This window comes from Tyto alba, unplaced genomic scaffold, assembly GCF_018691265.1.
Source record: "Tyto alba isolate M040663 unplaced genomic scaffold, T.alba_DEE_v4.0 Super-Scaffold_41, whole genome shotgun sequence".
NCBI lineage: Eukaryota > Metazoa > Chordata > Aves > Strigiformes > Tytonidae > Tyto > Tyto alba.
Window position 1 is genome coordinate 14,060,460 of NW_024881317.1, and position 144,179 is coordinate 14,204,638.

The 144,179-nt window shown below is 45.0% G+C and overlaps 3 protein-coding genes and 2 long non-coding RNA genes across 9 annotated transcripts; 1 reads left to right on the plus strand and 4 right to left on the minus strand.

Annotated features, from left to right (window-relative positions):
- Window positions 1-990: 990 nt before the first annotated feature.
- On the minus strand, window positions 991-12,959 carry ARPP19 (cAMP regulated phosphoprotein 19). Its single transcript, XM_032982995.2, has 3 exons — window positions 12,803-12,959; window positions 7,747-7,869; window positions 991-4,187 (listed from the first exon to the last, which is right to left on the minus strand). Exons 1-3 carry the CDS (start codon window positions 12,845-12,847, stop codon window positions 4,017-4,019), a joined length of 339 nt encoding a protein of 112 aa, XP_032838886.2. The 5' UTR covers window positions 12,848-12,959; the 3' UTR covers window positions 991-4,016.
- Window positions 12,960-17,263: 4,304 nt separating this feature from the next.
- On the minus strand, window positions 17,264-67,352 carry FAM214A (family with sequence similarity 214 member A). 4 transcript variants are annotated; one of them, XM_032982977.2, is made up of 14 exons: window positions 66,986-67,352; window positions 65,820-66,130; window positions 42,220-42,307; window positions 34,099-34,283; window positions 33,009-33,211; window positions 32,445-32,570; window positions 30,321-32,172; window positions 29,694-29,810; window positions 28,663-28,742; window positions 27,763-27,871; window positions 26,791-26,949; window positions 24,862-24,930; window positions 23,796-23,995; window positions 17,264-18,499 (listed from the first exon to the last, which is right to left on the minus strand). In XM_032982977.2, exons 3-14 carry the CDS (start codon window positions 42,269-42,271, stop codon window positions 18,346-18,348), a joined length of 3,306 nt encoding a protein of 1,101 aa, XP_032838868.2. In that variant the 5' UTR covers window positions 42,272-42,307; window positions 65,820-66,130; window positions 66,986-67,352; the 3' UTR covers window positions 17,264-18,345. The 4 variants fall into 4 exon arrangements, with proteins under 4 accessions (XP_032838868.2, XP_032838867.2, XP_032838869.2 ...); XM_032982976.2 differs by lacking the exon at window positions 66,986-67,352 and having other exon boundaries at window positions 65,820-66,685; XM_032982978.2 differs by lacking the exons at window positions 42,220-42,307; window positions 66,986-67,352 and having other exon boundaries at window positions 65,820-66,685.
- Window positions 67,353-67,889: 537 nt separating this feature from the next.
- On the minus strand, window positions 67,890-76,610 carry LOC116959139. The gene is made up of 3 exons (XR_004405673.2): window positions 75,187-76,610; window positions 73,666-73,906; window positions 67,890-69,262 (listed from the first exon to the last, which is right to left on the minus strand). It is a non-coding gene; the product is annotated as an uncharacterized LOC116959139 (long non-coding RNA).
- Window positions 76,611-76,726: 116 nt separating this feature from the next.
- Window positions 76,727-94,559, plus strand: LOC116959154. Of its 2 annotated transcripts, none has more exons than XR_004405690.2 (3): window positions 76,727-76,832; window positions 77,031-77,098; window positions 94,450-94,559. It is a non-coding gene; the product is annotated as an uncharacterized LOC116959154 (long non-coding RNA). The 2 variants fall into 2 exon arrangements; XR_004405691.2 differs by lacking the exon at window positions 94,450-94,559 and adding an exon at window positions 85,339-85,418.
- ONECUT1 (one cut homeobox 1) lies at window positions 91,412-114,302 on the minus strand. The gene is made up of 2 exons (XM_032983039.2): window positions 113,057-114,302; window positions 91,412-97,935 (listed from the first exon to the last, which is right to left on the minus strand). Exons 1-2 carry the CDS (start codon window positions 114,135-114,137, stop codon window positions 97,643-97,645), a joined length of 1,374 nt encoding a protein of 457 aa, XP_032838930.2. The 5' UTR covers window positions 114,138-114,302; the 3' UTR covers window positions 91,412-97,642.
- Between the last annotated feature and the right edge of the window lie 29,877 nt (window positions 114,303-144,179).

The window sequence follows — 144,179 nt, forward strand, 5'->3', positions numbered from 1 at the left end:
AGGGTAGCTCACTTGTACTAAAGCAGGAATAATCAAGCCACACATTCAGACCAACTCCACTTTAAGTTAAAAAAACCAACCAACCCACCCACCCACCCATTCATCCTGCTTGCATGCTCCCCCAGTCTGTTTTTCCCAAGGTCACAGAAAGCCCCCCAGCCATGAAATAAACAAGTTACTGCAATCTTGCCTCCCTCCTGAATAGCGTGGGCACGTTCCATGAGCACAGCCACTAAACGCAAAGCTTCTCTGAGCACAGGTCTGTGCAACCGTACCCGCCTCAGCTCTAAGCAGAAACAGATTTGGGCAATAAGCCTGTAGTTAAATGGCTTGTTTGTCTGTGCCTGAACTGATGCCACTCCCCACACAGAGATTAAGGTAAGTTACTTTAGGTTCTTAACGCCAGTGTTAACGCAGTCTTTGCACTGCCTCAGCGTGATATTTGAATGACACTACTTAAATTGGACATTTTTCTCCTCAATTTGTTAGAGATGCAGAGCATAGAGGCTGTTACTGTGACTTTGGTGACTGTGCTAATTGTATAAATATACCACATGGATCTTAAAGTTGCAAGAAGATCAGCACCTAAGTCACAGTTTGAATATTAACTTAGTTGGACTTTTTCCAGCATCTTGGTTTCTTGGAAATGTTGCCATATTCAGGACAATAGTCTATAGCAATGCAAACTTCTACATGCCAAGCTAATTCCCAGATATCCCCTTCACTCAGTGCAAGGGACTAAAACAGTCATCTCTTATGGAGTTTTCAAACAATAAGCTTTAATTGCCTTAGAAAAATAAGCACTGAAATATATATAAATGTGATTACATTAAAGTAATTCTGTAGTCTAACATACTAGAAACCAAAGCCCAGTCATATTTTTAATGATACAGAGTAGCAAGATTTAGGTTTTAGAAATTTTCCATAGAGAATACCGAAGTATGCAGTATCTTTTAGGAAACCACAGTAAAGACGAGACAAATCTCCACATTGCAATAAAAACTAAGTAGATCAATTTATTCTGTATACTATACAGTGTGTAAGTTTGTAAAGAACAATTGACATTTTTATCACCTTAACATCTTGACTGGGTGTAAATATGTCCAATAAAATGTACTCCTGTGGCCTTTACACAAACACTGTCCTACTACATCAAGAACAATGAGAGGGAAGCCTTTGGTGCTACAGATTTGGGGACATATCTGTGAGGTTGTAATTAATCCACTTATCTATCTCAAAATGTGGGTGCTATCTGCTATTATAAGCCTACATGAGTATTACTCTAAAAACTAAACACTGTCTATCTTTAAAGGCAAAGATATGAAAGGGACTGCCAGTCTACAGTGCAGACAGGTTTTCTTTGAAAAAGGCAATTATCAAATGGTAAAACTCATATAATACATTATGTACATATGTTTGGATAGCTGAGTTATCTTGCTGGAATAAGCTGAAAGTAAGCATCGATTTGCTGTCATGTTTGATTTACTGTTAAGTGATTACTAGACTTAAGATTTATACAGTGTATAGAATCAAAATAGCTGTGTCTGCTGCTGAGGTCTGTCAGATGTGAAGGCTCGTAATCAGTCATTGACCTAGTATTACAGTACTTTAAATATACACATGGATAATATATTCATAGCTGTATTTGTAGTAATCTTAAGAACTGAAAGTCACCGAGTGAACATGGGAAGAACTCATGTTGTCCAACAAGCAGGACAAGCTGATTTCTAGCTGAATGGAATGTTTAAATTTAAATGGCTATTTTTTTTTAAACCTTCCCAAACATCAAGAAAGCTCACTTTATGTGAGCTACAGAATAGTGGCACCAGACAATACACAGCAAGTCACCTTAAACTGTTTAAAATTAATTTCAGGCCCAGTCCTATCATTAAGTTTCAATTTCATTTATACATACAAAAATAAAGAGGGATTTTCACATTAGGACAAACATCTATAAAAAGCAGCTTGCTTCAATATATCCAGTTTCCTTGCTAGTCTCCCAGCCTAATTTCTTACTTAAAGAAGTCAAGTAGGTCTGTTTCTTCAATCTGTTCTGCAAAAATCACAAATTCTTTATAGTACTAGTGGAGGATAAGGAATAAAGGCTTGACAGAGCCCACAAAATCACTAGAAAAGGGCTACACAGACTTGAAAAGAATCAGGTTAGCCATTTCAAAATTCTCTGGAATGACTTCTCTGAACCAAAGACATTATATAGATACCGATATACTTTGCTCATGTTCTGATCAAAACAGGACCAAATTAAGAGTATTCATTTCCTCCTGATCATATTCTTATGTTTGCCTTTAGAAGAGAGCATTGCAAAAAATATGGGCCAGCATTCTTTTTGACTAGCAGTCCTTTATCCTGCAAGACCTTTCTGAATATGTCAACACAAAGTGCATCCTTATAAAAACATGCACCTTTAAAAGTGTTTTCTCTTATAATACCTACATTGGTGCTTCGTTTTTAATAGGCTGCTTCAGAACTGTTTCTTTAAAAAAAGGTATTCAGTAAACTGATCTTTTAAAAGAGTTTCTTACACTCCTGAAGAACATGTATGAAAATTAATTACATTATAGATGGTAATCTAGTACTTATGACCTGCATCATAAAGATGAACTGAAGTTCATTCCCATTCTCTGATGTGAAAAGTTACCTATTTCTCAATAGGTCATTATATAAATACCACTTCCAGTCCTTTGTTTCCCCAAAGCCAGTGAGGGGCTGCTGTATAACAAAGAGAAAAGGAGATAGTTTAATACCACTTCAGGAGTCCAAGGAAAAAAAAAAAAAGTAATTTTACCCTTCTGCTTCCAGAAGTCTAAAATAGCCCAAAGACAACTGCATATCAAACCTTAGCAAGCCTAGATTTGGTGTCTGCCACAGGAAACTCTCTAGAACAGTACATTTAGCCATCTTCCATATCATCAGACATAGCATTTCAGCTTTAAAAGCTTAAAGAGCTGCTGAACATAAAGGGCACTTGCCTCCAAATTTTGGTACAAATTTCAGATTTATATTTGAATGCTGGATGTTGTTGCCAAACAAAATATGCAACTGCAAAAGCATAAGGCCTAGTCAAGTGTAAATGTATGTGTTTCACAAATTTCAGGTATACAAGTTTTACTTTCAGTAGCAAGATTCTGGGCTCTTAGTTTCAGGACAAGACTTTGAAAGATACAGAATCACTTGTGCTTTGATTGGCACATTATCTGCTTTTTAGAATGTAAAACTAACAGACGTTTGCAAAAGGTTGTGCAAAACTATTGTATTTACAAAAATGGCACAAGAGTGAATTCAACAGTCTATGCACATGCACACTTCATTCACATCTTTAACAAAAGTGTGTCCTAAGCTACGGAACTGAAAAGAATACCAGCTTCAACAGGCAGTTGTCAATAAGCACTAGGTTCACAAGAGTTACACCAGAATGGGCAAATATTGCCCAAGTAAAAACTCTATTGTTAAAGCTGAAACAGGTTTAAGGCCGTTCAAGTTCAAAAGCAGAAACAAAATTCAATCAGAGCCCTGTCTTTGTTTTTATACATGCTTTACCGTCTAGCAACTTGTGGTCTAAACCTCTATTTTAGACAACAAACCCAAACACAGAAGAAAAACCCAACACAACTGGAGGTTATATTAAATACAAATATGCTGTAATTAAGATGAAATAACAAAAGCAGAAACATTAGAAGTTGTAAAACTTGCGATGTCACTTGCTGGAACCAGTCCTACACTAGGAAATGGGCAATATGTACATTTTCAAGTAGATTACATTGCTCTAACCAAACTTGTCCTTTTTAATCAGTGCATTGTTCTCAACTAGTCCAAATACTACACATTTTACTCTTAACAGTACTCCCTTACAATAGCAGCACATGCTATCGCTACCTGCAAAGCTGTCAGTCTCATGACTTAGTGTAAGAAAGAAAGAGGGGGATATGAGGGGTGAGAAATAACTATTAAGGAGAAATAACAGGAATGAGAATAATCATGCAGTTCAGCTCTTCTCGTCAGCCAGCCAGCTTGCTAGCAACAAGAGATGGTTTCCGCTGTGGAAGATCCTGTGGAGTAGGAATATGGTCACCAGTGACTTCTGTCTTGTCAGGAGCTGCAGTAGGCAGTTGCTTATTCTTCATCTTTGCTTTAGCCATGTTGTAATCGCCAGAATCAAAGTATTTTTGCTAGAAGACAAAACACACATATATTTAAAAGCCTGAAATCTTATCAGATGCATACACTGAATTATATAGTTAAATAAATTCATTAAGTTTTAAGAACAAATATAAAATCTTTCCGATTTGGCAACATAGCTCTATGTAAAAAAAAAAAAAAAAAATCTTAATCAAGACTATTAAGCACATACAGTTAAACTCTTAACAATAGGCGAGTAAACAGTTAAAGTTCTATTAAACTCACAGCATACATGAACATTATTTTTACCCTGGTTTTCCTGAGAGCTCTGGTCTCTCACAGCTGAAATCTTGGGGTTTGTAAATTTTGTTGCAGTGAACAAGTTCTGCTACACAAAATTACACAAAACAATGCATGAACTAAAGCTGGAGAATACAGCCTGTTCTATAGTACCAGAAGATCAAAGTAGCGTGAAACTGCATGCTAACAAGAAAATCTCTTACTTGCACACATTAAAACAGTGAAACTATATTTCCAAAAATTTCCAAAGCAATTATTTAGTGAAGTCAAATCTACTGTGCAGTCCTTCTGATAAGCACTGTGCGAAGGAAATTCTTATCCCACTCTCCAGGTTTCTTCTGAATACAAACGTGAGTACATTAAGTTTGAATCTCTAAAACAGTGTTCCTTAATACTTCAGCAAATTTTTATTAGCATCACTTTCAACAGTCTTTTTTATTGTCCCATTTCTCAAAATATTAAAATAGCTATGGATGTTAAAGCCAAATGACTGTTATAATTTATCTGCATCTTGGTAAAATGAAGTATGGAATTTCATCCAAAACCTGCATCAAATCTTCAATTGCTCACTGACACATTTAGCAGAAAAAAAATCATATTTACAACTTACTATTCAGTCTACTATTAATGTACTTGTAACCCACGATTCTGAGCATATAAGGACAAAAATACCAGATTCAGTAAAAAGATTCACTAGCAACTGCTGTTACAATCCCCATCTCTGAAGAGAACAATCCCTCATTAGCTTTATATAGGCTTAGTCTCCAGTCAGTTGAACAACAGCCATCACTACCTGCAATCTTTAAGTGCTTCCAGGCAGCATTTTACTACTGTACTCTTTATTTTGCATTAGTACTAACCAGCTGCAAAATGTTCAGTAGCAGCAGTTGTTAGGGAGAAGTAATGTGAACACCTGACTTAACAGGACTTTACCTCAGGGCGAGGGGGGAGGCCTCCTGAAGAAGGCTTTCAATATTCCCAGCTAGAACCTTAAAAGTTACCGTATCTGTTTTATCCATGCAGCCAGCAGTACACCTGAACCACACACTTTTATTCGTATACCATCCCAATTCAATCCTTTTGATGCTGTAATCCCTGTTTACACCACAATGTTCTAGCACCTCATCTGCAGACTACACCTCAAGTTGTAACCAGGTTTGGGAAAAGGCTCCATCAAGGCTTTGCCCTTCAAGACTGAAGCAACCAAAAGCAACTTTTAAATAGCCTCTAGGTAATAACCGAATTGTTCAATCTTTCAACGTGTTACTGCTGTTAGCAGCTATCCATTTCTGTCCACGTAAGAGCTCCAAATGGAATCCCTCTACAGGAGCATGGTGTAGCACGGTTCTCATCTACTCCTATTCTGGAGAAAGTGTGCTAATAATGATGTGTGCATCCAAAACTGGACATTTCCGGAGAGCAAATATCAATGGGCAGAGCATGTCCTAGCTGCCAAATTTAAGAAAATCTGGGCTACAGCTGACTATATACATTTAGAAGAATATCTGAGAAAACCTACCATCTTTCATGCATTAGAATATCAGTCCATTTCTTCCTTTAACTTATTCCTGTATTTTCCTCTGATTTACTCTAGCTTCTCATAGATGGCCTGTATTTGATCATCCCTTTCAAATTGACTGTATCTGTCCAGGTGTCTTCGTGTCACAAACACTATCTGAAATCATACTCACTACCCTCATTCTACTTTAAACTTCAGCAATCCAGGCAGCCCAAAGTACACCAGGCGTCTATATGAAGTAAAGATGCTTCCTCATTTAAGACACTGAGCAGACTAAACAAAAAAAAAAAATAAATAAAATGGAAGAAAGTTATTACCACATTAGGAGTGGAGAACTGAAGAAGGCAAATTGTGAATTGGAATCCACAGCTTTATGCGATCTCTCATCAAAGCAGCAAAATCTCTAACAGTCAATTCAGACGCCCATTGGTCTACCTCTGCTCAAATTTGAAAATACAGGCTGCAACAACTTTTGTATTAAATAGTGCTATAACCAACATGAAGGTACTAAACAGACTGTTATTGTTGGTGGCAAGTTTTCCTCACATTTGCACTGAGTGCAAGCAGTCACTATTCCTTTATGGCCAGCAATGCATAGGGAGTAGATACTGGTCTGTTTTCCTGAATTTGCATCACAACATACACTTACCTTCTCCCTTCTGTGTCTACACATACACCGAACCCCCTGAAGTCTCCTTTAGGCCACCTTTGACTGCATAACAGCATAATTCACAAAAGGATTTCACCTAACCTATCACCTGCTCATTCCCAGCAGCCATTAACTATGCTGCATATTCTTCAACTTATGAGAGAAAGCTTATCCAAAAAATTCTGCCAACAGTAACAATTTCCAGGAGATGTTACCAGATAGCACAGAATTAGATCAGGACTGAGCTCCAACAGCTGGTTTGCAAAGGATTTATACTTAGAATCACTGTGTGCACTCAAAGGGCCTCGACAACAGTAAAAAAAAGAAAAAAAAAAAAAAAAAACACCAAAAAACCAAAACCAAACAAACAAACAAAAAAAAACAAACAAAAAAAAAAAAAAAAAAAAAACAAAAAAAAATCACAAAACAAACAAACCAGCGTGACATCAATGAAACCATCATCAGAAGTAGTGATATACCAGGATTATTTCAAGAACAGAGTTCTAGCATGCCTGAAAGGCATGATATAATCACTTTATGAATAATTAAATTTAAAAAATAAAGAACAGCTGAGTAACTAGGAAAATAAGAGACAATGGTTAAACATGGATCAATATTGAAATACTAACTCACTCTTCATTCTTCTATCATTATTTTTTGGTTAGGGTGTACATTCATAATTACACCACCATTCTCAAGCCACTTACGTCAGATGGTACCTGGTGTAACGTAGCAGACACTAAGCTTTCATGTGCTAAAAACATGGAAAAGAGTGGACATACATTTTGAGGACATAAGAATGGGCAAGATAAGATCAATACAAAACAGGGATGAGCTTCTGACCCTTCAGGTTTACTACAATATTTTTTTAAATCTATCACAGCAGCACTGGGCCAGCTTCTAAGTCTAATTTTTTCTAAAAAGTGCAGTTGGGCCACTGATGCTGTAAACAGCTATCCTGCTAATTTGGTGTTTGTTTTGTGGAAACAAATTTCTCTTCCTTGTACCTTCATAAAGTCTAAATTTATTAGCACTCTTTCACTCATGCAAACGCCTGTGGACTGGAAAAAAAAAAAAAAAATCACAGGTACAGGAGTTCTGGAATTTCTTGTCCATACCCTGTGGACAATAAAGAACTCACTCCTTTTTGAAGCCTCTTCCTCAAGAAGTCTGAGCCTCCTGGCTTCTGGCCCAGATGAGGGTATCTCGCTTTCAATTTCGCTTCTTCAACTTTTTCTGGGCTGATCACCTTATCCTCCATTTCCTGAAAGACAATCAGCAATACTGTAAGTGAAATATACAATAATGAACTATTTATGCTGAATATCTGTGCAGGTAATTCACCAACATGACAACTGCTGCTACCTAGTGAACATATCAATTATTTGAATAGACATTTTCATACATTCTCTCTCAAATACTGACAGCAACTGTATGAGTTCAGACTCCCATCTTAGAAACCTTGCACAGAAATGTGTTTGAATCTAATCAGTGAATTTCTCTTTCATATCAAAGTCGTCTAAAATTAAATTATTAAATTTTGGAAAAAAAATAAGCCAAAACAAAATCCCCCAAAGAAAAAAAATTTTTTGGTCAAAACAAGAGTGTCAATGTTTGTCCTTAGTGAAAGCTGGCAAGAGTTACAGGCCTTTTTTTTCAGCTGCCCTTCTTTGGTCATGAAATTGCAGAGACAGACTAGCACTTGCATTGTCAAAATCTAGCCTGTATGTCTGCTCTATCTGTTGCTATTCATTGTGAAACAGTGTTCAAGCAGCTCAGTCTCAAAAGCATGCCTGCTATCATATTAACAGCAACAATACTGTATTTCTCTATACATGTCTGTAATTACCCTAAAATTATGAGGATGAAGACAGCTGGAGAGTGCATTTGTGTAAAATAAAGTGCCTGTTTTATGAGCATACTGTAAAATATGGATGATCAAAGTAATCATTTGAAGATACTCATTTGGCAAAAACTGCCACTGTACATCCAGTCTTTCAACACTGACCTCTACTTTACACTCATCTGTTCCAGCTCATGTGGCAATTTGATGTATGAAGTACAATTTCTTCTATTAGATCACTTCTAAAAAATCTTCCATTCAGAATTATTGTTCTGCTATTTTCCAGTACTTGGCCAAGGCGTTGGTTAGGAATTTTTTTTTTTTTTTTTTGCATGGAAACTATTGCCAGTTCAGGGAAATTAAATTGGTAAGTACTGTAGTTCTTGAACTGTTATTATCATCTGAAGTCACAGGCAGACTTTTAGGCAGGAAAGAATCACCACTGAAATCATGAGGGCCTCACATTCATCTGTGGCTAAGGTTTCATATCTACTTAGAGCTGCTTAGGCAGCCCCTTCACCCTCTTTTCAATCTGTGACATCATCCTTCGCATTGCATCAGTCAGCATTACCCTGCGCTCACTCCACATGAATGGGTTACAGAAATTAATTCAACAGAAATTTTTTTTTTTTTCCCCTTCTTGGGCTGTGTTTCATTTGGGTAAGTTTCCACAGTCTGGATAACCAAGCAGCTGCACAAACAGGTATGTCAGCAGAGCAGCAGGGAGGACAGAGGAACAAGCAGCTGGGAGCTACTTAAGACAGAACTGTCAAAAGAACTAGAGCCACATTAGTCTAATCCAGTGCTTTCCTGTATCTCTTATAAAGCTCAAAGTTCCATAATATTCAACATCCTTCTGGTAAAAAAAACTCATAAGCAATGGTCATAACAGAGTTAGAATATAACATTGTCCAGTTGCTCCATTACACCAAGACATCTCAAAGACAGCTTTGCACAATACAGTGGGAATCTGAATTAAGTTCTACCAAGGAAAGATAGAAATTCTCGTAACAGTTCAAGAGAAACTTCAAGGACAGGAACCCATGTTTTTTATTAGACAAAAGCACAGTTAGGCAATACAATGCAAAATACAAATAAATATAAAGGGCAAAGTTTCCCTGACACTATTGAACACAGAACTATACCAATCCTCACTATATAAGATACTAGCCAAGACCACAGTTTTTGTGTGCTATAAAAATCATTCTTTAGCTGCTCTTTTTCCTATTGTGCTTTATTATCATGCCAACACTGACTGGATTTTCTCAAAAGCAATCCTTTCAGCTAAACACTTTCAACATCTAATGCTGAATCACTGGGTACTCACTGTTGAGCCAACAGACAAAGCATTCGAGGGGGCATGTTTTGCCAACACTAACCAAAAGGAGATGTTTTTTAAGAACAGAGAGGGCCAACAATAAATAGCTTACACAAATATGTATTCATAGTGCATCAAAGGAAACATTTATGCAAACTCACAGGGCTGACAGATCACCAGACAGCAGGCAATCAAAACACAAAATACCGTGTTATGCATCAGTGCAGCTGAAAAGGATAGAGACTATGGTCACTCACTGTTGATGACCAAGAACAAAGAAGACTCAAAAAACTACATATGACAAATTAAAGAATTTCAATACAAAGACTTGGGGTGTCCAGACAAAACCAACTGATGGCAGGTTCAAAAAATACTTAAGACAATAGTTCTTCATATAAAATACAGTTAAGCTGCAGAACTCCCTGCCAAAGGATATAAGGGGTGCCAAGAATTTGTATGTATTCTGAAAGCAACTCGATGTGTTCATTCACAGCTCAGAAGGCTTTTAAACCACAGATTGCTAAGACCTGGGATAGTTTTCTGGGGAAGATCACTGCATCCATGTCCTGGCTTTATAATCTTCTGTGGACTAGATAATACTGAGCACTCTTGGAGATGTGCTGTTGAGTGACAAAAGCTTTAACCCCAGCCAGTAAGGCCGTTCATATGTTTACAACATTCTCCCTTGAGCTACAGAAGCAGCAACCAAGTGACTAGCAAATTATTGTGAGGAGGGGTTAGAAATCAAGTTATATCATGTTCTTCTTCCTAGTGACAACCACACAAAAATGATAATTTTAGTTCTCTAGAGGAATCTGACACAGCTAATGAAGTCTGCTTACTCCATTTAAAGACAGCTTTTATTTTTAATCTTTACAGCAGAACTAGCAGTTTAAAGTTCCATATCTGTTGGACAACTGAACTGCATGTCTAAAAAAAAAGAAAAGAGCCATCAGCCTTTCCAAGCTCTGGTATGAAGAGCTCATCCTTCTTAGCAAAAGATATCAGACAAAATGTAAAGCAGAAAATGGGGAAAAACATGACAATGGCACAACTCTACAGCAAAGTGATGTGACAAAACCCAGTCCAGAAACAAAATGCAATACCTCTAGCAGCTTCCTGAAAAATGCAGGCTTTTAAGGCAAACAGAGAGTCAGTCAACCAAGCATATGTTCTCCAGTGTCTAAAGTTTCTTTGTTGCTGAACTTCCCCCTACCACCAATCCTGAGTTTTCACACAGAGAACAGGAAATGCTGGTCTTGGGCAAGTTTTCAATTTGTATCGTTCTCTTGTTTAATACCCTTCTTGCCTAACACATGCACAACCTTCTTACAGCATGTTAGAAAAGTTTAGAAAAGAGGTCTGATCATGAAAACACTGCCTCAAAGTTCATTGAGGGGCTTGATTTTTTTTTAGGCATACATAAATACTGCAAAATGGGTTGTTTATATAAATATTTCAGAGATAAGCATTAACTGAGTCAATGTTCAATTTTGCCTGCCCGGACAGTTTTAGTGAAAGTTACTATTGCAATGTCACAATAGCACTGACATCACAGTATCCTAACAAGATATAAACTAACAGAAAATCAAGTTTTATTGACATTATTATTATATCTCAAACACCTCATCAGATTAAAACTAAATTAGCAGATGAGTAAGACTCCAGTCTCTCAAAAAAAAAGGGTAATTTTTCAAAGCAGTGCAGAAGCACTGCATTTCAAGACTTCACTCAAACTCAGCAAAATCAGCCCCAGTCACCTGACTTCATCAGAACACACTAGAAGGCTTCACAATAAACCTGCTACCACATGTTTTACTATGCTCTTATTACACAGCTATTCTTGGAGTGCTGCATAGGCCAGGGATTTATTTTTATAGGCTTTGAACAGGAACGATATCCCTTCAGTAGTCTGCCTAGCATGAACGCACATTTAAGAGTAGATTACAGGCCTATCATAGAAGCTGGTTCTGATTACTGCACCCATTGAGAAGGTATCATTCCATATTAACCCCCAAAGCTCGCCTACTTGTATGACTAACTCATATTACAAATTGTAAATTATTAAACAAAAACTTGACAGCTGACGTAGATTAAGCTTTTTCTTTTAACGTCCTTCAAAGCAGTCCTTGTGTTTCATAACTGGCTCCCTATCAGAAATAGCTGCGGTGATTGCAACTGAGTCCATGTAGCAATGACAAGACTAAAAACAGCTTCTTAAAGGAATGGCACAACTAAAAAAAGTCACAGCCAACAGAAGGAAACTGTTAACTGCATACAGTCATCTATGAAGCCAAATCCCACTTAAGAAACAAAAAAATTATTAGTTACAGAGATAACGTAATAGTGCCACCACAAGATAACCCAGCCAGCTCTTCTTTCTAAACGCTTTAACTAAAACAGGCCACAGCCCTTGTGTTCTGGCTATTTCTCCTCCTAAATAGGTTGCATTCAAAACTGAAAATTTTCTGAAAGTGAAAGAAAAGTTTAGCCACCAGATTACCGCTGGTCTCCAGTCGCCGCGACCGTGAGCTGAAATTCTCTCCCCCAGGACGCCCCGGCAGGCAGAGCGCTCGGCGGAGAGCGGGGCTGAGGCCGGTCTGGGGAGCGAGGGAGCGCCATTAGCCCGTCCAGGCCGGCGCACGCCAGCGACTTAAGAGAGAATAAAAACTCTCAAGTGCAGGAGCCGACACGGTGGTGCCGCTTCTCCGCGGGCGGCCCGGCCCGCGCCTCCCCAGTCGCTCCGGCCTGCGCCGCGGCCCCACTCCCGCGGCGGGCGCCGGGCCCCGTCCCGCCCGGCTCTCGCTGCCCTCCTGCGCGGCGGCGGAAGGGCCGGGCCGCTCCCCCGCTCCGAACGGGTTCCGGGCGCGGCGAGAAGGGCGGCTGGGCCCGGGAAACGCTGCCCGAGGGGCTCCCCGGGTTGAGGGAGGGCGAGGCCCGGCCGCGGCTCCCCCGCTCCGCTTCAGCGCGCAGACGGAGGCGGGAGAAGCCCCGCGGGCCTCCTCCTATTCCTCGGCGAGGCCACCAGCCACCCACCTTCTGCTCCTCGGCCGAGGCGGGCTCGGGACCCTCCGCAGACATGGCGCCGCGGCAGCAGGACGGCGGAGCGAGGGCGGGCGGGAGGGAGGGAGGGAGGCGCGACCGCCGCTCCTCCGCGCAGCGCAGCGCCGCCACCGCCTCCCGCACAAGATGGCGGCCGCTGCAGGACGGCGCGCCGGTGGGGCCAGACTTCCTCCGCGCGCAGCCCGCCCGGCGCGCTGGGAGCTGTAGTGCGGCGGCTGCCGGCCCCGGCCCACCGAGCCGCCGTCCGCCTGCCCGCTGGGCTTTCCTGCAGACGCGGGCCCGGCCCGCCCCGCTGAGGGCCAGAAGGACTTCGCTCGGAGCCACAGCCGCCTGCAGAACTCCCGCGGGCAGCGTGGGTGCGGCGTTCCGAGGCCGAGGCTCGGCCCCACGCCCACGGCACCCGCGGGCCCCGCCACACGCTGACCCTGCGGGGCAGCCTCCGCGGCCTTCCTGGCCCCGCATCGGGATAAAGGGGAGAAACAAGACCTTTGCTGCTTGGCTAAACTTAGGTCTCTTTTACACGAGGAGCAGAATCCTCTGCAGCTTTACTTGAGGATTTTTTCTGAATCCCAGACACCTGCTGACAGCATAGGAGGTTTCTATATATTATATATGTATACAATATACTATTTAGTCCATTGGAGCTTCTTAACAGCATATTATCAAGTGAAGTATATTCTTCCCATCTACTTTTCACTGCCTGGTTCTTGATAGAACAATAACCTCCCTTGGACTCTTAAACTTTAAGGACGTAAAGGAGGGGCTTAAATAGCTCACTGTTGATAAATCTTTAGGGATCCCTAAATACAGGGATTATGTGAACAGTAAGGCATAGATTTCACATAACACTCAGATGAATTAACGTACACTCCCCCTTTTCCTATACAAAACTTTTACTAGCATTTTACACCACTTCCAGGCAATTTTGACCTCCAGCCCTCCCACCAGAGCATTGCACGTGTTCAGAGTGCCCGAGGGCTGATAACCAGCACATGCTCTCCAACCTGCAGACCCTGCACACGCGTGCAGTGAACCAGCCTGAGCACAGCTCGGGAAGGATAGACATGGACAGGCTTCGTGTGGTCAAGGTCCAGAAGACAGAAATCAGAAAAGTCCCTCAAAACAGCAGCTGTAAAGTCAGTGATTTTGCCACACTTGAATTTTACTAAAACCCCCCCAAACCAGTAGTTGGAAGCATTTTTTTGAGCACCTGAGAGATTAGTCCAGAGCCCAAGATTGTGTAGTAAGTAGCAGGGAACTCAAAGAATGTGCATATCCCTCATCCAGAAAGGGATACAGCAGAGCATATTGCACAGGAGATCACAAAAGGCACTGATTAGTATTTTCTTTTCCCTCATGATAGAAAAAGCAATGATAACAGTGGGTATGCCACACTTGCTCACACAAAAACCAGGGAGAAAGTCTGAGGATCTAAAAAAACAGAGCAACACAGAAGAATAATCATAGAAAGGATGAAGTTTGTATAGTTTGAAAGGAAGCAGAACAACAAAGCAGTGACAGCAGACAAGAATGTAAAATTCAGGATTTTTTTCAAATCTCTCAGGAAATTAATGTGAAGGACACAGTTTTGAGGATTCAACGGTTCCTTAATGAAATTATTTCTTTACGGAAACAAGTGTAAACGATACAATGAAGAAGCAGGATAGGAAGTAAATCAAGAACCTCAGGAAAAGCACAAGTTCTTCAATGGCCTTAAATACAAGAAAGCAGCATACAGAAACTAGGTCAATTTTTTAAGGATATATATCTAAAGCAAATCATGAAGACAAAGGGTCATAGAATCATTACTGAAAATTACTGAGCAAACCTTGTAAAGACCAAAGGATTTAATGTTTCTTTTGTTCAATTTGATGTGATCAAGATAGCTAGCGTAACATAGTATAACCTCAAACTGTAATAAGATTGGTTTATAGTATGCTTAAATCTGTTATTTTTTTCCTTATCTGGTAAATATTTTCAATTTGGATGAAAAACTATCCTTGAAGGCTTGGAGAACTGACTGAAGCAATCTCCAGTTAATTAGTGGTCATCTATATAAGAATCTGTAGAAAATGAATGGGTTTCCAGGAGACTGATAGCTTAGCCATTTTTCTGAATTTAAATAGGAGCAAGGAGAGGATAGAATACAAGCTATATAATTAAGCTATCTAATCAATAATTACCTGGGAAATAATCTAAAGTAAGCACTCAAAAGAAACGGAGCAGCTAGACATGAATTCACAATTAAGAGCAAGGGTTTCAGGCAATCCTGTTTCCTTTAACAAAAAGGAAACAGACCATGTGGAGAAGTGGGTGAAGGTGGCTGAAGTTCTAGACACCACCTGGCATTAATAAGGATTCTGACACTTTCCCATGCAAATTAGGGAAACTTAACTAGATGAAACTTTAATGTGGTGGAAGCAAATTTTGTTGGAAATGGATATCAACTGTTCAAACAGCAATGCTGTGTTTAGCAGGGTTTCACAAAGGGCTTTCCAGGGCCAATACTGCTCATCAGTTTCACCGGTGACCCAGACAATGTACTATAAACTTTATTAATAGTAGCAGATTACATTGAGTAAGAAAAGCTACAGGAACACTAGAAAATAGTTGCAATTCAGATTCAAACAGAAGATCAGATACAAAATCTTGGGTAGTGAGTGAATGAAGTTCAATAATGACACATGCAGGAAAGCTACCATATTGGGAACAAGCAGGTAGGATGCTTCTGTTACACTAAGTAACAAGATGAATGCAAGTTGACATCATCTTATACTGAAAAATTAAGTATTATAATGGGACACATAAAGAGGATTTTAATTCATAAAGACTTATTAACCGATCCTTCTGGTCTAATTGGCACAGAGAGGCTCTGCTTGGGATGCTGTGTTCAGCTTGAGGCACATCAAGACAGATTCAGACCAGAAGAAGAAAGCAAAGAGCCAGAATGAGAGGTACAGAAAATAAAATCTATGAGGCAAGGCTGACTGAACAGTCCAGGGTTGTCTTAGATACAGAAAACAAGACTGTGAGGGGAGATACAGGAACTGTTTTCTTTGCTTATAGTGAAGAGGCCAAGTAGTATTTGACTTAAACTGGAGCAAGATTTAGTTGGATACTATAAATAGCTTTCCTGCAATAAATATAGTTTAACACTGGAAGACATTAGTTAGAGCCTCCATCACTGGAGGCCCTCATAAACCACTCAACATTTGTCAGAAATAATTCTATATAGTTGAGCCTGTTGAGGAGTAAAGAGGAGCAGCACATGACCTCTCAAAAATTAGTCTAGTCTCATTTCTTAATCTGTGCACAGAAGGTCCCAGGGAATTCAGTTCATATTTTATGAACATTCAGCAGTTTTCCAGGTGTGTCCCTAATGGAAAGTGTTAACTCAGATCAGGCTGTAAATGGTGAATGACTTAAAGTTGTACATGGATAACCTAAGGTCACTTGCATGCTGAATCCATACAGCGACCAAGTGGGGTTTGACTATTTAAGTCAATACAAATTTATTTCCTAGACATGACTTAGAGTGACTACATATTCAAAATCCACACTTCTTAGCTGTTCAAAATGAATAAATATATTACTCTGAAGGGAGAAAGGGATGGCTTAAAGAAGTCATTTAAAGTTACCAAGATACAAACATTACATATTGTCAGTCCAAAATAAAAGGTTAATCTACTACAGATGAATTGTGACTTTCCAATAGAAGTCTGGCCTTCTCTCATCTTTTTTTGTCAAGTATGCAAGCAGATGTGCACCATGACACAAATGAGTACTTTGAGGACATATGCTAGGAAAAACTAGGACACATTCTCATTATACTAGTCTAAATCCTAGTTCTGTACACAGTACAAATGCAGTTGTATTTGACCCTTCTGCTACCAAAAGAAACCTCATCTCAGTTCTACAGGGCACACAAATGACTAGAAATTGCAAACAATCTCTTCCTGTACAGTTTTTCCCAAGTCTCTACAAAATAAATGCTAGCTAACCTTTGAAAACTTACTGTAACAGAGGGGAAAGTACTGATGAAGTGGGGAATGGTCTCAGTAATATCTGAGCTTTGCCCTTCTGTAGCAAGATTCATTTGAATATACAAGATAGTTGATAAGTATCATCTGGAAAGTCTGGTCTCCCTTACTTTCCCTGGCAGACTTCCTGGAGATTTCACGATACGCTGACTTCTCCTCTCATCTAAGGGCAGTGCTGAATATACAAGATGCACGTTCATTGTTTCTCCAGAGTCTTCATCAGATAAGCATGTTATACTCCCAAATGTGAAGGTCACCTTTCATATTACTGACACTCTGAAAACCTACAGTGATGTTAAGTAAAACATATAAACCAAGGCAAGACAGTTGAGAAACCGAGATCTTCAGCAAACAATGTAAAGGTTCATTTTCATTATTAAATATATATCTCAAATATAATCAAATGTTTCTAGCTTTATTTCTCAGTTACACAGTTCAACACTTAGCATAAACTGTTTATCTGACTGTGTTTTGTTTTAGGAATACACATACATATTGGAAAATATTTATATGCCCAATGTAGCATTTCTAGTAAAACTTCCTATGGCCACCTAGTGGCCTAAGTGGAGTTGACCTATTAAAAATATTTAGGATTACATGAAGATCCTCCTTATCTAAAAATAAAACAAAAAGTACAAGTTTCATAGCTTTTGCATATATTTAAGATATAAATACTAATTTGTTTGCACAATACATCCTTTAACACAATCTGAGTAATCAAATGGGGAAGGGCGCTTGTTTTATGTGAGGAAAACTATTAAAAAAGCAAAATAAAAGTGGCCCTTAAGAAAAGAACTTGTGGGAGCAAAATATGAATTGAAGCAATGATCTGAATGCATGAGTAGGTAAATAAACAATTTGCACTATGGTTGCAAGTATTACTAAATCTGTATATGAGGAAAAAAAAAAAAAAAGAAGGGCACCATTAAAGAGAAAAAAACTAAATGCTTGCATAGTATGAAATGTTATGGAAATTCACCTGTTGTCCCCATTTTCAATAAATTAAATGAATATCACTTAAAACATCACACAGATTAAAGACATCTGTATATATTTCAGATTTCAATATTAATGCCAAAAATACATAGTATGATTTTACATAGGATTTATGCTACATTAGAACACTAAAGACAAACATCACTTGAGTATTAAATGAAACATTAAATATTAAATAACTGAAAAATAAAATAAAAAGTGTAAACACTAAACTAACTTGGGAATTTGCTATTGCAACACATCCAACGAAGTGGTTTTAAACAGTACAAAAAGATTATATTTAAGTATGTTTCCAGTCTACTTGGAATACACAAAGCTCATTCCAGAAACCTTTTAAAAACTGGTCCAGGATCACATAAGAACCTTCTCTCTTGAGCGCTATTTTCATTCCTTTACAGACTTAACTTTATACTGTCATCTCTACCAATCTTCGCTTGTAAGGAGTAATCAACAGCAAAACAAATACTTTTCCATTGTTTGCTAGCATCTTGGTGAAAACTGAGGATTTGTTGGAGATTCAGTGTAAGATTTTAGTTCATATGCAGCGCCACTATCAACTTCCATGGATTTCCGAGAGAATAGGAGCCTTACATCTCTGTGGAGGTAGATCTTTCCAGATTTGGAACTCTGGAACCTGAAAAGATACAAATATCTGTATTATCTAAAACAAAATATTCATCTTTAAATATTATTAAATTAGTGATTCTTTAAGAGATCAAAGCCAAAAAACATTTTAACATATAAAATTAGTCACTTGAAATAAGAAAGAATAACCTAACATTTTCAATCTATTTTGTTTCCTTTATCGTTTAAATATTCTGTTCTTAATCACCAATGTAGTGCACAGCTTTGAAAATGGCATGGAATATTTGAAGTTCACACTGCAATCATGTATGTTGAAGATTAAAGTTCTCAGCAATCTAGAAAGGCAAAAAGCGCTCTTCAGTGAGCACTCCTGAAAATGCCGAAAGGGTGGCCTAAGCACACACAAAAGGGAAGGTTCAAATATCAACAAAGGCATATATACAAATATATATTTTGGTGCTAGCTGTCACAGACAGATTTCACTGCTCTCTATGAATGTACCATCAAGAAGTTTACTATTGCTTTATACCACACACCAAATTTAAGTCCAATTTAGGAAGTGGTAAGTACAGGCATCTCTGCAGGCAGACAGAAAAAAAGTTTTTTGCACAGAATATAAAGCTATTTCAAAGAGACTATAGTTCACTGGCCCAATCACCGAAAGTAAACAGCAACCCATTCCTGGGCCCACTTATGTTTCATGCTGCAGCTAAACAGCCCAATTCAGGTCCCTCCAAATCTGCCAGGAATGTGCCAGTTCCACTTTCCATGAGATTTAACAGCTATGTATAAAGAGATGAGATCTGCATTTCAGAGAACTGTGTTCTGTTAGACTTCATCTGGCAGAACTTCATTTCCTTCCTGTGACCAGGAAAGGCAGGAGACCCTAAGGAACATTTCTTGTGGCAACTGAATTTAACATCACTATCACTATGCCATGGCAAGGGAGAAAAGCTATTGCTACTGTGATAGAAATATAAACAGAAAGCTATGCTATTGTAATGACAAAATGATACCATTACAAATGCTGAGAGAGCAATGCGCACTATAGTATCACATGTATTACAATTTGCACAGATTTTTAATAAGCATTTACTCATTGACCCCACTGAAGCAAAAGTAGTATCTCTAGAATAAATATAGACATAATCAGACTGAAATTCTGAGAGGTAGAAGACTACAAAGGTACATCAAAGTTTTTGTCTGGGGTGGGCAGGTTGTAGAAATAGGTTCTGGTGCCACTGTTTTGGTCATACATGTGGTGCAGAATACCCTGCAGTCATCCCCAGACGAATGAAAATTCTGCTCTCCTAGATATAGCTGTTAAGGGCATTAAATGTGGTGGGGTCTGGCAGAATGCTCTTACTGACTCCCACAGAGCTCCCATCCATCACTATTTATGTGCTCAGTTCTGTCAGTGTGAAAGCCCTTTACGTGGTAGGAAAATGGGAGAAGATTCTATCTTAAGAGAAGACTCCGGAGAAGAGCACAAAAAGGAAGAGTGTAAGAGGTGAGGGACAAACTGAACACGACACACAGCTAATTCAGCATGTAGCTCAAGACATTTTAAAATGAAAAAAATTATTGAAAGATCTTTTGCAGCAAAAATATGATTGAAATGAATTCGTATAGAATAGATAAGTCTAGTTATGAAAGCACCATCATAAAGTAGAGCTCAATTCCCATTTTACACATGGATCTATCAGAAAATAATTAGCAAGGTCTATTTTCAAATTTCTCAAACTTACTATTTTCTATTAATGAGAATCCTGCCAGACCTCCTTTACACCCAGTAAATAATGCCTCCCTAGAACATGGCTTTTCTGAGCACAACATTTCACAAAGATTGCAGGAGGAGTGGAAGACAACAACAAAGTTCAGGGAAGTCCTCATCTCCACTTCCATCACCTAATTTTTTTTCTTTGAGAAGTGTTTATTGTAGTAATTGGTATTTAGAATGTTGCTTTTCATACATGCAAATACCTTAGAATAACCAAGAGACAGCCATTACATACACCCTTGTGGGGTGGTGATGCAGTGGCCAGCATGGGACTGGCTCCAGGGCTGTGGAGGCTCCAGTAGTTTTGTGTAATGGAATCAAGAAAAACACAACAGAGTTCTGACAGATGGTGTCATAGGAACAGTAACAATAGACAAATACAGGAAAGGCTGAAGCATACAAATATCAGATGAGCTAGAAAGTCTGGCAGAGGAAAGAAAGTGATAAACACTACTGAAGAAATGACAAATACAATCCCCAAACCCCTATATATATTTTATAGGCCATCAAAATTCACAAAGAACAAAGTAAGCCACAGAAACAGGATGATCACAAAAACATATGTAGCAAGACACATTTTGCAAGTGGAAGACTATACAAAACCTCTAAAATCTGTAAGTAAAATCATTAGGACAAGGATACAAATTTCTAGATCAGGAAAAATGCTGAGATATCATACAGATCAAAAAGCAACTAGTAAATCAGTAATAGCAGGTATTTTCAGCTTCTACTAGTAAATGTATCATATGCCACATTAGGAAAATATTTTTTTTAAAAAGTTTCTCAACACCTTGAGGAATCACTACTTTTAACAACCAGTTTCAAACTTACCCTCTACCTAGCCTTCAGTAACAACCCTTGTTTAGCTGTTAAGCAACGACAATCATGCTCCATGCAATTAAAAGGGGCAATATGTCAGTAACTAAAGCTGTTGACCAAGCTTTAAAAACTTCAAGAATGCTGAGCTGTGGGTACGTTAACTGTTTAATTACCTTTTATAGGGTTGCCAGAATGTGACCTAGAAACCAATGGATGGTCGTCACCCTCAACACTGGGCAGAAATGAGGCATGAGCTGGACTCATGGCTCTTCTGCTCATGTGGATTTAATTACAATGCAAAAATCCTAGCTTCACATGCAGCAAAAAACTTAACCCCAAAGCAGCTTCAAGAAATTACTTAAACTGCAGGTGCAACTCCTGATTTTCTTATATTGAATAAAGCTCTCCTGTCCGTGCAAGCTATATTTTATATCAATACTGTAGCTGTGGGTACAAATACAATCTAATGGCATATTGAACAGTATCTCAAACATACAAAACTACATGCAGAAGCTGCATACACAATAAATTTGACATTTTAAAAGAATGTTGTAGAAAATCTGGCTGCCAGTGTTAAGTTCCAGACCTATGCAAGCATTTTTACTGAATTACCACTTGAAAAGAAGCTTTCATAATGTGATTGCTGACAACTGCGATTAAGGCCTCGCGAGCAGATGCGACCACAATGCAGCTTACTGGTGGTGACTTCATTTGGTTTTTTAAGCAAAATTTCAACATGTAAGCTTAAGATGCTTGCTTTCAGCAACTACTGCAACTGAAACTGAAATGCTGTTCTAAGCCAACCTGTGTAACCAAAAAAAAAATTTCAATAGTTTAAATTTTTTACATATGTAAGTTTTCAGTAAAACAGGTTTGAGGAAACACTGCCACTTTTAAAAATGGAGTTTTAAACCACCTTACATATGAATTAATATACTACCAAGACTTTTTACGGTCTCATAATTAAAATCCATCTTTAGTAAAGAAGGTTACTAGATTGACAACTGAGTCTTTTGTAAAATCTGAAGTTCTCTGTAAACTAAATCACAAGACAGATCAGCATAAACTACCAGAATATTTCAAGGACTTTTGCAGTTCTTCCATTATGAGAGAAGACCCACTGTTTGGGTTCACCTCTGAAGCAAAAATCTTCTGCCATACTTCGTAGGTATTCACTTTCCAAAGCAAGCAGCTGAGCATTTTTATTATCAACTTATTTTTCCAGCCGGAAATTGATGCATTTCCAAATATACATTATAAATCCATGAGTTGATCTCTACCAAAGGTCTGAAAGCTGAGCAAAACTGTACAGGTATTTCAAAGCTAGAAGCATCAGAACTGCTACATTTATGTCTCTCAGCAGCTATAAGAAATAGGAAGCTCATGAAAGTAATTACTGGGTCTGTCTACAACAAATTTACAAACTACACTAAAGCAGAAATTGAAAGGAGACACAAGTCATCTACTCTTCATGCCTGTATGCCAGACCTGGTTGGCCACAGATTTTTGCCCACCTCTGTAGCTGATGCCTGTCCCCAGTTCCACTGCATCAGTTAGATCAACATTATAAGTGAATTGAGCCTTTTATTTGGGCTACACACATTTTTTCAGAATTTGCCCCTAAAGAAAATTTTTAGGGGGTGGTTAAGTCTGACATAGCAAGTTAGTGAAGCCTGAAAGGATGAATTTCAATCCAGGCTAAAATTCAGAATGAAAACAGTTCCGTCTCATCGTGATGCTATTTTGATACTCCAGTAAACCAACACGCATTTTTTATGACTGTCAACTTTCATTTAACAGGAAAGCTTGACCTGGAATCACTGCCCTATACAAAGCTGTGTTCCAAAAGTCTGCTGGGTGGAAATCAATGCTACTAAATAGGGAAAATAACATGCACCAGAAGTAATTCTACAACAAGGTAAAGTGAAAAGTTTAAGGTATTTGATTTTGTTCTGATAGTTTGCTTCAGAATGTCAGCTGCCACTGGGTTTTGAAGTGCTGCAATGAAAGCACTGAGTCTGCACGTATGTGGTTTGTTTACTACAATAACGCAGGCAGAAGTCTGCAAACTGCAGAAGGACAGAGTATATCCATCATTCCTCCTCTGCTTCGAACTGCAGTCTCCAGAATATCCCAAGAAATCTGGTTTCAGGCAATGCTTTGTAAATCATTTAAGGAAGATTGTGTGAATATTTTATAAAGTGAAAGGCATTATCAGCAGTATTGCATCATGAAATAAGTATACATTTTTACCACCAAACACCATATTTTTAGGAGTAACTTAGAAATGCTTTTCATGTTACAAGCTATTCTGGTAATGGGGCATGCATGTAGGACACTGAGCACCTTCTCTACATTGGTCCTTAGTTTTGGCATTTGCCCATGTAACATCCACACTCACCATTTCCTGTAACCTCAAAAAAAAGTAGATTGATCCATCCAGAACTAAATCTCTCTTGCTAAGAAAAAATTAAGCTTTAAAAGGCTATATAAAATAATTCAACGTCAAGAGCTTTATATTTTAGCTCTGTTTCCCCCAAACAGAATCCAAATTAATTATTAGCTCTTCTTCCTCTACTGTCAAGCTGAAAGACCAAGTTAAAAGCATCAATTTTTAAAAGTAAGTCTGTGTACATAAAGGTTAGCTGGGAAAGAAATCACAAGATAAATTTTGGCAGGTACTTGGTCTTTGTGGGTTTGTTTTTGTTTTGTTTTGGTTTGTTTTTTTTAACTCCAAGAAGCTTACCTCAGATGTATGAGGTAGCGTAGTAGCCTTTCTTCAGTCTGTTGATTATTTTCTCTATTGACAGTTCTCTTGACTTCTCGTCTCACAGGAACAGAAAAAGTTCTTTGCCGTAGGAATGTTTGATGATTAGCTGGCATTTCTCTCAAGTCATAGATCACCACAAACATCTTCACCACAGTTTTGTTAGGGTTAAATAAGGTCTGAAAAGACAAACAGTTTGATACAGTACTCTTTAGGGGTGACAAATTAAAAAAAAAACCCAAAACAAACAACAAACACACACAACCTCCCATCTGCCAAAATAGTCATGGGTCCTCTATGTACTTTCTTCCAGTGGCATACAGAAGTGTTGTTGAAAACAGAAAAACTGCACAATGTTTTTACATAACTTCAGATACTAGCAATTCCTATTTTCAAATGTAATACTAAACACAACCTAATCTGGATGAAACACGAGTATATGACTACTGTTACTTTGCTAATCTGCATCCCTATTTTTGTTTATTTTTCCAGTCAGCTTTTTACCTACACTGTTTTCTAGACACAATATGCTCACGGGAAGCACAGTGGTGGGCTCCACTTTTAAACCTGAAATTACCAATGTGTTACCCTGGAATGGGTTCTGAAAAGAAAGAGGCAGATCATTGGTTCAAAGCAATGACTGATTTACTTTCCTGTTTTCTCACAAAAAATAGGTGGTGTTAAAATGTTACAAAATTTAGATACAACTGAGTATTTAATCTTAATCCCTTTGGAAGGATTTCATTATTTGGGCTGTGGCCTAATTAATTCTCCATTACTTCTTCAAAGCCACGGTGTCCCCAACTATTCTGAATCTTCAGCAACTGATTTCAAGTCTCTTCACAGGACAGATGCGTTCAAAGGTTGGGAGTGTCTTTTTTGTCCCACAAATTACATACAGATTTCTACTCTGAATAACTACAATACCTACAGAGATGCACATTTCCATTGCTAGCTTCATGCTCATCTCCAATAACCTCATCTCCTCTGCATGACTTTCTTGAAATTAGTGGTTTCAAGGCACCTGTATCTGCCGAGTACGTACCACTTGTATTGTTCCTGAAGGCGGTACCCGATAACCCCTTTTACCAAGGGACTCTAAAGTAATTACACCCTAGAAAAAAAAGACACGGTTAGTTCACAGGGATAGACATAAACAAATCAAAACGTTCTATTCATTTAATTGTATTAATTCAAAAAACAATCAGCAATGTATAAAAACTAAAAATGGACAAGTCAATGCATTTAAGGTGTAGTTAAAAGTCAACAGTAGGGGCCTTACAGATACTTTGGCAGTTCATTAAAAGATGTGCATTCTCCTCTTGAAAAAGAATGCAAAAGAGGTACATTCTCCTCTTGAAACAAGATCCAAGTTTCCACATCTTCAAACTAGTAGTCAGGAAGCTACAGCAAAACAGAGCTTTTTTTCAAAATAGCTTGTAAGTTAAAATGGAAGATTTGTCTCCTCCTTTCCATTTTTATATCACTTACAATTGCATCAATAATACTCCAAATCTCACAGAACTAATTTCTGCTTTTCAAAGGCAGCAGATGTACTTAATCTTCCATTCTAATCCAAACTTTAGCAATGATGACATCTGCTTTTGTACCAGTTGTGATCTACAAAGCATCCGAGTGTCCCACGCTGGGCTGTAACCCTGCTGAGGCCACCCTTAGGGTACTGCCTTAGACCACACGTCTGATTAACCTGCAGTGCACAACTGTCATACCTCCCTGCACTGGACTTAAAAAAAAACAACCCACAACCCCAAACAAACAACAAAAAAAAAATCCCAGAGCAGAGAAACTATCTATACACACAGAAACAATGTTTCTGATGATGGAGGCACTATACAAATGTTGTATTAATCCTGGGAGACTCAGCCATAATAGCATGTTTAGAGCATTTGGAAAAGCCTGAAACAATGAAACCCAGCTAGGAAAATAAGCAATGCTACTTTAACCATTTGAGGAACATCAGAATCCCTTCACCTCCTGGAAAATCACGTGAAATAATCTAGAAAGATGAAAGCAAAACAGTAGATACTTCTTTGCAGGGGTTAAGGGAAGACATAGACAAGTTTAAACGCTATTATGCAAACTTTTAAAAACAGAAGGTCAGAAATACTGTGAGTACTATGAGTTTAAAATCTAAATATTAGGATAATTAGATGTTCAATGCTTTACTCACATGTTGAAACAGACTGTTTACCATATGTTAGACAAACTTACACATGAAAACCTCTAAAAATTAGATCTGTCACCCAGGTAACATTGAGGTTCCTTAACAGGCATTCAGAACAAATGCAGCCATCTGATTCAATGCTAGTACACAAGACATTTTTCACTTTTTACACGGAAGCTCTCTAGACAACCCACAACCGTGCTGTCATTGTAGAAATGTGGAACAGAATTAGCACACAGATACTGAGAACACAAGTACTGTGTTAGTGCAAACATCAGCAAACCATGCAGCTTGTAAGAGTGCCTTGTGTCACGCTAGCTCAGACAACATTTGCTTTAAAAGAAAAGGATGAATAACTTCTGAGTCTACAGTCTCCATCAGTAACTGTACCTTGGCCCACACCTAAGCCACTTGCTAGCAGAGTGGTTAGTTGCCCAGGGCAGCTGCTTGTTGGGACAACAAAATGTATCCTATTAAGTCCAACTATTGCCTCACTGCCTATTTTAAGTCAGATGGGTAAAAAGAGATGGGAGGTGTTGATCACTCCACGGTGGAGGGAGACAAATATATTTACTATCCCAAAATGAGAGCAGTTAGATGGTAGGGCAGAGCCATGGGAGGAAAAGCACTAGTTAGGAAAAGGAAGGAGGGACAGGAGAACTCCATCATAAGCAGTTGAAAATAATCCAGGTCCCTGCAAATCCCCGCTTCTTGAACCCTCTACTCACTGAGCTCTTGTTCTTCACCTCCATCTATCAGAATTTAAAATAAATCCAACCACACACTTACCATGTAAGGAGATGGTGCATTATCATCTGAAACACTGTAGAATGACACTTCAACTGGCAGAGTCATGTGCGTGGGACAAAAGACTCCACTTGCTCCCACTTCTGCTGTGAAACCCTCCACGACACCAAGCGGGTCTAAGCGAAAATTCAGGACAGATTCCTGAAAAACGAAACACATACAGCTTCAGTTGGGAACACCTTGAATAGAATATAGCCAGCAAACAAGAAAACAAGTTTATGTAAGAACTCGGGTCTTTTGTAAGGTGACCTGCCAAAAATCAACACTGAGGCAAAAATGGTGATGAACAGCAGAACAAGTCAGCGAGACAATAGTGGCTTAAGAGAAAGCATCATCCAAGTCCAGTCCTACTGAATCCTACTGAAACTAGTGCAAAAGCCCACAGAGAATTTTATTGCAGCAGGATCTATGCATGATTTCCCTTGACATATACTATCTGAAAAAAATTGATAATCTAGAATCTGCAACTTTCCTCCACATATTCACTCCATACTTCACAAATATGGAGTATGAAACCACTCATTATGTTACATGAAGTGAAAAGCTGGAGGCTACACTTCAAATACGTTCTGTTTATTACACTGTTTTAACACAGCTTTTGTGACATACTAAGTAGACTTCAAGAGTAAAAATGTAAATCCTTTTTTTGAGGTATATGCATTATAAACATGAACAATTACAAGTTGCTAAATCCCATGTCAACAGAACACCTCTTAACTTGACCATAGTGCAAAATAAAAGTTATAATCAAACTCATTGTATCTGAATCTGAGACAAAATCTCTGAGGCATAAAATACATGCCTTTATAGCTGGAAATTAAAACAAATTTTATTCAATTCAATTATGAACTTTTACATTGTAATTGGGCTGGAATTATTCACAGTAATGCACTTTTAAAAGCAGTACAGAAGAATACTAAAAATACCACAAGAATTCTAGAGAATATGCAATACCTCAAAGTTTCCCAGAAGGCTAAGACTTGTTAGTGGTGGAGCACTAGAACTTAGAAATGGTTTCCCATGGCTCTCTGGATCACTGTCTCTGTTTATACATTGTTGTGGGCTATTAAAAAAAAAAGATAGAATAAATATAAAGGATAAAACACATTTGCTTTTGTCTTCTGGATATAAACAGCTCTAAGAAAGAATCGTTTACTTACTGTATTACAAAATGTTGTTCTAAAGAAGTAACAGTTGATTATTGCCTGTTAATCCTTTAGCAAAACATTTTCTAGTTAACTGAAAAAATACTTTCCCAAGTTTTACATTACAAGGGAAAGACATTAAAAATTTAGGTTGCTCATTAACTCTATTAGCAGGAACCAAAGTATCAGATTATTTTCTCTTGTATGCAGGTATTTTTGTCTCATATCCCGATGTTTCCAACATAAAACTACAATACTAAAAACTGTTTATGGTACTTTTATTCATGCGCAAAACATCACGGTCAGTCCCTTTTAAGAATTAAGTTCTCTCAACAAGTTAAGGCAAAATGTTTAACCTGTTCAACCCTAAGAAGAAAACAGAACACGAAAATAACACTGATCTGAAAAAGAATCAACAATTACTATATTTTCTGTTTAAATTTCAAGTGTCTCTTACAGCATACCTACCCCTGCACAGGACAGTTTTTCCTGGCAGCAGCTCTCATACCATAGTTATGTCCCAGAGCTCTGCTAATCTGGAAAGCCCTGGGGCAACTCAGCTGCCAGGCCTTATTTCAAAATAAGGATTCTTTTGAAAGGCACCCATTTTTTGTCTTTGCTAACATGCTTTACTGTTGCATACAGATACGTATATATACTATGTGTCCTCTAAAATTCTAAATGTTTCTGGTAAATAAAACATACATACCTTCTTGCAGACAGACATTTCAACTGCAGCAGTGATGAATCCAGATCAAAGCATCCAGACTGTGTTTTTCTTTGAGGAACCTCAAGAGGAAAAGAATATGCTAATTTGAAAGCTGTATCTCTAATAAGGACAATTTTGCCAAGTAAGCACAAGTTTGCCAAGAATTTTCATGACATTACAAAATTATAAAAACAGCAGAAGAGAGCAGTCCCTATACATTGTAAAGTTAGTGAAGAAAATTCTAAAATTAATGACAAGACTGTAAATCCTGATTAACAGGAAGTACTTAAATAAAGACTTATTCAAGAGGCTGATGTCTCTTTGGAACAGTACAGAACATTAGTAATAAACAGGCTGTAACAATTTTCATCCAAGTTCCCTGAAAATATGACAGCCTTTACAAGCACTGAAGAATAAAACATATCATGTCTTGATTACAGAACATCACTACTTCAGTAGTTTTAATTGGGACTGTCTTTTTCTCTAAAACTCCCAACAACCTACCAAGAACTGTTACACTTCCCCAGTGTCTTTCTGTCTTAACACAGCAGCTTTGTATCACTTAGTCATTCAATGAAATCTCTGATTGCTGAAGAATATATGGTACAAACTGTTCACAGAAACAAAAGCTTTGGAATAATAGACAATCAGGTATTAATAACTCACACAAACTCTTAAATGACAAAATACATTTGCTTACACTTAGAACATGAATCATCAAAATGCTTTCCCTCGTGCTCTAAAGTATCACCAAAGGGGTTTTTTTTTGCCATAGAATTTTCTAATGTCACCTTGTGTTAATCTTGATAGTATCTCAACAACTATCTCTTTAATATTTTCTTTTCCAACTTCATTGGAGTGTTAACTCTCAAATTTCCACTTGCAAGAGTATTCACTCTGACACTGAAAGTAAAACACACACACTTCACCTAGGTCATTTATCAAATTTTCTACCATACACAGATCTTAAAAGAACAAAATCCTTCCTTTCTCATTGAAAAGGTAAGTTATAATTTCAACAATAAACTTACAGGACTTGAAAGCAGAGGCAATCCAGTTCTGGGATGAAAAGCCTTGGTTGAAGTTCCGTCCAAGGATCGAAAATTATGTTTCCGCCATATATTTGTGTTTTTTAGAGATGGTGCTTTCTGTTAGCAAAACAAATTTACTCAAGATATAAGTGTGATACTTCAATGGCCTATCATGGCAATACTGTGCATGCTGTAATGGGGAAGGCTTCTGAACCAGGTGGATCTGCATCTCACTAGCATATTATGGAATATTCAGTATAAATTCCCCTTGACTCAATCTACAGTCACACAGGCTATTCACTAAAGATCACATACCATATTCAGACACTAGTAAATCTATAAAAAGACAGGATGCCTAACTGCCTATGAAAACTATCATTCGTAATGCTATCACCATGAGCAGAATAAGACAATGCTCTTCTCAATGTTAAACTTACAATTAAGGAAGGTATGGGGGAGGCACTACCGGCCAAACGTTACCTCAGACTAAGACGACAATAGTAACATGCTGCTTCCTATGAAGTCAGACTTAAATCCCTCTTCATATTGGTCCTTAGCAGGTATTTAGGTACAAGCTATCTGACTAAGAGCAGCTATAGGAATTGGTCTTTTCCCTTATGTATTTACCTGTACATCTGGGTTCTTCAGCCGCTCACACTTAACTATGCCATCTTCTGTAGGTTTCTTCTGACAAGTGCTTTGGAAATCAAGGCCTATTGGGTCTTCATTCTCATCATGTGCAGTTTTCATTTTATCCTGTTTGGTTTTGTTTTTGAAACTGTCATGGTCTTTATTTAAATAATTTTCAATACTAATAAGCTGAGTATTTTGCTCATAAATATTTGGTTTTTTTGAGTCTTTATCTAAACACTTGAGCTCATTTTTGTGCAAAGAGTCAGATACCTGCATCACAGTTGCTTTTTTTGTACCTTCAAGTATTCTGCATTTATCTATCTGTAAATTGTTAAAACTGTCCATGCCATTGTTCTCACTAACAACTGTTCTTTCTTTAAGTTTATTTGTGCAAATCTGTTCATCAATGCTGCTGAAATTTGAACACTGTTTAATTCTGTTGGTTATCTGGTCTTTCTGTGCATAACCAAAATGTATCGTTTCAAATTTATCTGGTGATTCAGATTTGTTTTCTTTAATACATGATGATGATGTGTGAATGTTAGTAAATGCATGAGAAGTTTTATTTGAAGTCTGGTGAAATGCATTTCGGACAGCTTCACTGGGTTTTGCTAAAACCAATTTTCTTCTTGCCTGGAGTTTCAGAGAAGCTTTCAATTCTCCATCAAACCTAGAAGGACTGATAGGAGTATCAGGTGTCTTCGTCTTTGATTTACTGCTCTCTTCTAACAAAGAAAAATCAGATTTAGCAAAAGGAACAGGAGACGGTTCCTTGCATTTCTTCAGCAAATTTTCATCTTCATATGTACTTCGGAAAATTTTTGAAGTAACTGGGCTAGTCTCATGTGCTTTGAATGGACGTCCAGTAACATGAGAAGTGGCTGGATCACAATGAATCAGGTGTTGGGCAATCCTCGCTATCACCTCCTGCCGCTCTTGGAGCAGAGAATCGATCAGGGGATTGCACTCTCCTGCCGACTGACGGCCACAGTGGTTCACTGGAACACGGGTGTCAAGCAGTGTGATCTCTGGTATTGCTCTAGTTTTGCCTTCGCCACCATCTTCTTGTATTGCATTGTCTAGGTTGGCAACAGAAACAGGGGAGGTTTCCTTGCCTTTCCTTGGTAAGTTTTCCTCTTCATAACTACTCCGAAAAGCTTTTGGTGTAACCGAGCTGTTTTCATGTATGTTGAATGGACGTCCAGCAACAACTGGTGAAGTAGCTGGATCACAGTGAATCAAGTGCTGAGCAATCCTTGCGATGACTTCTTGTCGCTCTTGAAGTAAAGAGCCTATCAAAGGATTGGTTTCTCCTGTGGGCTGATGGGAGCAATGACTATTTGAAACACGGGAATCAACTAGTGAAAAGGATTTAAAAGTTCTGACAGGCTTTTCGTGAGATTGTGTCTTACTGTCTGCTGTAGCATTATAGCACTGAACTTTAGACTGTGATGCCCCAAAGTCAGATCCAAGTCCGGTGGATGGATAAAGTTTTAAATTTCTGATAGATGTAGTAAATTCAGGCGTCTTTTTTCCATTAAGCAGGCCTTCAGGTGTCATTGTCCATGTCTGTTTCCCACAGAAGCGCTGTGAACTGGAGGTGCTGCATTGCTGTGCCGCACTGGAATCGCTGTGCTGAAGTAACTTACGGTCTTGCATTCGCTTTTCGTAAAAGCTAAGGTTGGTGTGAATACTACAGGTCAAAACTGGGTAGTTTGATTGTCTGGGCAAGGACTGGACACTGACTCTCAAGGCCACATTGTGAGAAACATTAGGAACAGGAAAGACATGCTCAGTTGGTGTCTGGGAGAATGTCCATTGCAAGTCCACATCTGCAGCGCTCACCCTGAAACAACAGAGAAGGTCATTTACAGAAATATCTAAGTGAAGAGTCTATCTACTTCAAAACACAAATGTCTAAGAAAAAGCACTGCAGACACCATCAACTGCTCTACTTTGCCAAGTATAAGAATCCTATACAACCGCCAAAGTACTGGGCCAGCAATGACATGGCACCTTCTGAGAGCAAACAGGAAAAATAGGAGGGAAGAATGGTTTTAAGACAAATTGCAACAACCTGCAAACAGCAAATGAGGTTTTTTTCCATCCCAGACATACCTGTACAGAATGTTTCGGGGAACAGCACCATGTGAAACACTCAGCCACGCACTTAGCTGAGAGAAGAAAACAAAAGAGCGAACAGCCAATAAAAGGGTCTTCTCTTCAATAAATCGATCTCCACTCCTAAAATGTATTAAGAGAAGCACATGGGTGTTGGGAAAAATATACAGAGAATTATTAGAACTAGAACATTTTCAGATCTTCATTCTGAAAATAAAACACAGCTGAATTAAGCAAAACAATGAAACTGCCCAAAACATTTTGAAGATTACAGAACTTGATTTGGTTTTATCCACACAATAATTTATACAATTTAACATAATGAATAACCATATTCAACTAAGAACATTTCATACTCTGCATTGCACAATGTGCACTGCACAAAGTATGAGTACAGGAAGGCTAAGATTAAAAGATGCTTAGATTTCACTGGTAAATACTGGTTTTCTTAAAGCAGTCCTCATGGCCAAGGGCCAGTTCAAAACCACTAATTGAATACCTTAAGGACTTTAATATGACAAGATTCTTCTAATTATCAGCTAATCCTAATATCTAACTTACTGGCGAGGAACTGGCTCCAAAATCCACCTTTCTAACAGCAATGCATCTTGTTTGATTGCAGGATCATTTAAATCATTCCCCTCAGAGGTGGGCCCTTCATCACTATAGCAACAGTCTGGAAGTAGCATCACTTCTACCATGATTGGAATATTGTTCTTCCACAGTAGCATAACCTCAGATCTGGTTCGCCTGGCTTGACGACACTGAGGGAAAGAAAAAAATGTCAACACATGCAAGCCATAAAAATACTAGCCAGATTTATATCTACTTTACAAACATGTTCCAAAGTACTGGAAAAGGGTAAGGGTCAAATTCTGCAAACTAGGTTTCATCAAATCAGAGATAAGATTCCACAGCTATTAAATGAAAAATAATTAACAAATCCTTTGTGGTTGACATCTGAGCAACTTTTGTAGAAAAAGAGCTCATAAAAATACATTTCACCAATCACTATACTTTGCTACCTTCTATTTCTCTCTCCACAAATTGTTCTCTTGGATAAACAAACTGAATCAGTGTCTTTATAAATTCTGTCTTGAAGAAGGCCAAATGCTGCATGAATAATAACTTAAATTCACATAGCACTTATAAACATGTACTTGAGAGATGGGATGGTCCAACCTTACTCCCAGATAGACTAGATTTGATGTCATTTTGGGATTGCTAACTTTTAAAGAATACCTGGAAAGGCAAAAGGTTAGGCAAGTCAGCCTACATTAAAAAAAAAAAAAAAAAACAAAAACAAAAAACTAAAACCCAAAACCCACAGACCGAGAATGCCAAGTATAGCACTCTTCATTTGCATAATAAATGCAAATTTATTATGCAAAAAACCTCTAATAGGTACTGCATTCAGGTAGTCGTGCAGAATTTCATGTTCAAGGATAAAAGGTTTAATGATCTCTCATTCTGAGGACAGATCTATTATTAGTATAATACTGAACTACATGCTCATTTAAACGCAGGACTGACAGAAAGCAATTGTTATTCATGCTTAACTGTGAATCTACCGTGGAGTTCTCAGCTAACTTTAATCATAGTAGCAAGGATGTATGCCACGGCACTTAAAATGAAACGGGTACCATCATACCTGAGCCAGTTTGTCACTGCATTCATGCTTAGTTGTTGGCGGCTGACTTGATTGTGCCGGTGGGCAATGAAAGCCCTCTGTTCTGCCCTTGATCGAATACTCGGGCGTTCGACCTTCCGTGATCAACAAGGCCAAGGAGACCAGGAACTCCTCAGCTTCATACTCAAAATATTCATCCAAAGTATCTGTCATTTCAAAAAGATAAAAAATACTTACATCTGCTGTATAACAAGCTTTCAGCTGCTGGCTGACCCTGCAGTTTGTTTCAATTTACACTCAAAACAACAGTTAAAGGAAATGGATCTTTGTATCAGGCTGGCTGCACTCCTCATAAGGCCCAAGTTACTGTACCACCACAAAACAACTTCACTCATCTCATAACATTGTCACTACAAGCAGACAAAATTATAAATAATCTAAAGAAACCTTCACATAATAACTAGTCAATGCACCAGATTTCAGCAGTGCTGAGAAACAACTGTGTTGTGAACCACAGCTGGATCACAGCTTCTCCAGAATAAAAGAAGCTTCCTGGACTCTAGACTCTAGTGGGAGAATTCTCATGGCAATATGACTTTGCATCATTAGTATCATGTTATAGATAGAAAGAGAAGCTGCAACACATCATAAAATACATTAAAAATTGAATAGGAAACAAATATTTACTTTTATTGGAAAAAGTGGGACACAATGTTCTTCAAGATTTTTATTGCAAATCCCTCCTGCTGAGAGCAAGGCTGAAGAGGTCCATTTTTAGTTACCATTAACACATAGGAAAGGCTCCCAGGGAATATACACAGTATTCATTGGTTTGTATCATGGTCAGTCTAAACTTGTGCAAAGAATTAAAACTCAACAAGTCTTCACAGAGAGAGCAGTAGCTGGCATTGCTCTTCATGAATTACCCTGGCACACTCGATTTCCACAGAGGTAGGATGCACAAGTTCCCTGATTCTATGGTGTTTTGTAGAGCACCCTTCTCCTCCTCCTCCTCCCTCATCACGAGGATGTCACACATCACTCAAAAAGATTCAAGTACAACCAGATTGTGTCATTCTCCTCTGCTTGGAAATGCTTGTTTCAAAACTACTTAGCTGCTGAAAAGGTTACAGAAAAATCTCTTTTTCTGAGAAAGCTAAAATGCATTCACTTCAAAGTCTATTTTAAGAGTCGCAAAGAAAAGCAGGTGGAGGCAAGGCTGTCAGCAGTTCTTTACCTTAACATTTTAGGGGCAAAAAAGCACATGACATCTTCACAATTTTAGCTTAAATGTCCTATGTCATCCACCAAAACAAAATGGCCACAGGGACAGAGTTAATTTCTATTCATGTTTTCATTACCATGCATAAAATACCTTTCCAATTGGAAAAAAATATAATTCAGAAGGATTTTTTTGTCTTCATGCTCTAATAGCTGAGCATTTGGCAAACACTGCAAGACAGACTTGAGAGATCCATACAAGAAGGGATGCATGAAACAAAAGCTCCAATTAAGTGTGCAATTACCTGCGTATGCAAATTGTAAAGTGTGTAGAACTGGCTTTTGCATGTACATATTTGCCTAGCCCAGGCTTGTAATCCATAGACCCCAGGGCTTACAGCCTATTTTGAAGGTTCTACATAAGGTAAATAAGAGAAGTCAGCCCACTGCTGGGGGACTGTGTTCATTGCACAGGAGTCCTCATCTTTACTGACTCCTTTTTCCTCCTTTTTGAAGGAATGCACTTACACAGATGCTTTGGGTAGCAGGGACGGACTATAACCGGGACCCTCTTCCTGCTGTGCACCCATGGGCATCCACAGCACATGCAGCCGGTGGTACAGCACCCCGACCTGCGCCACACGTGACACAGCTGCATGCACACATCTGTGAAAACGTGCCAGGCGCTGGACTGCCATAACCAGCACAAGTCCTGTGGCTCTGTCCTCTGAGGGGGCAGGGGGAGAGTAGGGAAGGGGCTCTTCCAAAACACCTTCAACGCCAGCTGCCTGCCCCCAAGCCCTGGAAGGGACCATCGGCCCTGGAAGAACAGGGTGCTGCCAGGACAATTCATCATCTGGCCACCACCTGCCCTCTGGCAGAAGAAAATCCAGAGGATAGATGAATTACCCAGGAGGACCCCATATGGCACATGAACGATACATTAAATCATCTGGCATGAGTCAAAATGGTCATTCATCTGACGGATGGCAGAAAATGACTAATAAAGGGGGTGAATGAAAGATTAAAGGAATGGTAAATAACAGAGAGGACAAGACACTTAGGTAGTGATTTGAGTCACCTACAAAATTAGGCACCTGCAATTTATTATTTTTTTTTACTCCAGCTGAAAGTCTGGTGAACAATAGGCAAGTCATACATGGGGATAGGGAAATGGAATTTGGAGAGACTCTGAAAAGAATTCGGGTATTATAGCTGACAAAAAGGAAAAAAAAAAAATTCAGCATTATCTTGCTGCTAACACAAGCATCATGCTCATCTTTATGACCAAAGGCCATGGTAATGTTAAGAAATCCACAGCAGGAAGGATCATTACTGGAGAATTTTTCCTACTGACACAGAAGTTCCAAAAATCTAGAAAGTGTTCAGCTGGAGTGATATTAATTTCAACAAGAACTGCCTCATGCTTAGCAGGCTAAACAGAAGGTGAATTCATCCTTAAGAAAAAGTAAGAGGAGTTCTGTTTAGTTAAAATACATAAAAACATGTATGGTGTTAAAGAAAAAAAAAAAAAAACACATCAGAGAGCTTGATCAAGATCTGCATATGCTTATGCAGAGAGATCCTATCTCAAACACCTTCTTACTGTAACAGAAATGTGCACGGTAAGATACGATACCTGAAAATTTACGCTAGAGAATTTTAAATGGCAAGTAACAGTAAAATAGACGTGCCCTTTAACATTAGGAGCTTACTATGTGAAGCAGTAGACCTTCTATTATTTGGCTCTCTTTCTTAGAGAGAGCCCATGTTTGATAAAAAGCTTCTGGACTTGCCACAAACTAAGAGATAAATCCTATGGCCTGAGTGCTTCTGCTGAGCCGGTTAGATTCAGATAAAAAGCCCACCCCCTTTCTGCATTTAAAAAAATCTGATACCAAAGCTTATATTGTATACTTAAAATGCTCAGTGTCCTCACAAACACTGCTTCTGCTCCTCTATCAGACCTATTATTTCAGAAGCAACCAGATCCTTGCCTTAAGGATGGAAGAGGAGACCCAGCTAGCTAAAGAGACATTTGTGTTGACTGCAGTTACAAAAACATAATGTTGTTTCAAAACAAAAACCTGCATCTTGTTAAAGGATGATAAACAGCAAGTACTGAACTAGGAAATGCTACTGTTTTCATAACAGCATTATAAACACAAGGCCAACACTTTAAAATTGTATCAGCTATCTAACAAACCAAGTATTTGATCTGGACTTTAAAAAAAAAAAAGTTTAAAGCACAAATAGCAACGGATCTTGAGAAACATGTTTTCCTACAAAATTCATGTGGCATATTGTCTTTTTGCAGCTCTACTAGATTTCTATATTGTTTATCAACTTCTAAAAGCTTTCATAAAGGAAAAAACCCTATAAATACTGAGAAGCCTGGTAATTGTTCCTATACAACAGACACAGATGATGCAAGTTGATGTAATTGAGGACAAGGGTGGAAAGACATTTATAGAAACAGCAAACTCAGTGTTTAGTTTAAAAAAGTCTTACTGTGTGTGTGCGCTGTAACTGTTTGCTTTTGTGTATGAATCAGCCCTGTTGAAGACACACATCACAAACTGTGCACAGAATAACCTCAATCCTATAATCTGACCATACAAATACGATTATTATTCTGCTTCATTTCTAGCAATGGAACATGCAAGTATATAGCATAAAATACACATCACATCAGTCTCTGGATTTTATTCCTCTTAAAATACAAAAAGTCCCATTAGTTGACACAAGTACACAGGAATTAAAGTAACAAGGCACTACAGCTCTTTAATCAATACATTGAAACTAAAGTTTATTGACCAGGTGGTCACAAGAGATAGCAGCAGAGGTCAGACTACTCTTGGAGGAAAAGAGAGGAAAATATATATTTAGACTGAAGCTACTACATATGACTCAAAACATACAGTACATCATTTTTCCTTCCTTTGTCTCCTGCACATACCAACCTCAACAAAGACTAATTTTCTACATCTTCTGGACAAACAGAAAAGACCATTTAACCAGACATGTTATAAAGAGTCTTCAAATCCTTGTCCTCCCCTGTCCATTACACACGTGCACAGTCACTGGATCACTGTAATAAAAAATACGAACTCAACCCCTTCCCCCCCAAAAAGTTAAATTGGCTCACATCCCAAAACCTCTATGGAAGTTAGGTATGTGGTACTAGTGAGTCACAAATCCACTTAACTGTAACCCAATGACTCCCCCAGAACTTCAGTTAATCCAGTTGTGCCCAGCTGACTCCTTTCCCAACTAGGTAACACTTGTGTGAACCAACTCCCTTCCCTTTCCTATTACAGCATTTTCTGTAGTAATTACAAAATGTTTTCCTGAAATATGTGTATGAGAAGAGCATTTAATCTATTTTCTAGCCTTAGACAGGAAACAAAGACATTCAGTATCATGTAACCCATTGTGCTCCAGGGGCACCAGAAAATACATCTGCAAGTTGCTTCCCTGTCCTGCCCGGGGACAGTGAGGCAGTGAACAGCCCCAGCAGAGCTCCTCCTGCCATGACCAGGCAGTGCTACAACTGTAATCTCTCTTAGTCCATGCTTATTTTATTGTCCTAGCACCTTTCATACTGCACTGGACACCACAAATATCTACCAAGCTTGTCCTCCTCTTCCAGGAGGAGAGCTCATTTACATAAAGTGCCTTTCTTCAAAGAAAGACAAAAGTTGTTCAACTTGAAGCATCCATTAATCCTGACATCCACTGATTTGGAGGGCTACTTTCTTAGAGAGTCCATGAAATAACTAATAATTGCCTTTAAATATGTTCTATAGCAGTCCATGATGGTTTTTGAAGGCCACCAATTTGAAGTAATCGGATTTCTATTTCACTTCTTAGAAAGTTGAAACCCAGTAAACAAAACACCAAACAAAATACGGAGTGCACGGTGTGGGCTGTCCGCATTCCCAGCTGACGCAAGCCGTGCTCCTGCCCTACCGCAGCTGCCCAGCAGGCACCATGGTATGGTGGTTGTCCACCTCTGCTCTCTGCTTTCTTCATGAACTACAATTTTTTTTAAAAGACTAAAAATATTGCATAAGTGCTTGGACCTTATTTTTTATACTTTTAGTACAAGCTCCATAAGGAGATGCTTCAGTCTAAAAGCCTCGTGGCAGGAGAGTCAGGTACACTAGAGAAAAAGCAGCTGCACTGTCAGTGTTCAGAACCCATCACCTCCTAGCAAAGGCATCGCTCTGCATTTAAAAAAATTATAGCAAAAGCTCTCTGGCCTTCCCCCAAAACAGTCAACTCTGAATGAGTTTTATTATCTCACTATTCCAAGAAGTAGGTTAAAGGTAGTTCCATATTTTAAGAGTAAGGCAGGGATTCAAGAAACTACTGTAAAGGAAATGAAACACAATGTAAACATTTGAGTAACAGCTTCTCTTCTGGAATTAGAAACACCTATGGAAGCTTCAGTTAACTAATTCCACATTGTGCTTCACTTCAAAAGAAAGTTGCCCTTGAACCCCCCAAATTCATGATTCTCTGAATGAGCAGTCATGTTGTGTCTGCATATTACACACCTGTAATTATATCTGAAGTCACACGCTTCAAAAGCCTTGCAATATTAAGAGTTCAAGTATAATTTAAGCTATCAAAAGTTAAACTCATGAGATGGCGTACTTGCTTCAAGAAACAAGCTATTAGTTAAGTTTACTTTAATTAAGCAAACGCAATGAACTGATTACCTTATCTTAGGAATACTCTTATACAGATTTTCTTTTGTCCCCCACATTGATTTCTGTCTTAGATTCTTAGGGCTCAAGATCTCTGAGCTTGGGGACAGCCATTATGAAAACATGAGGAGAGCAGCACAGTACCTCATCTTACTCACTGTCTTCTTACTTCTTCCAGGTTACCAAGCTGAACCACTACCTGATTATATCAAAGCAGTTCAGCTGTAGGCAGGAAATGGCACCATAGGAACTTTACACTAGGATTGATTCACACCAGCTATTCAAAGAAAATAGAGTATAAGCTATAAAAAAAATTACTGGGTCTACTTAGTTTTGTGTAGAATAGAAAGAAGTTTACCTGCTTTTGTATTGTTATGCCAGTTTATAATTAGAAAAACAAAACAAAGCACACCATCTTATAAGTAAGGAGGGATTTTTAAAAATCAAGACACATCTACATGGCAGCTGATGAAGTTACTCCAGAGCAATAAAAATCAATCAGTACCAATCAGTGCCATCAGCTCCACTCCAGACTGCAGTGCTGCAGTAACTCCCCAGGTACGTGTGTATCACTGCCTGTCTACCACACACTTCTGCCAGATGCCTCTCAGCATCTAGAGCTAATCTCCAGGCAGCTTCACCATAAAAGTTACCAAAGAGACTGGTCTTAAAATCAGGCTGATGGGAAAAAAAAAAAAAAAAAGGTGAAAAAAACAAAAAACACACAACAAACAAAACCTAACAAAAAATCCCCAAGCCATGTATGATTCACATTTTACCAAAGCTTATTCAGGTTCAAACAGTTTAATAAGTACAGAAATAAAATCCAGTTAAATTAATTTAAAGCTTAAATTTTCTGCAGTAATCTCAGAAACTACAGCTCCTAGAGTATAAAAAGCAGACTGTTAAACTGATCTGGGTGTTCCCATCTTGCTTCCTGCGTTTTGGCTGACATCCTATTTTGCCATCACCATACTGCTTACTGAGTCACTTTTCTTCCAACTGTAGCTTTCTATTTTTACCTAAGCAACAACAGTTTAACCTGCTTCTTTTGCATTTTTTTGGCATTAAACCAAATTCTAGATCCAATATTTGCATTTTGATCAGAAAATATGTTTTTTTTTTTCTTAACTAGACAATCAAAAGGAATACTTAAGAACAAATGAATGATGTAAGCTGAATTTTCTTGCTCCACAAGGAAATCACAAATTGTGAAGTAGGTCAATCATTATGATTTCATTGTCCGTATTTAGGAGGAAAGCAATACCTGAAAATGTGAAGTTTGAGGCTTGTTTATCAAACCTCAGTTCACCAAAAGTTGCAAGAGAGCTTGTATATTCTAAAATACAGTTGTTCCGCTGTATCCTGACATGGGTAAATAAGTGCTGAAATGTCACTATAGAGCTGTTACATTTTCACTGCTGCAATGCTTAGCACTGTAAATATAAGCCAGTTGGAGGAACAGAACATACACTTTTTGCTGATCCCTAAACTTAACAGTTTACAGAACAGGTTACAAAAGATGCTGCTTGTACCGACATGCTATAACCGGACAGGTACTGAAAGCAAAGAGGACTTGTCTCAGCTAATGCCCTTACTTAAGCACACATCAATTTGTGTTTTATTTTATATTATGGTTTCCTAGATTGTGATTTGGTTTAAATGTGACTACACAAAAAACTCCAAAGTTATATTATAATGAAACAAACATGCCTACCAGGAGCAGACTAAATAATTTTTAAGTTTTCCGTTTATTCTTCTCTAGCTTTTTATATTTTTTCCCTTGATAATCTAATTTAGGCAGAGCATTAGCTAATGTTAGAACAAACTGCATGACTTGATAAACTTACCTGAACAAAAAAACTTAAAAATCCTGACAAAGCAACAGGATTTCTAATTCTGCAACTCAAAACTATTTTTTCAGTTATTTCTCTTAGTTCATAAAAGAAAACAATTAGGAGAAAACATTTATTTTAGAATAAGTATGTGGCACTAAGTACAGGATAGACAATCAGCCGTAACTGGAAGGGAATAAAGTGTTTATATCTATCCTTCATTCTCATCATCGATACAGTGATTCACCCCCCTTGTAAATATACTGATAGAAGTTTTGCACAATTATATTGAAAACAAATTACTGAAATGCTCCTGTTTTAAATCCCACCCTAGTTCACAGGAGGAAACAAGGGCAATGTAGAGATCAGACCTAGGCTAGCTTCACAGTCACTGCCACCATAACGTGAAGCCGCATCCAACATGCTTGGTTTGGGGAGCTGAAGGAGCCGTGTGTCACCCTAGAACAGAAAACAGAGTGCACTTAAGCTTGCAGAATATATGAAGATTTCTTCCTGAAGTGTTTTTTGGAAAAACAAGTAAGCACTTTTATAATAAAATACATATTTTTTCCAATATGAGATTTTTAGAGATATATACTCATTTTTTATTATTATTTTTATTTTCCTCCACACCTCCTTCACTGATGTTGATGATGATGACTGTTTTGTCTTTCATCAAGGCTTCCCCAGTCAAGGGAACTTTGGAGATGAGGATGATGATGACTGATGACCATCATCACTATTGTTACTCACTAATTCAAGAACCAGTTTAGCAGCAACTACATGGCTGAAGATATACAGACTGAAGGCTTTCATCAGCTTACTCAACTTTATGTTAGCTGTAAACATACTGCAGTGGCTCAACTGCTGTTGCCTTCTTTTCAAAGGAAGCCCAGCATGAATTAACAATGAAAAAGCACGTGTATTTGGCTAATCCTCATCTCTTTCTGAAGGCATATCATCCACACGACATTTGCAGCTATTGAGTGCTGGAAGTCTAACTCCATTTGGAAGCCAAGACATCCCTCCCATTAAACAAGTTGGTGGCAGCTCTGCATTAAATTCCAGCTGTGATAGCATTTTTATAATGCATAAATAAAAATGCATGCCAGAAATTTTATTTGAGCCCTTAAACACAATACAACTCAGAACAACAGACGTAAGTTTCCTCTTTAATTTGCTTAAAAATTCAGCTTGACAAAGATTTAACTATTTGCAACTTCTGCAATATTTTATACAGAGATTGGTTTAAAGATGGAAAGCAGTAATTTGTGAGAATAAATCACTCCTAGATGTTACTGGAAAACAACACTGGAACATTTAAAAATCCTAAAGTAGGTATTTCAATGCTTATGAGAGATGCCAGATAGAGCAGCTCTTTATTTAAAACATGAAGTGTTTGCATCTTGTGCTGACTGGATTTTTGCTAAAGCGTTACTCAGTTTATTCCTCTGTAGCTTATCATCTTCACAATACATGCAAGGATCTTTGGGAACAGCATTCATAGTGATGTAGAGTTATAATTGCCAAAAAATGCTGGGTTTTAAAATTTCCCCACTAACACTGAAGATTCATCTCTCTGGGAAATTTCATGCTTTGTCTCATTATCTTAAATGTTTATTGTGCTTAGAAACTGACAATATACTTTCAAGTGTTCTTGTGCTTATTTTCCTGTTAATACTGATAAAACAACACTTCCTTTCTGAGTTGGAATTTAAAGTAGCTTTCAGCTCTCAAAAGGATTGTGTGTGAATGATTTGGAAGAGCCATTAAGGGCCTGAACAAAACTGTACTGGGAACACACAAAACTCCTGCTGGGGAAGGCCAGCCATGTGTGAGCAGAGCTTCCACTTTGGTTTATCATCACCAGGCACAAACTGTTATTCCTCCTTAAGTTCACTGAAAGAAAAAGAAGTTACATCATGTGCCATTTGCTTCAGACTGTAGTCAGACTTCTTGAAAATAAACAAGAGTGAATTTGAAAAGTGCAGTGTGAAAGCACTGACTCATTTTTGGGTGGAATCAACAGGGATGCCACAGCCACTGAAGTCAGAGAAACCCCTGAAAAAAGTACCATGTTGACATATGGGGTTGCACATTATGGAACCCTTCACTAAGTATGCAGTCTCCAACATAATATTGTTGCCAAAGCGAGTGAAGTTTTTTTAAGTATTAAAGCACTCAGCCTTCCACACAGTCTAAAAATTTTCAACAATCAGTAGCCAAACACTCTCATCTTCATGCTACAGTCAGGTGCCAATAAGCCCAACCAAAGGTTTTTAGTAGCCATGGTCTTCAGACTCTGACATCAGGAACTACTGACTTTAAGAGGCTAATTTAAACTTGCACAAATCAGACATCCCTGGTAATTCCTCCTTGTTTTTAATCTCTTGAAAAGTATCTCTTCTCAATATACAGAAAGATATAAGACTACCGAGGAACCTTTTGCATGTTGAAAATCTTCTCAAAGCTACCTATCAGTATCCATTTTTAATATATATTTTAATTTCTCAGTTTTATTGGGGTAACAAAACAAACAAAACAACAGAAAGACAGAGAAGGCTGTGGGATGGGGGTGGCAGAAGTCTAGATGTTTGGGAAAAAAAAAAAAAAAACAAAACAAAAAAACCCACATCTATGACCTAGTCCACTTTTTGGTGAAAGTAGTCTACTAAATTAAAAGGCTATTAAACAAACGAAACAAAAAACCTTCACAACAAACTAAATGAGGACTCCCATGTGCATGATCAGTATGTCATTTCTTCAGGGGCAAGAATTCTGATCATCATCTAGATGTGTCACATATTCAAAAAGTATTGGTTTCGTTACTAGCATTACAAATTCAGCACAACTGCAAAATAGGTGCTATCAGCAATTCACCAGCACAGCGAGAAGCCCTGCATCCACACCAAAAGCAACCCCTTTCCATCAAGGGTGCATAGAACTCAATTTCAAGTATTCTGCCGTCTTAGAGGAACCCAGAAAAACTATAGTGTTACAAATGAAAAGAAAGCCCTGAGAATGCCAGCACTGCTACCCAGGTCAGCTGATATCCCCATTTCAGTTAACCCAAGATCCAGATAGGTGAAAACTAATTTGCTTTATTTTTAAATTCTAGAGAAGATGAGTCTGTGCAGTTTTCCATGAGGCTGAAAAGACCTCATGGGCCAGGAACTAAAAATCTGCAACTGCCTGAGCAGTAATGAACTTCCAGTTCAATACAAACCATCAGAATAGTCTTTTTACGTGCCTAGACCTATTTCACCTGTGCAAGTACTGAACGGCTTGATGGATGCAGGTTAAGTTCCTCTTTGTTTTCATGTAATCTGAAGAATCACCAGAATCTAGCTGAGTGACATTTACCTTGTTACAGTTTAGATTTATTTTAAGATTTAAAAGAACAATCAGACTAATGAAACTCTAGAGCATTCAGGCCCTGTTAGATTTTCCCTTCACATATATACACATCTTGGAAAGTACCTTTTAAAAACTGGGCCCACTTGAACACTTAAATTTCAAACAACATACTTGTTTACTTACAAAATTTAATTGTCTGCTTTCCCTCTCCCCTTCATTCAACCATGCTGCCAGGCTTGCATTGAGAGCTAACAGAAACATCCAGCCACTGGGCACCTCGTGGCATGAAACAAGTTTACAATCCTAGATGCAAGACACTCATAGGAACTGCCAGAATTAACAGTACTAGAGCAAGAATAGTAGTCGTGTGTTCGTTACGTATCTGTTCAAAACAATTCTCCCTTCAAGGGAAAAAGTGAGTTCATGGATGACTGCGCTGTTGCTGGCACAGAGCAAAGACAGGCACAGTGAGGGCCAGCAGGCAAAAGTCTCCCTGCACAGCACTGACCTCGAGTCACCCACCATCCCTGGCCTCCACTCCAAGTTTATTGGTTGCACGTGTTTTGTAACACCCTGTACTGCGTATTCTTCGAACTTACTTTCCAGAGAAGAGAAGGGACAGGGCTCACCCCCCCACAACCACTTACCACCACCATCTCACCAGGTGGAGTATCCTGCCTCTCAAAATAAACTAGCACTTTATAGAATAATAAAGGATCCAACCTTTACATTTGTGCGCTCTAAAAAAAAAGTGACCTGTGAGTCAGGAGACAGAGCAATAAATTATTAGGAAAAACAAAACACTACACTAAAAATAGTATACACGAGCAGCCTATGAAGAGCAACAGTTTTTATCCAGTCCAAGCTCGAGGCCCTCCACAGCCTCTTTCATATTCTGGGCAAAAACAACTGACATAAGCAAAGACAGATAAACAAATAAAACCCAACTTTAGCTCCTCCTTGATAACTTGCAAATATATATTTAATCAAAAGTAGCCAGCGGGGGGAAGTTGAATTTGGAACCAGCGGAAAATGTATGAATGTCCAAAGTAAATATTCAATGAAACTTAAATCAGAAGATGACAAAATTACTTTTAGGGAAAATTGCTCCAAGCTGCCTTGAGCTCAGAAATGCCAAAAAGTCCCTATCTGCTACACATCAGCTACTAGCATAGTTCAGGCAACATTAAGGATTCGCCCACTTGTTAGGTTTAATAGCTTAATAAATTATTGGGAATGCTATATTATTGTGAAGTTGAGCATCAGGGCTAAAAAAAAGAGCCACAAAACCCACAAACATTACAGAATCCAAGTGCCTGACAGCCATACTTGTTTTCTCAACCCTTTCAGTTACCAAAAAGATTATACAAAGATTTTCTGTTAGAAATCAATAAAGAAAAAGTTCATTACTATCAAGTGACAACAATGCATAACTTTGTTGGAGGAAGAGGATCTTTTTTTTAAGAGATAACGAAGAAGTAAGTGTAGAAGAATATATCCAAAAAGATTTTAAGTTTACATTTAGGAATATTGACTACATTGATTATGACTGTAAACAGCTGGATTTTGCAATCACTTATCTTCAAGAACTAATGAAAAACATATCTGAGAGATTTTTAGCACAGAACATTTTATTCTTACCATCTGAATTAGTGGCTCGTCTTGAGAGGACCAGAATCTGTCATGGGAATCCAGACAACAAGCAACCTGCTCTCTTTATCCCCAGAAAAACACACAAATTGAGTTCACTACACCCTTATTGCTGGGTTGGATCCCTAGGAAGTAGAACGTAGAGAATTGCTTTCAGCCTGGCTTGGTTTTACTCTTGACTATGGAAAAGCACTGTCTGAAATGCTAAGATTTTCCTCAGAGATAAATTTTTCACAGTCCAAATTGTGATGAAGCTGGAAACACACCCTGCCAGTGGGGACCGCTGGGCTGGGCACAGCCCATGTGAATGCCACCTGGGCATCGGGTAGCAGATGGCAGTGCCTTATCTCTCTGCTTGGGGAAGTGCCAGCAGTGCCCGCAGGATTTCTCACAGAAGCATCACTGAAAAAGCATGTGCAAAAGGCACAGAAAAGATTATGTCTCATCAGCATCCAGCCTCATGAGGTTGGTGTCTAACAGGAAACCGTATCTTCCTGTTGTCTTTTTTGCCTTTCAAAACGTCATCTTTCATAACAAGCAAATGACTTAAAAAAAAACAAAACAAAACAAAACAAAAAAACAGCTTTCAAGATCTTCCAGGGCTTACCACCATTCCTGTTGTCTCCCACTCACTATTGCAGTAAACTTCCAATTAGCCTCTGGTTACTTTAATCACTTGTACTTCTTCTCTCCTGTGTTGTCTTATAGTCGGGAAGAACACCCTAGATGCAAAATGACTGCTTTCCAGCTTCTCTGTTCCAGTGATAAAGGCTTGTTAGACGTACACTGGGAGCACAGTTTATCTGTCTCATCAGTATTATCCTTTGTTTCTTTACAGCCCTGTGTTGGAAGTCATTGATTTTGTGTTTGATACTTGCATAAGGTCTGAGGTGAGGCTAGTCTTCTGTTCCATGATTGTATAATACCCAGCAAAAGGTGATACCTGAATGTGCCTCTTAATTTGTATCACAAACAAATAATAATTTTCAGGTAAGTACTCCAGGAACTTGCTTTCCTTCTCTTTAAAAGTAGTATTACAACTGAATTATATACCTGGAGGCTGAAGAACTCCTTGATCCATTCATACAGCAGTATGATACACTCTGGAAACACAGTTTGAGAATGTAGTGGCTCAGTACACACCTACATGAAGGACTCCTTTCATGCTGTAAAGACGACACTGCTGTAGTGTAAGACCCACAGGCATAGATGTACCTCACAAAAACAGCAAGAGCTCAAGACACTACATGTTCTTAACAGCACGGATAAAACAGATTTACCATGGGTTGTTTATGCTTTATGAGAAGTTACCTGCGTTTAGTAATATACACAGGTCTTGTTCACAGCTCTCCCAGGGGACCAGATCAAAACCTGCTTCAGCAGCACTTCCCTCCAGTAGTTTCAGCACCATGAATTTTAGTCTATACCAACACTCCTTCAGGTGTTCTACCCTAATAAGAGATATTAAACCTTCCAATTTAACTACAGTAGGTACAGGAACTGTAGAGTAACTCTGCTATAAAAATAAGAAAGATAGCACTTGGTGTTCTTCTAGCATTCTGCTCACAGCAGCCAAAGGCAAACACCTTAACAAAAAGAGCACAGCCAAAGTGGGGCTGTACCAGTGTTTCTCCAGAATACTCTCCCAGTCTTTTACAACTGAACCAAAGGGGCAGAGAAGGTCCTACCCTGTCCAGTGGCAAACAGCTTCAACCCCCTCCATGCCCCCCACTACAGATCTCCACTGTCCTACAGCGACATCCCCTACTCCCACTGAGACAAACACCTTGCTACAAGTGCAAGCCAGATTAAAGGCCACATCCACCCCACCAGCTACAGGTTCTTCCTTGCTTCTCTATACCATGCCTAGGCCAAATACCCAGAGCTTCCCACTTCCTTCTCCCTTTTCCCCTTGCAATGCTATTTGAGTTACAGTAGGTAATTTTCACGTTAAGTTAAATGAAAAGGATTCAGATAGATCTGCTCAGATTATAAACTTCCATATTTAAACTAACGCTTTAACTGCCAGACATTTTAAAGTATACAGTACTTCAGCTATCTCTTAGAAAGATCTTATAGGAACTAAAATACACAAGGCCTCTAGGAATTCATACCCACATTCTCTTAGTTTATGTTTTTCTCCTCCTCCAGCTGGTCTGCTTTGCCTTTTAAAATTTATTTTAAAGTTGTAAAACCAACAAGTTATCTTCAGTTTCATAAACTTTGCTAAAACTGGAGAGAAAAAAGTGTTAGTTGCCATGGCAGCAGTGAGGGGTTGCTGGGTCAGGATGCAGAGAACTTCTCTTGTTCTGTCTAATCATTTGCATCAGAAGTTCAGCCATCTGTTATTAACTATTTAACAACAGTCTTGCTTGTTAGCCCTGGTGCTTGCTATTTAAATTTGCAGAATCTATCTCCCCACCTTCAGCCCTTTTGTAAATCTCCTAATTCATGTGGAAATTCATTTGAGGGCTCAGTTATCTTTCAGGTAGGATGACCACCATTACTAAAACTTGGTCAATATTCTCCTTTCTCACCAAGGAAAAAGCATAGACATATGCAGACACGAACCTCTAGAAGGAGCAGCTTTATTGTTAGAGACATCAATTTGAAAAGAACTTCATCAGAGAGTAGATGATGTGGCTGAACTGCAAGACAGTCTATATCCCTCCAATTTAGCAGACTCTACTATATGTCATATTCCCAAGTTCCACAGCATCCTTCGATCTTCTATATCCCATCACCTCAATATTGCAGAACAAAACAATTTTGTAATTTTATTTCAAAGTATGAATAGCATAGACCCAACTATGTGTTACTAGCAAGGAAATACTGCCTTTTGTCCTCCAAGACAATCTGAAATATAACCATCTACTAGCTGTATACATTAAGAAAAATAAAAGCTTAGTTCTCACATTTCCAAGCTTAGAATTAGAGTTAAAAATCTTTTACCTTATCTTGATTTCACTACCTTCAATTAAATCTGTATGACCTAAAGCAAAATACTGACTCTTTCTGAATCTAGTCCTAGGAAAGCAGGCCAGTCTTGTTGATCCTCACTCATGATCTCAGAAGAAAGTGAGCACCTATACAGTGACAAAAGGGGAACTGCATGACTTTCTTTTACTGTTCCTAAAACTATTATACAAAAATAAATAAATAAATAGATAAATAATCAGTACTAATAGGAGCAAGAGACCTTCAGCAGAAATGCCTTGTTTCAATCATCTAACACCTTAAACACTGCATCACAAATGCTAAGAGCACTCTGTTCACAGATACAGCCAGTAAGGCTCAGATCCTCCAAACTCAAAAAGTAAAAGAAAAATTTGAAAAGTCTTTATGTGGGAATATGGAAAGAGAGTTACAGAGCATCAGAAGACTATTCCACACATCCAAATAACAAGATAGTATTTTCCAGGCTAGTCTTTCATTCAGATGACAAGCAGACCAGCAGCCTGTGATTTGCACTAGCAACCTCAAGTGTGACAAGACCTGGTGCAGGGACAGCACTGGCTAAGATGCCACCCTAGATTCTACGAAAAGGAGAGATTTGGTACATACAACCACACGTGCAGGATATAACAGGATAGACCTGACATGGTTTAGAGACCCAGCTGATGCCATATCAAAACAAGAAGCTGGACAGTTTCATTACTTCTGGTTCCAATGAGAACAACGCAACTAAACAGTCTAGAACTGTCTAAAAAGATTTTTCCTTCAGCACGTTCAGGAAACGTCTCCACTACAGATATTCAGCTTCACATGTGAAGGCTTAGTGAATTACATCCAGGGCAGCTTTCTGATTATCAAACCATGTGAACTCCAGAGACTTGGTTCAAGTCCAAGAAGCTATGAGAACACTGATGGAATACCTAAGCCCAAGATAAATACAGTCACAGTGGAGAAGAACTGTTAAGCACATTTTCTACCTACATGTGAGGCACCTACTAATGCCACCGAGCTGCCTTTTTTTTTTTGTTCCCCCAGAATAACTGAAAAACAAGAAAATGAGAAACCAAACAGTGCAAATGCACTGTTAATAATAAAGTTTTTAAAGAATATTCACAAGGAGAAGAGATAGAAACACTCAAGACTTTTATTTTAATGGACAACACATCAAACATTAGATTTATAGTATGCAAGGTTAAATAGGAGCTGATACTCTTACAACTTTATTAAAGCATCATCTCAGAAATCACACCCACAAGCTGGAAACTTCAGCACTGCTGCTAGAACAGAACTAGCTATCAGGGTACTTTAAAAAAAAAAAAAAAAAAAAAAGAGGAAAAAAAAAGCACAAGTCTTGTTAGGAAGTGTCCTCAGGTAAGGAATGTAGATTAAGAATCTCATTATTTTATCTGAATTAAAGACAAAACAAAAAGCCCAGTGCAAGCTATTTGCATGATATGTGACCTCTTCTACTGAAGTTTCTTTCTGCATTCATCTTCTTTGTGCTTTCCTACTTCATCTCTCGAAACTTTGATGTTACAAACTGTTCATTGTCACCTAAGTAGTGGGTAATCTATCTTGTGGAACTTTGTCAGAACATGTTTGACCACCCAAAATCCTCCTCCTAGCTAGTAAGGCTACCTCTAGCTTCAGTAGTTTTGTTTCAGTATTTGCAGTCCAGATGATTTAGAGGGTGTAGTGGAGAGGAAGGAATAAGGATAGCAGACCAGAGGCAGAGACTGTACTTCATCAGAAATGCAAAGAACTGAGAGGAAGTTTATGACAGTGGAGCAGCACGAAGCTCCACGGACAATTTTTCCAATGCTATTAACCTTCACCTACAAGGCCTGCCCTTAAGCGGTTAAACAGTAACCTGCAAAAGTAAAAAAGTTACAAAAGAGACAATATATGCTTCTCATTTAAAAAATTTCTGGGAGAATGGCCAGGCCCATAAAATTGTTTTGAAACTTTATTTGGGAGGATAAATGAGGACATTACAACTCTCAAGCTGTGTAAAAGACTGCTCATTTTAAAATGGACACCAGAGCCTACTATGGAATTTTGAGTGCATAAAACAAAAAGAACATTTTGATAGTTTTAGAACTGAACTGTGTTTAGTTTTAGAATTGAACACAGCACAATTCAACTATTTACAAGGATCCACATTTCAAGTCCTGTTATTAAGCTTTAATAGCCTTCTGGTACTCAAAATAATAAAATGCTACATAGGCTCAAAATTTAAAGGCTTAACAATTTCAGCCAATGGTCCAGTTTGCCTTCCTCTCTCCTAATATATGGTAATTTTTCACACAGCAAAATGGCAGACATTAACACATTTAAAATATATGCAAATACAAAATTTTACTTTCTCCTCTCAAAAATTCCTTATTACTTTAATAAGCAATGCTTCAGTGATTCCATACCAATATTCCCACACAAACTACAAGAGTACACTAGTGGAACCGATCCTCCTCCTGTATCGGGAGATGAACATCTAATGTCAGCAGGCTCACCTAAGCTAGAGCTCCAGTACCTTTCAGAGGAATACCACCAAGCTCTAGTCCCAGGATGAAAATATACTCAAGTTCTTGGTCAGAACAACATTTGCATTTTTAGAGAACAGGTTTTCATGAAAAGGAAGATAATCCTCAATTCAGCATTGAGTTCAGTATGCTATTTAATTACCTTTAAACACAGCATACAGTTGAGTAACCAGTAAGCTGCTAATTAAGAATACATATTTTTAGTTGCCCCGAAAGCTGACATATTTGCATCAGCTTAATTTGCCCCAAGACAAACAAGTAGTGGCAAAGGGCTGATAATGCTTTCATGCATTGTTTCTAGCAGAATCAAAATACTGTAACAGTTGCCTCCTGCTAGAGGAAAAGAAAAAAAAAAAAAAAAAAAAAAGAGAAACTTGACCTACATAAGAAGGCACAGAAGAAACTCAGTTAAGCTTCAGGGTGTTTCTGGGAGGGGGGAAGGTTTTTTTTCCTCCATAACAATGAAGACTCAAACAGTTACATATGGCTACACTAACTACAACTTTTAGCAGGCTTGACATTTAACTGTATGTCTCACTTTTAAGGCTTAAAAATATCCCACTCCTGTTCCAGGCCATTTAATACTCTTGCCCTAACAATGTAATGAATTAACAGAGTTAATTTTTAGGCTCTCCATTACTTTCCTTTAAAGGAAGATTATGAAAAAAAAAAAAATAAAAAACAACAACAAAAAAAACTACACTCACAAAAACCCAACCTTTCGTAGGCTCAGTGTACAGAACGAAAGGAAGAACATATGATGAAACTGTTTGGGCTTTTTTAAGGAACTGTTTACAGACTAAGCACAGCACTTCTCCTCAGCTCAAGCAGAGAGGCAAACTTCAGTACAGACGGATTTTAAATCACCTCCCGTAGGAAAACGCCAACAAAAACCGCAGATCACTCTTACAGTTACACTGCCTGAACTTGTCTCAAGGCCGGGGAGCCTGTCCGGCCCGGTGCGACCGGCCTTCGAGCCTCCGCACCGCCGCTCCGCCCGGCGCCCCCCGCCCCCGTTCCAGTTCCAGCTCCGGCCCCGCACCGGGCCGCCCGCCGCGCCCGGGGCCGCGGAGCAGCCGGGGCCGCTTCCCTGCCGGTACACACCTCCTCCGCGCGGCCCTGCGCTCCCGCTGCGAGCCCCGCCGGCGCGGCGGCGCGGGTGGGTGCCCACGGCATCTTCCACAAAGGAGGCAGAGTAGGGGCGCGCATAGCAACAGGGCCGGGCGCCGATTGGCCCCGCCGGGCGAGCGCCGGCCCCCTCGGCCGCCCGGCCCCGCCCACCCCGCCGGGGCAGGTGAACGGGGCGGGGAAAAAAAAAAAAAAAAAAAAAACAAAAAACAAAAAACACCGCAGCAGAAACCGCGGCGAAAACCCGATGCCGGAGCGCTACTGGTAACAACAAAAGGGCGTTAGTGCCGCGCGTGCCCCTGCGTAGGGAACAGGCTGTCGCGGGACCGCCGACACGCGTGGGAGGGCGGGCGGTGCCCCCCCCGCGGGGCCACGGCGGCAAACGCGGAGCCGGCAGGACCCGCTGACACCCGAACACCGACACCGTGTCCCCGCTGCCTCTCGGGGCGGGGGCGGGATTCGGAAAGTCACTGAAAGCCCCGATTCGGCCCCACGCACGGCCGGCGGAGCCCGGGGGGGGACACGACACGCTGGCCCTGCGCTACCTGTACCAGCCAACCGCGCGATGTGCAGAACAGCTCCCAGGCATCCGTACGCTGGCACTACAGGCCTAACGCTCACACGACAGGGCCAGCTGTGAGCAGTCAGCCCCGAGCTGCAGTGGATGCGAGGTGATGAATATTTACATCTGGAGTGGAAAAAGACGACAGCCCGTTCTCCTGCCAGCCAGCACAAGGTAACTTCCCACAGCACTTTTTCCACTGCTCCGCTCAGCCCACAGGGAAGTGACTCGGCTGCCTCACTTCCCGAGCCCTTACAGCGCACACAGCGGGGAGCAAAACCCCATCACTACCTCTCCTCACATTACTGTAGCCCTTAAACCTACCTGATGGGCACCCACCTTCAGTATTTTTATGATCCCCTCCTCTATTTTTTAGAGGGCACTTCTGGGGGCTAATTTATGAAGTTGTTCCAAGAGAGTAGTCTCAAAACTGAACTTATTATTCTAGATGCAATCTAAACAACATCTCCGCATTAAACAATTTCATCCAGTTCTTACCTATTCAGACGGCATTCATCATATTAACATAATCAGCACTCAAAAAAAAAATTCTCTCAGCCTAACCACGTCACAAAACAAGACTAAAACTCTTGTCCGGTAATTAGGTGCCATGAAACTATGAGAAATCCAGATCAAACTAGACTTCACAACCACATTCAAAATCCGGTAGCCCATTCAAGAGCATGGAAAACATGCTATTTCACAGAACAATGACTTTTCCCCACTCACATTTTTATATAGCAGTATCATTTAGCTGTGGTTGCAAGAAAACGTAGCCTATACAAGATTTTTAAGCAGACATTTTATCCAAGGAAGGTTGGATACCTTTTAGTAGTTGGCCCACTTAAAGATCGTAGGTACAGATAGTGCCTTACAGAAAGCTATATGCAAAACATACCATTTCATTAGTCACTGACATTCAAGCTTCCTGTATATTTTATCTCAGTTTGCTTTCCAAGTATTTTTCTTTCATGGAACATTTACTTCTACAAAAACACCATAGTTTATATAGTTGTCTGAAAAAGCAATTTCAAGTTTTCTTAATTAAGCAACCACCTAGCCTCTGAAAAAAAAAGTCAAATGATTTTTCTATGAAACAGCTATTCAATACCTATGGGAGGAATGGGAGGTCTAACAGTAATATTTATCACATTGGTAAACACAGTATGTTTAGAAGTTTTGCTAACAAGAGGCAGAAGCAACAACCCTGAGTCAATTCCCCCAGGAGCAGCAGAGACAGCATTCAGGACCCACCAGTTGTTTTTACAGGCCAACTAACGTTTTAGTGCAGAGCAGCTGCCTCTAGATGACAGGCATACCTACCCACCATAGTGCTCCCAAACAGTCTCCCCGCGTTGGACTACTGGAGTGCAACCACAAAGATCCTTTTCACGCCTGATATTCTTCTGACACAGTCAAAGTAGGACAGCGTGTTCACACTCCAGCTTTTAAGCTCACAGCCCTAAGCCAGCCATAGGTATGCAGAGCTGAGCTCTGTGCCTGCTTGTGGAAGAACCACCCAGAAATGAACACATGTGGCCTAATAAAATGCTAAATTCAGAAACTGCAATATTAGAAATTCCACCAGAAATCCCCACCTTGAAGCATGCTACTCGTTTATCAGTTTGATCTCCTACTCTTCCACAAATTCCAGCAGAGGCACAAGATACATTATGATAACAGGACATTGCTCGTGTGACTGAACATAAGAGAATACAGCAGCATACAGAGATATACACAGGGCTTTATCCTAAGCTGCATATTCCATCATCGTAAAGTAGCTGCACTTAAAATACTACCAATACTCTTGCAGTTTTAATGCTTATTACTCATCATTTTGCACAGTAAGATGAACAGACTGTTTTTTTAACCCACTTCCTCCCACAAGCAGGACAACAATTACAAAAAAAAAAAAAAAAAGTCCTTAATAAGAATGTATTTTATCCCAACATAAACTTTAGGAATAAGCAGTCCTACATATTTCACAAAGCAGAAAATCACATGCAAGTATGGTTCATCTCAGTATCAAGTCAGCTATGCACCAATTCAGAGGCACTTGCCAGTACACATAATTGGTACCATCCCTATGGTACAGAAAATGCCCAATTTCAGCCTTTGGAGTGCCACGCCAAAGCACAGGATGTCTAGTAATGAGCTAGTTCAGAAAAACACTAGTTCAGATTCCAGCCCTGTCTTGTGCAGGAAAAGCGAGGTGTGCACATGAGCCCTAAGGAGCAAAGCATAAGTGAATTCATGGCTCCTTATACTAACACAGCCTAGTTGTGGAGACAAGCTAAAAACAAAACCACACTTATACCAATGCAACCCTTGCTTGATACAATCATTTTGGATTGAGTTATTAATTTGCAGAATATAAAGCCACTAAGCACTCATGTAGACAAACTCTATTCCCCTTCTCCCTCGGATGCTCAATTCCTCAGAACAAAGCTGAGGTCAGCTCTTGATGCTAGCAATGCAAGTTAAAGATCTGATATACCATTCAGTCTTAATTTACATATAGTTTTCCTTTTTCTGATGTTTAAACTCAAATTTCTTGAGTGAGAAAGACTACAGTCTACCGCACATCTAGAAAAGTTGAAAGCATCAGATGCTAACAGTTCCACTATCTTAAAACAAAAATCAGTGCATATCATAAAGCTGCTCATACTAGAAGCCTACCTGGGGATGAATACAGTCAGCTTACCAAAAGTGTCCTAAAACATTTATGAAAGGCCATTATATATTCTCAACATGAGGACAGGATGAAAGAACATACAATGCATATCAAGTATCATCACTTAACCTTTTCTCTCTAGTGGATCCAAAATACTTTCACTGAATTAACAAGCTTCTCATAGAAACTATCCGTAGGAAACATCCAAAGGCAGTACAATAACCCAGTTATGCCAATTCTAATTAATTTAATTGCTCAATGTAAGATGAGGGAGATGTGTATTCTGGAAGTTTTACATTCATCTCCTGATCTTTACCTTCAAATTTTTCTCATATTATCAACTATTCCTTCTGTTTCAGCTTCATAAACTGGCTACTTGGGTTTACTCCTTCACTTTTTAATAGCATGCACACTTCTAAAAGGGGTCCTCTGCACCTTGCTTGTGTTTGCATGGTGTAAGCAGTTATGCTGTGAGTAGTGCTACTAGTGTAGTTATGGTAACAATCCTTACCCAGCCCACTCCTCCAATTCTAGTCCTGCAGATACTTTGTTTCTCATGGCTTCTCCATGGTAAACAAAATTTCTAGAATGTGTTTCAAAAGGAAGAAGCTGTTTCCCCCCTCAAAATAAAGCAAAACAAAGCCACACCTTTCACTGAAAGGCAGCTGAAGTGAGAAACCTTGCATAGGAAATATGCTTGAAGACTCACCTTTAAAGAATTATACAGCAGAGGAAAAAAAAAGGATTTATCTTTGAGCACCATGAGAGTTGATATTAATTAATTTATATTAGTCCCTTTGACCTAACTGTGCATTCCCAGTCCTTACTGGTCTTGACAATTTTGTCCCTGTTCAGTTCCTACTGGTAGGAAGCTCCTCCTCTTTCATTCCAGACCACAACCACTAAAGCTCTTCTCAGTGCAACTGTTCTCTTCCTGCCTACTCCCAAGTCCAACTACTTTATCAGAATTAAAAATCCAAGTACAAGCTGTAACAAAAAAGAGCAAGTAAATAGGATGTTTTACTGGGGCTGTGTTGTAAATATTCAGATCTAACATGCAAACAAAACGCACTGATACTTGTGACTTTACAGGAAACTGTACAGAAAAAAAGCACCAACCCAACATATCAAAAATTCACTCTCTGCTAACACAGAAGTTACACCTTCAGCAAGTAGTCATCACAGACATTTACTCAGATATTACTCTTAACCACCCTCTCTCCTCCTCCAAGTCTGCAGACAAATCCTTCTACCAAACTTGCTGACCTCCCTGAAAGCGTAAGTTTGAGCCACAGTTTGTTTCACTTAGGTTGTTGTGCTAGTGCCCTGGCAGGGAACCAAGGAAAACAATACCTGGCAGGGGAGAAGGGCTTCCCATCACTCTGAAAAAAGTGTGATGACCACAGCAGCTCTTCCTGCACCTCTACGCCTCCTTCCCCTGACAGTCAGGAGAAACCACCACCACCCTACCATCTCCGACTGTGGTACTGACTGTACTAAGGATATGGCTTAACACTCGCCACCCTCAGCTCTGCTAAAGTTCTCTCTCTCTGCCCTTCCCTCTCCCAACAAGATGATACTTGCACAGCACCCTGAGAAAGAAGCTTAATTTATTGCAGCACAGAGAGGTGTGAAATATGCCCTAGAAATCCTGAAGGTACATCAGTGGGCAAAAGGAACGCCTGCATGCATATCACCATTAAGAGGTTAAACTAGCATAAGCAGTCACCTGCTTGTAATCTCACTAAAGAAGTTCAGAATCCAAAATGGACTTACTTACCAACCTGGTTCCCAGGGATCTTAATGGAAAAAGAATCACTAACTTCACAGGATACACAATGTAAAACAGATGACATGGCTCACATGCAACCACAGACTCCTTATTTCAGATACATTATTTCTTTACTATACCTCAAAAGTAAATCCAACTTGTTTTTTTTCCCATAGAAATTAAAAAGTCATACTTGGCAATAGGTTTGGGAAATGCATTCATGACAGCTAATAGAAAAATGTAAGTGCCCCATGGTTACTGGGTACTAGATACCTGGACAGAGAGAGATTGGATGCCTTCCCACAAAATTAAAAGTGGTCAAATCAAAATAAACATGTACAGGGGAGCTGAAGAACTCCCCTTACTGCTCTTAAATAGATTTGTCCAGAAGACTTCTCAGTAAGACTGTTTTGTTTACCTTTATTCATAATAACGTTTCTTACATTCAGAAGAGACATGAACATGTCATTAGTATTTCACATGTAGAGTGCTTCCTTCCCTGTGTGTTTATCTGCCTCCATTGATTCACGTACAGCTCTCCTCTCCAAATTATCCCTGAGAATGTCCTCATACCATCCTATTACATCTTTGCATTTTGAGTCAACATAATGTAATAATACCATTCCAGATCGCAACTTTTAAATAGTTCTGGTCCAAAGCTAACATTAAAAGTTAATGCGGCAATCACAAGCCAAAAGAACTAGTCAGGTCCATTTAACAAGAAAATGTGTTAATACAAGTATTCAGTACACTGAATTGTTAAGAACAGCTGGAGATTCTTCATTACTGTCTTACAACTCAATTATACTGTTTACAAGTAGCCTTTATAAAAAAGTATCTTGTCCAATCTTGGTACAGTTATGCATGAAGACCAAGAATAACTGCATGTGGCTTTGGCTGTGCACTTATAGCTATAGTCATCCCAACCTGCAAGGGACCAGCAGAAAAAGGAATATGTAATGAATGTGAAGTCTTCCAAAGTCCAACTACATATCCAAGTCCAAGAGGCACTCTTCTGTATTTGCATTCACCCAGGTTTATAGTCATCCTTAATTGCCTTCTTATACATGAAGGTTTTGTACTCAGTAGTACAAAGGTAACCATGCAATTGTACATACACAATTTAAACTTAAAAACTGGCTTCTGTCTAAATATTAAATACAAATGACCTGCAAAGACTGAACGATTTACTACCACCTTGAAAGACAATGTGAGACACCTTCAAAAATCTAAAAAACAGCTTACCAAGCATCACAATGGAATAGAGAAAGCAGTTATTATAGCTATAATTACAGCTAAACTGCAAGACTTTATTGACTAAAAGAACAGCTAGCAACTGCTGGACTGTTATCCTAAACTTGTTGCTGATAGGATAAAAGGCTATGGCTATTTCACCACCATTTAACAGTTGCTATTAGTAGATGTTTGTCTAAATAACAAAGAAACATTTTGTAAACAGTGAAGCAGATAGAGCAAGTTATTTTAACAAATGTCATATAGTTGGTTTGTTCCTGTCAGTTACTCTGTTTTCACATAAGACTTCTAATTTTAATAAGCAGAATTTCATTTGGCAATAAACTCACATCTCATGAGAATTCATATTTATAAATGTTAGCTTATTTTTAAAAACATTTAGAAGCTGGCAGACCTCAGATCCAATAATAGTTACAATACCGCCCTTAACAACAAAGTCCAATCTAATATGCTTCAGCCCAGGGATCTGATCTGGCATGCCAAAGTTTCTCACTTCAGCGAGCAAATAATACAAACAGAAGGGTCAGTTATATAGCCCAAGCCTATGGGCTTGGCAGATCCACAAGCCCCAAAATATCCACCTAAATGCCACTCCAGCAGCATCTGTTTTAGCAACAAGAGCCCCTGGGAAGATGGGCAGTATGGACAACACCAACCAAACAGAAAATGGCAAAGTTGTTACTCATAAGGTTTGTTCTCTCTGAGAAACAGGCATGCAGTGCAGAACTCTCCCTGTTGAACACCGCTAAAAGTACTCCTCCAAGAGCTACTTCTACAACAGGAGGGCTTGCCTCGCTGTTGACATCTAGGTACAAGTTGCAGAACAGGTAGGAAAACTTTAACATAAGCAGTCATTTCAATCCAGAACTTAAGGTTTTCCAATTCTACAAATGAATATCATTAGGTTTATTTTGGGAAACAAAAACATAAAAAAAACCCAAAACAAAACAAAAACAAAGCACAAACAAACAAACAAACAAAAAACACAAAAAACACCCAAAAACCCTAAGCACCCAAAAGTTAAGAAATCTTCTAAGCTAAATTTTTTGTAGTAGAAATTTAATAAAAGAGCATATATTCCCATTTCTTGAGTGCAAGGGCAGATCTGTATTGAAAGCATCTAAACTCCACCCTCAATTAAAAAAAAAAAAAAATTATATTCCTCTTCACTCATCTTCATCCACTGCATGTATATATTATGTGTTATCAGGACAAGTCTGTTCTCCCCAAAGATTAGAACTAGATGGCTTCATGCCTTCTAAATGGAATCTGAGTGCAATATCCTCACCACTTGTCAGTTCGGTCAGGTTCTTTATCCTAAACAGTTTTAGGTTTTCTTTCTTTTAAAGCATAAGCTGGTTTTATTTGAAAGTAATCCACATAGGAAAAGCAGACACCCCCCACCCTTTCCTGCCCGTCCGAGGCAGCCTCCCTGGCCAGGCACACGTGCCCCTGCGCAGCAGAGCATGTTTGCCAGCACGGCTTCCTCCCGGGCCAGGGCCAGGGCACAGTGTCACCCCCAGCTCATTAGCACCCAACCTGCACTTACCTGTGGCAACCAAGCCTGAAGCATTGCCCAAACACTTTTGGAGTGACAACTCCACTAAGCAGGAAGCACCTCATTTCCAGTTTATTACTTTGTTTACTGGCTACATCGTTCCACCACGGAAAAGTTTAAGTGCTTCGTGACATTTCACTTAGAAGATATCATAACACTAAAGTGTCTGTATCACAGTGCAATATAGGACATTAAAATGCCACTCATCCTTTTTCAAATGATATTTTCATTTCCTCATCTGCATACTTTATAGCACATCATCTTTGCTAAGAAGTTCTCCACAAAATCTTTCATAGAGTTAATACAGGGCATAAAACTAAGGCTTGTTTTTAAAAAGAAGGACCTTATCCAGAACTCCTAACTTAACAGGTAACTCCACAACTCCTAAACACACTGGTTCAGCTCACTTCACCCCCAATCCCTTTGCCTGATTCCTCCTAAGAATTTGAAAAGCACTCGGCCTACTGTTCATCTTCATTAATCTCTCCTCCATTTTTTCTCACAGATACATCCAGAAATCCTTCAGCTGTGTTTCCAACAGGAGGTAGTAAACATACTTCTGTTGAACTCAAAGAGTTAGCTCTTTCTGTACCAAACAAGGTGGAAGAAAGTCTCTCAGCCCAGTTACTACAAACAGACCCAGAGGCACATATCCAAGTTTGACTTGCAAAGAAGGAAGAAGAGGAGAAAAAGCAATCTTCAGACTGATTGTTCCTCTCTTGTAGACAGAAAGCCATTTCTTTAAATTAGGATAATCTCAAGGAGGGATTTAATGCTTCAGAAAGTAAGAGACGACTGCTTTTTGCTTAATTTGTAAGTGAAAACAGAATAGTCTACACAGAGAACACACAGCAGAGGAATAAACAAAGCAAGGTAATAAAAAAGTAAGAAAATACTAGAATAAGGTCATAAAAAACAGCCAGCATGCATTTAGAGACAAACAAGCCTGTCTTCCTCCTTTGACTGATCATTCATGCAGTGAGGGGGAGGGAGGAGGAAGGAGCAGTAACTCTGAGCTATTTAGACTATAGTAAGACTTTTGATGTCTTGTAACATTCCCACAGTAAAATATGACTATACTGTAGATCTAAACCACATGATTTTTTCCAGTTGTGCACCAAGTGTACTCTAGGAGTACATAACAAGCCTTCTGAGTTTGGCAGTAAGCTATCACCCTGACATTATGCAATGTTTTCATTAACTCCGATGGTGAAACAGTGTGTTTATACAGTTTATGAACAAAGCTGAACTGGAAGAGTTTGCAAGCACTCTGCTACGAAACCTGGTTCTGTCTTCCAAACTCAATAAACTGGCGAAGCGATCAGAAGTCATTAGAACTAAGTTCAATAGAAGCAAGAGCAAAGCTCTGTACTTGAGAAAGGAAACAGCGGTCCAAACATGCAACATGAAGCAGCTGACGAGGCAGCTGTACTGCAGAAACTAAATCGTGATATCATGGATCAAAGCTAGGTAAGCTGATACGTTGTTACTGCAGAAAGACACACACAAGAAAAAAAAAAAAAAAAAAAAACACAACAAAACAAAACAACAACCAAAACCAAAACTCAAATGTCCCTCCAAAAACACCGTATGTAAGAAAGGGAAATAAATCATTCTTCTCACTGGCACTGGTGAAGCCTCAGCTGAAGCAATGTGACCACTGTATTTTAAGACGCTTCAACACTTCACTTTAAGAACTGAAGCGTAGGAAAGGTAAAGCCAAGCAGCAGCTATCAGTATTTTAGATACCGTGTTCTCCAGACTGGTACAGAGGTAGTTACGTGACTGTGCCTAGAGCAACCACTGCTCTTCCACGCTGACACCCCATCTGATGGGTAAGCCCTGCACGATGCTCATGAGACACATCCTGTGAATGCCCTGTGCTTTCGCATAGCAAAGGAATAAGTCTTCATTTTTATCTGCACTTCAAACCTCTCTTCCTCACTTGCAAAACTGCTCCATGGGTTTGCTACACAACACCCCACATACCATCTCCTCTACGCTGCATGTTTATATCTGTAATTTTCAAACTTACATTATTATAAAGGGAGGTAAGTACTGTAGGGCCAAATTTCTCCTTTTTCTTAATTTCTGCTCATACCTCTCACCTCCTGAAGTTAAAATAGTCTATATCATTTTCCACTGTTAAAAAATGTGGTTGCAGTTAGATCTCCCCTTTTTGTTCCTGCACCTCCCATTTTTGCTGGTGATAACAAGAATCTTATTGGTAGTATGACAAAGGCTAAACCATACCTTCTCCCAACACGCCTGGGCATTACAATCTTACAATCTTACTAAGTACTGTTTTTAGCTTAATTTAACCACAAACAAGAACTACATCTCTCTGCTCCAAATGGATTCTGATATAATTATTTGTAAGAATGAGAAAACTCCAAAATATTTCAGGTCTTTTTAAATCTCTTTATGTTTCACTTGGTGTGTGGATCTGTAGTCTTCTCCGGATTTTGAGCGTCTGTAGAAAAGTAAAGACCAGATCTGTGGTCTGCCTCTCCCCTATCCTTTGCTATTAATTTGCAACGATTGGAAGCAGGTGACTGCACACTTGACTGCTTGTATCCTGTGGTGCAGCTGCTATGCAGAAAGCAGCACATGTAAACATTTGCATGATTCGTGCCTCCTAAGAGTCTCTGTGGGCTGTATGTGGCATTTAGGCAGCACTTTCATAACCCCCTTTGTGCATGGTATTGCTCTATTACATTAGTACACAGTTAAGCTAGAGGTGTCTACTAAAATGGCTGGAGATACTCTCCAACATTCGACAAGATCCATGATTTATTTCAAGATGTTTGTTAATTATCTTAAAATAATTTCAATACACTACTTCTGAAGTGTTTCACCCAGTTTGTGATAAATATCTCAATCTATTAACTGTCAGTTTAGAAAAAAGAAACAACAAACCACACAACCATCTAATAACTTGCTTGCTTTATAAATTTGGTTCACTCTACACCAGATCGGTTAAAAAAGGGATCTGATCACTTATCATAGAGCAACTATAAATGTTTCCAATGTTCTAACTTTTTCTGCCTAAAATTAAGGAGTAGACAAAGGTCATATAGTGGTTTTGAACTGCTACAGCAGAACATTTTAAAGCTGCAAATATTGACTTGGGGTTTACCTGACTATTTTGAAAGTTTATTTCACCTTGGCAGTAAATAGTTTTCAAACTTCAGAGTCTGGTATTAAAATCTAAAGAGATGCTAAAAACAACCTGCCTTGTTGCAACTGATCAGGTGAAGGTTTAAGCAATTAAGAAACAAGGAAAGCAAAGAGAAAAGCCCATTTCAAATCCCTAGTACTTAAACCCCATTAACTTATGCATATGTTTATTATAACTTCTGTACTATCTGTGCTATCGTCACACCATATAATCCTTACAGCATATACATATAAGAAATCCACCTAAGAGTGGTCATTTATGTGGTGTCGTTATTAGCTGACATGTCATTAACAAACCTAATTAAGATGTGTACGTCATATAGGTGTTAGTACTTAATACACAGATATCTAAGATATATTAAAATGTTTCTCAAAACACCAAAGTGATTATAACACCAAAAAAAGGTGTTTTTAAAACTGAAAGCAGCCAGGTAAACAACAGAATCATTAAAACTTTAAGAAATTCAAATATCTAAGCAAGATTTTTTTTTTTCAATTAACACTCAGAATTCTATGATGAAAACTCATAAGATTTGTTTAAAAAAATAATCTTGCTTTAATTTACAGGAATCAATAATCACTGCTTATGTGGATCAAAATAGAAGTCATGACATATTTTCAACTCTAGGGGCATCAGCAGCTGTTGCTATACTGCAAAAGAGCTGAAGTGTTATATACGTAGACAGTCGACTTTATTTTTCTGTAAAAGCAGATGTCAGTAATCCAGATAAGATGTAACCAAATGATTGTGAAAAATTAGTATTTCAGCATGCTTGTTATGATATGTCTCCTTATAACTGGAATAAAACCCACTGTCAGATTACAAAACACCACCAATAGAAGTTCTGGTTATTTTCAGGGTGTTTTCCAGCTACATTTTGACATTTTTGTACATGTGCTGGCATTGTCTGTCGATACCTCATTTGCCTTTGACCGACTCTCACCTCAGCACTGCAGTTCCCTGCTAACGAGCCGACTGTCTCTGACACACAAACTGCAGCATTCCCAGAGCAAAAGCTGTTTGCTACGGTGTTTGTCTCCCTTCCATCCAAGACAATGGAAAGCCGAAGGGCAGGCAGGACACCGGGCCGTAATCACCTTCGCGGGGTACCCACCAGTATCCCACTCCCACCAGCATTTCCCGAGCTGAACCCAAGTACCTGGATTCGCTTCCATCCCCCAAAATGACAGGGGAGGGGATAAGGTGATAGAGTGATAACAGCAAAAAAAAACCAAACAAACAAAAAAAAAAAAAGCACCAAAACAATACCAGGCTGCTTCTAATCCTAGGGGGGGGAAAAACAAAACAAAACAAAAGATAAAATCTTGATAAACCGTTTACCTCGTTCCGGCTTCATTTTCTCTGTCTCCTCAGAGGTCTGAAAGGAGCCGAAGTAATCTGCTGCTCTCCCCGCGAAGACTGGCTGCCGCTGCTTCCAGCTAGCGATAGGAATTATTTCTCGCGTGTAAAAACAATAAGCCGGAGGCCTGCCGCGCCGCCGGGGGCTCGCCCGGCCCCGCCGCTAGCAGCCGGGCCCGCCGGTGGGCAGGCAGGCGGCGGCCGGCCGGGGGAGGCTGAGCACCGGCGGCCTCTCCCCGCGCCCGGCCAGGGTGTCCTTCCGTGACACGGCGCCGCGCGGGGCTATTTATAACCTGCCGGGGAAAAAAATCCTACAACAACAGACCTCGGCTCACCCCCGGCCGCGCCGGCTCTGAGTCACCGCGGCCCCGGGCGCCGGCAGCCCCGGCCGGAGTCCCCTCCCTCCCGAGGAGGGCAGCGAGCGGCGCCCCCCCCACCCCCCCCGGGCCCCCGCCCCGTCACCGCCCGGCGGCTGGCGGCGGGGGGCTGCCCGGCACCTTCATCCCCGGCCCCGCCGCTGCCGCCCGGGCTGCCGGGCCGTGATCCTCGCGCTTCGCCCTCGGTCAGACAGCCCGCCCCTCCCGCCGCCGCGCAGCGCCGCTCTCCATGGCTCTGCCTCCTGCCCTTCCTCCTCCTCCTCCTCCTCCTCCTCCTCCTCGCCGCTGACTAACTCCCGGGCTCTCCCCGCCTCCCGCCGAGCTGGGCACACACATCACAGCCCGGTAGCGGGCAGGGCAGGGCAGCCCGGGCGCGGGGGAACGGGAAGGGAAACCCGAACCCGGACCCGGACCCCGACCGCCTGGCCGGGCGCCGGGGGCACCCGCCGGGACCACGGAACCCCGAGCCGCGCGCCCGCCCCGCCTCACGTGCCCCGCGGCGGCCAATCCCCGGCCGCCGCTTCCTGCCCTCCCGCCCGCCGGGGGGGGGGGGGGGGGGGCACCGGGTTGTCTTGGCAACAGCGCGCCGGCCCGGCTGGGGCCTGCGGGCGGTGGCGGGCCCGGCGAGGAGCGCGGCCGCTGCTGCTGCGGTTTATCGGTTTACCCAAACGACGTGCCTCTCACACACACACCCCTTCTACGCTACCATACCCCCCAAGTATTTTGGCAAGCAGGCTCCCGGCCCGTGGAGGAGAGCGGCCCCTCACTCACCCGGCTCCAGCGGAGGCTGGCGCGCCCGCTCCCGCGAAGGGCCTTTCCCGCGCTGCCGTCAGCCGCTGGCCGGCTCTCCCGCTTCGCCCTGGGCAGCTGCGCCGCTGCTCCCGCGCTGGCCCCCCGTCTTCCCACGCGAGCTCGTGCCCATCGCTGCAGGGATTTATATGGACACGGACCCACCCGGGGCGCCCGCTGCGCGGCGGCTCAGAGCGTGAACTGCCCGTCCCGCCGGGGGGGCTGCCCCCGCCCGCTCACCGCCCCCGCCGGAGGGGCCGCGGAGGCGGGGAGGGGGCCCCGCTTGTGTCCCTGGCCCCGGGGGAGGCCGCTGCCCCGAGGCCTTCCCTCACACCCCCACCCAGTGCCCTGCCTGGCAGCGCTGTGCTTGACGCTCACTTCACAATGATAACTATTTTGTGCAGAGAAACAATGCAGTCAGCTGGGCTGTGGTTACACAACCGCCTTAATCCAGCAGAAATTCAAGTTTCTCCGAAAGGGCCGGGCCTGGGCCATCCCCCGTTTCAATGCCTGCGTGACTGCCTGGTAAAGCAGGTCTGGAGCCGGAGCTGCTGAACGCAAACCTCGCGGCTGCGGCTCTGTGCCCCGAGCTCTGTGCCGGCACGCTGCTAACGCCACCGCAGAGCACGGGGGGCCAGGCTGCCGCGGTGGCAGGGCTCTGTCCCTCACCAGCGGCCCAGATCCACGCGGGCTGAAGTGGCTGGGGTACCAAGGCCTTGTGACAGTGCAGAGAATGGGTTTCTCCCCTTTCAGGGAAAGACCCCAGCTCTTCTGGGGACTGCACCAGGGCCAGGGAAAGCCTTGAAGACAGCTCTGTTACTCCGAGTTGGACTCGGTCAGAAAAGACAGATGAGATGAAAAGACAGATGAGATGATACAGGCCTCTCTCGCTTTAACGTGGTCCCGTGGTTGGGATATACACAGATACTGCCATCCCTCCTGTCATTACACCATCAGTTCTCTGCCACTGTGATGACTGTTTACAAACACCTCCATCTTATAGACTGAGCCCTATGAAGGGCACTCACTCCCTACAACAAGATGATTTACAAATATGCATATTTTCTGCCCTTTCTACAGAGAAACAACGTGCATGGTTCAATCAATGCCTCATCCTTTCTGGTGTGCCAGGATCTGCGTAACAACCCTCTTCTGACAGCTAGCTGAGCAGCCACAGAAGATATTGCAAAGAACGTAAAATTCCAGGGCTCAGTTCTACGTTGTTTGGTTCTCATCAGCGGCACCTATTTCCCTCTCACATTTATCAGCTGTACATCACTACACTCGGAGGGTGCTTCACAGAATAAACTGTCCAGTAAACATCTCTCATTTCAGTCATACTCTGAAATACCTAGGCAAGTAGGAGGGTAGCAAATGCAGTGCTTTGATATTACCCTCGTAAGTACATGAGTGTCACTTCTGTTGCTGTGTGACTGCTGTAGATATGTTTGGTAATTACAGATCTCAGAGCTCTCTGCCGGATGCAATATAATTGCAAATGTGGCAATCCAGAATTATAAAAGGAGGAATTTGACTGAGCAATAAACACTGTAGATGTATGTATATGTGAAGTTCGGTGTGACTACACTGGGCATGATTCAGCTACCTGTCAGATCCTCCTACTGGTGATAGTCATCCTAATGAAAAGTCACATCCTTTAGGCCACTAATTGTTGCTGTAAGACATTGCAAATTAGTTTGTAGCTTGTTCTACTATTGGTTTTACACCAGCAAAATCAAATCTGCCTTTCTACTTTTTAACTACAACTGTAGCTATTTAACTGTTATGTTGCACATAGTATTTTTTAATATTTTTTTGAGTCTTAATATCACTTCAGCGCTTTTGGTTTTTTAAACAGTTCGCCAGACACAAACAGGCCCAACTTCCAAGAAAATGCTCTCTCAAAGCACTTTTTCCATGGTGTTTTCTTAACGAATGAGCCAAATCATAAGTGCACAGTTTCCCATTACTTCATAGCTCTTAGAAGTTCAAGCCAATGGGAAATGTAAGCAACAGCCTGAAAACTGCTTATCATTAAAAAAAAAAGAAAAGTTCCAAGGGTTATGACAAGCGTAAGCCAGGTTTGGTGTGCAGTACTACTCTCTGTGACTGTGTAGATTTCAGGGTCAGCTTCCCATCTTGAGTCAGACCACTTCTGGACCCAGAGAGCAAAGAGTATATCTGAGATACATGCTTCAGATCCTGCTTCACTTCAGAGGAGGATGGTTTCCCTTTTGGCCACAGAGACATACAACAGATCTGAAAAAAAGCAGAAAACATTGAGAATGAGTAGAGATATCTAATTATACAATATTTCATCCATAATATTAAAAGTAAAATAAGGATAAACATCCCAAACAAATTTGTGGACTTGGTTTGTCTAAAATGGCTAAGAATGGCCTTGAACTCATAACTTTCCTCACAGTCACCAACCAAATGATGAGGACTGCATGAATACACAGAGAAAATATGGCATAAGGGGCTTCAGCCATGGGAATTCGCTTACACATACGTGGAAATTTTTTGAGAACAATGACAGTACTGAAATGAATTTCTGACCTCAGAAGCTGAACATCAAGTTAAAAACATATGAAAAGCTTATGGCTGCATTACACATCACACAAAAGCAGGATTAGCTTAGAAACACTAACAGAACTTTAACTGCCCTCCCACTGCCAAGTCTAGACCAACACGTACTTCTGGGAGCACAAGCAGGGACAAAATCAAGTTTCTTATCAGTTTGTGTCTCATGGTTGATTAACTTTGGTGTCTAGACAGGTGAGAGCTTAGACTGCAGCATCCGTGCAGTCAAAGTGACTCTTGCACATACAGTCTCCAGTGTTGAAAACCGTGAAGTTTCAGTGGCAGGCTCTTTCTCGGTGGAAAGCTTAACAGGGCCACTCTAGTTCCATTTCCTGAAATGCATCAGACCTTTCTTATCACTACCCATCTGTGAAGCTTGGCTGAAACTGGCCATTGGATTTTTTAAAAAATCCCTACTTGGGACAGCATGACACAGTGTTGTCACATAAGCCTTGTTCATATAGAAATGAAGATTTTTAAAAAAATATGTAAATCAAGATAAATGTATGGCTGTGTTTTCTTTCTGAACTTTAGCACTTCACGCTTTTGGCACAGTCCCTGCAACCGAGTGTATTTAAGTTATATCCCACACTGTCTTTTCATCTTTAGCTGTCAAAGAAGTGATGTCCGATGCAGCAGATCAAGATTCCTGTGATTCCTGGAGATAATTACTGCCTGTTACGTGATGTGCCACAACTGCTTTTGACATTGCTGCCACCTCCATGGTATAAAGCCACAGCACTTGAGAGAATATTATAGCCAAATGATGATGACAATCAGAAATAGACTAGAAGATACAGTATGCAATGAATCAAATTTGAAATGTACCAAAAAAAAAATTCTTCTATGAAGAATCAACTGCAATTTAATAGTCACCAGTAGTAACCATTGTGGAAAGAGCATTAAAATAGAAACTGGTTATGTGCTTGTAGGAATTTATTAGTCTACAAGAACTAATAAATTCCTACAAGCTGTTACTGAAACTGAGAGAATTATAAGCCAATATAATTAAAATATCAATATGTTCTAAAAGTTTAGGTTTAGGGGTTATAACCATTTTGGGTTTGGTTTTTAATTCATCATTGTATACAAGTAAGTGGGACTAGTTGAATGGAAGAATGAATTGTAATTCTTTCTCAAGATACCTATAACAACAATAGCAAGGATATCTTGAGAAACTTGTCCCTTGTATGTATGCCTGCCTTTGTGTTGCCGCCATTGGCTTCTGACTCCAATACTTCCGAGTATACGTTTTAACCCCATTCATCTTTATTTAACAGCTAGATTTAAGTACGTCAGTAGCATCAGCCCAAACAGATTAAAAAATGCATTAAAAATGCCCAAACTGCATTCCCCATCCTTACAATTTCCAGGTAACGTGGCTCGTTATGTCATGCAGAGATATCTGAGTGGCATTAAGGCAGCGTTTGCAGAGTTCCTCCACTCGCTTTGTTTCACGCTGATCTCAGAGGCAGGAAGACCCTGATGGTGAGAGCCACAGAGGAGGTTTTGTTCTATATTCATCTCCAGCCCATGCAGAAGTTCCTCCACAAAGTTTCTCACCAGAATAATTTTGAATAGCCCTTAGGCCTCTCTCTGTTACATTGGGGGCTTGCCTCAGGATCAAAGAGAGGAAAGTAAATTCACCTCATCTTTTTCATTTAGAGTCCCCAAACACAGACTGTCATATCAGAAAGTCTGGCAGGATGGGGTATACTCATGTTCTACAGAGTACTACATGGTGAGAACTCTGTGTACTGGGTTCATGCTGATACAGCTATACATAAGGATAGGAAATTAAAACCTTCAACCCAGGATATCCAACATTAGCCTGTAGCGATATTTGGGCTTTTACATAAAACTGCATGATTTTTAAAGGAAAATTCATCTCCAACTCTCATTGACTTCAGCAGAATTTTTCAATCCACAGCATTTTTGAAAACGAGTCCACCTCTATTCAGGTTCCTAATTATGGAATTAGGCACCTAATTTTAGATACTCATTTTTGAAAATTTTTGCCTTTGGGCTTGATTCTCACCTTGTTACATCAGCTCTCTCTGGTTTAAATGTGTCAATTAAGTCAATGAAGTTACTTCTGCAGGAAACCTGTCCCATGACTGGAAAATCAGGATTTGCAACAGAGTAGGAACAGTAATATTTTAGTTTTCTTTCTTATAAATAAACAAATCCTAGTCCTGGTGCTAAGTATTTTGAAGAGAGTAAACCAAAAATAACAAGTATGAATCAACAGGTGCTCTGCTGTTAGACCCTGGTGTTTGCTAACTGACAAGGATTTATCTTTTCACACAATTCCTACCAAAAACCTCCATTGCTTAATTTCACTACTAATTGGCCCTCTCAAAATAAAAGTATATAGCTATTATCGTGTTCTTACCTCCTAAACTCACTTTTTGAAATTAGTTAAATGACATCTGTTTTTTTTTTTTTTTCCTCTTGTGTGCTCTCAAATTCCTTTATTTTCCAGGTAATACTTTCTCACTGAAGACACAGGCAAGACTAAGTGGAGAGAGAACTATGAGAACAACAGAGCAGTAATTGCACTCCTCTCGAAAGCAAAGCTTATCCTCCTCACCAGAAATAATTTCCTGGACTCAACACTTTGCAACTAAACCTTGTTTACATACAGGAGATTCCTTTAGTTGGAAGCAACCTGGTGCCTGTCCTGTGCTGCTCCTCAGGTTCCTCTGATCACATGGGATGCCCTGTGCCACCCTCACTCTTTTGGCAGCAGTAACGGGAGCTTAGCACCTCTCAGGATGGAATCTCTTCTTCTGCCACTCTTCCAGAGAATGAGGTCTAGCAGTCAGGCCTTCTTGCCAACAGAAATTAAGCCCTGCCTGCATTTCCATAATTCACTTCGGAAACAGTAACTTGTATAATCTCTTCTTTCTTTGGAGCAACTACTAAAATGGTATTTCATAAACCTTGTGTGCTTCTTTAGTAACTGATCTGTGATGCATCATTAGATACCAGCTCCAAAAGAGACTAGTGCTGTCTCATCTGAAGGGGTGACTGCTGGTAATGGAAATATAGAAGTATAAAGATAAAGACATCTAAAGGTTCTGCTTTACAAAAAGACTAACCACCCCTTCTGTATAAAAGTCAACCTAAGCTGATACCTGCTCAGAAAGATCGCAACAGTTAAGTTCCATTGCATCAGCACTTGACTAATCAGGCAGTAATGCAATGAAAAGTAAAGTCTACTTGTGAATAGGTCATTAATTTCTGAAAGAGAGGGAAATTATTCTCTTTCATATAGAAGTTCTTTTCTATGTCTGAAATATTCATTCTAGATGAAACAATATTTTTTTTTTTCCAATATTTTTTTCAAGGGGATTGTGCAAGTTCACTGATGAATGCTCACATTACATAATGTTTACCCAGGACAAAGCTTGATGGAAACATTAATCAGAAAATATATAGGTTTCCATATTAAAATTGAAGTTTTTGTAGCAACAGCAAGCCCTGACATTCCCTGAGCAGAAGCTAGAGATACATGTTTGCCAACAGAAACAGCAAGATGTAGCCAGCAGGAGAAGGTTTTGGGAAAATAGAAGCACAAGGACTGTTTCCAGTCTAGGTCATCTGTCACCACTCAGCGCTCTTAGTTTACTTTTGAGTAGGTATATCCAGAAGCTATACCCCAGTTACTCACTGCAGTGATCCAGCAAGAATCCACACGCCCCATTAATATTATTTCTATTAATCTCAGTGAAAAGTGAGTGCATAACACTTGAAAGGAGGTTTTTGGAGTTTTCCAGTGCTGTTTTCCTATTGCTAATGGCTTGATCTATCTTGAAACAACTTCCAGCACAGTTCTTCACAAGTAATCGCACCAAATTCATTGCTGGTGTAACTCCATCTGGGAGGAGTTCATGAAGTTCAACTTCTGATGCCTCCGCCAGCCCTGTTTACTTTCCCTCTCCTACCGCAGCAGCTGGGCCATGGTTTAGTGCCGCATCAATGAGTTGGTGGCACAGCCCAGATCTCTCATCTACGGCAGGACTCACGGTCACAGCCTTTGCCCTCACGTGCCTCCAGTGCTACTGACTGCTCACCTGGAGTTTGTACCACAACCCTCTTCTGACAAGTTTTTCTATACAGCTGTCTGCAGACTTGCCATCCCATTCAGCCTGTCAGGCAGTCCTTTGGATTTGCCTGTTTCAGGCAGGGTTCCTCCTCCATCACATTAGCACCCATTTCATAGAAGAGTCCAGCAGTCACAGGTGAAGCAGAGCCAGCATCCCTCCAAAGGGTCATCTTGTCGTACATCTCACCCTGCAAGCATAGCTGTTGCACCTGGGAGAAAACTGACACAGTGAGCACGTTCACAACACATTAAGAATTACTACAGCTACGCTGCTGAGTGTATTGAAATTGCACACAACTTTCCACGGGCACTATAAATGAAAAGGATAATTCGTTTATGTAAAGAAGCAATTACCTTGCTGGAACAACAAGTCCAGCCTATATAGTTCCACTCAGGCTAAATTAATACCACAACTCCTACTAGGCTTACAAGAGAGTAGGGCAGGAAAGTAGCACATTGTTAAATACAGGGCAATATTTAACATAACCACATGCATGGTTTACAAGAGAAGTTGCGTATCACTTGCTAAAATAGTAGGTGAGTTGGGGCTTATTAGGTAAATGCCAGAGCTATTGCAAAACTGTCATGGTCTCGTTCTAAAAATTTTAGATGCATAGTTACTAGCCAGAGTCCTTCTAATATATTCATGGCAATTTAGTGGCATATACTACATGTTAATAGTAAAGACCAAATAGTAACAACACTGAACAGAAATGGGTGCATATATTAACCAGGACTGATTTTTTCAATACAGAAAAGTGAAAACTACTCAGATTCGGGTTTCACTGATTCCCAATTTTTTCTTCTTTTTCTCTTTTAGATAAAAAAGTATTCCCTAAAATTCCACTCATTAGCTTCTGTCCTGTAATTGTATAGTCCACAGTGAGGAACTCTACAGCTCATCTCACTCGTTGGCAGGGTTGGTTATATTGGTCGTGGGCCCAGCTCCGCTGTCTTCATATACCAAAATCTTCTTGATAAAGACCAAGCCTACATCTCTCACCCCAAGTATAGTATTTGTAAGCTTTACTGTACCTAAACCAAAACAATTTATCTTTTCAGGAGTCTGACATCCTCTGAAAGTGAGAGCATAGTAGCAACTATAGCAAAAAAATGAGCGTTAAAAGCTGAACACTGAAAGGCTTGATTGTATTTCACTGTGTAAAAAAAAAAATATCAATGCCTGGCAAATGTCATCAATGGTGAAATCCTTGGCCCATATACAAAGGTCAACTCCCCTTCATACAGGAGAAGCTAGGATTTCAACTTGGGCTATATTGGGTAGTGCTTTCTTTTCTGCTTTCACAGTAGATCAATTATAATTGTAACTTATGGTTGATTTATTCTCAAGTTGTATAACATTATTTGAAGAAGATGGGAAGTTGAAATCCATTCAAGGATCTCAAAGAAAGGGAATAAAGTACAGTATGTATACTAAAAAAATAAACAAAATTGCAAGTTATTATAACTAAGTTATCAAATTGCTTACCTTTGGATGTCACTCAAAACTTGAAAATTAGAGAGATCACTGTACATATTTACAGCAAAGTCAATCTTAATTAGGCTAGGTATTTTTTTAAAACTAGCGATACAGTTAGAACATTGTAGGTGTATCTGTTCTTATATTGCTTTTGGAACCTTCTGAATTTCTTGGTTACTTTATTTTTCCATTTAAGTTGTTTAACTGAGTTTCCTTCTTTGCACAAAACATAAGCAGCTTCACTGCTTGGAAAACATAGAGCCTGATTGTTCGCCTGCGTACACCAGTGCAAACCAGCAATGATCCCACCAGCCTATAGAATTACATCAATGTAAAGCTGACGTCAGAGAGATAGCAATCAAAGCCCTTGTTTCAAAGTTAACCGTTTTTGTTTAAAAAAATAAAAGATGAGTACAGAACACATTTGTTCTCCATCTCAACTGAAATGTCAAAGAAGCACTGAAGTTTTGGCATCTGATCTGTGTGGGATTTGCACACGTGGATCACATTTCAAAAACAGGGTCCCAGTTACAACCCATCATGCTAAGAGTCCATTTCCTTGGTCCAATTTTAAGGAAGGGGTGGAGTTTGCCCCTGTTTGTTTGCTGTCATTGGGACGACTTTTTCCACTGTCCAGAGCCAGTAGCAAACTGTCATCAGCCAGCAGCTTTATTAAGCTCCAGCAACAAATACATGGCCCATTTAAAGCCATTCCTCAGCTTTGCTCCACCAAGTCCATCACTCTGCACATTTAATGCTTTCAGATTTTCCCTTGGCAAATGAAAGAAACCTCATACCAAGACTTGCAATCTTTCACCTCCCCCTCCCCTCTTTAAATAAATAGATATATTGCTTGTGAAAGGGACTGAGAGGGAGAGCTGGGAAGAGGATACATTCACAGAGCTCCTGGGCTCAGGACTGCCTTAGGAGGCTGCCATAGCCTGCAACATCTTTAGGGCTGCTCAAACTTATGGCAGGTACCTTCCTGCCACAAACTGTGTGAAGTCGCTTTTCTCTGCTTCCTCCTTGGCGCTGGTCCCTGTAGCACTGAATGAATCTTCATCGCTGCTTTGTCATCAGCCTTCTGGATTCACCTCTCCTAAGTTTAAAAATCTGGAAGCCGGGTCCTTGTTGCGATGGAAACTCGCCCCGGTGGCAGCCATCCGTTGCCAAAGCGCATTCGGTCGCGCAGGGCAGCGGTGAGCCGGGCTCGCGGGGACGCGGTGGCAGCCCAGGCGCTGAGGGTGCTGCCGGGGCACCCGGGACCCCTGCCACCAGCACCGCTCCCACGAGGCCATGCACCCACCCGCTGCCACCTGCCCGCTCCTGTTGCCGTTTCCCTCTGCAGATTTCGAGCTCTGTTTTCTGTTTGCAGCACAGGACTTCCCCTTCTGATAACAGTCCGCTCCCGCTGTGCAACAGGCACCCAAAAGCTTTACCTGGCAGCGGTTCCAGGTGGTTGTATAACACCGGCTCAACAATGCTTGTACAGCATTAGCAGGGATTAAGCCTGCACTTGTTACACAAGCCAGAGCCACATGATCTAAATGACATACCCTGCCTCTCAAACAATTTTCATCAGAAGTTTCAAATGAAGAGAAGAGAACAAAAGGAAATGAAGAGAAAATTCAGAGATTCCCTCATAGTTCTTCAGGGTGAGGGAATATATATTTTCAGTAGTATAGTTATGCGGAGAAAATATACAAATGAAAGGTGAAGAAAACAAGGGGAAAACACATTAAGTTATGGATGAAAATAAACTGCTGAATCCAGAGAGGACAGTGAGACTGATCAGCTCTGATCAGACAACGGTGGTCCTCACTGTGCCCCTCAAATTCTGTTCTTACCCACAGTTGCTAGGAATTGCCAGGACAGCACTGCCAACACTGACCTCAAATCTGTGGAACCGGAGGATCCCAAGGTAGGCAGGTCTGCATTTCTTTTCTCTTTTGATGGAAGCAAAACAGCATTTCATCCTTCTAAAGTAGTGTGAACCTTTCAGGCCATGTACCATCTCAGCTATCATAAAACCAAGCTTAACTGAACTAGAGAAAAAACATAGGGTGTGCAGAAAATGAATGCCTGCCTAGCACATATAGAAGCTGTAGTTCTACAAGGGTTCCTGAGGATGTTGGACGCGTAGTTTAGTTATAAACTTTCTCCACCCTTGACTCTAACCCAGCAGCCAGAGCAGGTGGTGTGGACTTGTATCCCAACTGACCCCTTCCCCTTCGCCCCGGGACAGTCCCGAGGGTGACAAACAATGTCCTCAGCACGTTAAGGTTTCATGCCAGAGGTCTTCAAGGAGGCTGAACCCGCCAGAGGAGATTGCCTCCAGACATGGAACACTGGCTGCTTCATGCACAGGAGTGAAAAAGGCAGTATTTACCTGCTGAAATAGTTGGAGTTTATTTATTTATCATGGCATGTAAAGTCTTTGTTGTGTAATGAGAGCTCCATTTTGTGCCACTTGCAGCATGCATAGAAAAGGAAATATTATTTCCATAAAGAGGTTGTAACCTGGAAAGGCAGGGCAGAAACACATACACAAACAAGGGAGTTTCCAATGTTCATACTTAAAAAAAAAAAAACAAAACATTTTAAAAATCAGTCATTCATAACTTGCTGTTATTACTTCATCAGGTATTCAAGAAATTTGTTAAAACTCATTTTCATCTTAATAATATTGCAAACTAAATACACAGCAAACATTAAAAATGTCAGAGGTGTAGCTATGATTCTTGATGTTTACTATGTGGTAGTTTAAGTATCGTTTGTCATTTAAAGAAGAAAAAAATAGGAAAAAACAGTAAGTTCAGTCAGAACACAGTGTTCAGAAATATAGGCAGGAAATGAGGATTCACAATAACTACCAGTGAAGAGCTTCATATTTTCAGTCATTTGTCTTTTATCTGGGGAGAGAGTTTTCAGCAACACATTGTCACTCACTTTTGGCAAAGGAGAAGTCATTATAGTGTACTTGTATTTCAATACATGAAAAGATAGAGTCTTTAAAACATCTAAAATACTCATGTTAGCTGTTACTCATGCCAGTGAACCTTAAGGAAAATTTGTGTTCCTTGGGATACTCTGTCCTGAACAGTATTTTCAACATTTATAAATGCAGAATCACAATTAGAGGGTTGTTCTAAATTATAATCTGGATTTTCCAAAAATAAAACCTACCCAAACCTCTCCCATGCTGGTTTCACTCGCAGGCCTCTCTTTGGCAGCGGTTCCCTTCACTTAACTCCGGCTGCCTCTGAGGTTGGTTCCAGATTCTTTTCAATCCAATCAAGAAAATTTGAAATAAGAGAACAGTGTTAGAGTACAGTTTACTAATTTATAAAAGACCAGAAAAACTGAAGAAATAATAGCAGAGGCTACAAAAAAGAATAATAAATAAAAAAATACATTACTGGAGAAATAGTCTTTTTCCCATTGCTACTCTGAAGTCACACACATGTATGTTTTTGCACTAAAACCCCTTAAAACTATTGACTTTTCTATCTTTTCAGATTTGGATTTGTCATTGGGTGTTTGCAGATTACATGGAACACAAACCTTCTAAACAACCTCTTTTGGTTTATATACATTAATTGTTCCTGCTGTCAGCCAGAGGGAGATGTATCACCAGTAGGATAATATATAAAGCTAAGTGCTGACTTGCCAAGGAGCGTAGAATAATATTCTGATTTTTATAACACCTTTTCCCTAAGGCCCACAAGATGCTTTATAAGTAAGATTGAATTAAGCTTGTCAGCACTCTGTATGGGAAGTAAATATTTCTTTCTTTATGTTGAAGAAGGGAAACTGAGGCATTAATATTGAGTCCTCAGCAAAGCATTTAGCTGCATGCTTTCAAGTCCTTTAAACTTTTCACATGATTTAATTAAGCATGTGCTCAAGTGTTTTACTGGAATACTGCCTAAAAAAGATGCTACAGCCACGCTGCCAATTTAGTCTGCAGCTGGGAAAACACCACGAGTTCCCCATCACTCACTCTTTAACAAGAACTTTTTTTAATCTGCTGGTTTTCCTTAAAATAAGATCACATCTTTCAAGTCTCATCTGCGTGGTACATTGTCACTTGAGCCTGGATGAGTCCTGGGAGGTGACAACCCAGCAGGAAACCTGGTCTGCAAGGACACCAACCCCTGCGACTCTGCCACCTGTCAGTGTGCTGCAATGGAGAAATGCAGTTTACTGTTCCACAGTTTGATGTTCAGAGTGCCAGTATGCGCTGTGTTCATTAAGCACATTGATGTGAAATTCTTCAACACTTCAGTATACAGTGGTATTTCTAGTTTGTGAACATTTTTGATGATTCAGGTTTCTGTCTCTGGTTAAACCCCATGCAGCAGGACGCTGAACACAGCTCAGCTCTGTTTAGATCTAATCACAGACCTGCCCCGACTTCCCACCGCAGCTCACAGGCGGCCATCATGTCTCAAACCTACTCTTTGGTGTTTCTCTTCAATCCTGTTTCCCCCAGATCTGCCTAGCTTACCTCAGATCACACAGACGTACCTTTCCATTTCCAGTTTGGCTGTTGAAGTTTCAAACATGATTGTAGGTTTTAGTTAGGGCTGGTAGTAAGCTGGAGGGCTCATGGCAGCTGACAACTCTCCGAGGAGTGACATACCCACTCCATACCTATCCACATGGCACTTCTGAGCTGAAATCCTTACAAAACTGGCAGTAAACCTACATAAGTACCGTGTATGCTCTATTTGCTCTCCCTTTCCGAAGGGATCTGATGGCTATTTGCGGGCAGCCTGGTGGGATTGTGGAGATGCTGCAGTTTACAGCTATGAACAGCAGGCTCAGGAATGGCTACACTTGCGTAGGAAGGAGGTAGCTGCTGGTCTGTTTAGGCCAGTTTGAACATGAGTGGGAGTCCTAAGGCCCTCGGATTGCAGGACACAGCAGCCACTGATGTCACTGACTCTGTAGCTCAGTTCATCGGTGTGTGTCCAGGCAGTTCTCATTAGACACTGGATGTCAGACCCTCCTCCAGATGTGCCCTTCAACTAGCCATATTATTGCAATGTTGAACACATGCGCCCAGGCCTCCTCTCAGAGTTTGGCAGGCTGCAGTCCCCGCTGGGGTGCCCAGCTGTGTCAGTGCAGGCAGGGAGGGCAGGGCCACCCCCTTCCTGCACCCCTGGACTGTGCGTGCTGCTGCTCCCAGCACCCTGACAGCCAGTGCCAAGAACTGGGGGACTCTTTCTGGAGAGCCCAGAGGGATGGCTTTTCAGGCAGGCCTTCTGCAAGTAGCCAGCATCAGCTTCCCATATAACATTTCTCTGGTCCTAGAAATTCCTAGAAACCTCTGCCCAAGCTGGGGCCTTATTCTGCTGGCACACACAGGGCTGTCATGGCCCCAAAGGACCGCCTGTCTGTGGTGCACCTCTGAAGGACCCGCACTCCCTCAGCGGTCCCTGCCTGGACCAGAGACAGCATTTTTCATGCAAGATGTGGTGAAGCTACAGCAAACAACGTGTGAGCCACCCCCGGGCTCCCAAATGAACACTGAGCTTAAGAAGGGACCAACCCAGCAGAGGAATACATAAGCTCATGTTCCTGAGCCGAGGGAACCTATCCCTACATGAAAGCTGAGGATCTCCTCCAGCATTTCAGATGCTCTGTTATTCTGTTCCTCATCACATCAATATCTGTACTAACAGCCAAATAAAGTGAACTTGTTTCTGTCCCTTATTGCACATGACTTCCTGCAATTTAGTGTTTGCCAAGTGAGTCACAATGTAAAAAATATAAGTGAAACATAAGAAAGGAGCAATCTAAAGCACTTCTAAGGTCAAGTACTGTGAAAAAGCAGGACTGTATCCTCTTCAGGGATTTTATATTTGTTTTTAATGCATATCCTCATACTGATGACCCTGATAATCCTCCTCAAGCCTGACATGGAAACAACCCTTTTAAACTAATATATAGATAATAGATCATTACTAACATTATATAGACTCTAATTAAAAAGATAAGGAACATATATTTTCTCTTAGTTGTGAATGACACTACTTGTGAGCTAATTGCTATAGGTAGGCAGGCCTCCTTTAGAAGTGAGTGGAGCTGAAAAAGCCACCACCACCCAGCCGATGCAAAGCCCACTAAAGCGAGTTGAAAGTCTGACTGGTTGCAGTCAGCCTTGCACTGGCCACTGATTTCCCCCTCCAGAGGTGCATGCAGACCTCCACGACTTGAGAAAACTATTACTAGTCCCAAATGTTAATATCATTAAGTGAACCCTCAAAACTTATGGCACTGATTTTTAATTAAAACAAAAAAAAATTATAGCTGGTAGAATTTGACATGTCTTATGTGCCTTCTGGTTCTTAAGGTTTTAGGAATTACCATCATGACATTTTCTTCTGATTTTCACAATAAACATGACAGCTCAAAGCATCCTCACAAGTGAAAGTTACAGTTCTCACTTGTGTGCTTGTAGCTGGTGAGGCTTTAGGAAAAAGCTAGGTTTTGTGAGATTTTTGGTAAAACTGGGAGCAGGCACTCACATAAATCAGACAAGCTGCTCCTGGAAGCATCCAAAAAAATCTTCCACAGAGCAGGACAGGTCTGAGAACAGACCAAGGGCTGGGGTCAACCCAGCACCTCATAGGCTTGTTCTTCAGCCAGGCTTGTAAACTCATTGCAAAAGGCTTCATATCTGAATCGGAGGCATTTGGATCATACTAGCTGTATTAAGAGAAGCCTGCTAAAACATCTGATCCACATCCAACCCCTTTTCCAAGCTTGCTGGCAGAGCTGGGGCTGTGGTTACAGCCCATCCCTTGCATCTTCCGCTTGTGATTCACCGCCTGTCCGACCCGCTGACAGAGGGATGCTGCCCTAGCTGTGCCCCTGACCCAGCAGAGCCATCTCCTCCACGCAGCCCTTTGCCTTCCCCTTCCTGGGGGGAGCAGGCGGCGGGCGGGGAAGCGGGGCTGGTAGGTGGACCCGTTCCTGGGACAGGGGCCCAGCCGCAGCCCCCCAGCAGCTGCCGGGCTGCCATCGCCCTTTGCATCCCCGAGCACAGAAGCCATAGCTGTTTGGGGGCTGCTGTTTGCAGCTCTGTAGCACCTTCCGAGCAGGGGGCCTGGCTCCCACCCGCTCCCAGCACCCCCCAGCACAGTATTATTATAGATAGTAAGAAGAAATTCTACCCCAGCCGAAACCAGGACACCTTTACTAAGAAATGGCTTTAAGCCGAGTCATCTCCAGCCTGGCTGCAAGGGGCTGGATGGGGGCAGAGAGGAGCCCAGTGCTTGCATGCCCTTTCCCACCTGCCAAGGGCCAGATCCACAGCCCAGCAAAGCCCTGAGAGCTCCTTCTTGGGCACAGAGATTCAGGCTCCTTCTGCAGTTGTTCTGCCTAACTCCAGCAGGAATCGGGTCCCAAAGTGTCTCACCTCTCCTTGGTACTCTGAATATTTGTGCTTTCCCCCTGCTGTCTTTACTCTTTCTACCTCCATTGTTACCTGCACCTCCTCATCTGCATGTTCCTATTTAAAATAAATAGGCAAAGTCTCCCTGCACCTTTGCAAAGCACAGGGGTGAGGTCTACACCAAAAGGGAAGATGATGACTTTTCCTTCTCATGTAAAGGAACACTTTCAGCCATATTTTCCCTTTGCACTTTCATCCAGAATATTTCCTAAGCAGATTTCTTGTCTTGTTTACTCACTTTGGGAATCCAGTGATCCAGACACGTTGGGTAACTGGAGAAATCAGGCCTGCTGGTAACTCCACACTGCCTTACCACAACATACAGTTCTCTAAGGACAAGGGGACAGACCACCAGAAACCACTTGTACGTCAGGCAACCCAATCCTGGCTCTCAGAGGAGGTCCTGAGGAGCCCCCGAGATTGCGATGCCCTAATGATGAACCAGAGACTTGGGGTGCTGACTCCATATACTTTTCAGGGCAACACTAACCCCCCGCATGCACTATTCTGCAAAAATCCAAATACTTTTACTCTACATATCCACTCCCTAACAGGAGCGCCTGGGCCCCGCAGCTCAGGCATGTGCTGGCAGAGGGGCACAGACAGGCCGGCGAAGGCGACGCGTTGCCCCCAGGCACCCCGAGCCCTCGCCAGCCGGGCAGCCACGTGCACCCCGAGGCGCCTGCCCGCTCCCGGCATGGCCGGGCTCTGCCGGGGTTTGCCCTTTCCAGGCTGCTGAGCTCGGCAGTGGAAACGGCTGGTGCTTTCCAATGTGAATCACAACGGCTCATTTTCTATTTTCAGTGACTGCTAAGAATATGACAAATTTTCTCTTATTCCTGTGAATCCAGCAACCACACAGTCTTTCACTACCATAAACAGTAAAGAAATGTCCAATCCAGGATTTAAATTAGATCCAGGAAACCTCTGCTGTCTTTTCCCGTATAAAAGAGGTTTTTAAAATAAAAAGCTGTTTGAATGTGGTTTTACAGTCCCAAACTGCAGTTCTAAGTCTGTCATTAGGAGAAGTGTCAAATATCATGGAGGTTTGTTTAAAAGGGATTTACTGAAGCTACTTGTATTTTGGTAATACACTTACACATTTTATAAGGAGTCGGAGGTCAAAGTGCAGGCAAAGACCTATGTGGAGCCAGGATTTGTCCCAGTGGGTCAAGGCAAAAGGGTTGCAGTGAGGCAGGAGGGGGGTCCTTTTGGGCTGCAGGCAGAGCTCTGCCCCTGCCCACCCCAGCTGCTGCCCCAGCAAACAGCAGAGGATTGAGGAGGGCTTGGGGGTTTGGTAATACAACCTGGCTCATCTGGTTTGAACCCTTCACTTTACCTCATTTGGAAAGCCTTCCCTCTGCAGATTTTGATCTGTACACTTTGCAATAAGGCTGGGAGGTGTGATACATTTTGGGGCAGTACAGCAATACTGCAATACTGCAATACTGCAATACAGCAAAACTGCCCCTCAGACTCAAGGCTCGAGGTTCTGGTCTTTTTGCCCCCTTTCCCCTGACACCCTGGGATGTTTCCCAGTGTGTGGCATTGCTATTCATCCTGTGTGGCACACTTAAGTGTGCACTGAGCTGCTGAGGTTGTTATACTTTGTGAAATCAGCACAGAAAAGCCCCCCCAAATCCACATGAATGATGTCTGCAGAAGGCTGAGGGAAAGGACGACTGAGCAGACAACCTGTGACAAACCAAAGGTCCTTGATAACCATCAGACACACCTCTCTGCTACCTGTTAGGGGCAGGACTGCTCCCAAGGCTGAGCCCACATCCTCCTCTTTAGCTGTAGGGCAGACAGACAAGGCGGACAGGAGCACACAAGGCAGCATCGAGGCCATCCTGGCTGCAGAGGACATGGAAGAGCATGAAGAGACCACACAGCAGAAATAGCCCTGGACACATCAGAGTTGGAAGGAATAGCAGCTGCTTGGGTTTCGCCTAGAGAATGCAGCTGCAAAGCTGCAGCTGCTACCAGGCAGTGTTAAAAACCCAGAGATAGGAGCAGTGCAGTTGTGGTAATGGAAGATCTTGCACGCAGGAGGATGCTTACGTATAAGTATGCCATAATCAAGGTCTTCATATCTGTACTTCCCATGTATAATCAGAGATTAAGTCCATCCAGGGGGAAAAGGTTAAGAAACTGCAACCAGTGATATATAAGAGGTCAGATCTCACTCGACAGTATTTGGGAAAAGGATTGGCATTAGTACATAGATGTGGTGACCAGACAAGCATGTAGTGAGCACTCCCTCTGCAATGCTGTCACACCAACACTCAGAAAAAAAGGCAGACTTTGTCTTCTCCTAGCCTTAGTAAGGGAAAGATTGTGCAAATAATCTGTGGAGCACTGGCAACGAGTGCAGCTGCAGCCAGCCCGGGAAAGGAAGTCTAGGTGCTGAGAGCCCACCCTTACTGCTTCACTGAGAGCTATTCAGAAGCATACTAGGGACTAACACAGGCCCCAGGTACAGCGTGGGCCAGGCAGGGAGCACGACCCTCAGTGGCTGCATGAAGTGAAAACCACTTTTGGGGCACAGCCCTTTGTGGTGTCCGGTCTCGTCCATCTGGGTAGGAGACAGCCATGGGGCAACAAGTCAGTTCTGCTGGCTGGCTGCTACTACTTCATCTTCCTTTTAATATTTCTTTTCTTTCTGTTGGTGATGTGTGAACTTTTTTTCTCAGAGGGAAAATAAAAGGTGGTCAGCAAGCTGGGGAACCTTCAAGACTTCTCCTTCCCACTGCACCAGCAAGCTCCTTTGCAGTTCCCTTAGCAAAAAATCTGCTTTGTCTAAATAGATGCTGCCTTACCCCTAGTTTGGAAAAACGGGGACTTCTGCTGACTTACACTTGCTAAACCTGAGACTGAAATAATACTGCAGATTGTTCTGGCTGCTTTCATGTTCCTGCAAATCATGTAATGTTTTGTCAACACAGTAAATCAGAAAACCTTACTATTGTGCATGTTCATCTGAACTAGTGCTCGCCTGACAGCAGCACTTGTTCTCATTCTTTGAGAAACCTTTGCAAACCAATGATTTTCTTGTAACATTTTTCCAATACACTCTTGGATATTTTAATTACTTTATTTGATACTAAAACTGTCTGACAAGTGATTGGAAAAGAAGAGTTAAGCAATATTATCCAAAATCTATATTAAAATAGCAAATTCCTTTGCAGTCTCCAAAGCACTTGGTGACAATCTAAGGCTTTTGGAGCCTATGTAGCACTGTGTGCTTGTTCCTACATGGAATTTCCATAATTCCTCAATCAATTACCTGGAAAAAGCAGCCATTTTAATCAAAACCCTAAGGGTAGATGAAATCATGAGAAAACATGAGCTTTATTGCAATGGATATTGACTGTAACTCATTAAGATGTTAAGGTATTGACATCCCCTTTGATGAGAAAAATGTCTGATAGCGAGTGTACATAACTGTGTTACAGAGAATGCCGGTATCAACACATCATAATGAGTAACTAATGATGTCTGTGGCCTAACGAGGTGATTAAAGCAGTATCCTTTGATCTATGTCACTGACTTGATTTAATGCCATGCCGAGATTGAATCTCCGTGCACCACTGGGGAGATTCAAGTAATTTGAGTAATTCACTAGCCTTGTCCTCACATCACTGGGGATATTTGTGATGAACACAGTTGCTTCCATAGCCAAGTCACCCCGGGAGGCACACGCTGCCAGGGGAGAGGCCACCGGTCCCTGCCTGCCGGCAGCCCCTTGCAGGAGTCTTGCTGCTGTGGGGCAGGGGTCTCACACAGCCTCCTGCCATGGCCACGAGCCTTCCTTTACTTCACAGTCCCTGCTCCTTACAGACCACCACTAGCGAGTTTTGGAAGTGTCCTCTGCCAAGAGAAGCTCCTAAGATTCTTTGCTACTTTTCACCCAACCCTTTCGTACCAGGCACATCAGGGAAAGTCACGCTACCTGAACCACGGGGCTTTGTGCCTGGCACAGGCTAAATACCTTGTTCAGACCACTGTGCTTGTCCAGCAGGCAAAAAGCTTAAGTGCCAGTTCACTGGGACAGAAACAAGAGTGCCAGGCGCCCAAGCCTGCAGGTGACACCAGAGGCATAAAAGCTTTAACCATGGTCACAAAGTGGTGTAGCCTGGCTGCTGGCTACCAGTTTATATCCTGCTGCCACTTTCAAACATCCAAAAGCCTTTTCACCCTTACCATGGGGAGGACTTGTTAACCCTTTCATGTACATCACAGCAGCTCTTTCAAGCAGCCCTGCCTACCTGTACAGACAGACCTTGGCTAAGTGGTGTTGCTCTGGGGGCACTTTTGCTAAGTTTTGGGTTGTATTTTGCTCATGAGGATACCAGAACAAAAGAGTGGCCAACCTCAGTCTGTGTGACCAGAGGGGACAGCTGTGGGTGCCCGGGGCAGAGTACGCAGGGCGGTGTGGTGGTAGCACTCCTCAGTGCCCTGCCCACTGCCAACCGTTTTCAGTTGAGATCCTGAGCTGCATGTGGTTTAGGTGTTAGCAGTCACTGTGGAGTTCGCTTGCATTAAATGTTTATATTTGGCATTGCAGTAGTTCTGCTTAATGAAGTTGATAACGAGGATTAATTTTCCATCCCAATCATCTTTAATATTAAGTGATAATTAATACCAAAAGCATAACTGAGAATCAAATTTTGGGCACCTCCCTTGGGCAGGTAATTATTTTCCTTGCTGAATAGACCATTTTTAACAAAGGGCTTCTTCCTGTACATGAATAACGGTGCTCTGGCTCCCAGGTGCATGGGTGTGATGCTGCCGTCCCCATCCAAGCAGCAATTGTTTCCCAGGGAGAATAAGGGTGAGCTGCCCCAGCACAGGGGCTGGGCACTTCACAGCCTCCTCTCACCCCAGCAGTGCTCATAGTGCCCTAAGGGGGAGCAAATTGCTCAGGGCTTATCCTGGGGCTGCCCCAGTCTGCAGACAGCCTCAGCACTGCCACCACTCTGCACTAGCAGGGGACCTCCCTGCCATGCCATAGAGGTGGTCCCTGCTGCGGGTCCTGGCCCTGCAGGCAGCACATCCCTCCACCTCTGTCCCCTGCCTCATCAGCCCCCCTCCTTTAGGCTTTTAGCACTTACCTTTAATTTGTAACACTGACAGCAGCACTGCCCATCCCACGTGGGGCACCTGAGCCACCACCATCCTGCACATGCAAACACAAAGCCATGAAGAGCTTAAATCTGAGCACAAAGCTGCCCATATTTCCCCCCCGAACACACCAGACCCCCTCACCTGGCAAAGCCCCTCTGGATAAAGGAGCAGGGCCCACCTCGGGCAGCCCTTGTTGGCCTTGGTTAATCACATGCAAATGAGCTGCAGCTGCTGCATCACCTGTGCTGCCCCTGCTGCCACCAAGAGTGGCCTCATGCCACGTAGGGTGGAAGGAAGCAGCACCCTGGCACTGCTGCTGCCTTTTCTCTTCCTGTGCTGGAGAGCTGTTTCCCTCTACTCTGCTCGCTGTTGCTGTTCCTGCTTCTGCTAGTGATCAGAAAATGATGTTTCTGAAGCTCATTTTGATGCTTGGGTTTTGGGCACCTGTGGTAAGCCCAGCTGGCTCCCCTGAGCACACTGAGATAAAGGGTGCACACAGCAGAGTTATATTTAGCTCCAATATAAATATAAAAATCTAATATAATGAAGTTACTGGGAAGCTGTGCAGGCTCCTGGGCACCCCGGCCACCCCTGCTGCTGGCAGCCTGGGCCAGGCAGCTGGGGTGCCCAAGGACATGGGGCAGTAGCCACGGTGTGGGATGGGGACATCCCAGGGGCTACCCTCCAGTGTCTGGAGTCAGGGAGATTAATGACTGAAATGACTCACCTGAGAAGGAAATATGGGATGGGAGGTGTAGAGAGAGGTCACAGTGAGGGGACCTGCTGCAGCTGCGCCAGGCTTCGTCTGGGTGCTGCCAGCCATCCCCCCGGCCTGTGGGATGGGAACCTCCGAGATGGTCCTTGCAGCTGCCTGATGGGCTTCAACCCCTGTGACAGCTCCAGATTATTTTTTATAGAGAAAGCATTTTGCTGTGTCCTTGGAAGTGTTTTTCTCTTCTGGGTGAGGTGCTGCACACTTCAGGGTATGCTGGAGCCCTCATTTGCACCACGGCCCTGGCCAGCAGCATCCCACAGAGCTACTGACCAGAGTCAGAGCTGAGTTATCCCAGGCCTGGCCAGTATGATGCTGTGGAGAGCAAATCCCACGGGCTCTCCTTCTGGGGCTGGAGGACATTTCTGTCTTCCCATCTCCCCTTTGCCTTTGTTCTTGCCCTGGACGTGAGTTGCTGGTAATGCTTTGGTTTCTGGTGTGGTCTTGGCGATACGAAGCCCGAGGGGAGCCCTCCAAATGGCTGCACTCAGTGGCTCTCTTGGTTTAGCAGTATAAAGAAATTGCACATCAGGGCCCAGGCTGCAGGCGCTTCCAGAGATAAAATATTGTCAGTAGAGTCCAGACCATCCATCAGAATAAATGTAGCTGATGCCATGATTTATGGGACAAAGATGAAGGTTTAATCCTCCTCTCAGCAGTGCAACCTGATTTGCCACAAAACCCTGTTAAATTTTGTGGCACACGCTTCATCACTTCATTAGGAGATAGAGAGAAAATGGTTCAATGCATTGCTGAATCTTTTACAGCCAGGGACTCTCCTCCCACCACTCCCGAGTGATGGGTAATCTCTCTGATCAGATCCCCGGGAAAAGACCCCGTGGGATTACAGAGCGCGGAGGCATTAACAACAGTGACAGGAAAGGAATACAATATCCCTTTAAACAATTAAATATTGATCCTGCGGGCCTGAGGTGGACTCCATCACACAAAAGGAAACACCTCTGCAAATTAGTTTGGTGACATCCATACCCTTAGACGATATAAAGGAAACCCAGATTATTTGCTTCGCTTATTTTCTTAATGTTTTTCCCCTCAATTAGAGAAATGCATCTGCTACGAACCACACTCGCCTTTCGGACACCCAGCACTCGCTTCCCCCGGAGCCCACCCCGCTGGGCACCGTGGCGGGGGCCTGGGGGGCCGTGGGCAGGTGTGGGGCTGTTTGCAGGGGGTGGGGGGCTGCAGGCCTCAGCACGGGTGGAGGGAAGAAGACACAGCACCGTGAAGCCCGAGGTGCCCTTTCGTGTCCCCTTCTGTGGGTGTCCCCCCCGTGACACAGCTGAACTCTGCCCGTCCCATGGGAGAGCTGGGGCTCACCCGCCGCCCTCACTCAGCCTGGTGCCTTGTGGCTGCACGTGGAGAAACAAAAGAAGGCAAGAAATATCTAAATTTAAAGTGCTGGAAAACCCAACCTTTTATTTACTACATTTTTGTGACTACATAAACGCTGAAACATTGTAACGCTGAAACATTGTAACACTGAAAAGCATGATGACATCATCACTTGCTTTTTTTTTCTTTTTTTTCTTTTTCTTTTTTTTTTTTTTTGCTTAGCAAACACAGCAGATGATATTGCACGGCATAAAGTGAGAACAGTAGCAAAGCTTAAAAAAAGTAACTTAAGGAAATCTTAACGCAGTACAGGAGATACTCATAACCAAACGAGAATAATGCCTAGCGCATTACACTTGTCGCTACACACAAAAATACAGAAGAAGAAGCGCTTGACTAAGAGAGAGATTGAGGAAATATTAGCAATCAACCGTAATTAGGTACAATAATCACTTAGTCTGAAATGCAGATGCAACGCATAAACTACTACTGCTTCCTAATGGGCAAACTAAAAATGACAGCAAAGTTGTCTTTTATCAAAATCTTCTCTTAGTTTTCCTTTTTTTTTTTTTTTTCCTTTTTTTTTTTTTTTTTTTTTTTGGTTTTGTTTCATTGCTCTGGAAGAACTCCCTCTTGCTCTTGGAAGATTTCCTACCTCTACGGATGTGGGACCTGTGATTGTCTCTGGCGCCCTCTTTGCGCGGTGGCGGAGGAGGCGGCGCGGAGCCGGGGGGGCCGGGGGGGCCGGGGGGGGCCGAGGCTCCGGCTCGGCTGGGACTGGACTGCGGGCAGGGGCTTATGGAGACGGCTACCAAAGCAAGGAAAAGGCAATGCTGTAAGGTTTATTTGCGCGTAACACTGTCGTTCGGATCAGGCTGCAAAACTAACGCGGTTCCACAGTGGGGATGCAAGAAACGCAGAACAGACCGTGAAAACTCAAACTATGGGAACAGGAAAAGAAACCGTGTCTTCCTCAGTACAGTTCTGTCCAGTGCTCGATGGCTCATGTTGGATTCGTAGACTAATACTTTGTCTCCCCCCTCCACGTGAAGCGTAACTCATTGCACGGCATTAGTTTATGTATTAAAAGCAGACATTTAGCCAACGCTTACCAACAGACCATTAAATGATCCTGCATTTCAGAGCGTCTTTATTGCCCCGTTTCAATACTTGAAGTATAAAAATGTACCTAGAAAGTGTAACTTCTGACCAAAAGCTCAAACCCTGCCCTTGTCCTTCCCTCCCTCAATCCCTCCGCTATCCCCCCAAAGGAAAACAAGGTACACCTGGAGCTCAGCTACTGGGCGGGGAAAGGAAATATTTACAGCCATCACAAACCATGTCAGTACACAACATTTAGTTGAAACAGAATCTATTCTTTATGTAAAATAAAATACAGGTGAGTGGCATCCTATTTTCTGTGCCATGATGCCATCATCAGCTTTGCAGAATTATCATTGTCATTACTTTTTTTTTTTTTTTTTTTTTTTTTTTTTTTTTTTTTTTTTTTGCTTTTCAACTCAAAACTGCTTTTTCCTCCCTTGAGCTGCGGGGGGCGGCCGGGGGCGGGCACAGGGCCCAGCCCCCCCGAGGGATGCTGCGCAGGTCCCCCCCTGCACGCCCGCAGCTGGGCACCGCGGTTCTGCCGCGGTCCCTGAGCCTGGATGCGGCCGCAGCTCCCGGGGGCCGTGGCTGCGCCCCGTGGGCCCTGGCTGGAGAGCAAGTGACACGGCGGTGGCCCACGGGTGGCCCAAGCCTTCGAGCGCTCTCCGAGCTGGGCTGGCCACTCCGTCCCACCACCCGCCGCCCCTCGGCCGTCCCCTGCGTGTCCCGGGGAGGAGAACCCCCGCGGTACTCGGGGGGCTGGCGAAGGCCCTTCCATGAGCAAGGTTTCCAAATTCCAGTTAGCTTTTCTCCCAAGGCTTATGCCCGCTACTTGCGCTACCCGTGCGAATGGCGAAGGAAAACAAAAACTCAGCAAAGTCTCTCACAAATGCCAGTGCTTTTAAACATTAAACGACTTAAATTCTTTGGATGTGTGGGTCTCACCCACAAAACAACCTTTCTAGAAAAAGACAAATAAATTAAAGGAAAAAACACACTAATAATGCCTTTCTGCTTTCTAAGTGACAAAAGTACTACCTTGAAACACTCATTTTGGCATGTACAAGTTGGGGGGAAGGGAGGCCCGGGGGGGTAACCTGGCAGTGTTTGTAACACGGGTGGAAGTGCATGCCAAGACAAGGCTGAAGATACACCCTGCAGTCAAGAGAAGCACTCTCCTTCAGTTCATCTCAGCATCAAGAATGAAAAGATTGTAACATAAAGCTTTGGCCGTTTTTGAATCTACTATATACATTTTTTTTTTTAAACTACATAGTCATAAATTAAAGCAGTGATTAAATAAGCGTATACAAAATGTAATTAAATTAAAAATCACAGCACATTATAGAGAAAAAATAGGAACCATTTATCACAGCAGAGAATATTTTTTTTTTTTACCCTGTGAAAAGAACATTGACTAGCAAACGCAAAGCATCCCAGTTGAAACAGAAGAAATCAAAGCCATGTTTCCCTTCTTGCATTCATTGCAAACAGCGATCTATACCCACTTTGAAACATTCCCAGGAATAAGATCTTCCTTGAGTATAACAGAGAAGTTCTGCCAAAAAAAGAAAAAAAAGAGGAAACCCAAACCCAAACCAAACAATATAAAAGGAATATACAAACAACACAACCCCTACAAAATAAATAAGAATTATAAAGCTTTTTTTAAGTAACCTTAACAATTATCAAACTAGTAAGTTCTGCCTTATCACATAGACTCTCTATACAACATAACCCTAAAGATTTATTACTATGAGGTATTTGGAGGAATTGGTAAAAGCGATGCACGGCCTGTCTGGGCTGAGGGACTCAAGCTGCTTTGGGGGAAAGAAGAGGGAACCTTTGGTTTGTCAGCAAGAAAGTGGAAAAAAACATTTTCCTTTGGTATCAAAGAAAGTTTCATTGCATGGTTGCACGGCAAAAAGCACCACGGTGAAGAATTATTCCTTTTTTCATTAGTGGCCCTTCTAACAGGCTGAGGTATTCAAAGAGTATAAGGTGAGAGATAAAGAGGTCAACAGCGGTTTAACACTTTGGTTCAAGCAAGGCACTCGTCCTATGAGTTTACAAAGTTTGCAACATGTTTGCCTAGAGCTTTATTATTATTATTATTATTATCATTATTATTATTATCCTTATCATCGTCAGTAGTAGCAGTTGTAGCAAGAGAAGTATTCGTAAGGTTATTAGCATTACCATTAAGAATGAAGACAAGGTTACACACTGAGTGAAGGTGAGGAAGAGGAATTGGGAGGGACGGGGGTAAGAAGAAGGATGAGTTCCCTTTCCAGACCGAGGCCGTGCATGAAAAATCTTTGGTATTCTTTGGTATCATCAATGTGATTAAAATCACCAATGGAAATCGAGTGAGGTAGCGTCTTTGGTTCACACTATAAATAGTAGATCTTTACACACTTTTTTTTCTTTTTTTTTTTTTTTTTTTTTTTTTTTAACACGTGGAAGTAGCTATTCCTTACCTTTTGCTTCTTTGTCTTTAGCAAATAGTTACCAAATGTATTGTAAAGCTAACCACACCACAATAATAAACCAGGAGGCTAAGCAAAGTCTCAAAATTAGCCCCTGGGCCTTTGAATGCACCCAAACGCAGCGAGATAGAAAAGGGTAAGTGCTTTCTCTTTGTTTGCTAAATGCATAGTTTTCATCCTTATGTACAAAGGAGGAGGAAGAGGAGGAGGATAGGAGGAAGAGTAGTAGAAAGAAGGACCATTTTTCGGGGTAAAAATGTCTTGTTTACAACTCAGGTGAGGAGAGGTGTCCTAAGACTCTTTGGTATAAGCTCAGCGGTGTTTCCGAGCCCCCTGGGCAGCGGCAGCCCCCCCAGGCAGTGCCCGCAGCCACCGCGGCCTTATCCTGAAATCCCTCTCAGGAGAAGAGCAGTGCCCGTGGGCAGCCCTGGGACGGTCCCGTGCCGGGGCACCCCCGGCCGCTCTGGCTGCTGGGGAATTTGCTTCTGGCATCGGTCGGAGCAGGAGCAAATTCTCAAGCGAAAGCCCCGTTGCTGGCTCGCTCGCTCTTGGGTTTGCTTTACCTGAGTAAGGAGAGGAGGCTGAGGCCCCTGGAAAGCAATGCGGGGGCTAGCGAAGTGGTATGGGACGGTCTGAATGATTTTTTGTTGGTTTTTTTTTGTTGTTTTTTTTTGTATTTTTTCCTGGAAAGCTAATAATGCCATTTACAATGGGGATGGATGTGGACAGTTCACCTCTTGGCCAGCCTCCCCTCGTGGGTCACTGCGGTCAGGTTTGGATGCAGCCTATGAGCCGAATGCGCGTTCCTAATGCCCTCTCGCCCGTGGAGTCACCTTTGACTGAAGCCCCATCTCCCGATGCTCCCAAACTGTTTTAGGTTCTGCTCCCTCTCCTAACCCTTCCTGGCAGATTTTTAGGTTCTTTTTTTTTGAATTTGACACTAATTTCCGTTTTGTCAGGCATGAAGTGAACCGAAAGACGAACCCTAACACGACAGCGACAGGCTTTCCTGTGTCCTGTCGAGCGCAGCGTTAGGACGGAGCTCCCCTGCGAGGATGCCCTGCTGAGGAACGGCCAGGGAGCACCGGGTAACCTGTCCACGCTTCAGCCGGTGTGGCCGGGCAGTCTGCTCAGAGGTAAAACAGCTTTACAGGTAGAATGAGCAGGTCCATCATTATTTGCTTCATGTTTTGAAAGGAATTAAAGAAAAGTGTGTTCTTTGCCTATTTGGAGTATGAGGTGCATATTGCTTATGGGAAGAGTGGTTTTGTTCCTAATGGCTTTTATAAAAAAACCAAAAGGCCTATATATACTTAAACAGAGATGTAAAAAAAAAACCAAAACACTTAAAATCTGTAACTTGTGCATCAGTTTTAGTGTGTGTGGATATATGTGTGTGCATGTATACATACATACACCCCATAAAAATGTGTGTGCGTGTATATAGACACAGACCTATTCAGGGGCTTGCATGTGTGTGTATCAGAGATCCTGAAATTGCATATTGGGTGCAAATTTAATGCTGGTATGAAAGTTCTCTTTGGTTTCAGCAAGTAGTCTCTCAAGACAATTCAATGGAAATACTAAAAAATGCGGCAATGTACTTTGAATTTCCCTGCATTTTTAAATTCTCAAGTTTTAAATAAATAAGGCTTTCTTTTCTAAATTATAGGTACGTTAAAAAGCAGTGTTTTGCTGGAAAAAAACTAAAACATTAGTTATCTCTGTCCTTTATTAACCTTACACTAATGAGACTGCATTCATAAGATACTTTATATGTGAGCTTATTAATGTCTCCATGTCAATTTTGTCTCTGTGGGGATGGAGCACTTTAAAAGAAAGCTTGCTAAAATTTAAGGTAACCTAGAGATTCAAAAAACCTCACAGATTAGATTACATTTTCATAGACAATTGCTTTGTCAGTGTTAAAGTGGGTTTAACATACGGAAACGTGGAGAAATATTCAGTGCCAAAAATCTTGGGTTTATTTCACTTTATTTTAATAAAGAGGTATTTCCGCTGTATTCTAAACACTTACTGGAAATTAACTGTATACCCTGAACCTTGACTAGACCCTGTCCTCTTGGGAAATAATTGGTGCTACAAAGTCACGTAACTTTGGTGTCACTACTATTTTGAATGGGCTTCATCCCAAAAAACAGTATCTGCTATTGTTGATAGTGGTTGGATTCTAGTTTACCTTGAATTTTCCTTTACCTCTTTTTTTTTTTCATTTTTTTTTTTAAAAAGGGTGTAAGTAAGATTACCTATTTCTAATCCTTGCATTGGGCATATACCTGCATATTTGGTTATTTTGGAATTTAATATACCTAGCAGAATTATTAGAGTAATTTGAAACACCAGTTAGAAACCTAACAGGCACATGTATGGTTTTTAAAGTCTATTTTCCCCTTACACTAAAATTTAATACGCAGATGTTGCACGCTTTTCTTTTTAATTTTATCAGAGTAGGAATGGGATGGTTTCTCTTCTATGGGTCTGTTAGCAACAGAGCATTTAAAGCTTTTCAGCTACAAACTTTAAACTATTTCATGCATTATCGTGATTAATAGATGAGCAAGAAAGAATGCGCAGGACAGAAGCTCAGCCTGCTACACACAGATACAACACCACAAAACATCAGGCTGTATTGGTATCATGGGAATTTTGCTACTGACTTCAGAGGCACCACGATTCGGCCTTCCAAAAGCACTACTGGAGCTCCTGTTGGAGCTCTTCCCACCAACATTAACTGATGTTGTATCACTGTTGTCAATAGGAAAAGACCACGAGCCTTCAAAGCTATTGCTATTCCTTTGCCTAGTAAAGTCAATAGGTAAAAAAAGCTCACCAATGTCAATGAGTATTGATCAGATGCTGAGCCCTGTGGTTTTACATTTCGCAATTCTTTTCATTTTTGCATACAAAATGCCTCAGGTCCCCTGTTTGCAGGCTAGGTGGCAGAGCTGAGCTGTATTTATATACAGCGCACGGTTTGCAAAGAGCGTTGTTCAACGGCTTCCAGCAATATCAGCCTGGGAGAGCATAGTAAGGGGATGCAGGCACAGTAGCTACCACACGATCTTACACGTGGCTGTAACGGCCCCTTTTTTTCGCTCCCGTTGAAGTCAGCAACAAAAAGGCTTACTGACTTCAATGGAAGCAGCGTCCCACTATCAGTACCTGTGCTCTGACAGGGGCTGTGATCTCCTCGGATGACATTCTTTCTTGCCAATCGTGGAAAGAAACAACAATGTGGTTTTACTAATTGCAAATAACAGTCTTGATTACAAGTTTTATGTGTTATACAGTTAGATTAGTTTATACCTATAACTCTACATAGTATTTTGTGTAAAAATAGCTTTGGAATATTAAAATCATTGCAATAAAATACCTGCAATATAATTATTAAATGTGTTCTTTGGTAGCTAGTCGATTTTTTTTAATGGATGGAATAGTTTTCCTTTTTTAAATCTGAACATTCCTTAACAAACAAAGAGAATGCACTGGTTTAGGTACCATTCAAATTTCTTCGCCTAGTTTGAACTTGTTTCCAGGCATCGCACCGGCTAAGTTCAAACCACGAAACAGCAAAAATCACACTACCGTTCAAATGAATTCAGATGACTCCACGTTTTGTCGGTCGTGCCATGGCACAACCCTCTCTGAAGACCAGCTCTGACTAAGTCCCTAACCACCGGCGTGTACGCAGTACGGACGCACTATACACCTTCATGGCAATTGCTGTGGAAATGAAGAGCCATATCTGAAGAGATGTCCGTTCAATGACAAGAAATCACTATGCTCCAAACAACTAAACAGCCAAGTACGGTGAAGATGATCATGGGTGAAGGTGTAAGACCGGTGGTCTGTTTCTCTCTCTTCATGTTCCATTTAATTTCCTCCACTTCTCTTTCTTCTTCCTCTCTATTTTTTGCAAGTCGTCATCCTACTAAAGTGTGTGTCTTAGAACAAAGTCATAATGCAGGTGAAATAAGTCTTTGGTTTCTTTGGACTTATAAATAACATTTTTTCAAATAGTTCTAAGTATAAACCTGCTATCTTGAGGTCCTGGTCTGTCTTTATTTATTTATTTATTTATTTATTTATTTTTAAAGCTTTTCCACCGAGGTTTAGTTCGTGGTTATTCCTTCATGCTTTGGTACAAGTGCTTGATGAAGAAGATGAGTTGCCTGAATTGGAGCTGCCCTCGTCTTGCCACTTATCCAGACTCCTCCTCCGTGCATTCATGAAAAAGTTGCTGACGGTGCTCAGCTCCAACCCGAGCTGCTGGGAAATGGTGATTTGTAATTCTTTGGACGGACGCTTATTTTCCTTGAATATTGCATGTAGAGTTCGACGCTGGACATCCGTGAAGACCAACCGAGGCTTTTTGGGTGTATTCCCTCTATCCTTCCCGTGCTCTTGTTCTTTCCTCTTGCATGCTGCAAGAAAGGGGAGGATGGTTAGAGAGGGCTGGCAGAGGAGTGCGCAGGCACGCAGTGCAGGACAGACTAGGATAGTTCCTGCTAACTTCCAAATTTGGAGAAGATGTGTGACATTTAATTTTCTAACTTATTGAAAACTATACAAAATATAAGGAATAGAAGTTAGAAAATACATTTTTTTGTCATCAGTTAAAACTCAACAAATGCTATTACTGAGAGCTTGTATTTTGATAACACCCATTAGGGCTTGGAGTTTAACTGTGTAGTATTCCTAGAAGGTAGAGCGGAAATTCAGTGAGGTCTAAAGTCAACATTGCCCACCTTTTTTACCCTCTTTATTTGTTGTCAATCCATTCCTATAGCCTTTTATGGGCTGAGAAATAAGAAACTGGGAGAAACCAGGATTCAACTACAGTCTTACTGGCCAGATGATTATGTATTCTGAACAAAATGAACCATGTTTTGACGTAAAGAACAATGGTATATTAAATCTTGCTTTACAGAGTATCACCTATCTATCATCCCTTCTTTCCCTTTCAGAACATTATTTTGCTCTACATTATTAAAGGACGCTTGCAATTTGAAGTCTGCCTTGCAGATCACCTGCCAGTCAGGATCTGAAGGGATGGGAAGGCGACTCCCGGTTCCCCCCTCCTCTACTCCTGCCAGCCTTTGACTGTCTGCCAGCTCATCTTGTTAGCATTTCCCTAAGATAAAGGTTTGCTTGGGAGGACAGATTGTTCTGTCTCACTTTCAAAGAGTCTGAAGTTGTCTGTTTCCCCTTTTTTCTCTAACAATGTCCTTTAACGCTGATTTAGAGATGTATTTCTGAAGGTAATATGGATGTTCTGTCTATGTGCCTGTCTAGTCCTGATTTCTGTGGAGATCAGTGCTGATTATATGAAGAATTTTGTGCAGTCTCCACCTATTCCACACTTATTGGAATAAACCCAGCAAATTATTTTTCAGAAGGTCCTTTCTACGTCTTTTATTGCTACCGAGAGCCAGCCTTGGCATGAGGGTTTAGTCGCTCGAGGGAGGTATAAAAATAGTCATCCACCTTTTGTACTTGGAGAAATAGCAACTGCACAGATCAGACAGCAAGATGCAGGAGATGCAAAGGCACCTTCTGCTGGCCCGGGCAGGCAGGGACCAAGACACCGGCGTCTCAGCCCCATCTGAGGAGAAGCTTTTGAAGAGCTCCCTAAGAATATATATTCCAGCCATACATTCTTTCCTGAGCAATGACACATCAATCAAATGGACTGGGATGCCAAACTCATACCTTCTACAGTTATTTTTATCTGAAAACCTTTGAAGAGTGCTTTGAAGTTACATCCTGACCTCTAAAACACTGTGAAGCTTCTGGGCTGAAAAACAGGTTTCCTCATGCAAGTGAACACCCACTGAAGACAAGCTGCCAAATTCACCGTGCAGATCAGTGCCTATTGAAATAATTCTGCATCCCCATTGAAAGCCAACACTGAGAACTCAAGGGATAAAAATACTTTTGCATGAATAGTCTGTTATTTACTGACAAATATTAGGAATGAGGAGCAAAGAAGATATCAACAGCATCTCAGTCTTTTATACATGTCTAGTCATTTGACAATCTGAAGTTGCCATGAAAGCAGCCTCAGAAGCTCCACTCTGTATCAACCTGAGCCTCCAGCTCTGGCTCTGCCCCTGCTCACGGGCTCATGCAGAAAAGGAGACAAACCAAACCCAGGTAATGTTTGATGTGCCTAACACTTAATTTCTGCTCATGCTGCTTTACACCTTCCTTTTTCAAAGACTACACAAATTCCAGCTTTCACCTGGATACTCTGTCCAGATCATTGTTTGTCACAAAATCGTGACAACAGAAATAGCATGATCTGAGTTAGCACTGTGCGATGCTTGAGTGGGAATCATCACATCACAAATGACAGCCGCAGCAGTAGATACAAAGCTAGTGCAAGTAGTGTTGTAAACCTCTGGGGTTTCAATCACAAACTAGTACATGAGTTCTCTGAAATCATAGAGAATAACCAAAAAACAACTGTCTATTGTGAAACTAACTTGCTTAACATGTAGTTTTCCTGAGCTTGTGCTCATCTCCTGAAATGTAATGTTCCTGAATAACCATTTCCTTAGACTATGACCCAAGAGCTACAACATACCTTGTTCTTCAACTTCAGTTGTATCATAGACCTCATAGTTACTGTTAGTAACAGCACAGAGGTAAGAAAAAAGTACTCATTGCTGGGTAAGTCCTGTCCAGTCTATGATACAAAGAAGCCAATTTTAGTATTTTGCGACTAAAACTGCATTTCAGCCAAGCCCATCAGAAGGTGAGTGTTGAGGTTCCCATGGTGTTCCCTGGAGAAGCTGGGAGCCATCCCTTCCTCCTGCAGGCCAGCGTGGTCTTTATTTTTTTAACAAACTATCATGCAGCATTATTGGTTTCCTAAGGCTTTGTCCACAACAGTGGGAACAGGTGAAGATGTGCTGTAGTTTAGCCGATGAAATAAGACAGTTCTCATCCTCACGTCCAAGTTGGAGTTCTTCTACTTTGAATTAAGGACTAGTGATGTATTGGTTCAGAGAGAGCGAGACACTGACTCAGTTGCAATTTGGGACTTTATCTGAGACACAAAGACCCACACAACAGGCTCAGTCCTCGCTGGGCACGGCCCGGCCCAGCAGGTAAAACTGGGGTAGCCGTTGCCCCGAGGAGAGCAGCCCAGCCAAGCCCAGTTTGGCCTCTGGGTCTTCCTGTAGCCCCAGTGCCTGCCGAGCTGCACACTGGTCCTGTCTCTGTCCAGTGTTGCTGGCAGAGCCTTTTTGCACATGGGGGAAACTGGGAACACCTTCAAAATCCAGGTAATTTTCAAGCAATGCCAAAGTTGTTTCCTTTTCAGCTCTACTCCCATTAGCATTCGCCAGAGGAAGATTGAGGGCAAAAACTTTCCAATATGCTTAACTGTCCAAAGAGCCCTTGCACACAGTACTGCCAGGCCTTGGGTTGTGAGCAGCAGGGTTGGATACCACCTCTCATCTTCTGCCTTGTCCAGACTCAGGAATATTAATAGCACTTAAAAATAAATAATGGTGATAATGAAAAACCGTAATAGGGTTTCCTTACGATCGTTTTCCCTGCACTGGAGCCAATCAATTTTAATAATAAATTGTAGCTTTCATCTTGCCAGAGAACAAATGTACACCACGGGATAAAATCTGCTCCAACATGAGAGTCTACCCAGAGCCGGCACAGAGCCGGGCCAGCTCACAGTGCGAGGGCTGGCAGAGCGGGGCCGTGCAGCCCGGTGCCAGCAGCCTGCGCTCAGCCCAGGCCACGCTCAGGCAGAGCGGCTGCGCCTGCTCGGGCCGGCTGCTCCCCAAAGCAAAGCAAGGGTGGCCACTAAAGTCAGAGACTCCAGAGACACCGGCTGAAACCTTTTCTGGGAAAATACCAGAGCCTGTCTTCAAAACCATTTGTCACACGCCTTCATCTGGACTTTATTTTATGTAGCGGAAGATAATAGAAATCATTTACACTGATGTCCTTCATGTGCCCCTGCCCGAGCGCACTGTAAGCGACCCTCTCCCGCAGTACAGGTGCTTTGTGGGGTGTTGTGCTCCCCAGAGGCGTGCACCCCTCCCATGGCATGCCTGCTTGCACGCTGCCCTCACTCCCCACTGCTGACAGCCGTACTCTTTGTCTCTGGGCAGCCTCAGCCGAGCGATGCTCCCGGTGATGCCTTTTGAAAAAGCCTTAAGAAAGCCTAGCTAAGAAAAAAGCAAAGCAGAGGATAGATAAAGAAAGAGTCACTCTGACTCTGGCAACTCACGTGCAGATATGACAGCGGACAGTGTAATATTATTAGTACCAGAAGGAGCCTTATAAATCCACTGCTGAACTTTGGCCTCTTCCAGTCACTTCCATCTTCCTCTGCCCCGAGCAACAGATATTTTTGACACTTGCAATTCTCCTGATACCGTCCATCAATCTATTTTTGTCTCCCTTTGTTCCTGCTAAGTTGCCCAAGGGATTTGGCCGAGTTAACTTGCCAAACCTTGTATGGTCTGTACCTCTCACTGAGGCCTGGTTGCCTGTGCGTGGTGCAGAACGGGGGTCTCACCACTGCAGCTCCACCACCTATTGCCGCTTTTCTGCGGCGCCCAGCCGGCCCAGCTACGAGCTGCACAGTGGGATCAGTCCTGTTCTGCCGCAGGTGAAGCAGGATCATGTCCCCTGTGGAAACGCACTAATTGCATCTTTAGGTTGAGATAGCGAAGAGGATATTACGCCCACCTGTGATGTGAACTACATTGTTCTGTCAGTTTAAAAGTCAAGATTACAGTAAGCTCAGGTGTTAACCGTGACGCTTGATCTAGTCTTTCATCCCTAGAGGGTGGATCTCTTTTTAAAATCTAAAGAAAAAGCCCTGATTACCATAAATCAATTTTCAGGACCACTTGGTATGTACACATGTGCCTAGCTGCATCTGTCAAACATGAATTTTCCTTTCTAAAAAACAGAAGCAAAGAACGAAACCAGTATTACTCTCAATAAACCTGCTTTCTGCTGGTTTGTTTTGGGCACGTAATAAAATACCACTACAAGTTCTGATGGCTGCTTTTCTGGGAAACTGGCACTGGAGCAGAGGGATAGACAACAGAAAATCCTACCTGGCCAAACCCCATGCCAAGCCCCATGGCTAGCTGTGAAGGCAGATGACCACTCTCACTGTGAGAGGCATTGCTCAGCTCGTGGCTCACCACGTTGCCGTCGCTGAGCACGCGCTCTCAGACACAGGATGGAGAAGTGGCAGATGATGAGGAAGAAGAAGGTGGATTTATGGGGTTTCAGGCCTGGCACCGAGGGATCTGTGCCCTTACACGCACACTGACAGGCTGAGGCAGCGGCCGTGTGCTCCAAAGGGTCACACCGCTCACCAGCTGCCCACAGCAGTTCCCATAGCTCCAGGACAGGCACACACAATGGCCACGATCAGGTTTTTGACCAAAAAAGAGGCTAGAAAGGGAGGAGGGGCACAGGGCAGCAGGAGAGGAGCATGCCTGCCCAAGCTCACAGCAACAGCACAGCATTACAGCTCCTCTTGGAAGGGAAGGGCACAGTCCCACCAGAGCCTTGGCATGAGTCTTCTCACCCCATGGAGGAGGAAGCCAAGACACACAGTGAGTCTCTGCTTACAGGGAGCCCTTTTTCCCTCTGTTTGTACCCAGAGCAGGTCCAGACCAGTAACAGGGACACACACACATGATAACATCTCCAGCCATGCGGAATTCAGAGTCTGGTTGACATGGAGGGGAAACCTTGTGCTGGCCACCAGCGATGGGACATGGGGCCTTTCACCCTGAGGTGACAGGTCACATTTCCAGCTCTGGCCCAGGTCACTGCTGACCTGGTCACAAGCCATTATTATTTGATGGCCATCGAGTGTCCTGTACAAGATGAGGCAGTGGCCTTGGTTCAGGTCCCCATGAACAAGTTCACACCACACTAATTTCCATCACATTTGACACATTATTTGACACCAATTAGTGCCATGGCTGGAACGTTGAGCTGGACGCTACAGACAGAAGGAATCTGTAGGAACCCATTTTGTAGCTGGAATGTTCATTCTGGGGAACAAAGGGGATTGGGGATCTCTCATGACAGTGGACTCAGCTCTGTCTTGCCTGAGGAGGCACTTTCTGGTTGATCACATCAGAAAGTAAACTCAGCACTGAGCTCTGGGGTCTTCACCATCACCCTCATTGGACTGTTTTAGTTTTGAGGACCGTCTCACCCTTACTATTCATGAGCATTATATTTGCTTCAGACAGGTAGGAGAGAAAAACAAGTGCCTTATGCTTCTCTCAAAGACTCCAGTTGAGATTCCCAGGAAAGAAATGGGGTGTTTACTAGCCAACAGCTTTGTTGCTGTGGGTTCAGAGCAGTCACCCTTCCCGTGAGTGGGAAAACCCTGAGAAATGATGCATCCCAGCTCGAAGAAGTGCCGACAAAAGCCCTGCATTTCTGCATGTGCCATAGGAGGGGTAAGAGACATAATTGAGACTGACTTGAGAGAGTTCTCAAAAGTTTTGTGATGATCATTTTTTTGCCCTCTTCTTGCAAAGCTTAGTCTTTTAGCCATCCCAACCTCAACTGTACAGGACATTTCTTAAGAGACATAGAAAACTCTTTCAGAATTCTCTCCTTATATGTATTTTCTAATCTCTATCATGTCAAGTCTATAAAGGCTGGGACCTGCCTCAGTTACAGTCTGAACTGTGCATGCTAAGACCCTGGGAATCTCTTTGTAAAGCACCTGCTTCTAGTTTCAAAACATCGCAAAGTATCCAATAACATTTTTAGAGTGAAAACTCTTCACTTCTCCTCACTGGCTAGAGAACATCCTAGAGGATATTCTTTCAAAGGAGGCTCTACCTTTGGGTGGAAAAGACAGCAGGATTTTCATAGGAAGTTGAAACTGCTTAAGGACTTTGGCCATCAGTGACAGTCCTAATCACCCTGGCTGCAACAGCTCAGTGGAAGCAAGTAGCTGAAAGTAAATTCCTGGTGATGATAATATATAATAAAATGTGATATGCTCCATCCTTATCACGTGAATAACACCTCTGGAGCATGCAGAGACGCACGGATGTCAGGTCTTTCCTAATTCTCAAAAGCTTCATATTTGGGGGAATATGAGAACAAGATAAGGAGCCTATAAGCCAGATGCTACCTGAGGGCAGACTTCACCATGTGAACTAAAAGCAAGCCAATCTGCTTGGCGTGGACAAATAACCGCAGCTGCGGTGTGCCAGGCACTCGGATATGTCCGAGTGGTCCCCTGCCCTGTGCCATCCCGTGTGTCACTGCCCCGCCACTTCGGAGCTGCCTGGGAGACGGGATCCCTCCAGAAAGGTGCGGTGTGAGACAGCACTGCTGCGCCTCCGGGAAGCCCGCGGGCATGTGCGCCCGCTGCCGCGGGTAGCGGCCAGCACCGCTGCTGCAAAGAGCATTCCCAAAACCTTCAACCCACTGCGGGATACAGCCGTTCACATGCCAGTGGTGAAAGCCTACATGGGTGACATGGTACATTGGTTGCTCCCCAAAACTTTCCCCTTTCAACTGAAGAGGGTGTGGGATATTCTGAAATGTCTGAACCCACACTAAATTATTTCTTATTACTCCTGGCATCATTCAGCATTTTGCACTTGTCTCTCCAGAGATTTGTAAGCATGCTTATTTAGAGTGCAGGTGTGTCCATCTACTCTGAGGTCATTTGATCTGTATCTTATATCTCTGCCATCAAGCCCAGGCAATACTCCTTTATTTGTTGTTTCATAACATGAAAGGAGATAAAAATATGTGCCTTTATGGGAAGCTCATGGAATTACGTCAGCCTGCTAACATACAGATCCCAGCTGAGACTGAATGGTAAACCTCTCACTCCTGTGCACTGTATTAAAATGAGTGACCTTAATTTGTTGCCCCTGGAATAATAAAGTGAATCTCACTAAGGAGCGCTGACTCAACAGTTTAGGATTCTGGGGTTTACACAAACTTACAGTGCTGATGGATCTGTAACCACCTGAGCGAGCTGACATCACCATTACAGAATATGTTGCTAAGCGGATCAATCAGGGGAAAGCACCCGGCTTTCTTGTGATATCATTTAAAGCAAATGTTAAATTTCTTTAGCTGGGTCTTTAGTTAACCATATTACTGTGACAAATATTTCTTTGTCTAGCATAAGTAATTAGAATTTAATCACTTTAACTGCATCTTAATTACCCCCAATGAATTGAAAGGACATTTAATAGCAAAGATTAAATTGCCTTAATGAACGATTTTTGCGACTACATCAATATTTTAATCGCGTTAGCTCTCCCTGGCGCACCCCGCCCCCCCGCTCCGCACCGGCGCAGGCAGCCCCCGGCCCCTGGGTGGCGCCCGCTCCCCGCCGCCGCCCCGCGCTGAGGGGGCGCGCACCGCACCGCACCGCACCGCGCTCCGCCGCTCCGCGCCCGCGCTGCTCCGCGTCGCCCAGCCGGGGAGCGCCGCCCGCTCTGCGCCGCTCGGTACCGCACCGCACCTCTCCGCTCCGCGCCGCCCAGCCGGAGACCGCCGCCCGCTTCGCTCCGCTCCGCACCGCTCCGCCAGGAAACACCGTACGCTCCGCACCCCGCAACCTGAGCAGCAGCAGCAGCGGCGGCGCCGCCCGCTCCGCGCCTCAGCCCGCTCCGCTCCGCTCCGCGCCGCGCCGCGCAGCCAGGGAGCGGCTGCTCCGCCCCGCCCCGCCCCTGGAGCCCCGCCCCTTTTAGCCCCGCCCCCGAGCCCCGCCCCGCCCGGCGCCCCCGGTCCCGCAGCCCGTCCCGGCGCTCCCCCGTCCGACCCAGCACGCCGCTGAGCTCCGCGCCCGCACTCTGTCGCCGACCTTGGCTAACGCGGCGGGCCCGGGGTGTTCGGGTAAAGGGCTCGGCCTTAGACCGGGTTATCCCGCCTCTTGCTGCTGCTCCAGCCCGGGGCTCTGCTGCAGCCGCCGAAAGCTGAGTTTCTGAGCGATGGAAGTGACACGATCCATTGCAAAACCTTCACCGAGACATTAAGGGTCATCAGATTTACTTAAGAACCCGGCCAGCTTCTCAGGCTCCTTTCTCAAGGACCCACCTGCCTGTTCCCACTTCCCCTGCTCCTGTTTTTTAAGCCCTCAGTCGATTCTGACAATATATTCAAAACAGCAAGATCTCAAACGAAACGTGAAACATCTCAAATGAATGAGAAATACGGCAGTGATGACATAAAGAAGTCCCTCCATTTTGTGGGGCTGCAGTGTTGCAGCCTGCCTCTGCAGGGGGAGGGCTGCAGGAGATTTGCCTGCACTAGTCGCAGCACCTGTGAGTAACTTCTTACCAACACGTCTGGGATGCACGTAGCAATGCATGCGGTATTGCTGTACCTTCAAAATATCCATAACCTTAGAGTGGGTTCACTGCAGCAGCTTCTGCATCAAAGTCGGTAAGGAAGAGGCCCCCATGTCATCCAACTTAATATTTTTAGCTATTTGAAGTAGTAGCATTTCTAATGGTCCACCAGAAAGTGCTTGCACACGCCAATGCCACCGTTACACGGTCTGCAGCAGCTTGTGATGCCGCTCACACACCTGCGAAACAGCAATCCATTGCGTTTTAATTGCCATTCGGGCTGTACATAAAATGTTACCACTGAGACTTCCTATCATCCTAAAATGAGAAAAAATCAAAACTACTGTTGAGCTAATAAATTGTTCCTATAAATTACTCTTTCAACATCATAAAACTGACTTCCTCTTAAGCAAAATGGCTCAAGTAAGCTGCATTTCCGAAGAACGTCAGTAAGCATCAGTCGCTTCTCTGTCAGTATATGATTTATCCAGATAGATTAATGATTGAAATGCGAATCAACATTTATCGATTTGATCATGAAAGTACCCGACGTGATGCCATGCTAGGTCCCCGCTCGGTCCTCAGGAAAAACTCCCCTCGATGCCTGTGGTCTTCAGGTTAAAGTCACCAGCACTTCAGCAATAGCTCCTGCGCTTAAGAGTCACCTTAGTTCTCCCTCGAAACGAACTTGTCTCATGGGTGGAGGTTATGGGGATCCTTCTGCTACACAGAGGACAGGCAAAGGCTGCCCGAGGCAGGGCATGAGCTTTGCGTTAGTGGCGCTACATGCAAACACGGACACCGATGCACCCCCGGCCTGTGCATTTCCAGGGAGTTTTGCCTCCATCTAGCCGTCCCGCCCCTTGCCGGTTGTGCAGAGGGCAGATCACAGACGCCAGCACCCAGCCGGAGCCCCGGAAGCGCCCGGGCTCCCCACCGGTGGCACCCGCGGTGGGCACAGTCCCGGTGCCGCGCATCTCTCCTCTCCCCCCGGGGCATCCCGGCCCCGCCGGCTTGAGGGTGCGGGGCAGGGTCACGCACAGCTGCAGTGCTGGGGGGGGCTCTTCTCCCCCCCGGCCTCTCCCCCACCCCCAAACCAGCTCCCCCCGGGACGCGCCGCCCGGCCGGGGGCCGAGTCGCCCCCGCGCCCCCGAGCACAGCACAGCGCAGCCCTGACTGCCGTTGCGCGTACCGGCTGCGGCGCTGCTCCCCGTCGGAACCGGCGGCCGTGGGGCGGCTCGGCAACCCCCCCGCGGCTGGGCTGCGGGCGGCCTCGTCCCCGAAACAGGAGGCCTGGCTTCGCCCCGGTGTCGTGCCAAAAGCTGCAACCGCGGTGCGCCGCGGGGCCCTCCCGGGGGAGGGGCCAGGCGGGAGCGGGAGCGGAGCGGAGCGGGCCCGGCCGTGCCCCGGTAGCTGTCCGCGGTGCTGACGCCGGGCCCGGCCGCGCCGCCCGCGCTCGCCCCCGGGAATCGGGGCGCCCGCGGGCGGAGAGAGACCGGGTACGGGGCAGGGCTCCCACCCGGGATGCATCCCCGCCCGCAGAGCTCAGTCGAGCCGCCGCTGCTGCCCGCTGCCCCGCGCCCGGTGCGGGCGGGGTGCCCGGGCCGGCTGGGCCGGCTCCCGCCCTCCGGCGGTCAGTAGATGGCGCAGAGCCCCCGGGAACCGCGGGGCGACGCGGGGAGGGCGGGGGGGGGGGCGTGCTGCGGGCGGCTCGGTGGCCCTGGCCGGTCGGGGCGGGCAGACGCGGGGGGTCGGGGCCGGCAGCGCACCCACAGCCCGGCCGGGCGGCCCCGGCGGTGCCCGCGGCGGGGAGCGGCCCCGTCCTGAGGCTGTTTTATCTAAACGGCAGCGAGGGGGTGAGCGGGGCAGGGGCCCCCTTCGGCACCTCCCCGCCACGCGGCGGCTAATTAAAACAAGCAAACAAACGAACAAACAAGCACGGGCCGAGCTACGGGGGCGGGGGCTCCGCGGGGCGGGCCCTGCCCGGTGCGGAGGAACGCGGGTCGCCGCTGCCCGGCCCCGCTCCTCCTCCTCCCGCCGGGCAAACATTAACGAAGGGCAAACGCGGCTGTGTGCGAGCGGCTGTAAATCAATCCCGCCGCAAGGACACGGCCGGCAAACAAGCTCGGCTCCCAGCGCGGCACGATCGTGCCGGGGGCGGGCTGTGGGGCTGCCCTCCCGCCCTCCGGTCCCACCGGGCCGGGCCACCTTGCCTCGGCCCCAGCACCGCGCCGGCAGCCGCGGAGAGGCCGCTGTCAGTGCCCACGGTGCGCGGAGCCGGGCCCGCGGCCGTCCCCACGGCGTCCGGGCGGCCCGCAGGGCGGGGAGGGGCAGGGCCCTTCCCGCGGCCCCGGGCAGCGCTCGGGGTGTCGGCGGTGAAGCCCCCGGCCGATGCCCTCCGCCTCCCCGATGCAAATGAGTTTATGCAAAGTCCCCGCCGGGTAAATATTAAGCAGGACCTAATGAGGCAACGGGGGCCGGGCGCCTGTGGGCCGGGGCGGCATCGACCTTCCCCGGCGCACGCTGGGGCGGCCGGCGGGGCGAGAGGTGCAAACGGCGTTCATTAGAGTTCATATTTAATGTGGAAAACGCTCTGATTACTCTATCGATTTCTTTACAGTTAATTTGGCGAGAATTTCTCGCCGCCTTCCCGAGGCTTCAGCTGAGCCGGGATTCACACTGGGAGGGAGAAAGAAAAAAAGAGGAGGGGAGAAAAAGAGATGCAACTATGAAAAATAACAACCACGTCGCAGGCAAATATCGAGCGGCACTGGAGGGACGGGCCGGCCCTCCCGCATCCGCCCGGGCAAGCGCGGCTCCCCCACGGCCCCGCCGCCCGGGACGTGCTCGGGAAACCCGGTCGGAAAGCCGCGGTGGAGGGGCCCCTTCGGGACGAGCTCGCTCGGAGGGTGCACCCCGGAAAAGCGGATCCCTCCTGTAGCAGATGAAAGGGGGCCTCCGGGGTCCCTTACACCCCTCTCGGCCGTTCCCGAAACCTTTATTTGCCGCATTTCTTCCGCGGGCGCTTCCCTCGCTCTGAAGCGCGCAGCCTGCGCGGGGCCGGCCGCCGGCCTTCAGGCAGACGCGCTTCTAGTAACAAACGGCTCGAAGCAGATTATTTTTTCCCGAACAAGACGAGTGGGCTTTTGCCTTCTTTATCCCCCCCTATTTCCTCCCGCCCTCCCCATTCGAAAATAACGTGAAATAAATTAATCCTTAAATCTCAGCAGGCTGCAGAAGGGCTGTGTGTTGCCTTTGAATTGTATTTATTATTTTTGGTATCCCTTTGCTGCCCTTCCAAATGTCAGGAAAGGCGGGGGGAGGAAGGGAAGACTAACTAACGGAGAAACGGCCAAATAGATAAATATTCAGTGATAGACGGGGAGAGAGAGGGGGACAGACAAAGGAAAAGAGAACAGAGAGGAGAAGATGGGATGAATAAGATGGAGGCTGGAAGAGGTCAGCTTTGCAATTAGCAGTTCTGCTTACATTTCAAGAGACAGCCCAGGAAGTGTCAAGACCTCAATCCTGCTTCCATGTAACTACCAATTTTTCCTCTATTTGTCGGAGCTTCTGTAATCTGGGAGGTAGGAATCCCCCAGGGATGGCTGGAAGGGGCAAATACTCAAGATAAAGTGCTGGGCAAGACCGTGAGGCCTAAAATAAGCAGGCTCCATCCCGCTTACCGCCTCCCGGCTGCTGCCTGCAGGAAATCGGAAAGGGAAGAAATGAAGGCAGCGAGGGCTGCGCTCTGGGTATTTATCTACCTGATAATTCTCTAAATGCCCGGGAGTGAGTTATAATTTGGACATGAAATTTAATTTGCGTCGGCTGGAGTAATTTATGATATTTTGAATTGATGTTCATACATCAATATCAATCGGGGCAGATTTTTACCACTTAGTAAGATCATCACACATTTAGAACCTGCACAAAATAAAATCGATCCTTGATGCATTTACAGCGGATTGCCTGCAGCGCAGGACGGGCAGCGCGGAGGGGCGCGCAGCAGCGCGCCGCCTGCGCGGGGCGGGGCGGGGGTGGCGGGGGGCCGCCCCCCATTGGCTGGGACGCGGCGTTATGCAAACGACCACGTGCCAGGGGGCTGCCGGCGCCCAGGCGGGGCAGCGCCGGGCGAAGGCCCCGGCGGCGCGGGGGGAGCCCCGCGGCTGCGGGGGACGCGGGGGCACCCCCCCCACCGGCTGCGTGGGACGCGGGGACCCCGCGCCCCACGAGCCCAGTTTCGCCCCGGGGAGGCGGTTTCTGTGAGGTGCCAGCTTTCGGGTTTCATCGGAAAGGGATAGGCGGGATAATGAGGCTTTGTCTCTCTAACGGGATTACCGGGATCCGTTTGTGCGAGCGGCGGCTGCGGGAAGGGGCGGTCTGGGGGCAGAGGCGAACAATGGGTCTCTCCGGACGCGGCAGCTGAGCGGAGCGCGGCCGCGCCGCGGGGAGCTGCCGCCTCCCTCCCGGCCGGGCCCGCACCGGGGCGGGCGGAGCTGCCCGGCCGGCAGCGCCGGGCGGGGGATGCCAGCAGGCTCGGGAGCGAGGGGTTGTTTCCAGTATCGATCTATGCAAATGAGCGGAGATTCAGGTCGACCCGATTGTCGTAAAAATACGCTCCAAATCGAAGGAAGTTCGTCTCGGCAATCGTTATGGGAATATTGGAGACGCGATCTCCATCCTCCTCTCCTGGGTAGCACCAGCAAGACGAGGGTTTTCTCCGGGTGGGGTGGTTGTTGAGGAAGGGAAGGCGGAAAGGGCATTTTCTCAGAGCTCAGACCTTTGAAACTGACTCCGCAGGGGTGGAAGCCAAAGAGAGCAACGTCCTCCCGCCGGCGTGCACCGCAGGGCCGGCACGGCAGGGCGGAAGGGCCGGCGGCGGGCCCTTCCCTCCGCTGCCTTGGGCTTCGGAAACGAGGAGGCTGGCTGGAGCCAGGCAGGGAGCGCGGTGGCGGCCCAGCCGGGTCCCCGCACGGTCGGGAAGCGGTTCCCAATTCCCACCGTCGTGGTAGTCGAAAGCGCAGCACCGTTTGTGCCTTTGAAAGGAGAAGGGTTTGGCCCTTCCCTTATTTTTGTCTGTGAAACGGATCAGTGACCCCAGCTCCAGCTCGGATTGACTGTCTCGCGTTCTCCAGGGACAAATTAATGGAGACCTACCACTTAATTAACAAACCCTCACTCACGGCATATTAAAGCCGGGCTCTGCACTGGGAGGGCAGGCTGGCGGAGGGGACGGGTACCCAACGGGACGACAACCTGCGGGCGGACGATCCGGGAGCACCGAGCCCGCAAACGCCGAGAGGTTTTGAGGCTCTGGGAGCAGCGCGGAGACACGACACGGACTGCGTGTCTCATGCAGAGGCATCCACGCGAAATTCAAACACCACGGCCTAATGATAATTACAACTAGTTTTAAAAAAAAAAAAAAATCTAACCATTTTAGCCGACATCATTTCTGAGGGAGCCACCCACCGCTCCCACGCCGGGCCGGCACGGTTTGCTGGAAAGCCCTGTCCCGGCACACTTCACCCAACCGGCGGGACGCGGAACTAGCGCGGCCCCGAGCCCCGCCGGGCGCTGCGCCCGGAGCCCGCCGACCCCAGCACAAAGCAGCGCTCTGGCTCCTCTCGGCGGCGCGTTACCGGGGCTCCCCCGCACCCCCGGCCGGGGGCCGGTCCGGTCCCGGCCGTGCGGTGCACCGCGCGGGGCCCCGCGTACCGACCTCACGGCCGGGACCGGCGCTGCGCGGTGCTGCGCGGTCGCTCAGACAGCCGCCAGTTTCCGCCTCGCCCTGCCCGCGCAAGGGCAGCGCTGCCGGCGGCCGGTGCGGGGGTCGGCGGCGCCCCGTTACCGGGCACGCCGGGTGCCGTCCCGCCGGCGACAGGCGAGCCCGGCGGGTGCGCCCCGCCCGGGATAACGGGGAAAGCCGGGGCGCCGCAGTGCGCAGCCCGAGCCCCGGCTCGGCTTTGTCTGGCAGCCGGGAGCGCGGCGCGGAGGAGCTGGACGGTGCCGCTGCGCGGAGCCGGGAGAGAGAGCGGGGAGAGGAGAGAAACGGAGCGGCGGAGGGGGCGGGGAGGGGGGGGGGGGGGCCGGGGCCGCTTTTCAGGGCCAGGCAGGGAGCGGGGCGGCCTGGCCAGGCCCGGGGCCCCAGCCCCGCCGCCGCTGTGCCCCGACCGCCCCGCAGCGGGCTCACCTGCCAGCCGCAGAGCAGACATCCGCTGAAACTCCGGCTCCTGGAGCCACTTCCACATCCTGCGGAAGGTCTCCCGGCCGGATTTGAGCTTGCTCCAGGGCTTGGGGTTCCTCAGCAGGTCCGAGAGGGTCCCTTGAGAGCGGCACAGCACCCTCTGGGCGAAGATAGCCTGGGGGATGCTGTACCGCTTGAGCTCGGTGGTGATCCTCTGAGCTACTTCTTTGGTATTGATTTCTTCCATTTGCCCTGAATTACTTCCACTGTTGACCTGCGAACCAGTTACAGAAGGGTTTTGCTCCCTGGCAGAGCCCAGGATCTGCCCGTGGCTCTGGGCGTTCAAGTGGGCATGGGGGTGGTGTGGGATCCCGTTGATAGGCACCATGCCAGCGGAGGTGGGGGTGAGGTGTTGGTCGCCATGCCTGGCTAACATGGCTGGGTGGTGGGCTTCAAATCCGTTTGGGGTGAGCATTTTCTCGGCGGGCATGGTGGCACTGGGGTGAGCGTAGTGGGGCAGCCCTTGCTGGGAGTTGTGGATGCTCCCCAGGCCCGATCCAGACAACGGAGAGAGGCTTTGCCCCATGCCGGTAACATCCTTATGGTAGGGGGTGTAGAGATTGTTCATAGATGCCAGACCCCGCTCGTCCCGCATGAGCGTGAAGCTGCCGCTCACGTTGCCCGGTATCCGCTGGTGGGGGTGGTGGTGGTGGTGATGGTGGTGGTGGTGGTGCGGGAACTTGTCCGAGACCGTCGAGATGGGAGGTAGAGGCTGAAGAGGGGTTAACGTGGTGTAGGTGCTGCTCATGCTCATGCCGGGGGGTGTCTCGCAGGCCATGGTCATGGTGGGGTGCAGGGGGCCCGTCAGCGCGTGGTCGGGCGGCCGGTGGTGGTGGTGGTAGTCGCCGCCGTCGAGGATGGACGCCATGCCCATGGAGCGCGGGTGGGCCGGCAGGTGACTGCCGCGGTGGGCCACGGCGCTCCGGTGGTGGGGGCTGCCGCTCATCAGGTCGGCGGCGGCGGGCACCGGCTCATGGCTCACCCCGTGCAGATCGCCGATGTTCTCCATCGCCAGCTGCGCGTTCATCGTCGGCCGTGCGGGCGGCTGGACCGCACATCTATCTGGTGGGCGGCGGGGCGTCCCGGAGCTCTTCGCGGCGGCCGCGGGCCGGTTCCTCCCGCGGGCCGGCGGCGGCGGGCGGGCGCTGCGGGCTGCTGGCGGTGCTGCTGCTGCTGCCGGGCTGGTGGCTTTTCTTTTTTTTTATTTTTTTTTTCCTTTTTTTTTTTTTTTTCCCCGGTAATTTATTTATTCGGGTTTTTTTTTCCCTGCTGTCGGATGTCGCCGTGGGGTGGGTTCTAGGGCCGCCGCTCCCTCAGGCCAGGCTCCGCAGCCGCGGCGGGTGTCTGCCCGCGTCCCTCGCCATCCCTAGCCATGGCTCTCTCTGCGCTCCGCCGTTCGGGCACCGCTCCGCTGCTGCAGCGGCGCGGCCGCCGGCCCGGCGCATGCGCGCGCCGGCCCCGCCCCGCCCCCGCCCCCCTTGACGTCACCGCCCCTATTAAGGAGGCGAGCTCCGCGCGGCGGCGCCCAGAGCTGTCGGTGCGGGGCCGTCCCGCGGCGGCGCCCCGGGTCCTAGCGCCACCCCTCCGTCCCCCCGCTCCTCCCGCCCCCGGCGGGCACAAAGGGCCGCCCCGCACCCCGCCTCTGCCGGGCGGGCCGATCCCGGGTATTAGGGAGGCCCGCCCCGCCCCGCCCCTTCGGTGACTCCGCGTTTTCCGTGAGCGCGGAGCCTCCTCACCTCGCGGTGAGCTTCCGGGGGTGAGACCGCCCTGCCCCGCGGCGCCCGCGGGCCTTGCTCGCCGTGTCCCCCCGCACCCCCGCAGCACATCCCCCCGCGGTGTCCCACAGTCGCAGGCCCCCATGAGCCCGCCGGCCCGGGGATCGCTCCTCTGCGCTGCCCTACCGGGAAACTTCCCGTTACCCGGCCTGGGGATGGGCTCCGGGAGCCCCACGGCGCCGCGACCCGGTCCAGCCGGGGTGTCCCCCTGTACCTCAGCTCACGCCCCCCGCAAGCTCTTGTGCCGTCCACAGCCCCGTGTCCCGTCCCCTCCCAGGATTCCAGGCAATGCGGTGGGGAGGGACACCCCCCCCTCCAGCCCCCGTCGGGGACCCCGAGGGGCCCGGGGGCCGTGCCCGGCGGTGCAAGGCAAGCATATGTCCCGAGGCGCCCAGCAGCCGGGCATGCCGCTGGTTTTCTTTTATTTTTTCCCCCAAAAGAAAGAAAAGGAGGAGGAGGAGAAAGAAAAAGCGAGCCCACCCGCCAGCCCCCCTCGTTAGCTAAGGTGTCTTTATGCTGGAAGAAAGGGCAGATGTGCCTATTGTTCGCCCATTAACAATAACGAACCACGCCGGGCAGAGTGCAGCGTGTGCGCGGCTCCGAGCCGCGGGAGGGACGGGGCGAGCCGAGGCGCGCCGCGGGAGAGCCGCGGGGCCGCAGCCGGGAGGCCCCGGGCCGGCAGCGCACAAAGGCCACCCCGCCTGGCCCCCGCCCGCCGCCGCTGCCCCCCTATCCGCCGTCGGGGCCCGCGGGAGCTGCGGGGCACCCCGCGGAGCCGCCTGGCTCCCAAGCCCCGGAGGGGCCCGGGGACAGCAAGGAGGTCCTCGCCGCGGTGGGGCTCACCCCAGGAGCCGGGCGTCTTTTCCACGGAGGGGGGGGGGGGACTGGGCTGGAGCACCTGCCCTGGCAAAGTCCCCGCCGGCGGGATGCGAAGCGGGGGCACACCGCCTCGCTCCGCAGCTCCCCGGCACGATCCCTGCAGGGGGGCTGTAACGGGGGCCCGTCACCCGCCCCTCGCCCTGCCCAAAGCTCCGCGGCTCCTTCCCTGGTGAGAGCCAGGAGTCCGCTGCCAGCGGGCCACCAGCCCTACGGGGGATGCAGAGCGCAGGAGCGGAGACCGGAGCCGCTCCTAGGGCAAGAGTCACCCCGGGAGCGAGCTGAAAGTCAGCCCTGGGGTTATTTCTCTCGGCCCTAATGCCCTAACTTTATGGCCAGGGCCTGCCGAGGTTTCCCCCCAGGACGAAGGGGAACGCACTGCTGTGGAGCCCGCGGGGCCCCGCGGCTGCACAGGCCCCGGGAGGCTGCCAGACCCCTCGTCCCCGTGCCCTGAGCCCGAAGCAGCGCAGCAGCGACCGAGCCGGGGGGCGCGGAGGGGCCTTGGTGGGGAGCGCGGCCGCCGGAGCCAGGCCTGGCCCCGCTGCCCTGCCCGCCCCTGGCACAACGCCCGCGGGCACCGCGGCCGCCCCGCCGCCGGCCTCTCGCCCAGGCACCGCCGCATGTCGCGGTTCCCCGTGGGGTGCTCACGGGGGAGCGTTTCCTGCGAGCCCGGTACGAGGGCTGCTGCCCGGGACCGGCCGTGTTCGTGTGCGTGGCTGCGTGTGCACGGGCTGTGTGCGTGTCTGTGTGTGTGCGTGAGCACGGTGAGCTAAAAACAGCCCCAGACGCCGGGCAGGCTGGCAGGAAACTTTGAAATCACAACTCTCTGCTAAGCATGTTGCGTGTACGGCCCTGCAAGCGAGTATCGTGAGCTTTTTTCCCCCTATAAATTCAGAATTCCACAGCGGGTTTATTTATTTCCTGCAAGGAACAGACATGCACACATATTTGTAAGAATTCAGCGCCGCTGAACCACGTCTCCGAAAGACATCCGTTACTCACCTCCGTCCATTTTCCCTGGGTGCACGAAGCTCCTCCATATTTTATTTCGCGCTAAAAGATACACAGATCCCGCACGGTTCCTACCTCTCCAGTCACTCCCCCATCTCTAAACGCTTATGCACCTCTCCGAATTTTGTAATGTTAACGTTAACAGCGTCTCCATTTCTTAAAGCGAGGAATAGGTAAGGAAAGGTGTATCTGCGAAAAAAGAAAAAAATAGACCCGAAACGTAGTCGATGATCTCAAGAAATGTTTAGGATAAAATAAAACAAAATTATCGAGAGCATTTCGAGGCCGAAGTGAACGGCTGTGATTGTTTCCCAGGCCAATGCGAGGTGCTGTCACGATCTAATCGAAACCTTGTCAGCTTCTCGATTATCAATATCTGTACACAATTTACAGTTTAATTAAAAAAAAAAAATCATCTCCACGCCGTTGGCTATTAGTCACTAAAGCAAGCATCATAGCGAATAGAGGTTACTCAGTCGAGTTTGTAGGAAATTACAGCATCAAATTTTTCTTTAAGAAAGGAGCATAAAACCAACCCCAAACAATTTGGAGAGTCCTGTGACACGCCGGCCTCGGTCGGGGCTCAATTTCTAACCTTAGAAAAAAGAGGCCATAGATTCTCACCCACCTCCCCCATCCTCCCCCATTCCCACGTGCGTCTTTTCTTCTAAAACATTTTTTTTTTTCCATTACTCTTTTTTGGGGGGGATCCCCACCATGAAGCGGCCCTGGTACGCAAAAGCCGCCGGTGCAGAGGACTGCGCGGGGGCGTAGGACGGGCGGTGCCGCGGTTCCCCGACGGCACCCGGGCCCGGCGCGGCCGCAGGGTGCCCCGGGCCCCCCCGGCGGGCTCGCAGGGGCCCGCGAGTGGGCAGGCGAGGCCGGCACACCGGCCCTGGTCCCGGCCGTCGGGGGTGCCCGGCCGCGGGTCCCCTCGGCGCGCACCCCGGCACGGTCCCCCCGCGGAGCCTCCCGCCCCGCCGGGAGGGGGGAGCGCGGGAGATCAGTTCGGTGCGCTAATCAATGACTGCTTGTGCAGTCAAGTACCATATATTTAACAGAATAATCGTTACCGCCCTTAAGTCTTTATTTGATCAGCAGATACTCGGAACGGACTTAAAACGCAACTTTGCTTGTTTGAATTGCGTTGCGTGTGTGTGCTTTTTAAATCCGAGATAATGACACCATGAAACGGCCGTAATCTCCCGCCTGACGCCAGCAAACACCGCGCGGCACCGAGGCCCGCCCGGACGGGGCGGCCCGGCCCGGGGCAGCGCGGGGCAGCGCTCGCAACACGCTGGAGCGGATCGGAAAGAGATGGGGGTTGAATTTGGATGATTCTTTTCCTTTTAGGATTTTAAAAATTTTTTAAAAATTCATGTTGAAATCGCGTGTGTGCGCGCTGCCGCCGCCCGCGCCCTCCCGTCCCTGCGCGGCTCTCCCGCGCCTCCTGCGCGGTGACAGCTTGCGGCACCCGGGTCCCCTCGCACGGGGGAGCGTGTCAAAGGTGACGCTCGATGGCTCCCAAAGCCAACAGCTGCCGGGGGGGATTAACTTTTCCAGACTTTCCCCTGTCGAGCTTCTTGGAAACTTGCTTGGTGACAAAAACACATACATCTGTCGGGGGCAGGCAGAGAAAAGAGGGCTGCACCGGCCGGGGCAGGCGGGGGAGGGCCCGGCTTTCAGGGGAAGCTGCGGCGGGGAGGGGGCGGCGGGGGCTCGCTGCGGGCGCCCGCCCGGGGTGGGGGGGCCGGGGCCCCGCTCCCCCCGCAGCCCTCGCCTCGGAGCCAGGCTCCTGCCCGACGGGAGCCGCAGGCAGCCCGGGCGGAGGCAGCGCGGGGAGCGGGCTCGCTCCCCGGCCTGCCAGGCAGCCCGAGGGAGCGGGGCTCCCCCCGAGGAGACCCCCCTCGGGTTCCCCCGGCCGGGTCCCTGCCCGCGCCGGGGCCGCGGGGCGCGGAGCGGGCACCGAGACAGCCCCGCGGGCTGCGGAGCGCTGCCCCGGCCCAGCCGCCGCGGCCCCTCTCTGCAGCCGCGCTCTCCCGCACCCCCCGGAGCAAACCGCAGCGCTTGTTAATGAAGGGACTTAGGGAAGATTGCAAAACACCGTAAATAATTTAGCATTGTATTTCAGGAAAAAAAAATAGCTTTCTTAAATCATCTCCTCAATATAACTTGCAGACTTACAGTATGGCCCTGGTAAGTCTAAATTTTTAAAGTAGCAATATTCAAAGAGACAGAGATGTCTGTATTAATTATTTATCCGCTGGTGCCTTCCTTCGTTTCTAACTTATTATTAATTAGGCGCCTCTAGTCTTTCGCAGAGAGCTCCACAGAGCCAGTTGCAGCTTTAAATATGAATTAAAAGCAAATCCAAGCTACTGTAATGCGAAAATTATTCCGTGTCTTCTATGGCAGAGATGAATAGCTGCGCAGATCAATAATGTGAAGCTATGCTCCAAACGACAGGGTTATTGATAGCTTATATTAATGATGTTAATGATGGAAAAAGGAAAACAAGAACCCGACCAACTTATAAACTTTTTATCTGCTGAAACCCCGCAATCATGCGGACAGGAGCATGAATTAAGGGGGCTGGAGATAATAAGGACATTATTTATGAAACCGGATAAATGACTTCTGATAGTTTGATGCGTTTGAACTCTACACTGCCGCCTCCTCGGAGGCAGGCTGGGACCGGCCCGGCGCTGCCCCCCAGCGGGGCGGCCCCCCGGCCCTGGTGGGGGATGTGTGATCCACGCGCAACCCACGCGTAACCCACGCGGTGACGGCCGCGGCGGTCTGCACCCCCGTGCTTCAGATCCTGCGAGGATGCCCTGGGAGGAAACTCGGCAGGAAAACTCCCCGCGGGGTGCGAAGGACCCGCTCCTCGGGGACCCCACCGTCAGCCCGGCCCGCGGAAATCTCCCCCGCGACACGGGCGGGCCCCGCTGCTCCGCCGGGGCAGAGTTAAGTGTAACTGGAGGGAGGGGAGCACACAGGGCCTGGAGCCGCCGCCCACGACACGCGTGTGTCGGCGGGGTAGGACCTGCCGTCGAGCCGTGGCCGCCCCGGCTCTGCCGCCCGCAGCCGGCCGGCCCCGGGAGAGGCGCGGGGGGTCCCGCCCGCCCCGCCGCCCCTCGCCCCCACGGACACGCCTCGGCGCCCCCCGTGCCCCGCGCCAGCCGCCGCTGCGGGGACAGCCGGGACTGCGCGTTCGCGTACGCGCACGGCCGCGGACGGTGACACGGCAGAGATCAATAGCGCTTCAGCGAACGCTATTAATCTGGTTTATTATTTAGGGAAAGGCGCTTTTACCGCCCCGCCGGCGCGGCCCTGCCCGCGGCCCGGCCGCGCTCCTGCCCGCGCAGGCAGCACGTGGCCCCGAGGTATCAATTAGGGCAGCGACACGTTTTAATCAGGCCGGGCTGCGCGCCCCGGCTCTCCGGGCTGAGGTCTTTATTAGTTACATGTACGAGCGAATATAGTCGCTCACCTTTTTTTCTCCCCCTTGCCCGGACGCCAGACCGAGGGCTCCGTAAACTGTTCTCCTCTGTAATTAATTCGTATTAGACATTTTGCCGCACAGCCCTCTCCTGTGCCTGTCCTAACGCGTTTTACAAAACTCTTTGTCTAGATGCCGTCTCAGATATGCACGGTCAAGCTCGTAGACAATTTTTTTTTTCGTGCTTTAAAAAGCCGCTGTTTTTAAAGCAGTATTTTTTTTAAAACATTTTTTGTAATGATTATTTTTAAAAACAGCTTCCGCCAGGAGAAAGTCGCACTTGTTTCCAAAAACAATTCACAGCAGATAGTGTAGATATCACTTAATTCCTACAGAAATCAATGTGAAAATTAGATTTATTTGCTACTTACATTGTTAAAAATGACAAAGTGCTGCCTTTTATTTTCATAAAACCACAGAAGACCGAAAATCATTTAATAAAGAATCCACCTAGTTTAATTTCACTGTAGGTCTCTTGCATCGAAACCAATTCTTCGAGCCTCTCCCTCATCAACTTGCCTTCCACTCTAGTATTAAGGACAAAAATAATATTCGCGAAGAGTCTTAAAATAGTAGCATTTGTTTGATGGCTGAAAAACCTTTCACGGCGTTAGCTGAAAGGGATCGTGTAAATGAAACAGGATCCGCTGTTTCAGATCGTTCGGGATCCCCCATTAACCTCAAAGGTTTGTTGATTTCTCTTTGTTTGTTTGTTTTTTTTTTTTTTTTTTTTTTTTGTTTTGTTTTGGTTGTAGTTTTTTTTTTTTTTCCCTTTTAAGCAAAATGCTCCTTTGGGAAAAAAAAAAAAAATTACCCTATTGAAAAAAGAAGGGGAAAAAGAAAAAGAGAGAAGGAGGACAGCCTGGTTTGCCAGCGCTCCGAGGCGGGCGGGCAGCGGGAGTGCGGCGGCGGGGCCGGGGCCGGGACCGGGGCCGGGGCCGCTTCGCCTCCCGCTACTTGTTGGGTCTCGCTGGGGGGCAGGGAAGCGGGGCAGGGCCGGCGGGCGGCCGCGCAGCCCCCGCGGGCATCCTCTGCGCGCCGCGGCCCCGGGCCCGGCCCTGCGCGCCCCGTCGGGCCGGGGCCGCGGGGGCCGCGCCGCTCTCCCCTCCCGGGGCTTCTCCCCGCTTTTCGGCGGGGGGGGCGCTCCTGGCCCCGCCGACGGGCACCCCGGTAGCGGCCGCGGGCCGGGGGGGCAGGGAGCTGCGGCCGGGCAGGGGCCCGCGGGGCTCGGGCAGCGCCCGCCCTCCCTCCCGGCTCCGCAGCCGCGCAGCACCGCGGCTCTTCGCTCCTAGCGCCGCCGGGGTTTGGGATGCGCGCCCCGGCCCGAGAGAGAGCGTCGATAAAATTCTCCGTATCAAATGAGCAATCATTTGTTGTGGTTACGTGTTGGGTAATGAAAGATGTTAGCAGGATCAATAAAAATGAAAACACTTTTACTTACATCTTGAATTACTGTTTTAAGGGGTGAGCTGTGGTGATGGAACAAACCAGAGAAGGATCTACAACCATCAAATATCTTCAAATGAAATCAAAATGAACGCGTGTCACCCTGGGCTCCCCCCCGGTCCTTCCCCGCAGGCTGCCCCTGCTCCCGCACCCGCGGAAGGGCTGAGCGCCCCGCGGCCGGCCAGGGGCCCGGGCCCGGCTCCGCTCCGCGGAGTCATCCCACCACTTCTGTTCATTACTCTTTGGAAAGGAAAACTCTGCTATCTTCGGGGGTGTCTAAAGGTCAAATAAGAGGTCGTAGCCCGAGGCAAATGGGAATTTTAGAGAGACGAGGAGCCAGCCAGCTCCACGGCATCCTAAAAGCTTTCCCTTAGCTGTCGCTAAATAATAAAATATCTACGTATCCCCATCGTTTATTGCTGCGTACAGCGACACGGCGGACACACGCTCAGGCATCCGTGCGACTGGTCTCTACAGCGCACGAACCTGCGGAGAAACCAGCCCGCAATCGATTCCCCCGGCTCCGCAGCAGCCGTGGTACCGCTGTTTGTCCGAACTAAAATAAAAGCGGGGCCCTTATTAGCAGAAAATTGTTGGGATCGATTTCGGGGATATTCACGGTGAATTTAGCAAGGAACAGCCCCAAACATGGAGGCAGGCAGGGCTCCGGGACCGCTCTCGCCTCGGACGCGCCGGCGGGCTGTGGCGCAACCTGCGCCGGGCTGCGCGGCGGCGGAGCGGGCGCGAACGGTGGCACGGGGCTGGAAGGGCGGACGGCCAGTGCGCCGGCTCCGCGCGGCTCCGCGCCTGGCCCCGCGCAGGGGCAGCCACCTCGGCTCCGCGGGCGCGGAGGCGCCGGACGAGGCTCCCTCTCCCGCCTGCGCGCACGCCGCTCCGCGGGCGCGAGGGGAGGCTGCAGGCGCCGCACGGCATCCAGGCGGCCCCCGCGCCGCCGCCCGCCCGCGGCCGCTGCGCGCCCGCGGCCGCTGCGCGCCCCGCCCCGCCCCGCCCGCGCGGCCCTCCGCCCGCTCCGTGCCCCGCTGGGCACGCTTACCCCGCCGTCCGCCGCACGCCGCCGGGACGGGCATCCGATGCGGGCTCGCCTCCCAGATTTGCCCCCTAGGAGGAGAAAAAATAAAAAATAAAAAAAAAAAATCTACCTGCGCAATTGCAAATGAGAACGAGAAGAAGCAAAAGAAGAAGAAAAAAATGCAACTGCCGCGGCTGCCACGCCAGTCCCGTTAAAAAATAAAGCACCAAACCCTTACAAGGTGTAGGAGAGATCTTTTATTGGACCAACTTAAATGCAAGAATTTACAGCCAGAATTACACGTTCTTCATCAGCCCAACATGCACCAGAGGCAGAGGCACAGGCAGCAATTTGTGTATTCCCTGGGTCTGCAGGAGCTGAGATGGTTTTGGTAGAGGAAGGGGGTGGGAGAGAGGATAGACCCTCTTTCCCCCCAAAGAGCCTCAGTTTGTGGCTTAGGTAAAAACAAAAATAGGAAAAAGAGAAAAAAAAAACACAACCAAAAATCTCTCCAGCGCCTCATTTTGCTCCATCTTTAAGTCCAGTCCAGGATCAATTCTCTCCCTTACATCCCCAGTCATAAACAAACAGCTTCCAGCTAAATCTTTTAAAGGTTAAAAGGAACAAAAATAGAAATAATAATCAAGGGGTTTTTTCTTCTCCTTCTGCTTGTTGGACAGCGCATTTTGGTCAGTCTAGCCTTGCATTTAGGGATGCTACTTGCATTTGAATAGCTGCCTGGCTGGTTATGGATCGGGAGGCTATGAGAGGAATCAGTATGCAAATTGTTTCAGTTACAATCGAAGGGTTCGATCTGGAGAAGGTGCCTGAGCGGAAGTCGCTGTCAGCCAGCGGTGCATTAGGCTGCCATTGCCTCTGCTGTCTGGGCCTGCTCTCCCTTTCCCTCACCCTTTTTTATGCTTGTGTACAGGTTTCTCCGGCGGTAATTAAAACATACACACAAATCAGGGGCTGCTGCATATCACGTTGGTGCCTTTTGCAGGCTGCGGGCACGAGGAAAGGGGGAGTGGAGAGAATATATTGCCATGCTGCTGGGGTTATTATTATGCAGCAAGGGTGAGGCGATCAGTGAAATAAAACATTTATAAATGGTTTCGTGCTTACAGTAGGAGAGGTGGGCCAGGGGGGCCGCCCGGGCGCTGATCACACAGTGCAGGCTGCAAATCGATAACCCTTTCCTTGTAATCCCAGTAATTGTGGGAATCACGGCTCTCTGTTAAAGGGACAGCGGGCTGCAGCGGGGGCTGTGCTTGGCGGCTGGGCGGCACAGCCCCGGCCCCCAAAGGGCCCACCCCGGCCTCCCCAGCTTTGGGAGAAAGTCGGCAGCGCTGTGGGCAGGTGGCAGGGACAGGCTCTGGCCCCACCAAGAGCCATTTCCACAGTCCCCTTTGCGGTTGCAGCAAGGCCCCTCCTGGCACCTGTGGCATCCTCCAGCCAGGCCAGGGCATGTCCAGCACCCCTGGCTTGAGCTGGAAAGTCGGGGGGGTGGAGAGAGCAGCCCCCGGGGATGCAGGCAGGGGAAAGGGCCTGCCTCTGCCCAGGCTCCCCGCGGCTGCCCCGTGACCCCATGGAGGCCCAGCAGCTCAGCCCAGCTCCTCGCCTTCCCCGGCCCTGGCAGTGCCAGGAGCAGCGGGAGGCCTCGGCCACTCCGTACTGCTCAGGTCTCTACAAATATAGTGATGCTTTGTTGTGTGGCAGGGGGATGGGAAGGAGTGGTGTGCTGGGGTTGGGCTGGCGAGGGCTGCCCCTGGCACCAGGGTGCCCCTATGCAGCACCCCATGCCCATCCCTGCCCACTGCCCCATCTCCCCCCGGTGTGTGGCTTTGGGGCTGTGGTGCCGCACAGCCCCAGGGGCTGCCGGTGCCGGGGGGTGCGTGGGCAGGAGCGCCGGGGGCGTGGGGCCCTGCTCCTGCCCTCTCCCTGCCGCTGACCATCTGTCATTCAATTAGGGCTGGGAGGCAGCTGAGGGGCTGGGGGGTGCGGGGCTGGGGGTCAGCGACCCCGCGCACAACGGCCTGCTGCCTCGCAGACGAGAAGAAGTTCAAATGTTAAATGCTCTCCGGCCCCGGCTCATCCAGGGCACTCGCCTTTGGAGGCAGCGGAGGGGTGAAGGGCATCAGTCATTAGCACTTAGATTTCAGCTCCGAGGCTGACCCTGCCTTCTGTTGGGGGATTTTGGCCTGAAAAGCCTTAACCCTTCCAGGGCGGCTCACACCCTCCCTGGCCTCTGCGCGGGCAGCCCCATGCTGGCACTGCCTGGCCAGGCTGCTCCCTGCAGCTTCCTCAGTGGCCTGGGGCTGCCCCCGGGCAGGTGGGTTTGGGGGAGAGGAGGGACCCCCACAGCCAGCCCCCTTCCTGACCCCACCGAAGGGGTGAGCCAGGGCAACAAGTCTCAGTGCCAGCAGGGACCTGCGCTGTGGAGCCGTGATGGAGGCAGCAGGCATGCCCTACGCTCCCATGGCTGCATCTCCTGCGGGGTGCCTGACACCCCCTCCTCTTCTTACAAACAGACCAGAACAAATTGATGAATTGAGCTTTCACTATGCTAATTTGGACATTATAAATATTTAACTATCAACCCTAGCAGCCAGCCAGAGAGGGCTCCTCTCTCCTTTCCATGCCACTTAATCTAAAGTAAATGTTTGCCCCAGAAGTGGCTGGGGCAATCTGAGCATCCCTTTCCCTGATCCTTCCTCCCTCAGGGGAGTCTGGTGTGTCCAAAGGGGGAGGTCTTTTCAGGTTTGACTCATTTCTGAGAGCCTCCCTGATGGCCTCTTTGATTTGGGTGTCCTAAGAAGCTAAGCTGAGGCAGAGATGCACCACTGCTCTGGCTAAGAGGATGCTAACACTGTGCCGCCACTCAGAGAGGGTCCCTGGCCACACCACCCAGCATTGGCGCTGCTCTGCCTGGAGCAGATTTCACATATATTCAGAGAGAGATAGACCTGACTTGGGATCAAGGCAATGAAGAACAAGTTCCCACTCTCAATGGCAACCGGTTCCCCTGTCTTATGCAAGCCCACAACATTTGTCATTCTAGTGGGACAGTATCTAGCAAGAGAACCCCATGGCCTTCATTTTGAGGACAGATTATATACACCTCATGACGTTAGCATCTGATACATTTGATAGATTTTCTTGTTTGGTACGCTTATCTGCTGCTGAAGGGGAGTAGTTCTCTTATTCAATGTGGTAGCACATCATATAGTATTTGTTAATTATTGTAGACTTTTGTTTTTTCTGAAGGGATTGAGCAGCTCTTTGATACCCTTAGCTGGAGCAGTTTTAGAAGGTATTCAACTCAGAGGCTGTAGAAGCAAAAGAAAACATCACTCAGAGTGGTGCGGGGGTCTATGGGGCTTCAAGAAGCTCATCTGGGGCTTCGTCTGGCAGTTTTAAAGCATTCGTTTGGCAACTGTGCCACTCATGAAGCAGTAGGCCTTGGGAAGGTGACTTTCTGTTTTTTGAGCTCTGTTAATTTGTTAATGAGAAGCTTATGCTATCTGTTAGTTATTCAGATTCTGTCTCTCACCTGCTAGTAAAAAGTGAAATTCCCCTCTAAGGAAGAGTGCCCTGGTGTTTCAGTACCTGCTTTGGGCAGGCACTGTGTGCCACTGCACAGCCAGGGCTCACAGTCCCATGCGACAACCCCCTGCCCAAATGCAGAGCATGCCACAATAAGATAAAGGCTCATATCATGCTAAGTGTGTCTAGAAAGTATGGGAATAACTGTGGGTTGTCATTAGCTGAGCACACGCAGGGACTTGACATCAATCCCTATGCTAAAATACACACAAGAACAGGAAATGATGTCCTGGAATGATCCTGCAAATCTGGGTGGCTTCCCTCCCACTGTCATCTCCCAATTATTTAGAAACATGGGGGATGTTGGTGTATTTTTGTGCTCTGTCTCCCTCGCCCAGGACAAGCTGGCAGCAGCCTGGTAAGGTCTTGGTAGAAGGGAGGATCCAGCCAGGGAGACTGCCCTGAGCCCAGGCTGCAAAAGTGGGGTGAACGCTGCACCAGAGATGTGAAGCACCAGTTACTTTGCTATAGGGTTAGATATTGGATTATCAGCAAAAGTTAATCCCAGTCACATGACAGATCTTACATTTACTGTCATAAAATCCATCATTATTTAATAGGCATGGAAATTAAATTCTTCTGTGGACTATGAAGCAGGAATCTTTTAAAATGTCTGTTTACCATCACAGACAACATATTGACCATTAGTTTTGAGACCTCACAGACAATTCGGAGATGTGTGTGTGAACATATGCTGGCAGCTAGCTTTGCTGTATTCACTATCCAAAATCAAACCCTGCCAAATGGCTGTGCACTCAGCTTTCCAAGCAGGTAGATTTCAGTTTCTTTACTTTAAAGACTACTGTTTTGTTAAAGACAAATGACAAGAAAATTATATGGCATCGACCTGCCTTTAGTGATGCTGATCTTTGCAGTGATATTCACAGGTGTACACAGTGAGGAGATACACTCCTGCCTTTTGCCACAGAAGAAAAGCTGCTTTCTCTGGACACAGCTGACCTGGTATTTACCATTGCCAACAGCCTCATTTATTCTGGCAGCATGAAGGAGCTGATTTCATCCCAACTTAAGTTAATGCAAATTGTTTCTCAAGTATGAGGGGCACTGGGCTGGGTGGAAGGTGGACCAGGTGGTTTTTTTTTGCTTTCCAAAGGCTCCAAAGGCTGTTTCCATCCCTCATTCTTCCCATTTCTGCCACAGGATTCCTGAATGAAACCGAAAGGAAAAGTTGGAATGTTGATGCGGGGCATGTAGGAGCTCCAGCAGGTTACAGCACCAGCCCAGCACCCGGGCTCCTCCAGCGGGTGACAAAGGGGTGCTTGTCCTTCCTCTGTGCCACAGCGAGGCAGTTCAAGTCACGAGAAAGAGCTCTCCTGGGTAAGGACCATCAACTGCAGGTGACTTGTGATTTGCACTAGATTTCCTGATAGAGACGCTAAGCCATTTCACGTGGATTGCAATAGAGCATTTATAAAGGTGCTTTTCCCAGTGCCTGTTTGTGGACACCTTGGGGCACTCGATGAGATGCCGTGGCTCCGCAGTCCTCAAGCTGAGCCCCCTCTGCCCCTGCCAGCCAGTGGCCCTGCTGTGACAGCCTGGCACTGAGGGGAGCGGGCACTACCTCCCTCTAGCTTTAGAATTAGCACAGTCTTTAATCTGCACATATTTTGAAGTGTGGGGATCCCATAAATCCTCCACATCTGGGATCGCTTGTAATGGCCAGTGTCAGGCGTTTAGGGAGGAGCTTTCCTAAGATCTAGCGCCCAGAATCAATAGCAGCTGCAATTCCAGTCAGGGGGATAGGCTGAATCCCGATTTGATTCTCAGGTGTTTTCAATTGTATTGCCAGCAAAAAATTGTTGTTAAGCGATTCTGCTGGTCTGCTTGTGCCTTTTGAAGTTGTCTTTATTTCTTTGAGCTCAGATTCCTTGAGATCCTCTTGCTGCTCCGTCCCCAAACCCGCATGTATCTAATAAACCTGACAGCTTCCCAGCAGATGTCTCCATCTTCTCCATTTTCTCCTTTATGAGGAGACAGGCTTCACTGGAGAGTGCATCTTAGTGTGTGGGGCCAATATGGGCTCTTCAGATAGCTCCCAGAGATCCAACTTGTCTGCTCCAGCCCTGGAGGAGCAAGCGGACATCGCCTGGCAAGGCAGGGCTTGGAACGCCCAGCAGCTCACACTCCCTTCATTTTCCATTTTCCTGCTTGCCCTTGCACAGTGCCTCTGACAATATCAGCTCCTCTCTGTCTGGAAGCATGCATGCTGATTTGGGCTGAATTTTTGGAGATTTCAGCCACCCCATCTCCCTATGGGGACCGCTTCTAATCATTAACATCACTCCCCTTTCTGTCCATGCAGAATGCTGCCAGGGAACACAAGGAAAATGGAGCCTGGAGAAAAGGGCTCTGTCGTGCAGTGTGCCTTTGGCTTGGGTCACAGCATCCTGGCTGGGCTGGCTGGACTCTGCCCTCTCTGAGAGGCCCTTCCTCTGGGTCTGTGCTAAACCACAGGCAAGATGGGGCCAGACTCCCTTGGCTGTCCCAGTTTGTTCTGAAGTGCCTACATCCGAATTCCTTGTGAGTGAAAGAAAGGAACATGGAGGTGATGGGCAGCATCTGTAATAGGAAATTGCTGTCTGCAGATGTGTGTGTGAAGAAAAGCCTGTGTCAGACAATGGTATCAAGGGATAAATTCCACAAGTGAGTGAATCCATCTGAGTCTAAGACACAGGTTGTGCATTTTCCTCAAGAAGGAGCTGAACAGCTTCAAGGACATCAATCCACTTTATGAATGACATCGTTTCCCTGGCGTTGCCCATGCTTGCTCAGTAGGAGATAAGACAACAGGCAAATAAAGAGATGTTTGGCTCATCTTGGACCAGGTTTTGAATCCTTACTCCCTTTGCACTTAGGTGGAGCTATGCTCGGACTTTTGCTTGAATAAGGAGCTTGTTCATCTTTCGAAGAAGAAATGTGATAGTGTCCAGGCTGAAACACCTTTTGGAAAACGCAACCTTCTCTCCTTTCTTGCTCTGCAGGTGGGTGATGTGCAGTGGGAGATGCTCCAGCTCTTTTTGAGCATGGTTTTGCCCACTGAATATGATGGAAAGCAGCTTGTTACTACCTCTAAGTACAGAAATTTTTCCTGCCTTTGCTCTGAACAAATGGAAATCTGATTGCTCCTTCTAATCTTCCCCTGTACACCTGGTGTTGCAGGGACCAGCGACAACCTGGCCCTGATAAAGACTTCAAGAGTGGACCTATTATCTATATCCCAGAAACACTCCGATCATGTGGGAATAGTTAAAGGTAAGAAAATATATAACAGGTCATCTGTCTTTCAGCTATAGTCAGCTCAGAGGTGGAAAGAGATTGACACAGCTGGGTGCAGCCATCACGCTGGAGCCTGCAAATGCCGGTCAGCAGCACTGCAACAGGCACAGAGCACAGCCTGCGCATTTCCCTTGAAAACTGTCTGCAGGGGGTTTGGCCGCCAGTTTTGGAGAGCTTGGCCAAAGCACTAAAGTTGCTTTCTGCTGAGTGTGCTCCAAGAAGTTAGTGAGACTTAAGACGGGGTTTGGTTCTCTGTCCTGTAGGCACCTGGGGTGACACGACCTCTTCTTGCTCCAGCAGCCTCTGCAGCCCCTGGCACTGCGCTGAGGCCAGCGCTTGCTGGCAGTGGCAGGGAGCTGGCTGGCGCATGCAGGCAAGGGCTCTCCGGCATGTCAGGCAACACAGACCCTCCCCACCACCTTGCCTTGATGCGGTGGAAAGCATCGTGCCAGAGAAGCAGCTGGATGCCTGAGAGGTGCAAGCCTTCATCTGTACACTGCTCTCTGGGTATTTGCTTGTACACGGTATTGTTGTGGGCAGGGTGTAACCCCTGGCCTCCAGTGCAGATGGTTGCATGAAAACAATTAATCTTTCAGAGAGCAGCGAATGGAAACATTAGTGTCTCGACCCCTAACATAGGTGAGCATCACCGCCCGCTGCAAAGGCTTGTGTACATGGGGAGCTTTTGCTGACTGCTAGCTTTTGGAGGCTTGTGGGTCTGTATGGAAAGGCAGAGAAGACTGGAGAAATAGATATAGGGAAGAAGAGAAGCGTTGCATTCGTCCTAGGCAAGCACTGGGTCGGAGCTCTGAAGAAAGCCAGTGAGCCTGGCTGGCTGCGGGCTGGGAGAGGCAGGCAGCAAATTCCCCTCTCTCTGATTCCTGCTGTGGAAAAGGCAGCACGACACAGCTGTTTGCTCCTGGCAGATAACCTGGAAGCCATCTAACAAATACCCCAGCTTCACCTATTTCTTATCCCAGGGGGAATCAACCATCTGCAGTTCTGCTAGCTGTGCTGGACAGGAAGGGATAGTTCATTAGCAATTTATACGTTTGGTTTGCCTCCTAAAATGGATCCTTCCAGCAGCAGGGATGTGTCATTTCCCTGTTGAAATGCTCCTGCTTTCACAGTAGTGACTCCCAAGCAACCACTCTCAGTTTGAGCTGGAGTTACCAGCGTATGTAAATGATGGATATAAGCTGCGGGAGAGGGGTCACATAACCGTTTTGTTAGGTTCTGCCCTGTCAGTCCTATTTCATGGATTCCGACAGAATATTAACATGTTTGCATATGTAAATGTGTTAAAGAGAGCATCAGCTGAGGGAATACATTAAACTCAGTTGTCCTTCCAAGTTGATTTAATCTGACAGCACCTCCATTATAAAAATAAAAAGCATCAGTTTTCCCTTTGTGACTTGATGTACAGTAATTAGCTTGTTAGAGCAGGAAACACCTCCTTTCATAATTGATTTTGCACCCCTTTTACTTGGATATCTCTGACAAGCTGTTTCTAGCTCCCCAAGGACACCATCAGTACTTCCCATGTGTTTGGAATTTCATGAATGTGAATAATGAATATGATTTATCCCTCCCACACTCCTATGCACAGATAATATATGTAGCCAATTTGTGAACTGGACCTTGCATCAGAAAGATTGGTGTCAAAGTATTAATAGTGTAGTGACCAATCGTGTGCAGGAATTAGGGCACAGCTCAGCAGTGATTTTCTGGGCATTAGTGAGATGGGAACAGGTTGCACCATGTGTTTGTCCACTGGGGAGGAAAAAAATGGAGGAAGATTTTCTGAATGGTCCTGTGTATCTAAGTTAGCATGCCAAATTGGTTGCTTATTACAGCTGGCACAGTGCCTTAGTGGGCTAATGTGTTAATAATGTGTAATGTTTCTCTTAGGCAATGGCACCACTCTTCATTAGCGCTTCTCAAGCCCTGTCACTGTTGCTTAGCTCGACATTTTGTTTCTGACGTTCAAGTGAGGGTATTTGAAATCAGGATTTCGGATCTGCTAACACATGTCACACACTATTTAAAAATGGATTTTAAAAGGGCCTTGATAATTTTATGGCTACTAATAACATTTGTAGCTATGTGAGCTAAGCTAATGATAAGAGTAATCAAATTTCATGTTTCACGGCATAAAACGAGCAACTCTAGGGGTCAGGAAGGTATTCACTCCCTGCCCTCCTCCCCTGGGAACCACTGTCTTTTCCAGTTGGTTCAGTAGATGAGGAGTGTTTGGGATGTGAAATAGCACAGCGCTGCAGGAAAGTTCAGGGTCTCACACTGTACAGAGCAAGGATCTTATTTATAAGCACAGGAATTCTGGTTTTGGTTGGCAAATGGAGTGAAACATTTGAACGATGCATTTGGTTCACACCAATTACTTCCCACATCAGCATCAAATACACGAGGCTGATTCTACCCATTTTTGTGGCTGTTTGCTCAAGCGCCCTGAACTCAGACTTGTAAACCTCATATTTCTGAGTGGCCCTAGCACAGCCATGTAACTCACATCCTAATTTTTCAATCAATGAAGGTGCTTGCTTAGACTTTCCTCACATTTCTGTGTTTTCACCCACTGATTTAGCAAGTCTGTTTTGAGCATTTCTTTAACACTGAGAATAACTGTGAGAGGTGGCCGAGGAGCCTGGAGCCACCAGCAAACACCTTCCCTGGCAGCCACCACTGCAGGACCACAGTGGGGAGAAGCATCGGTGGTGCTGCCGGTTTGAGAGCGAGGCGTGGGGTCGCTCACGGATGGATGCAGGCGGGCTGACCTTCCCATGCCCAGAGCACGGCTGCAGTTTGCTCCCGGTGTGCTCTGGCAGGGCCGTGCTCTGCCCGTGGTGGCTGTGCCCACTCCTGGCACGCCGTGTTGCGTGGCCACGCACCCCTCGGCAGCGTTCACCCTGCGCTGAACGGCAGGGCTAGAGCCGGGAGGCTGGGATTTGGCAAGGCAGCAATGTGTTTAAATGATGTCTGGTTTTGATAAAGACTTTCACTCCCGTATTTTGCCATATAGTGCCTAGAGCATTTTCTAGCACCCATACTTTTAGTGTGATGTGTTTTCTAAAGCCTTTTAGTGCATTGTACCAGTGATGTACTGATAAGTCTAAAAGGACTCACTTAACACAGTGTGTAATAAACTAGAAAGGAGATGTGTTGAGTAAAAAAAATGCAGCAGAGAGTCAAAAAGCTCTCTGTATTTTTTAGAGGTAAATAGCTTTTATTTTTTTAAAAAATGCATTTTCCAGAAAATATATTATTTTCCTTCTGAATGTAGATATTCAAATGCGTAAATAATTTGAGAAGCTTTTTTGTTCAACTGCATTTAACCTGAGATCTTTTGATTCCTGAAGTGTAGTTTTCAGGAATTTGGTATTATCTTACAAAAATGTAGAAAAGTTAAAAAGCATCTAAAATTGTTTTATTTTCAAAAACCTTTTTTTTTTGTAGAAAAAGTGCTCTCAGTGAGCTCTGTCTGAGCAGACACAATTTGTCTCCAGGCTGTGTTTCCAAGTGGTGGGCCAGCAGCCGGGAGGGTGTTGGGGAGCCTGTGCCCAGCTGGGCAGCAGCTCGGGGAGGGTGCTGCCCTGCAGGCTGCTGACGTGGGCTCGGCAGGGCTGCCTGGGCCAGCGACCTGGCTGTCATTAGCAAAGAGCATGCAAACTCACAAAGGCAAAAGAAAATGTTCATAGGTGCAGTCCTGGAGATAGTCACCTTAAAGGCAGAGATCAGAAGAGTGCTCTAGAAAACATTTTTGCTTAGCACAGTTTGATGGTTACAGCCAAGCACAAGATATCGTGAGACTGTAATAAGGAGCCAGATCTAGCAGAGCAAAGGAAGCCCCAGCCAGTTCAGGCTCCCCAAGTGCTGCTCTCACGGCCAACCTGGGGCAATGCTGAGGATTTCTTCCCATGGGCTCTGACTGGGACCATGCTGCGCTCCTTTCTGGGGACAAAATCCCCACATGCCAGCAAGCATTGCCTGGTCCTGTCCCAGGGGCACGTGGGTCTCCTGGGCAAGAAATGCAGGATTAAAAATTCTATGATTCTGGGCAGACACAATGCCATAGAAACTCCCCTGGTTTTGCTTCCCTTCTCTTTGTCGCTCTTGTGTTGGGTTTTCTTGGAGGCTGAAGAGAAGCTGCCGCCACCTGCCCGTGCTCCTGCTCACGCCCAGGGCACAACCAGCGTGTCCGCAGGCTGCCGGCGCACGTTGTTACCCTCCTGGGGCTGCTGCCGTCCTCATGCCCCTTCCCTGCACATCTGGATTTTCTGTCAGCACTGCCTGGGGCTGCCCGCAGAGCTGTGCAGCTTGGGAGGCCTGCAGGAGATGTGGGGTGGTGGGTGATGCTGAGGTGCCCACTCCTCCCCGTGCTGGCTGGGGTGGCAAATTCCACCCCAGGGAAGGGAAAGGGACTGCCGAGGGAGGGCCAAAGCTTGGCTGAGCAGCATCAGGCACTGCAAGAGCATTTTTTTTTGAGGCTCAGAGTGGGCTGCCACAAGGAGGGGGCTTCCTGGTGTGTCAGGGAACCTAATGGGAAAGGCTGGAGTTAAATACCCTTTAATTGAGGCCTTCAGAATGGTAAGTGTAACACTGCATCGCTCTGTTTAGGGGATTTTGTGTATCTCTACCATCAAGGCTACGTTTGTCTGTAGGATTAATCACTTTTTGATCCAGAGGGTTTAAGACAGACAGCTTACTAGAAATGTGCCGCATGGTTCTCCCAGGCTGGCAATTAGCTTTATTTCTTCATATTGTCTTGTTTATTATGCCCTTCTCCATCTCTTTTTTTTTTTTTTTTTTTATGACCAGCATGTTAATACACGAATTCATTTTTTATTCCATTTTTAACTGTGCTTTTAGGAGACTTTTTAACAGAGGATTTTTAATAAAAGCTCTATGTCAAATACAGAAAATGAAAAACTCCTGCTGCTGAGCAGAAAACAGGATTGTATATAGATGACACTGTAAAGAAATCCTTGGAGAAACTCAAAGACATCATTTTTCTCTATTTTAGGGCTTTATCTCTAGACTTACTGAGGTACTCCTACTTGCCAGAAGGTTATCAAGAGCCTGAATTATACCCATTGCCATTTAACTTGAATGCAAACAGGTTTCTTTGGAACATTATTTGTACCTCACATGAAAGAAAGTATGTCTAGGGAGCTATATGTGTGCACGTCCACTCAGTTCCCTTCAGATGCTAAGAAGCTATCTCCTGCTCTTCACAGGCTGTTTTCCTCTGCGTATCACTGGCTCTGAATGACAGAGAAAGCCCATGTCCCTGTGTCCTACCACACAGCCCTTCCTCCCATACTCCAAGGTCTTTACTGGCTAGCACAGAAGATGGATGGCATCTTTACCTCCTTCTCATGTGTGGTGTTTGAATGGAGGAGACAAGCAGGAAACTGTCCTTGAACTCTAGATCAAAAACGTTCATTGAAACTGTGGCTGGGAGGTATCCATGTGCAGTTCTCGCATGGGATCACACACATATAGGACCTGTGAGCTGCCAGAAAATAACACACTTGGCAAAGCCCCTCCAGACCTGGCAGCTTGCTTTGTGGCTGGAACCAACCCAAATGCACTTGAACGCTCCCTAAGGGCTCAGAGTTTTTCTGTTTCCAGACATGGCTTTGCCCTGAGTCTTCCGAGTGACCTCAGTCAAGCAAGTTCACTGCTCTGCACCCATTTCTTGCTTGGTAACCTATGGGAATGATGCTGACCACCTTTGTACAGTATTTTGCTCTGCCCTGAGGACAAGCACTATCTAAGGACTGAATATTGCTGTGTAGAACAGCACATGATTGGTGTAACTACCGCACATCAAACTTATGCTTACTGAAATACATGAGAGTTTTGCACTGACTTCAGTAGGTTTTGGATCAGATGTTAAAAGCTGTAAAATTTTCTTGGCCTTCTGACATCCCCAGTGTGAAGTTACTAGCACAGCCAGAGCTGGATGCAGCACAAGCCACGCTTTTCTGTCACAGGCAGTTTGTCTTCCTTTTTCTTGGCTCTTCTTTTAATAAATGTAACCTTTTCTCCTATGGCTCAGGCATTGTGTTGAACCACCCCGACAAATGTTCTCGGGTTTTTAAAATATTCGGTATTAAAGAGATCAGGCCAGATGTGTTATGCTGCCTTCATCACTCTAGGTTGTGTACTCTGTGTTGAAATGATTATTGTCATCACCCAGTGAAAGGCAGCTGATGAAAGACTCTCTCTCCCTCTGATGAGCTATCCATCCGCCCATGTCCGGTGTAGAGTGCACAGGTTTTGTTTTTGAATGATATATTGCTGTGTCAAAGTGGCTTATGTGCTGCTTAAACTTACGCTGGTGAATGATAGAGAGTATGTATTAAACAATCTCATTTCAACGGGAGCTGTATTTTCTCATCTCCAGCTTTAGGAGCAACACAGCCACCCCCCCTGCTGCGAGCCTGGCAGGGGCTCCTGGAGCAGGGTGTCTGGGTACATCTATGTTCATGCTTGGGTGTTTACACTGGATATTTCTAAAGAAATGAAACTGGATATCAACCATTTTAAGATTTTCTAGACAACACGACTGTTCTTTCTGTCCACCCTATTCTGTTGATGAAAGAAAGTGTTTTAATAGCACATTTTGAAATGTTTTGGGTTTGGATGTATTTCCCCTAAAGACTTTCCTGTTCTCAAGTAGTGTAGCTTTTGTTTTCCCACTTGTCCCCCTCTTACTCCACTTTATTAACTTTATTAATCATTTTTTTTTTTTTCAATCGTTTGCAGCGCTCAGCAACAATAGCTAAGAAGGGACAGAAGAAGGGGAAACTGTAATGTTTCCATTTTGGGTCTATTGCCAGCTTCCCAAACCATCTCCAAAGGAAGCATTTGATGAAGAAAACATATTAAAACAACCGCTTTGCCTTGAAAAACATTTTGAATGGAAAATTCAGTTCTCAAAGCCTTCCACAGTTCCACAGTCCTCCAGTGCATCTGGTAAATTCCAGCATCACTGAGCAGAGCCAGTAACATGAATAAGACCTTCCCAAACAACTGAGAATAATTAAAAAAAACAAGACATAGACATTTTCTCTGTGTAGTGACACAATTAAATACTTAACCAAAAATAATGTAATGAAAAGTCTAGGTCACAAAATGGAGTACTGCAGCCTGAAAAAATATTTTTCTGACCTTCTGGATTTCCTCTATTAGAGGACTACTGTGCAGTGAGCAAACCCTATTTCTTACAACAAAGAAATTTAGCAATCTGTGAGGCTATGTCACCTTGCTGGCAGAAACACTGAGCGGCAATAGTGCTGAAAGTCAACACTAATAGCTGACACCAAATTAAACTGCCAGAGTTTGTGTGATGTAGTTCTGTCACCCTTTGACACATTTGATGTGAATTCAGAGGCTTCTGCTGTAAACTCATCAGCAGAGCTCATGACGCATCATCTTTACATATCTGTCCATCCACATTTGTCAGCAACCCATGTGCCTCAAATGACTCCCGCGATTGGGATATAGATTGCTTTACCTTCACGTATAGTAAATAGAGTGTTTTAACACTTGTGATACCCTCAGCTCTGGCTTTTAACTGACAAAGTCTTGTTAGCTGCACTTCAGCCTTTCTGTGTCCACGCTAAACGTGGTGATTGATGAGGGCTGATTATGGCAGTGGGGTGGCCCATCCCTTCTTAACCTGTGGCTCAAATAATCTCCAGTTTGCCCATGCAGAAGAGCAGCAGGCACACTCCTAAGTGTCTTCATGAAGTGCCTGATTGAAAGGCCACAGCCAATTAGGCTGAGCTGAAACGGACACTTGCAGGATGTCTTTGCCTCTCAATTCCCCACACGGTGCCTGCAGAGAGCAGGCACTAAAGAAGCGCAGATAGCCCTCATGTCTGGTTGCAGGCACCTGGCAGCTCTCAAACCCGGGGGCCCGTGTTTCAGCCTGGGAAACATGGTAGAGTGGCCGTGCCCTTGCTTCACAGCCTGGGACAGGGAACAGCCCCAGCAAGGGCTGGAGGTCAGATCCTGGTGCAGCAAATAGTGCTCACAAATGGAAGTCACTCTGCTGAGGCAGCCGTTCACCAGTGACAAATATATAATCTCCCCCCAAAACAACATGGCATTTCAAAACACAAACCACTCCCTCACCTTTTCTCCCTGGACAACCTGAAAGGGATTACTAATATTTACTTTTTCTCTAAACCAGTTAGTGTTATTGTAGTTTCAGATCGGCGCCTTTTGGTTATCAGCTCCTAATTTTCCTGCTAATTTTGGACTTACTGAAGTAATGAAGGCACGTCCCCTCAGAAGACAGAAACTCCCTGCTGGGGTGTGTGTGAGCGCTGGAGTTGATGCAGTGCTCTAAGCAATGCTGAACAGAGACTCCGCAGATCTGTGCCATGCTTGTGTCTCCCCTATGGAAAGGAAAAGGGCCTGCAGTTTCTGTTTGTACCTCCATGGTATTTAACATACTTGCTAGCTTCAATAGCACCTGATTTGACACATATTACCCTAGAATATTTAATATCTTGAGTCTTTTTCTTCCACTGACTAGCTTTGCCATCAGTGTAAATGACTATGGAGGGAAATGACTCACGGGAGGAACAAAGAGAGCAAGAACAGTAAAGTAATTTTTTTTTATTAGTCTATTTTAACATATGGCTTGAAATACTAGCCTTGTAAGGTAGTATGCATCAAATCATGCTTATTCAAGTGTGAGCTATAACAGGATAGGAATAGAAACATGATGTCCTACAAGAAAAGCCACTCTATTTTCACCCTGTCTCTCCAAATCTTCTGCTTATATAATACTGGCATAAAAACATTGTGTAGTGTCCCATGTTCCAATAACCCTTTGCATCACTAGAATTATCTCCAAAAAATGGTAAGAGAAGATTTACACCTTTGGAATAAGATGTGAATCTTGTGACAGGTCAGAGGGTGGGGGAGAGCAGTTCAGATTGAACCCGGCAACATCTTTTTCCTATAAATTATTAACGTGTGTCAGTAATAAAACTTTATGACAAAAAAGCAGGGGAAAAAAGTTTGCTGATTTTTTTTAACATTTGCTCTTAAAAACTCTAAACTGGGAAATTTTGCAAAAAATTTGAAAAAAAAAGAAAAAAGCTTTAAAAATATTTCCCATCAACATCCATTGTTGCTCTGTGACCTGCTCTGTTTGGAAACTGCTGTACAGTGCCACTCGACTTGTGCGAAGGAAGGAGTTCGAGTTCTCAGACCCAGCACCTGAGATTTAATTTGATGTCTGAAACATCATACTCTTGTCCTCTAGAAATGTCTTTCCTTGTTATAACTCGTTCTGTAAGAACTGAGTGTATGACTAAAACATGCTTTGGAACAGCTAATTCTCTCCCTCCCCAGCGCAGTGCGGCTCCGGCAGCGGGTGCCTCAGGAACACCTGGGTGGCCAGGGAGAGCCCCGAGCGGCAAATTGATGCAGCGAAGAGACACGCACACACAATCTGCATGCAGCCTCCAGCCCACCACGTCTTGAGGCATCTGAGGCTCACTCCATGCACAAAGGGGATTATAATGGAAACGCTGACAGCTCTTAATAATTATGACGCTTCTAGACATCTCTGTAATTACTGTACAGAGGCTTCTGGCATGCAAACAATATTAGGGTACATCTTGTGCTTGACTTGTGTTATATGTCTGTGTGGCAAAGCTCCTGAGGACAGGAAATGATAGCTTCTCCTTGTGCTTTTTAAAACACCAGTTGCTCTCTCAGCAGTTTATGGTTACTTACTAACAGCAGTGGCAACTGGGCTAATACAAAGTTTATTTCAGTTTCCAGAATTCCTGTTAACAGACTGTAGAGTCAAGACATGCAGTGCAAGGTGCTTGATGGACTAGAACTTTTTCTGCAGTGTCCCAGGGAGGAGAAACATGAAGCCTACGCCTACAGAAACTATTTATAAATGCACCTGATTTTGGCTTTTGTGTCATGTCATCACTGAGACTGGGGCTGTTTGTCCTTTCTTGCACCCTCCTGGCTGGCAGCAGGGAAAGATAATTCCCCATCTGCAAAGGGCCTTGCCCCACCCTCCTGTATTTGGCACTTTCGGAAGTAATGAACAATATAAGTCTTATGAGTACATTTTATGGCACTCTTGGTCAGGTGAAGGTTTAAATTAGTTGAGTTAAAATGGATCATAAGATGCAAAGCAGCCATCTCTGATATTATTTGGACTAAATCCAGTACACCACAGCATTCCTGCAACTGTACTGCTTGTATGATGAATAATTATCTGGAGAGTATGCTACATGACAAGCAAAAATAGAACAACTAAGCAACAGTCTCTTGCTTCCCCTTAAACCTTGCCTCCAAATGCTGAAACCATCGGTGCAGTACAGGGTACAACTCATGTAAAGCAGGTGGTGGTGACCAGGGAAGTGGTGGGGCCTGGGGAGGTGTTTTCCACATAGCCTACAGCCCTCAGCATGGTAATTTTATCCTGCATTTTCTTCTTGGTCCCAGTCTCCAACCCAAACCACATTAGCCCAGTAGCATGTGTCACACCACTGGGGTCCCACTGACCCCTGAGGTAACTGAATTTAGACTGGTGCCCAGTCAGGAGCAGTTGGGTTGTGTGCACAACAGATGGAGGGCTTCACAGCCCTGTCAGAGAAATATTTAAACAAAGTTATTTAAATAAGTTCTCTGGATAATTAGATATTGTAGCACCCTCTTCTGGCTTCTGCATTCCCTGGGTTGCAACTGTCTCTCCCCTTTGAGACCATTCGGCTCACATGGGTTTGCTGGTTATGGTTTTGGAGCTGCATCAGGCCTGATCCTATCCCACTTCCTACAACTTTGGGGCTTTCTAGGAGAGCTGATCCTCAAACTCATATTTCCCACACTAAATCCCTTCACAATTAACCTCTTTGTTCAACCTTTTTAGAGCAAAATCCCTTTTCTTATTCTTTTAGATGTTGATCATGGATAGAACCTCTGACTTTGCATGTTTTATATGATTCTGGCTGTACCGCTACAGAGAGAGTTACTGCAAAACCATGAAATCAGAGGGAGGGATCCTGTGCAAGGAGCAGGGACTGCTGCAGCTCACAGTGGCTTGGGGGACACGGTGGCCTTGGGGAGCAGCAGAGCAGGGAGGGCGCCCACCACCCTCAGGACTGCTGCTAAGGCAGCTGGGGGCCTTTGCACAGGTTTGGATGGTGCTGCTTACCCTCCGATGTCCTCACTGTGAACCCAGAAACAGGCAATTATAACTCATAATGTGGGTGTGCAAAATTCCCTCTAAGAGCTAATTAACTGTGAGGACTAGTATTTCTGTTTTAGGGTCCACAAATGTCATTATACCATTATAAAATAAACTCCTGAAAAATAATTAATTTTTAAAATAATACATTGCTTTCCTTTTATCCAGTAGGTTAAAGTACTTTGTTCCCTGGTACCAGCTTTAAATTTTTCATGTCAGGGTAAAAAGCAATTTTTTAATTATAATTTTAATGCATCTGACCATATTTCGTAATGATACGTTTTGAACCCAACTTGTAAAGGTGTCAGAAGAAAATATGACTATTCCATAGAAATATCTGAACCGTAAGAACACAGTTGATATAACACAGTGCTTTTAAAAGTGCCAATTATTTATTTTAACTGTGATATTACATCTGTCATTAGCACCATGTGAAATATTTGATGTGTTATTAGGAAAGTTTCAAATTCACTGGTTCCAATGCTCACAGAATTTGCAGGAACACAGGTACTGGGTTATGGCTCCTCCGAAGCAGGACTGTGGCAAAAATCAGCCTTAAATCCATTTTAACTAGTTTCCCTTGTTTCCTCCTTCAGGTAACATATCCATCCCCCCCCTGCCCCGCACCGCCCCACATCCTTTGCTTTATTCCCTTGAGGCACCGGGCAGGTCAAACACTGTATAAGCGGAAAGGGGATTATCTTTGCTTTGCAGGCTTAGCGGATGAAGACTGGGAATCATCACTGTGTCCCGCTAGCAGCAAGCCAGGAGAGGGGCTGGGGGTGCAGGAGGAAGGTGCTATCGGCACCCAAGGCAACGGTGGGACTGGCTGAGGGACCCCTGCTTGCACGGGTGCATCGAGGCCTCCCTGGGACCCACAAAGCAGCTCTTTCCCCAAGCGCTGCTGATGTGTATTGGTGTGCTCTGAGCCTGACAAGGTCATGGACCTATTCCCAGGGCCTTGGGGACATAGATTGTCATTTTTAGTGCCAAGATTGTGTGTGGGCAGGGAATATGGCAGCAGGCTCAGCTGTGGCTGAAGACTTTTCCAAAAACCGCCAAGGTGACTGGCTGCTCTGCGGCGTTGCCCTCACCGGTACACACCTCACATGATTGAGGGCTGCAGGTCGGGTTGCCTACGTGGAGTTGGGAACACTTGGCAAATGTTACCCGTATTAAACTCTGCTGTTTTTTTGAGGCTACAGCTTCATTTTATCTGTCTCAGCCTCACTTCCATAGGGTGACCCATGTCTGTCGTCGCTCTCTCCTTGCAAAGGCAGTGAAACTGTTGGAGTTACTTTCTTCCATTTTGGCTGCCTGGCTCAAGCTACGGGGCTTTAAAAAACTCTTAAACCACAGCATATGGATAGATCAGTGATAGGAGTACCACTGCTCTGACAGCAACAGGAGATTGAAGTGAGTGTACAGAAGGGACACTCATGTGGAGGGGACACTCAACCCAAGGAAAATGTATTCCTATTAGGGGGATGCTCCGAAGCTGTGAAAGAAAATACAGCTTCGTTACTCTCTTGAGTACAGAGTCAGTGGGAAAAACTGCTTAGATGCTTGGCAGTCAGACAGGAAAATCAGTTCCTGTTGGAGAGCAAAAGAGGAGAAGACCAGGATGGAGTATGATGAGGTTTTGATCATCACAAGTAAAACACTGTCAGTAGCTTCTTCAGCTATGAGAAAAAAGAGGATTGCGGAGGATATTACAGATTTAGATCTTCCTTTGTTATTTGTGCCCTGAAACTTGGACCTACTTCAACCCTAAGCTAAATCAGAAGTCTCTGGTACTTTGTATTTCCTTAGCACTTTCTGTGCCCAGTTCTCCAAGGCTCTTAAAAACATCTCTTTGAAGTAGGACTCAGAGGTAGTACTTACTCAGACCTTTGGCTTTGGTACTAATGCTCACTCAGCACAAATCATTCATCAGTCCTATTTGGTGACTGCTTTTTGGCATATCATGTTGATTACTCAGTACAGCTTATATACCTAATATATCTAATCAGGGTGCTCTTCCTCTCTGTCTCCCTCAAGAGGGTTTGGTGCAGACCTATTTTGGCATTTCTGTCTCACATTTTCCCCTCCACCATTATACCACTCAGTATGCCTCCTTGGTGGGTGTGTGAGCCTCACAAGCTAGTGCTGGAGGAGCACAGCTGACCAGGAGGCTGCTATGTTAATAAAAGCAACAACAGCCTCCAGAAGCATGATACTTTCTCCCTTTCAGACAAACATCTCTTTCCCCATTTATGATGGACCAAAGGTCAAAACCAGCTGCTCTACCACTTCCACAGCTCTGCTGAAATTTTATGCCCTGGAATTGCTGTCAAGTTTAATGTTCTTATTTTATATAATGAAACAGCAATTGTTTCAGCTCTGCAGCCTGAATGAATACACACTGAAAAAGACTGAAAAAGACTGAAAATTTTAGGTGAAATTTCACAAACTGCTCAGACCTTCAGCCAGTAGTCTCACATTGGATTAAGAGCAGAGATAAGCAGTATTTACTTGGAAAACTGAGCACCAGACATACCCGGAGAATTCTTTTTGAACCTAATATCAATGCATTTGAGAGGAAACCATCAGAATATTTACCCTTTTGTACTGCTTCATCGACCTTTTCTTACAACCTCTTGTTAGCTTTTCACTTTACAGGTTTTTGGTATAGATCCTTGGTTATAAGTCTATGGTTTCCTGATATGTTTTTGCTTTGTAGAAAGGAAGGTCTTTTTGTTTTACACTTTTAAAATACAAAACCTCAGAATGATTGCCTCTTCAGTAGTCATTTTACATAACCACGGTCCCATCAACAAAACTCCCATTGATTTTGATGGGTACAAAACCCACAGTTGAACTTTTAAGGAGAAGACATTATTATGCCTTAAAGGTGACAGTCTGATATTCACAGTACCTTCAAATCGAGTAGAGCTGGTGGTTTACTGAAATGCCAAACACATGTCCCTTCTGGTAATGAGTCACACCTCCTGGCTGCCCAGAGGCCCCTCTGAAACACCTGAGGACAATTTCCAGCAGTTACAAAGCAAACCAAGAGCTGCTGAGTTACTCTAAAGGTTTTTCACATGGTTCAGTTTGTAATTTGTGTGGACAATCCTGGAGGAATTATGCTTTTCGCCCTGGGAGGGGAAGCAGCACCCTAAAGACTAGCTGCATTTGCAGATCTTGATATTTTTCTTCATTCCCCTCCTGACAAGTGGAAACTGAGCTAAGCCTAAAGGCGCAAGGTGTAGCTGTGATGCTGA

Bases quoted from the DNA above. Each gene is read 5' to 3' on its own strand.
- FAM214A (XM_032982977.2), bottom strand. From the start codon at position 42,271: ATGTTGGATGCGGCTTCACGTTATGGTGGCAGTGACTGTGAAGCTAGC. The intron at 29,811-30,320 runs GTAAATACATAA...TTTTGCTAACAG, and splicing joins TGAAGAACCCAGATGTACAG to AAAGCACCATCTCTAAAAAA. The intron at 24,931-26,790 runs GTAAGTGTGTGG...TTTTTTTTCTAG, and splicing joins ATGCACCATCTCCTTACATG to GGTGTAATTACTTTAGAGTC.
- ARPP19 (XM_032982995.2), bottom strand. From the start codon at position 12,847: ATGTCTGCGGAGGGTCCCGAGCCCGCCTCGGCCGAGGAGCAGAAG. The intron at 7,870-12,802 runs GTGGGTGGCTGG...ATTGTCTTTCAG, and splicing joins CCTCGGCCGAGGAGCAGAAG to GAAATGGAGGATAAGGTGAT. The intron at 4,188-7,746 runs GTGAGTTCTTTA...TTTGTCTTCTAG, and splicing joins GGAAGAGGCTTCAAAAAGGA to CAAAAATACTTTGATTCTGG.
- ONECUT1 (XM_032983039.2), bottom strand. From the start codon at position 114,137: ATGAACGCGCAGCTGGCGATGGAGAACATCGGCGATCTGCACGGGGTG. The intron at 97,936-113,056 runs GTGAGCCCGCTG...CCTTTCTTGCAG, and splicing joins GTCTGCTCTGCGGCTGGCAG to CATGCAAGAGGAAAGAACAA.